This window comes from Emys orbicularis, chromosome 2 (assembly GCF_028017835.1).
Source record: "Emys orbicularis isolate rEmyOrb1 chromosome 2, rEmyOrb1.hap1, whole genome shotgun sequence".
NCBI classification, from domain to species: Eukaryota; Metazoa; Chordata; order Testudines; family Emydidae; genus Emys; species Emys orbicularis.
The window spans coordinates 48,886,333-49,030,511 of NC_088684.1; the positions used below are offsets into that span (position 1 = coordinate 48,886,333).

Here is a 144,179-nt window from a genome sequence, read left to right on the forward strand (position 1 = left end):
TGTCGTTCCATTTGGGTTCTCTAGATCCATAACCAAAACTGAACATGAACATAAAAGCAGCAAAAATTCACATTACCGTTCATGTATTCTTAAATCTCAAATTACATTAGTTTACCTTGTGAAATTTTAAAATACACAGATGTAAAAAAAAAAAAAAAAAAAAACTGTAAGACACCAGACCAAGAGAGAATGTGTTAGTTTCTCTTTTATTCTTTAAAGATTACCCAACATCCTCTTGGTAATAATCCAAGTTATTATGTAAACAAATTTCAATGCTGCTCATGAATTAAAATATTCTGTTCAGTTCCTACAATAAGTCAGAATAGTGGCACCAATCGCTTTTAACATTAATCACATTCATCTTACTGTACATGACTCTTGTGCAAGTAATCAAGGTGTTATTCGTGACCTTGGCTACATCAATGTAGTAGTGAGGATATTGTAAGTATTTAAAAAAAAAAAAAAACCTGAACTGACAGAATTTGGCATTCTGTCATCTCAAAAAGCCAGCAGCATTTTTCTACATACTTAGGATACATTTGGCCTAAGCTTTTAACACCTTTTAGAACAGCCATGCAATAAAACAATCTTGGAGATGTTGCATAAGGTGAGAAGACAGAGCAATTTGCACATTTTTCTGTATAATAAAGCCAAGATAAAGCAAATCCCCAGGTCCTTTAGAATGACTGCTATGTTTCATACACTTATAGCTCTATAAAACTAGAGCCCACTACAGGCGGGGTGGGGGAGGGAAAGAGAGTGTCTGTGTATATATATTTTTTATATATATATTTAAATAAAGTCATTTGTCTGCTTTCAGAATTTATGGTTTGTTTGTTTTTTCCTGGTCAGTCTTTTGAAGGGGCAATAAATAAACTAGACACAGCTAAACTGTTTTGCATATCTCTGTGGAAGAACGGAGAACAATTTATACTTTAGAGTTCCAGAAACATAACTGTACAGAACAAACAGCTTATATACAACTAAGTGTGCAATTTTAGATGCCTGGGCATTTTAATAATGCAATATATCCTCTTTGACAAGAAGCCACTTCTACTCTTGACCAAATCCCTCTGTTTCTTCAATTGCGAAGAGCAGCTTCTCTTTCAGCTGTTCATAGCTTTTATATGGAGGCAGATCCAAACGATTAAAACTGAACAAAACAGAAGAGGGGGTGGGGGAAAAGGAGGAAAAAGAAAAGTTTTATAAATTTGTTTAAATCCCATTTAGAATATTTTGTGTAATTACACTTTTGCTTTTAAGAATATTGCAAAACTAAATGGTTACAGACAGAAGTTTTACATACTCTGATCTATGGGTCAGAACACAGGAATTGGGAATCAGGAGTTTGGCTCTCACTGACTGTGTAATATTGGGCAAGTCACTTACACACTCTGCTTTACTAGGGATTATTCATTTTAAGTGCTTTTGGATACTTGATGGAAATCCCGTACAGATGCAATGATAATATTTCCCCCAAAATTATCTTGACCTTTATAAAGTGTATGTGGTTCAAGTGCATACAACTCCAGTTTGGTTAATGGAAGTTTCTTTGAGTATATTCAGAGCACAGTATACACTCATGTGAACCATTCTTCCTGAAAGGGGTGATTTATTTAGTCACACAGGAGGGTTCTTTGAAAGCTAAACTATACACATACTTTTAGTTTTACAATAAAGCTATCTGGAAGCTACTTTTATTCAATCTTTTTGCCATGTCTGAAGTTAAACTGTTAACTAATCTTCATGTCACCCTAATGTTCTTTCAATGGAGAAACTACAATCTGATCAAATACTTCCTATTTCATATAGCGTAACATATAGAAAAACTCATAAGAAAATATGTATAATTACAGCCATATGCCCATTTCTATTGTACAGTAGAAATGTACATAACTCTTGTGCAGACTATGTGAAGGATTCTCACATTTTTTGGTTAGAGAAGGTTCACTAAAAAATGGATAAGAGAATGATTTTAAGATAATCAAGTCTGAAAAGTAAAATGGATGAGTCTAAGGGCAGGTCTACACTACCTGCCTGAATCGGTGAGTAGAAATCAATCTCTCGGGGATCGAATTATCGCGTCTCGTCGGGACGCGACAATTGATCCCCGAATCGACGCTTCTACTCCACCAGCGGAGGTAGGAGTAAGCACCGTCGACCGGGGAGCCGCGGAGGTCGATTTGCCGCCGTCCTCACAGCGGGGTAAGTCGGCTCCGATACGATAAGTAACCCAAATTAGCTTACTATTCGCGTAGCTGAATTTGCGTATCTTAAATCGACCCCCCCCCCCCGTAGTGAGGACGTAGCCCGAGGCCTAGTCTACACTGAAAATCCCAAGTGCCATAGCTATGCCAACCTAGCCCCTGGTGTAGATGCAGCTAAATCAACAGGAGAATGCTTCTGTTGGCCTAGCTACCATTGCTCAGGGAGGTGATGTTCCTATTGTAACTGATAAAACCCTTCTTTTGCTGTAGGCTGCGTCTACACTATGGGGTTATGATGGCATAGCTACAGCACTGTGATAATACCCCTATTGTCTTCATAGTGTAGACATGGCCTTACTCTTCCAGCCTTCCTTGAACCTTTAGAGAAGAAAAAGGGACGACTATAGAGGAACTCTAATAGATCAATTTAAAACATCTGTTATGAAAAGCTGATGTCTTCTTCATTTGATATATCTGTTAATAATTCTGGCATGAGTGGGAAAACCGCGTATTTTCCTCATCTATTCCATATAGTTGCACCTGGAAACATTTCTTCTCCTGAAATTCTCACCTCTGACCATTAGAGACTGTTGCTAGCAATGCTAAGACTGCTTCTTCTGCTATACTACAGGGACCCTGTTGGCTACCACAGGCAGGGAGGAAACATCTTCAACTTCCACAAAGACCCATTCAAAGAAATAACACCACGCAGGGAAAAATAATAGGATGGGGGAGCCTCGCAACAAGTGACAGAAAAAGCTGTATATGCTCCCACCAAGATGCCAGAAGAAGAAACAGTCCTACTGGCTGCCCACAATCACTCTCTCCACCACAGAAGTATAACAGGTACAGGGAGCCTGGGTTCACATGGGGTAGGGCAGTGGGGACTGAAGAGAGCCATTTGGATAGGAATTCAGATTCTAGGATGCTATTTGAAGTTCTGAATGTTTGTGGGGGTTCCAATCACTTTATAAGGGTCTTGGTGGCATTTTGCACACATATTTTCAGAAAGTTACACTGTCATGAAATATCACGACAACTGACTCCAATGCTAACTTAGCTGTGTAGCAGAAACAATGACTTCCTTTTGAAGCAAAAATAGTGTGTGCGTGTGTGTGCGCGCATGCGTGCGTGTGAGAGAGTGAGTAAAATAAGGGGCTTTATCTTACAACTCTAAAGTATCTGAAACTATCCAAAATAAAAACAATATAAAAATACAGATAGAATACAAAACTGAAATTAAAAACAAGGGAAAATAGAGACATTTTCAGTAGTGGGAAAGTCACTAGCCCAGCCATTCTAAATCAAGCAACAGATGGGAGTCAGGGACAAAAATTGTAGGTTGAGGCAAGTAACCCAAATTAGCTTACAATTGAATCAACTGTTACTGTATAAAACAGGTGCAAGACAGATGGTCTTAAACTACATTAATGAAGAAGAACAACAAATACAAAGTTAGCTTACATTTATTCACTGTTTCAATATTAAAACTTACCAAGTATGACTTCTCGGTAACCAGGTTTCCTTGCCAACTTTTTCAATGCAGAATTTCTGAGGACCGTTACTTCCTGAATCAAAACACATGAGATTAAATTAAATGTTGTTTTTAAACCAGTAATAGTGTAGTATATTTATTAATGTATGCTAATGCTAGATGAAATGTAGGATTAAGAAATGAGCAAAAGATTTCCACTTGTTCAGAATAAACATAATATGTATAGATTGCAATAGTATACTTCAGGGGCATTATACTTACCCATGAGCTCAGCAAAACCTCCCAGTGGTAACCGACAAGTACCAGTGACAAATTGCAGCAGTCGCATGCGAACCTCATTGTCTGTGTCTTTTACAAACTAGGCAACAGAAATTCAGAATTACTTTAAAACAAAATTGAATATTACTATGCTAATACGGCTAGAGAAAAATAATACAAAACATGTAGGAACAAGATACTTGGAAAGCTGTGATTCCATACAGGGCCGGCTCTAGGCACCAGCAAAACAAGCTGGTGCTTGGGGTGGCACATTTTTAGGGGCGGCATGGCCGGCGCCAGAATGCCGCCCCGGCCGCCCTAGCTCACCTCTGCTGCTGCCACGGCGCGCGAAACAGCTGATTCGCGCACCGCTGCTCCCCCTCCCTCCCAGGCTCTCAAACCTGGGAGGGAGGGGGAGACTCCGAGCGGCTGCGGCGCACGCGCCGCTTCTCCCCCTCCCTCCTAGGCTTGAGAGCCTGGGGGGAGGAGGCAGGGCTGGGGATTTGGGGAAGGGGCGGAGTTGAGGCGGGGGTGGGGTAAGAAAAAACGGGGGGGAAGGGGGGCAAAATTGTTTTTGCTTGGGGCGGCAAAAATCCTAGAGCCGGCCCTGATTCCATAACAAACCTGAAGAAAATAATATAGTGAATTATATATGATCTTGCACAGTGATATGGTGGCAAACATAAAGGCACTGATTTTGGATTGCAGGCACAAAGGTATCACATCACTACTATGCACTGAAGGCTGGCAACACCTGGGAGTAGACAGGCTAATACATTAGATCAATTTATACCACGTTTTAAAAAAATCTCAAAGGATTTGAGTACAGTAACTGGACTCTTAGAGATGTTTGTCCCTGTGGGTGCTCCACTTCAGGTGCATATACGCCCTGTGCGCTTTTGATCGGGGGCTTTTGGTAGCAGTGCCTGTTTGATCCGCTTATATGCCCTAGCTATCCTGATGCCCTGCATATAGTACAGTGTTGGGCAAACCACCCTCAACAGTTCCTTCTCTATCACCAAATCAAGACTCCAAAATGGAAGGGAAGAAAGGTGGGCACTGGAACACAACAGGGACAAACATCTTGAAGAATTGCAGTTACTGTACAAGATAAGTAACCTCTCCTACTTCAAAGTCTGATCTAAAACTGTTTGCAGAACTGCAGTCCCACCAAGGCAGTGTCTGCCCTAGAGCTGTGTACACTAAGGCACAGTGTTTTGAGAAGGTGTGGACTGAAGCCCATGTGGCAGCTTTGCATATTTCCATAATAGGTAAATTCTTCAGCAGGGTGATGGAAACAGACTGAGATCTGACAGATTGGGTTATCATCAGGGCCGGCTCCAGCATTTCTGCCGCCCCAAGCAAAAAAAAAAAAAAAAGCCGCGATCGCGATCGGCAGCGGCAATTGGAAAAAAAAAAAAAAGCCGCAATCCGTGGCAGCAGTTCAGCAGCAGGTCCTTTGCTCCTAGAGGGAGTGAGGGACCTGCCGCCCCCGAATTGCCGCAGGTGCCGCCCCTCTCCCTTGGCCACCCCAAGCACCTGCTTGTTAAGCTGGTGCCTGGAGCCAGCCCTGGTTATCATCCTAGCAGGGGGTTGAATATTAGCAGCCTTATATCGGGAATGGATACAACTGGAAACCCATTTGGAGAGTCTTTGGGTAGAAATTCTGTCTGTGAAAAAGAACAAAAAGCCTGATGGGCCCTAAAGGGTTTACCCCTTTCCAAACAAAAAGCCAATGCCCTCTTAAAGTCTAAGATGTGAAGGGCAACTTCCTCCCTAGTCAGATGAAGTTAAGGGTGAAAAACTGGCCCAAGTTACATGAAAATCCAAGTTCACCTTGGGTAAAAACATGGGTGACACAGCCAGAGAGATCTTCTCTTTAAAGAAAACAGGAAGGGGGGATTGGTCATTGAAGTACCTAGCTCACCATTTCACCTAGCAGAGGTGATAGCCACTAAAATGCAGTCTTCATAGACAAGTAGAAGGGAACACTTTGCTAGTGGCTCAAAGGGAGGCTTCATCAGAAAGCTGAAGACCAAATTAAAGTCCCACACAGGAGTGGGTTCTCTGACATGGAAAAAGTTAGCTAATCCTTTGATGAATCTGGAAGTGGTGGGGTGAGCCACCCTTCAGCAGGGGAATGGAAATCTGTGATAGCTGCTAAATGAACATCTATGGAACTCAGAGAGAGAGAGAGACCTGAATTCTTTAAACCCAACAGAGAATCTAAAACATCCAAAACGGAAAAATTGACAGGACAGTGCTGTTGGATATACCAATGTTGGAATCGCTTCCATTTCTATGGGTAGGTTTCTGTAGTTGATGCTTTTCTGCTATTCAACAAAACCTCTTGTGAGCCTCTCACACAGGAGATCTCTACCGCAGAGAGACATCTAGAAAACAAGGCTTGGGCTGCAGTGTGAAGCTCAGATGAAGAATGTATCCTGAATTTTGAGTTAGCAGATCAGGAATAGTTGGCAGCTGCAGTGCTGGACAAGATGGCAGGAAAATCAGATAGGGGAACCAAATTTGCATTGGCCCAGGTCAGTGCAATTACGATGACCATGGCTCTATTCTGCTGGATTTTGTTTAGGACTCTGAGGCGCAGCAATGTCAGAAGATAGGAGTAGAGGACATGAGTAAGGCTACGTTTTAGTCACGAGTATTTTTAGTAAAAGTCATGTACAGTAAACAAAAATTCATGGCCTGTGACCTGTCCATAACTTGTACTGTATACCTCTGACTAAATCTTATGGGGAAGGGGGCAGCCCGGGGGTGTCGGGGGTGCTCGGGGGGGCAGTAAGGGGAGGGCAGGGCTGGCAGGCTTCCTACTTGGCGACATCCCCATCCCTTAGCTCCTAGGCAGAGGCGTGGCCAGGCAGCTCTGCACAGTGCCTCTGTCCTGAGCACTAGCTCCGCAGCTCCCATTGGACATGCGGGTACAGCCTGTCGACACCTTTAAGGAAACAGCTAATCACAGGTTTAGCAAAGACCAAGCGGCCCTCTGCGCCTGGGTGGAAGGCAGAGATGATGGCCAAGTGAACCCTTATTGACGACATGGACAGCCCCTGCTGCTTGAGATGGAAAAGCTAGTCCAGTATAAGTGGTACACATGCGAGCATCGGGGACGAACGGTGCTGCGTCGACCAGATTGAAAATCTCTTCCACTTGGCAAGGTAGGTGGCCCTCAGGGAAGGTTTCCTGCTTCCAAGGAGGACTTGTCTACCCGAGTCCGAGCAGGAGAGCTACATCAGTTTCAGCCATGGAGCTTCCACACCGTGAGGTGTAGCAACCTGAGGTTCAGGTTTTAGAGACAGCTGTGATCCTGCATTAATAAGTCTAGGAAGAGCAGCAAGATGACTGGAGCTTCCATGGACATTTCCAGGAGTAACGTGTACCAGTGCTGGTGGGGCCAGGCTGGAGCTATCAATAGACCGAGGCTTCCTCCCTCCGTACCTTAAGGAGCATCTTGTGAACAAGAGGGATAGGTGGATACACGTAAAGGAGATGGCCTTCCCCTGGGAGGAGGAACACATTCGCAATGGAGCCAGGGCTGTGATTCAGGAAAGAGCAAAACTGCTGGCATTTCCTGTTTCATCGCGTGGCGAACAGGTCTATCTGGGGAAAGCCCCACTGATGGAAGATTGAGTTTGCAACATCCAGGCAAAGGGACCACTCGTGGACGTGGAACAACCTGCTGAGATAGTACCCCAGGGAGGTACGACACTTGCAGATGTATCGAGTGCTCCACATAGAAGTCCCATAGCATGAGAGCTTCCTGGCACAGGGGAGAGGAGTGTGCACTCCAGTTTGTTGATATAAAACATCGCAGTGGTGTTGTCTGTCATAACCGATACACATCTCCCTGTCAAGTGTGCCCGAAAAGTCTGTCATGCTAGACATACCGCTCTCAGCTCTCTGACATTCACATGGAGAGCGAGTTCTGCCTGAGACCAGAGGCCTTGTGGCCTGAGGTCTCCCAAATGTGCTCTCCAGCCCAAAGCTGACAGGTCTGTCACTAGCGAAAGAGAAAGCTGAGGGCTGGTGAAGGGGACACCTTCACATACTACTGTGGGTCGAGCCACCATAGGAGGGAGTCGAGTACTGAGCAAGTCAGGGTTACAATCCTATCCAAGCTGTCTCGGACTGGCCGATACACTAATGCTAGCCACGACTGAAGAGGACGAAGCCTGAGTCTGGCATGTTGTACTACATAGGTACAATCAGCCATGTGTCCTAGAAGTTTCAGGCAATTCCTTGCTGTAGTGGTGGGGAACTGCCTCAGACCTTGTATGATGTCGCGAAGAGACTGAAACCTTGCTCCCGGGAGGTATGCCCTGGCTTGTGTGGAGTCCAGAACTGCCCCTATAAACTCTATCCTCTGAACATCGTTGATTTTCCCTCGTTCAGAAGGTGACCCAGTTTGTCAAACGTCGCTCTTGTCGCTTATGAAGTAGACTTGTGCCTCCACTTGAGACCTGGAGCGGCCCTTGAGGAGCCAGTCTTTGAAGTATGAGAACACCTGTATCTGCCGTCTTTGCAGGAATGCAGCCATGACTGCCACGCACTTGGTGAACACTCAAGGTGCTGCCGACAGGCCAAATGGGAGGACTGTGAACTGGTACTGGGTGTTCACCACAAACCTGAGGTATTTTCTGTGGGACAGAATTATTGTTATGTGAAAGTATGCATCCTTCAAGTCGAGGGCGGCATACCAGTCTCCTGGATCCAATGAAGGGATGATGGAGGCCAAAGAGACCATGCGGTACTTGAGTTTCTTCACGAACCTGTTGAGTTCTTGCAGATCTAGGATGAGCCTAAGCCCGCCCTTGGCTTTCCGTATTAGGAAATACCAGGAATAGAAGCCCTTGCCCTTCTGCTCCTTAGGAACCTCTTCCACTGCCCCTAGCAATAGGAGCGAGAGCACCTCCTGTATAAGGAGTTGCTCGTGAGAAGGGTCCCTGAAGACAGACGGACGGGGGGGAGGAGGGGGAGGTGGAAGGGCGGGAGGGCACAGAATTGGATGGAGTATCTCCTCTCTACTGTGCACAGCACCCAGCGCTCTGAAGTGATACGGAACCATGCACGATGGAAAGGGGATAGTCGGGACGAAAAGGGGGTGTAGATCCAGTTCTTGTCCTGGTGCGCCGTCCTCGACCACACCTTCAAAAGGCTGGTTTGGGGCTGGAAGGTGGTTTGGGCTGGCCAGAGCCCTGTCCCGAGGATGGGCAGGGCCTTTTTCTGCTGCTCCTATTCCTCCTCCGAGGAGCATCCTGTTGGTTCTGCAGTTGGTAGAACTGCGAGGGAGGCTGCGGCCAGAAGTGCCTGCGCTGAGTCGTGGGAGTATGGAGGCCCAAGGACTTGAGGGTGGCCCTCGAGTCCTTTAAACTGTGGAGTCTTATCTGTTTTCTCTGAAAAGAGGGCCGAACCTTCAAAGGGGAGGTCCTGAATGGTCTGTTGGACCTCATAGGGGAGACCCAAGACCTGCAACCAGGAACTCCTCCTCATTGCCACCCCTGTGGCTATTGCGCAGGAGGCAGCATCTGCCCCGTCCAACGCCGCCTGTAGGGAAGCTCGTGCAATTAGTTTCCCTTCCTCCATCAGTGCAGAGAATTCCACATGGGAGTCCTGCGGCAGCAACTTGGCAAACTTGGCAGATGCACTGCAGACGTTATACGAGTATCTGCTCATGATGGCCTGCTGGTTTGATATGCGGAGCTGCAACCATCCTCCAGTGGAGTAGACCTTCCTCCCAAATAGGTCTAGTTGTTTAGCATCCCTATTTTTAGGGGAGGGCCCCTGGTAGCTCTGGCACTCACACTGATTAGCTGCATCAACCACCAGGGAATCGGGGGGGAGGGGGTATATAAGGCTTCATATCCTTTTGAGGGAACAAAGTACCGCCTTTCATTTCTCTTGGCTGTAAGGGGCAAAGAGGCCGGGGTCTGCCACAAGGTCTTTGTGGTCTCAGCGATGGTCTTAATTAATGGCAGAGCAATGTGGGCGGGCCCGGAGGGGGCGAGGATATCTACCATGGGGTCGGAGTCCTCTACCACCTCCTCTGCCGGGATCCCCAGATTCTGGACCACCCGCTGCAGCAGCTGCTGTAGGACCCTGTTGTTTTCCCAAGGCCAGGGCCGTCAATGTCCCTGCCACAATCTCATCTGGGGAGGACGAGGAGGAAAGTCCTGGCAACAGGCCCTGCTCACTCCCAATGGTGCTCAGGGGGTCATGTGGCACCGGGTATTGCTGCTCTGCCACGTCAGCAGCATGCGGTGTTGGGGCCGCCGGAATCGAGATCATTGGTGCCGAGGTCGCCGACGTTGGTGCCGGCACTGCAGGAGAACAGTGGGGCATCAGTGCCCCCAATACTGGTGGTACCAATGATGCCTGTGAAGGTATGAAGGAAGCTGATATTACCGATGTGGATTTGGACCTTGACCCCTGGTTCTGTCCCTGGCTCTGATGATATGCCGAGGGTGTCCAGAAGGGCCACTAAGGTGGGGGCTGCCACTGGGGTGGCCACGGCACCGGATGGGGTGGCGGTCACGCCAGGACCTAGACTTTCTGTTCTTGGTCCTATTTCAAGTGGTAGGATTCCGCTTCCAACTCCGAGGTCTCAGAAAAGGACGACCACTGAGGAGAGGTGCTCCGTGGTGCCGGCAAGTGGTGTGGGAACTGGTGCGGCTCCCCTACGTGGGTGGACCGTGCCGGGGAAAGGTGTGCTGGTGATAGAGATCGGTGCACCATCATCGCTGGCTTGCCCCTTGATGGGATCGGGGGCCAGGCAGTCACCGGTGACTTGTTCCTCCTCTGTGGGAAGGACGGCGCCGTGAGATGCATAAGGTCCTGAGCCGCCTCGAACGCCTCCAGCATAGAGGGGAGCTAGAGCTCTCCGCCATATCAGTCCGGAGACCGGTGAGGGTTCAGACTCAACTGGACCGCCAATGGGGCAGGAGTCGACGAGACCCTGGGAGGCGGAGGGGCTGAGGTCACGTGGCCCGGTTCAGGGCTCCCTGCCGCAGGCTCCTTGGGCTTGGAAGGGGGAGAGCGACCCCTCTCTGGCCTTTTCTTTTTCTGGGGCACTGGGGATTGAGACCGGTGTCTCACAGAAGATTGTCTATGGGCAATTGTCCTTTCTCAGCACCGGCTCATACATTGTTGGTGACGGCGCACCGATGAGGAGGTGCTGGGCGTGGGTTCTGCCGACACCGGGTTGGATTGTGGTTGGAGTGTAGCCTCTGTGAGAAGTATCTTGAGCCTTTGCTCCCAGTCTTAAGGTCCTAGGGCAAAACCTTATGCAAATTCTGCACCTCTCCTTCTGGTGGCTCTCCCCGAGACACCGCAGACAGGAAGAGTGTGGGTCGCTCTTAGGCATAAATTTTCCACAGTCCTCGCAGAGTTTGAACCCTGTGGACCAGGGCATATCCCAGTGCTGGGGGAGCACTGGTTGTGTGTGTATGTGGGGGGGGGGGGGGGTAAGACCCCTTAAAGGAAACTTATGACCTAACTACTAGTACTAAACTAACACTAGTAAACTACTGAGAATTAAATATAAATACTGCCCAAATGCACTTGCAAAGCGAGAGCAACAGGTTGTTCCAGCTAGCCATCACCGGCGGTAAGAAGTAACTGAGGGGGTGGCAGGTCAGCAGGGCTCGATATTTAGCGCCATGAAGGCGCAACTCCAGGGGGTGCCCAGACCGACCCAACAGATGCTGCTACGGGAAAAGTTTTCTGGCTGCCGTGCGCGCACACATCTGATTGACATGAACAAGCACTCGAAGAAGAAGCTCCTTTATATGCAGGTGTGTAGATATTGAGGGAGATGATAGTAACCCTCAAATCCTTGAGAGAATGCAAGGATTACAGGTAGTTTCGAAGACCTTGAGGCACCCAAGGAAGTTCCTCAATGGTACTTTGGACCTTCCCTGGGATTTGCAAGGATTGCAGCAAAGAGATGAGATGCATGACAGTTGCTGTAGAAACAGAACAAGCTGATATGTTGGCCATGTCTAGGCCTTGTTTAGAGAAGCCTATAACAAAGTACCGGCTAATAAATATCTTTTCCACAATGATCGTCTGAAATTGCTCTCTATGTTTTTGAGGCAGATGGTCAATAAAAGAGTTAAACTTGCTGTAGTTTTTGTGATTGTAGTTTGCAATCAGGGCTTGACAGATAGTGATTGTAAATTGCAATGATGCAAAAGAATAGCTCTTACGACCAAAAAGATTTAGGCATTTTTGGTCTTTATCACGCAGGGCTGCTTTAGAATAGCATTGTCTACTATGCTCATTCACAGCATCAACAACTAAAACATGAACAGAAATTCAGAACCCTTATTTACTCTTTTATATGCTAGAGTTATGGTGGCCATAGGGTTTGCCACATTGCTTCAGCACGTTCAAGGAAAGCTTCATTTAGGGGTAAGGCTACCCATCACAAGATGTCAGTATGGAGAATGTCCAAAAGTTTATATGAGTGCCATGAACCTCCTCTAAGGGGATTTGGAAGGAGTCAGCAATCCTCTTCATAAGCTCCTGGAACTCCAGAAAATCATCCACATGGACTGGGGGAGAGGGAAAACAACAGCACTTCATCAGGTGAGGAGGATAAGATGTTAGTTTTGTGGTGTAGCTTTCTCATCCACCCTTTTCTCATGTTCCTCAAAAGATTTCTCCTGCAGTGAAAACTGATGCAGCAGGATAGGAACAGAAGGTGAGTTCTGCCTCTAGCGCTCCCCACAGGTGTAGCTAGTACTCTGGCTATAAAAATTGTTACAGATAAATGGCCCATGGGTCCCAATATGGCCAATGGGGAGGGGGGCATAAGGAAAAGGAGGGGGCATCCAGAGTTGATCACACCAAGAGGAATGAGGAATGACAGGAGTCTACCTGTGCCTTGGAGCTTCCCTCTCAGAAAGAGTCAGGAGAGGTAATTCTGGGCAGGTAACTGAGCAAGCTTCTAACAAAAATCTGAGAGTCTGAGGAATTATTTTCCTCATAGTACAAGGGAGGAGCAGACAAGGGTGGTGTTGAGGGAGGCTGCCTATCTCTATTAGTGGGTACTGGGGAGCCAGGCAGTAATGGAGAATTGTGCAGTACCAGTGACAGATGAGGCTCCAGTACCCAGAGTCTTTCCGTAACCTGTTAGTAGAAGGGACTCTGGTTCATCTGGAGAATCTAGACTCCCACAGTATTGAATGAATCTGTACAGAAACCTGTCAAGGCACTGCAGTGAGAGGAGGTGATACTGAAGATGGCCTTGGCTTTGATAGCACTGATTCATCAGATTGTGACGTCAACTTGGGAGATGCAGGACCTGCAGTCAGTACTGACCTCTGATGCAGAATCCTTACGATTCTTAGCACCAATAGCGTGACTGGGTGGTACCAAGGCTGGTTTCAGGACCGAGTGATGCTAGTACCACAGGACTCAAATTCCTGAAGCCTTAGCTGAGGGGTCCTCGGTACTGGCAGAGCTTAGAGTCTCTTTCTGGGACAGGAGCTCTCCAAAACAGCACGTCACTGTGGTGACCTAGGTTTCTTGGCACTGACTTCTTAAAAGGATCTGGAGCTCCTCTTTCTGCAAGTCTTGGTGCCACCCTCCAGGATTATCTCATACGACTATCTGGGGGGGGGGGGGGAGGGCTGGCTGCAGAGGTCAATGGGGCACTGTGCTCATTGGAAGACTGCTGTGCAGACGAGGGGTGTATCAGGGCCTGAGTGTGACGCAGGTTGACCCTGAAGATCCTAAGATTAATCTCCCTGTTTTTTCTGGACCTATTCTTAAACCCTGAACAAATTTTACACTTTGATGGCACATGGGTATCCCCTAAGTAGTGGATACAGTGAGAATGACCATTGCTAACTGGGACAGAATCCCAGCCAGTGAGGCAATGTTTAGATCCAGGGGATCTAGGCATAACTTGAGGATAAAATCTTTCAAAAAAGGAAAGGCCCCTGGGAGATCATGGGGAGGGAAACAATGAGTCGCTCAAAGAAGTCCCCTCAAAAACATTACTATAACTAGTAAAAATTAAAAAGGGGACTAATACCTAAACAACAACGTAAAACCTTGAAGCTATTCCCTAAAGAAAAAAAAAAAAACTAACTATGAAGTAGCCAGCGCAAGACATTTTAAGGATCCAGGGACTAGAGCGTGGGTCTGCTGAGCCTGGGACAGCTGATGTTCCCACAGTGCCACCGCAGCACGTACAGAGCCACAGCCAGGGAGCACACTGTGGATAGTAGCCACCCAGAGTGAAAGCACCTTGTGGTCCTCTGATTGGCTAAGCGCTGTATTTAACCTTGGAGGGTGCCCCAGGAAGTTGTCTGGACAACAGGACAGACTTTGGACCTTCTCCAACTCCAGACCTCACTTCATCTCCTGATCTCTGGCCTCTGATCCCTGCCCAACTCTGCTCCTGCCTCCCGATTCCATCCTAGTACGGTACTACCTCTGATCTAGTCTCTGACCACATCCTGACTTTGACCCTGACTCGCGCTCATTGAACCTGGCTCCAGCAATTCCTCTGATCCCTGCTCACTGACTACCATTCTGATGTGTAGACCCCAGCCCAGCTATGACTGCTAGGCCAGGCTGCTGATGCTCCAGCTTCCTTACAGATGCTCCATCTCAAACCCAAGGTGGTTGAGAAGGAAATGAAGATGATTTGTTCAACACTGCTCTATATACCTTTGGTTCAGTGTACAAGGATAGCGAGGATGCATGTGTGCATCAAACGGGCAATGCTACAAAAAGTATCTGATCAAAGGTGCATTTGAAGTGGAGCACGCATAGGACATTACATGCCTAGGGCATGTCCCTCAGAATATTTTTTCTATTTTGATTAAGTGTGGTAATAATCTTTTAAATTCCAATCAAGGCAGAATAGTTATAGTTTTTAAAGGCTGCACCTTTATCCTAATGACTCAGCACCCTGTCACTCAAATCCCCACCAACATAGGTTAAGTAGGACCTAACAAAGACCAATTAACTGAGTAGAGCTACAGCTGAGGGGCTAATCTGAGGAGGAACCAACACTAGCAGCTCGGAGCATTTTTTGCCTCAAGTTATGCAGGCAGATTCAAATTTGTCCCACCAGAACTATTCTGGCTTTGTCAGACATTTCAAATTCTTCATTTTTTCACCATATTTAGGTAAGTTTAAAAACTAACTAAAATGCAACAACATGCCATCTGAATGAGTCTTCTAGAGTTAGCTGCCGGAAGTATGATACAATGAGACTATATACAACTAAATAACATTTTGTTCCTTACTTGAAAAGAGTTCTATGAAGGAGACACCCATATCTGAGATGAATGGGCTGCTCCACTTTGATTCATGTAGCATCACCATCAACCAATAACTTAGACTCTAGTTGTTCAGCTTTCTCCTCAGCAGGCCCTACCTCTTCTCATAAGTCATTTTTTCTTATAATTCTACAATATTTTAATGTAATCAGAAACAGAATAACCAAAAACCTGAAAACAGGATGGGTCTACAGATTAGGGTAGCCCTTCATAAAACTATTTTATTTTCTGCAGAGGACTCCCCCAATCTGAAGTGAGTGGAATACAGAATGAAAGAACAAGGTCAAATTGTTTTGGACAACTACACTTAGGAAGTAGTCTTCCAAGTAACACTGAAATCTACATGATAATGTCTAGTAAAGGTGTGAAGTAACTGCCAAGTAACTGGTGTTACCTGTTCTGTAACTCCCTTTGAACCAAGGAACTCTGCATACCCTTGTGGAAAAGAACTTAATTTCCAAGGGACAGGGAAGAAACTCAAGTGACTCATGTGCACATCCACTTAGCTAAGACTGAAAAGCCTAATGACCTTTTTTAGAATCCTGAAGCAAAATGAACAAAGGACCTGAATTCTTCTAACCTATGTCAGAACCTCCCAGAACTTCTGACCACATCTACAGAAAGGCAGACCTTTTCCTTTTCTAACAAATTGGGACAGAAAGAGGAAAAGTGAATGGTCTGATTCTTGTGGATGACATTTATCTTCGGTAAAAAGATGGCAGCCAATACTGAGGGTAATTCTCATTATAGAAGGTAAAAGATAAATTAGATGAAAAGGCACCAAATTCCTCCACTCTGAGTCAAAGTAATGGAGGAAAACTTAATACAAAGCCAATAAAGAGTAAGTGAATGAATGGGCTCACAAGGGGACATACAGAGTTTATGAAGAACTATGTTGTAGTTACAAACAGGATCTCTTATTAAAACCCTTCCTAAGGCCCAGTTTGGACTCCTACCACCATAGCAATATGACTTGTGTTTAGAGGTTACTTGGGATCCCAATAGCAAAAGTGGAATCACAGAAGTGTGAAGGGCTTTGTGACCTAGGGTACAAGTTGGATGAAAGAGGCCTTTACTTTCAGAAGCTGAACGAACTGTTTTGTTTGGCTTGTGGAAGTTGGGTTAGCTTATGTGGATATGTTAGAGTATTTCGGAGATCTGTTCTCATGGGCACACACCATCTGAAGGTTTTTGAGCAGATCTTCCAAATGGACTGTTCATAAATTTGCCCATATCAGAGTTCAATACAGATCCCAGATGACAGAGCAGCTCTACACAGCCCCTACTGCCACTGTAGCTTTCTGCTATTAAAAACCCTTTACCAGTCAATCTTCCAAGTATAACAGGATGGAAATCATTCAGCAAGAGTAGAATCACTTTCACCAAAATAAGGGGAATTAAATGCCATGGGGGCCCCTTTCAGAGATCAGTGTGAATAACAGAAACACCCAATCAGCTGGTGCAGCAGAGATAATGAAATCTGCATTCGTCAAGTCAACAAAGATGTAATAGATGTTCTCCATCTGCAATAGCTGTTCATGACAAAGTTCAAAATGTGCAATTTGATGAGATATTTAGCATGAGATATATGCTCCTTGTTCTTTTCCATACAGCAGAAAGTATATCCCTAAAAGACTCTCCTTGTCTGGGACTAATCTCATTGTTTTGATGTGTAGGTGTCAGGATTGCCTGTTTCAGGACATCTTGCATTTGAAGTTTGGAGGGAAACGGAGATGATTCAAAATCTCTTGTCTGAAAAGTAGTAAATTTCTGGTAGCACCCTGAAGATATGCCAGAGTGAGTCATTTGTAACACTAATTCACAGAAGATGAAAATTAGGTAGTCTATTATCTGGGGAGGTTCAGACTTGCACTTCTAGTGTCACAACCTCTCTTTTCCTGACAGCTTTGGCTTGTTACTTAGAGGCCTGGTCCTTCAAGATGTTCAAATTTGTTAACAGAAGCATGTTTTGTTAAAAAATATATAGGAGAATCAGTCAGTCAACAAGCTGGACTACAAGGGAATATAGGGAACAGGTGATGAAAACAAAGACATCCTAAATAAACTAAATGATTTCTCTGCATCAGTCTTCACTCCACTTTTTTGGGGGGAGGGGGATAATAAAAATAAGGTACTATCAGAGACTGAGGTGTCAAAAAGAGGAAGATGGATACATTAAATAGCGAACACACCAGGACTGAATGGCATTCCTTCAAAAATTCAAAAGGAACTTAATTAAATAGCTGAACTAATACAAATACATAGCCTCATTAAAATTGGCTTCTTATTCTAGAAGATTGGAATGTAGCATATCTTTTTTTTTTAAATATGCAAATGGCGATCTTGAGAAATATACAGCAGATAACCTTATTTCAGTTCCTAACAAGACAAAAAACACCTAGATATACATGACATAACAAGTATAAGCCAATGCAGCTTCTGTAAAGGAAAGTCATCTACTAAAATTTTTTGACAATAGCAGATTAAAGGAGAACATATATAACATTTATTTGGACTTTCAAAGAGCCTTTGAAATGATCTTCACAAGGGGCTATTAAAGAAACTAAGTAAACATGGAATTAGTGGGAAACTACTATCATGGACCAGAAACTGACCAAGAGACAGAAAGTGAAAGTGGGAATAAAATGGTTAATTATCAACATAGTAGTAGATTAACACTGGGGATGCCCAGGATCCAGACTGGGACTAATGTTTTATACATTTATTAATGATCTAATGAACAGTGAAGTGGCAATATTTGCAGATTAAATAAAATTATATAGGTCACTGAAGACTAATCATAGAGGAGAAGAATTCTAGAGAGACAAAGCTAGGTGGACTTTGCAACATGACAGCATATGAAACTCTATCATGATAAATGCAAAATAATGCATATTGGAACTACTTGTATACATTGCTGAGTTCTAAATTAACTAACTAGTCAGAAAAAAGTCACGGGCATTACTGACAGCTCAGTGAAAATCTCTGCTAAGTGCACAGTGATGATCAATAGAGCCCTGCGCAGATACAAAATTTATATCCGCGGAAATAAATTGGTATATGCAGAGCTGCAGGCTCTACCGGGAACCGCAGTGGTGAAAGCAACCCCAAGGAGCCAGCACCCCATGCCAGTAGTTCCTCCAGCCCCGCCCACTGGGGCAAGCACCAGGCTCACTGGCAGCTGTCCCTGGTCACGCTAATGCAGTGGGCAATGCTGTAGGCAGTACATCTAACACTTTATTTCCCCTGACTACCTTTTTTAAGAGAATCATTTATTAATTTAGTTAATTAGTAACAACAATTTATTTTCTTAAATAATTTCTATAGCTTTCTTCTGCTTGGATCCAAAAGGATACTACTGTCCCACTGCTGCTAGGCAAAGGTATAGCGGGGCAATATGAAGCAAGACTCCAAGATTCATGGTGTTCCTTTATAAGTTTATATTTATAGTCTTGTGCATGACTTAAGGAAGGGTGATTTTGGTGTCTGTCTGATCCCAATATTTCTGTCAGCAAATTTCATTCATGTCCCTGATGGACAGGAAAGAATGCCTTGTTCTTCCTTGGCTTTGAAGAGCCATGTCTTTGGAGACTTTTTCTTTTTGTTGTCAGAAGAGTCTGGTACTGAAGGGTGCTAGAGTGCTTAATAGAAAACTGCCTAACTTGAAGCAGAAAGAGGGACCCTCTTTCAGCAAGGCATTCTCCCACCTTAGCATTGCTGAGAAGCCTCACTCTCCCTTCAAGGTCCCGCTCTTTTTCAGAGTTCAAAAGTTCCACTACTTCTTAAAAGAGCTTGGAATGAGGGCTCTTCTAGATCAGCTGCCTAGTGGGATGACTTTTGGTGGTTTGATGAGCTACCCAAGAGCTGTGTTGAGATCATAAAGAGAATGCATATGTTGGAGACCACCAGCAGTGAAAAATAATCATAGAAGTGTAGGACTGGAAGGGATCTCAGTAGTCCAGTCCCCTGCACTCAACGCAGGACTAAGTAATAACTAGACCTTGCCTGAGAGGTGTTTGTCTAACCCATTTTTTAAAAAAAACCCAAAGACGGAGATTCCACAACCTCCCTAGACAATTTGTTCCAGTGCTTAACTACCCAAACAATTAGAAAATGTTTCTTAATGTCTGACCTAAACTTCCCTTGCTTCAATTTAAGCCCATTGCTTCTTGTCCTATCCTTAGAGGTTAAGGAGAACATTTTTTCACCCTCCTCCCTGTAATAACCTTTTACATACTTGAAAGCTTATGTCCTCCCTCAGTCTTCTCTTCTCCAGACCGAACAAATGTTTTCTAGATCTTTAATCATTTTTGTTCCTCTCCTCTGGACTTTCTCCAATTTTTCTACACCTTTCCTGAAATTTGGTGCCCAAAACTGGACACAGTACTCCAGGTGAGGTCTTATCGAAGTCCAGGAGAGTGGAAGAATTATTTCTTGTGTCTTGCTTACAACACACTTGGTGATACATCCTAGAATGATATTCACTTTTTTTGCAATAGTGTTACACTGTTGACTCATTTAAGCTTGTGATCCACTATAACCCTTTCCGCAATACTCTGTCCTACACAGTGATTTCCCATTTTGTATGTGTGTAAATGATTGTTCCTTCCTAAGTGGAGTATTTTGCATTTGTCCTTATTGAATTTCATCCTATTTACTTCAAACCATTTCTCCAGTTTGTCCAGATCATTTTGAATTTTAACCCAACTCAAAAAGCACTTGATATTGTCTGCAAACTTTATAAGTGTACTCTCTATGCCATTATCTAAATCATTTACAAAGATATTGAACAGAACCAGAACTGATCCCTGCAGGACCCCAATCGATATGCCTTCCAGCTTAACTGTGAACCACTAATAACTACTCTCTGGGAACCATTTTCCAACCAGTAAGGCACCCACCTAGCTCATTCTAGGCTTTATTTCCCTAGTTTGTTTATGAGAAGGTCATGCGAGATAGTACCAAAGCCTTATTAAAAAGTCAAGATATACCACATCTACTGCTTCCCCCCTATCCACAAGGCTTGTTACCCTGTCAAAGAAAGCTATTAGGTTGGTTTGACAGTATTTGTTCCTGACAAATTGATGTTAATGGTAATTATTACTTTATTATCTTCTAGATGTTTGCAAATTGATTGCTTGATTATTTGCTCCATTTGCTTTCGAGGTACTGCAGTTAAGCTGACTGGTTTGTAATTCCTTGAGTTGTCCTTACTCCCCTTTTTTATAGATTGGCACTATATTTTCCCTCTTCCGTGAATCTCTCTCCTCTTCCATGAGTTTTCGAAAATAATCATTCGAAGACAGGAAGAGTGTGTGTAATGCTAATGGCAGTTGTGGGACAGCGTGGCCAGAAGCCAGTGGTATTCATCTTCACATGCTCAGGTCAGCAGCCTTGCCCACAAGAGTCCAGCTAGAGTACAAAGAAGGGTCCCCCTGCATCCTTTACGTGCATGTGACTTTGGAGGTTGGACTCCACCCTCAGCACTGCTTCCTACATCAGCTGATCATCCTCCTTGGTGACACAGTGAGGACTGCAAATTTGATGGTTGCCTGCTCTCCCAACTGTGAAGATGATCCTGCTGCAGAAGGCATTATGCCTACTTTGCAGCTAAGACACAGTCTTCATCTCCTGGGTTCCTTTGCATGAATTACCATCCTGAGCAAAGCCTGGGAGCTTCTGAGTCTAGCAAATGATCCCAGAGCCTCTTCTCTGATGGGTGAGAAGGTAAAACGCAGAGGCTGAGAATTTGAATTGTTAATGGGTGTACCTCCTGAGTCACAGGACCATGATCACAGGGCCATTAATTCCAAATTAGGAAAGCCATGAACAGAATGTGTTTTACATAATACTTTTATCATACTCTTTTATCTACAAATGTTCAATAAAATAATGAGCTTACTATTTGGTTTTGTTTTTCCTTCATTCCCTATTCTTCTATTTCACTTTTCTTCCTTTCCTTCTGTATTTTAATCTAACCTTCCTTGTCTTTAGTGTTATACCTCAATTTTTACCTCATCTTCACCCTCTTTTCCAGACATTTTTACTTTTCTAATCTTGCTTTTTATTTCCGCCCCCATCAACTTTCCCTTCAGAATTGCCTCTCCTTTTACCCTAACTTATTTTTTCACTGACCATTTTTTCCTCTTGTTAAACAGCTTTACCCCCATTACTGAAATATAGCCCCCGTACTCCCCTTCTCTAACATTAGCCTGTAGAGTCCAGGCCAACAGTTCTCTCCCCTCAGGGTCAAAAGACAGAAGATTCCTTACCTGTCTTGCCAAGGGGGAACTCAATACATCTTCCCCCATTCTTATTGGCTCTATGAAGGTTTCTACTATGAAAACACTGAACATCTGTAGTGCTGAAGGCCACATATTAACTAAACGTAGTTTATAGACCATCCCAGATTGGGCTACTTGTCAAAGTCCAAATCATAATGGTGAAAATTCTCCACTCTGCCTGCATGAAGCTCAACTGCAGTCAAGAGGTGGGTTGCAATGATGCAGTTGCACCTACATAATCTTTAGCCACCAATCTCTGACACAAGTTAGATCTCCACAGGAGAAGCTTTCTCTGACACTACTGGCATACGGTCCCTTAGGATTGTCACAACAGTGAAGGATCAGGTGTAGTGGAGCTTCACTCCACCATGCCCCTTCCCCCTCTCCCATGTCCACAGAATGCCCCAACATGCTTCCTATCACCTATTATGACCAGAGAAGGAAAGATGGGGTACAGCTGGTGTAGAAGATGGTGGAAGCGCTTCCACCACCTTTTCTCCCAATGGAAAGTTCCCCGGCAGAAGGAGAATTCTCTGCTGGCCATCTCTGGTCACTTTAAGGCTTACATGATACAAAGTGGCCTTAGTAGACTGGAGACTCCAAGCCAAGAAGCCTTTATGACTTAGGAGGGGGATAAAGTAAAAGTATCTTTTTTCTTGTGCGAGTCAGATGGCACAGGTATTACTTTAATTTTGACTTTCTTAGAGACATGTGCAACTGAAAGATATCAGTGCTCTGTAAATGTTGAAACACTATTCAGCTATTTCACCATTTTCTAGGAATCTTTCAATAATTAGTTTCTTGTAAATTGACAAATTTGTAGCAGATGAATCACTGGCCCTTGGATCACTCTAAATATTTCAAATCAGTCTTAAAGGATTGGGGATGTCTGACTTTTCCTGCTGGCTTAATATAACATTCTCCAGCAGATCACTAAGCCAACATGATATATAACACAATAGAAAATGTACTGGCTGTGACTGCTGTTTTTAATCTTCTGGGTGAATTCTGGGTAAATTTTTGGAGAGTATAGGATATTTCTCTTTTCTTCACATTCTAAGACAGGCACAAACCTGAACATAACTTTACAGCATTAACAAATGTTAATATTTTTCAACAGTTACCACAATCTAAAAAGAAACCACAGTTTATCCTATTCTTAACATAGGAAGTAACTGTCAGATACACTGGTCTGTTAAATGCAGACATTTAATGAAGACTACTGTTAACTAATCCTAAAAATACAAGCTCTTCAGTTTTTACTACAGTGTAACAATAAAACCTAAAAAGTAAAATATAATACACAAAATAAGAACAAACTATTAAACCCAAAAAGCTATGTGGATAACTCCCCAAACAATTTATAAAAGTAACTAGTAGTCCCTCTTTCGATACTGGGAGATGGTGGGGAGGGGGAGGAAATGAAAACTGGAAGCCTGGACACAGCTTATGTTCCTTCATCCCAGCCATATAACTACTATCTAAAGTAGAGAATCAGACAGAAATTACTAGAGGTTTAAAAAAAAAAAAACCTCTCATGCACATACCAGAAGTAAAATACACCTCTACCCCAATATAACGCGGTCCTCGGGAGCCAAAAAATCTCACCGCCTTATAGGTGAGACCGCGTTATATCCGGTTCGGTCCGGTCCGGCATGCCGGCAAGAGCCGGTACGCCGTGCCAGACTGGACCGGCTTCCCCGGCGGTGATTTAAAGGGCCCGGTGATCCAGCTGCTGTGGGGAGCCCCGGGCCCTTTAAATCACCGCTGGAGCTCCGGCAGCGGGGCTCGGGCGGTGATTTAAAGGGCCCGGGGCTCCACACGAATTCGGATATAATGCGGTAAAGCAGCGGGGCTCGGGTGGCACTTTAAAAGACCTGGGGCTCCCCGCTGCTTTACCGCGTTATATCCGAATTTGTGTTATATCGGGTCGCGTTCTATAGGGATAGAGGTGTAGTCTAAAATGGAGATTATTACAGTAGAATAGCATACCAAGAAAGTCTCTGAAAATATTTATTCCTTTTCTAACAATAATAAAAAAGGTCAGAGTTTTGAACAGGTTTGAACAAGAATATAGGTGTTTCCATGGCTTTTGGCTAAAAGAGAACAGGAAAATAAAATTTTATGAGCATCATACCTGCCAGAACCATACGATCTGCTTGCTAGTTCTTGTATAATGACGATAAACGGTGTTCCTTTGCCAATCTGCTAAATCAACCTCTTGCATGCCACAGAGCATAACCTGGAAAATAAACAACCATCATATCATTATAGATGCACTGTACTGACTTTTAATGATTATGTACTCTAGATGAAAGACATCTGCACAATGAAGAAGAGACAAAAGGCTTGGTCTGAACACAAAACCAAGACCTCCTGCATTCTTATCCAACTCTTCTCTACCCTTTACTTACCTCATCGGGTACCATAAGGCTTTATTAGTTCTTGTTTGTTAAATGCTCTGAAGAGTACACTCACTGGGGGCCCAATCCTGTAAGGTGTTCAGCACATAATACTATCACTAAATTCAACGGAAGTGTATGGTGCTCAGGTATGTTAGCAACAAGGTGGTCAGGGAAAGTGTGGGACTCTTACTGAATGGGGGAGGCAACCTAGTGACAGATGATGTGGAAAAAGCTGAAGTACTCAATGCTTTTTTTGCCTCAGTCTTGACAGACAAGGTCAGCTCCCAGACTGCTGCACTGGGCAGCACAGTATGGGGAGGAGGTGAGCAGCACTCAGTGGTGAAATGACAGGTTAAGGACTATTTAGAAAAGCTGGACACGCACAAGTCCATGGGGACAGATCTAATGCATCTGAGGGTGCTGAGGGAGTTGGCTGATGTGATTGCAGAGCCATTGGCCATTATCTTTGAAAACTTATGATGATCGGGGGAGGTCCCGGACGATGGGAAAAAGGCAAATATAGTGCCCATCTTTAAAAATGGGAAGAAGGAGAATCCGGGGAACTACAGATCAGTCAGCCTCACCTCAGTCCCTGGAAAAATCATGGAGCAGGTCCTCAAGGAATCTATATTGAAGCACTTGGAGGAGAGGAAGGTGATCAGGAACAGTCAACATGGATTCACCAACAGCAAGTCATGCCTGACCAACCTGATTACCTTCTAATAAGATAACTGGCTCTGTGGGTATGGGGAAAGCGGTGGACGTGATATATCTTGACTTTAGCAAAGCTGTCGATACAGTCTCCCACAGTGTTCTTGCCAGCAAGTTAAAAAAGTATGGATTGGCTGAATGGACTATAAAGTGGATAGAAAGCTGGCTAGATCATCAGGCTCAATGGGTAGTGAACAATGGCTCCATGTCTAGATGGCAGCCAGCATCAAGCGGAGTGCCCCAGGGGTCTGTTCTGGGGCCGGTTTTGTTCAACATCTTCATTAAGGATCTGAATGATGGGATGGATTTTACCCTCAGCAAGTTCTCAGATGACGCTAAGCTGGGGGGAGAGGTAGATACGCTGGAGGATAGGGATAGGATCCAGAGGGACCTAGACAAATCGGAGGATTGGGCCAAAAGAAATCTGATGAGGTTCAACAAGGATAAGTGCAGAGTCCTGAATTTAGGACGGAAGAATCCCATGCACTGCTACAGGCTGGGGACCGACCGGCTAAGCGGCAGCTCTGCAGAAGAGGACCTGGGGATTACAGTGGATGAGAAGCTGGATATGAATCAACAGTGTGCCCTTGTTGCCAAGAAGGCAAACAGCATATTTGGCTGCATTAGTAGAAGCACTGCCAGCAGATGGAGGGAAGTGATTATTCCCCACTATTCGGCACTGGTGAGGCCACATCTGGAATACTGCGTCCACTACAGAAAGGATGTGGACAAATTGCATCCCCATGAGCCAGGTCAAAACAACTCCACTCACACAGAGGAACTGGCTCTTTGACGGGAGAATGGAGACAAAGAAGCCTTTTTAAGAATCTTGTTAACATATCACTGGAAAAAAAATGATCTTCCATGAATGGACGGATGAAATGCTGAAAATCGCCACTAGGAGCACACTCACTGAGCTAAATGCAAGGCTCGATGACCGAATATGCAGCAAGTACTCCAAGATGTCCTGGATAGAGGTCAGCATCAGCTTAACTCTGCAGGCCAATTCATTTTGCAGAATAGGTGATTCTGGTAAAGGGCTTTCTACTTTTTAATAGTACCTGTTGAATGGCCACTGATAACACACTTCCTCCTCATTCAACCACAAAGCAGCCACCCAGTGAGATGCAGGGAACTGAATGCAAGATGCAACCATGATTCTACATGATGTCTGGATGGCGAGGAAGGGATATGGGAGGCTGAACTGACAGCGTGGGAAGGTCAGAGAACCAACACTGCCTCAGCCATGCCTGGTGAATGAGGATAAGCTTTGTCCCAATCCACTTTTAGCTTGAGGATGACTTTTGGAATCAGTATTGGAGGAAAAGGGTACAGAAGAACCGACTGCCAGCTGAGATGGAAGGTGTTGGTCAGGGAGTCTGGACTGAGAAGGACAGCATTTCCTATTGTCCCTTGTAGCAAACAGGTCGATCCTCAGAATGCCCCAACCTGCAAAGATGACCCGCAAGACACTCATCTTTGGGGACCACTCGTGATTCAGGGAAAAATTCCTGCGAGATGATTTTGGGCCCCGGGCAAGTGATCAGCCATCAGGGTGATACTCTCCTCAAGGCAGAACTACCACAACCTGATCGCCTCTTGGCAGAGCATCCTGAAGTGAGTTACCCCTGGCCTGTTCACATAATATATCAGAGTGATATTGTTGGTAAGTATGTGAACCACTGAGTCTCTGGTGTGGTTCAGAAAGGCCCAGCAAGCCTCATAGATGGCCTGAAGCTCCAGTACGTTAATATGCAGTGAGGCCTCCTGCTCCAACCATAGACCCTGAACTTTCAGCAACCCCAGATGTGCTCCCCAGCCCATCAGGGAGAGGTCAGTGACCAAAAGGCAGCACCATGTACTGAAAATGGCACTCCACCACAATGAATTGGAGGAATGTTTTGTGGCTCAACAAAATCGCCACATGAAAACAGGCATTCTGAAGGTCCAAGGCAGCAAAACAGTCAGTCATTCTGAGACAATGTGGGGAGGACAGTTGATAGGGTGACCATTCAGAACCTCACGTACCTGATATGTTTGTTGAGACTGTGAAGGTCAAGAATGGGTCTTAGCCCTCCTTTGGATTTGGGAAGCAGAAAGTACTGGGAATAGAAGTCCTGATGCCAGTGTTCTGGAGGAACTTCCTCCACCAAAGCCAGCAGAGAGTGGACCCGCTCAAGAAGTATCTCATGGGAGGGGTCCCTGAAGAGGGATGGAGAGGGAGGGTGGGAATGAGGAGTGGAGAGGAACTGGATAGCATAGCATGATCTAATAATGCTTAAGACACAGCTGTTGGTTGTGATTGAGCCCCATAAAAGCGAGCCAACCTGTCCCTGAACAGAAGTGGGGTAAAGGGAGTGACGACTGGACCACTGCTCTGAAAAAAGGAGTCAAAATGGGCACTTAGGAGATACTGTGGGAAGGCGTGTTGACTGGCCGAACCCCGACCCAAATGCCTCCTACTCTGGGACCTATGCACCTTTCTGGGTTCCCGCTGACTTGTGGGAGGAAAAGGCTGTCCAAGGATGCATTGCGGACAGTATTGCTGCTGCTATTGGCCACCATGTGGTGCCTTTGCACTGCCAGTATATACTCTCCCAAGGGACGCAAGGCAGCCTAGAATCCTTGAAGGAATGCAGAGTCTCGGCTGCATTGTCCAAAAATAGCATCCAGCTATTCAAACGGTAAATCCTCAATAGCATGGTGCACATCAGGAGCAATGCCTGAATTCTGCCATCAGGGCACCTTCTTCATGGTCACCATAGAGGCCATAACTCTGACCGAAGCGTCCACGATGTCTTGTGCAGATTGCAACAGTGTCTTGGCCACCAAGCTGCCCTCTGTGATGGATGTCCGAAATTCCTCTCTGCTGGTGTCAGGTAGTTGGTCGGCAAACTTAAAACACCATCGTCCAATTTACAAGATTGTATTTGGACAATGCCTGCTGATTTGTAATCTGCATTTTCAGGGAGGAGAAGGTGTAGATCTTCCTAACCACTAAATCCATCATTTTAGAGTCCTTGCCCTTAGGTGTGGACTTAAATTTGCCCTACTGGGCTCTATCATTCACCATGATTACAATCACAGAATTTGGGACCAGATGGAAAAGCCTTCAAATCCCTGCACCAGGACAAAACAGAGTTTCTGCCACTTGCTTCGCAGTATGCAGTACTGAAGCCAAAATGATACAAGGAACCTTTGAAGGCTCTAGGAGCGCATCACAGGAAGGGACACTCTCCAAGGAGCTGATAGCTACAGGATATCCAACAATTTATGGGTATTCTCCTTCAGAAACTCTGTCTGAATGCCCACAGACATGCTGCAACAGGTCCTGGTAGGCCTTGAAATCCTCAGGCACTGAAAGAGAGGAAGAACCAGGCACTGCTGAATCGTCCGGGGACGATGAAGAGGTGGTTAATTGGGCCAAAGCCAAATCCTGCTCCTCAACAGTTGGAAGTGGAAAGGACAACTCCATCGGCCCCACAGGGAGAAAACTCACTGGTACCTTAGCCTGCGGTGGATCATCAGTCCCCACCACAGACCTGCCTGGTGATCTCACCTTAGAACAAGATGAAGAGTGCAATCTCTGTGACAGATTCCATGGAGGCCCCTGGGCATAAGGACAGCATTGGTGACCAGTAGGCACCAGGCCAGGGCCCCCCGTCCTGACTGCAAGCTGAGTGCCAATCTTGATATCCAGGGTGCTCCATAAATGTGAGCTAGGTGATGGAAAGTGGGAGGAGGAAGATCCCGATCTCAATACTGAGCAGCCTCGGGTTTCCAGGGATAAAGGTGGACCTAGTCCTGAGGGGACGAGTAATGAATCTGATTTATCCATTGCCCAAAACGAAGGAGGGACTGGCGCCAATGGCGGAAATGGTAGCGCCGGCATTCACTATGCCCCCCACTGTTCCCAGAGCCAGGTACCAAAGTAGCTAACAGCGAGCTGCCACGGTAACATCGGCGGGGCTGAATGCAATGGTGCCACGGAGTTTCCCAGTCCCAAGGAAATCCCTTATGCCAAGGCCGACACCCACTCCACTTCTGCAAACTGCAGAAGGAGAATAGTGGGGTGTGGTGCAGACAGACACAAGGGTTCAGCAGCCCACCCAGCCAACAGCACTATAAACGATGTAGCCCTCGCAAAATCCTGGACCAACAGGTGTTGGGATGGAAAAACAGCGGAGGTCCATTGCCGCCAGCGTGGAAATAAAGCTTTCTACCAAACAAGTCCAGCCTCCTCGAGTCCTTATTCTTACAAGTGGGAGCGGGCTGGCCTTGGCGCTCCTTGTGGTTGACTGCCTCAACCACCAGGGAGTTGGGGGCGGGGTGAGTTCAGAGATATTTGTGCCCCTTGGCAGGCACAAAATATTTCCGCTCTGCCCTCTTAGAGATGGGGGGTAAGGAAGACGGGGTCTGCCACAGGGAAGTGGAGATTTTCACCACCCCTTCATGGAGAGGGAGGGCCACCCTAGCTGGCGCCGTGGCTCAGAGGACATCAAAGAGGGAGTCCGATGGCTCCTCCACCTCTTCAGCCTGTAAATTGAGGCTTGAGGCCACCCTTTTCAGGAGCTCCTGGTGGGCTTTTGTGTCCTCCTGGGGAACAGGAGGAGGCGGCGCCATGATGGCCTCATCTGGGGAGGATGAGGATGAAGGTGCGGTGCTTTGCATTCCCACCGGTGACGCAGTCCCCAGCACCTGGTCCGCTTCTGAATGCGGGGCCGGGGAGAAGTGCTCCGTTGACCTCCTCCTGGGGGATTGAGAGAGGGAAGCTGACAGTCTGTCTGAGGCCCCGGCTACAAAGCGAGCCACCTGTGGGGTTTGTGTCGGGGCCCATGGGGTCCACTGGTACCAGGGCGCTGGCCAGGGAGCCTGGTGCCATTGCATTTGCTGCAGCACCATCGGAGCGGGCTGTCCCATCGGACTCATCTGGTCCACTGACTGCTGGCTCCAAGGGGAGGCTGGGCTGGTGCACAAACGACCACTATCCAGGGATAGGGATGAGGAGTGGTGCCGTGAGCGGTGCTGGGCCCAAGACCATGAGTCCGGTGTAGAGAAGCATGAGTACCGTCATGAGGATCTGCGGCGGCCGGTTGCCGGCAATCTATGCCTGGGGCTGCGGGAGCGGTGCTGTGCTGTGCTTGGGACCTCGACCGAGATGAAGAGAGTGAGCGGCGTCAACATCAGTACTGCGAGGGGCTACGGCGGCTTCTCGGAGTTGGTGACCTCCGGTGCCGTCGGTCCCAGTCCCGGTGGGGCGTGCTCTAGCTTTGAGGCCTGCGCTCCCTAGATGCGGAGCAGTGCCTCGAGTCCCTGTTGCTCGACACCCAGCTAGACAATCAGATGGGGGTCGGCAGAAACCGGTGCTGGCTACAAGCGGGGTGGTCACTCGGCGAAGAGCGGCGTCAGGATCCTTCCTGTGACGTGAGCGGTACCGCCCAGGTGGCGACTGCGGTGGTCCAAGCGCCGGTTTGCCTCTGGACCGGGGAGCCGCTGGGATCGGTGCAGCCGGTACCGGAAGAGACATTACGTCTCGAGCCGCCTGCAGGGCCTCCGGCGTGGAGGCCACCTGTATGTGGCCACTGGCATCCGGGGAGGTCGGCTCAAAGTGGGCTGGGTTACTCCGTTCTACCTGAGTCGGAGGCCGCGAGGCAGAGGGGGATCGAGAGCTGCCCAGCGCAGGTCTAAGCTCGCCCCCAGCCTTGTCCCGGTGTCTTGACGTAGATGATCGCTTCTTCATCTTCTTAGAGCGTCCCATGGATGGGGAGCGGTGCCGGCTGGTGGAAGGCACCGCTGGGTCGCCGCGCACTGATGCTACGGTGCTCGGTGCTGACTCAGAGCGGCACAGCAATGTCGGGGTCAGGGCCAACTCCATCAATATGGCTTAGAGCTGTATATCCCGCTCCTTCTTAGTATGGGGCTTAAACTATCTTTTTTTGCAGCAGTCGCTGACATGGGTTTCTCCATGACCGCGTAAGCAACTGGTGTGCGGGTCACTTATGGGCATAGGCTGTTTACAAGTGCCACACAACTTAAAGCCCAGGGCACGAGGCATGCCCTGACCAGGACGCAGTTATTAGAGGCTCTTCTACTTTACTATTATTATAGGTTTATATATTTTTTTACTTTTAGAACTACAGGTACTAACTATCTACAGAACTAAACAACAGTCCAAATGGGGAAGGCTACAGCGAAGAGCTGGAGTACAGCAGTTCCGAAGCACAGTCACTGGCGGCAAGAAGGAACTGGGGGTGGGGGGAGCGCACAGGACCCCTTATACCGCGCCATGGTGGCGCCACTCCAGGGGTCGCTAGGAGCGCTCTCCTACGGGTACTGCTAAGGGAAAAACTTCCAGCACCGGTGCATGTGGCGAGCATGCACACCTACTGTGGAATGCACATGAGCGACCACTCGAAGAAGAACTAAGGAGGGTTGAGGCGGCGCTCCTTCACGTAGCCCATGGTGGGGCTATGATCACAAGATGCAAGCACCACCTCCTAGGGGTACGGCTCGGCAAAATTCTTCAGCTCCGGTGCACTGGGTGTACACACACATAAATGGAATACACGGCTGCATCTACTCAAAGAAGAACATGTCACTCCTTCCTCCCTGTCTAAAACCATTAGCCTATTGACTAGTAATGTCATGTCCATTTGTTATTTGTACTGCAATAGCTTTTGGGAACACTATTCAAGAATCAGGGGCCCACTATACTAGGTGCTGTACAGATACACAATGAAGAAACAGTCCCTCTCCTGAACAGCTCTCAAGGTAGGTTCTTGTTATCCATTCCCAATCTTTTTATACCACAACCCCAATTCCTTTGTGTCTGCAGAGGACTGTTTGACTGGAATCAAGGCAAGTAATCATGGCTGGTTTGAGAGATGCTGGATGGCAGTAGTTTCTGGTGGTGGGTGGGTGCTCTGTGATAGATGGGAGGTGCTGGGTACTAGAGATGATGGAGGTGCTGGGTTGAAGTGGCACCTGGTAAAGGAGTCAGGGGGTGAGGAGGCAGCAGCTGAGGACTGCTGGCCAAGTGGAATTAAGGGTGGTGTTTTATCTCCTACTCTCTACCCTGACATCACAGTCTGCTCCATGAAAATGCCACTTAAATATGGTGAAGAACTAGCTGAATTCTGTGACTGGCAGGGTCCAGGTAATCAGCTCCTTCTCATCTTCAAATATTGCTTCTTTGGAGAAGAGCTTAGTGTGTGCAGACTGGGGAGAAGGTTAAAAAAAAGAATAGCTGAACATGGGACTTAGCAGTAAGGAGCAGAGCTTTTCATTACATCCTCTTAATTCACTGCCTCTGGATCTAGCAACCACCAAGTTTTGGCAATTTGCTATGATACCTCCCTCATCAGACCACTATCTAGTGGCAGTGGCTGGGGGTCCTGACCCAGTTTGATAGAAAATATATTTATATTTTAACAGTACATTATAGGTATCTGATTCATGATGACCTTTTCATTAATAAATCCATATACCATATAGTCAATTCTTCCTTAGAATATCAAAATGTTAACAATAAAGACATAAAACAATATAAATCCTCACCTCCAACTCCTTTTCATCAAAATACTGTAGCCACTGAAGGGGAACAACTTCATTAAAACCATCAAGGAAAGCTTTGGTTTGTTCTCTTACTCCCCGAGAAAAACGCCATTCTGCCATTAGGCTGGGGGGAAAAAAAGAAATTTTAGAGAAAAGAATTAATGTGTTGGGAGGGTTACCCCTTTTATACATATTAGGGTCTGATTCTACTCTCTCTGACACTGAGGTAACTCCACAAACTACAATGGAGTTACTACTGATTTAAACCAGTATAATAGAGCAAAATCAGGTCCACAATGTTATAAACACTAACTTCAGAGCAGTATCTTGATCCTGAGTTCCTTTCCCTATCCAAAGTTATACTCTATATTACTGCTAGTCTGCAATCTGAACTATCAATGTTTCAAGTGCTGTGCTGCCACCCTTCAGGATGAAAACTCTTAATAGAAAAGGACACTATCCATCTGTTTAGAAACAACATTTGAGCTACTTCAAAATTACTATAATCTTGGTGTGCAGATGGTCTCCATTAATTATGAAAAAATACTTTTTTCCCAAAAAAAGTATTATAGGCAGATCTGATAATTCCCCAGAAGTTCAGTCTGCCCAACACTTCCCATTACAAGACCCTGTTTTCAGTTGCTTTTAACTTAGTCAAACTGCAGATATCTTCCATTCAGGATGTCTGCCTCATGCTGTTTTATTTTTGTGGAGGGGAGGAGAAGCTGAAATAGTCTATCTTTTCCAAATGCAATGATTAGGGGGAAATCCATTGTTTAGCCAATGTTAATTAAAAAACATACAACCATTTAATTGAGAAACTTCAAGCTTTGGAGCAGGGATTTTATATCTAGCAGGAGCGGGGGGAGGAGAATCACTCTGGTTTCGGAGGTGGCTTTTGTTATCCCCATGAAAATTTGCTAAATTAAGCCAAGTTAAGAACCTCTAAAAATCTCATTTCACACATGCTCAGAGACTTGTTAGTTTGACAGAAAAAAAATCTCTGAAGAGTGTCTGCCTGAGTGTGCTCCAGAACTTTTAAGCTCCAATGTGCTGGTTGGACTACGCATGTGTCATCCCCACAAAGCAACTTAGCGTGCTCCAGCCCAGGACTGCAGAACTGAGCAGGGTTTTCCCTGCAACTGCTCCTCCCAGCTGCTGGGGGTTGCTGTTGAGTTGAACACAGTAACTGAGCAGGTGACACTGTGCTGTGCTCTTAGTACTCCCTGTGCTGGCATCCAGGTAATGAGAGGGAGAATGAAGCAACAGCTACACTGGAACGCACAATTTGGGGAGTAGGGGGTTGTATAGATGGATGGACAAGGAGAGAAGGAGCTGCAGGACATGGGTGGCACAGCATCAGAGGAAGGAGAACTTGAGACTGTGGGGGGAACAGATGGGGCAAATAGGTGTAGAGGAGGAGAGGGATGTTAGTTAAAGTAGGGGAGGTTTAATAGAAGCAGGGGGAAGAGGGCTTCATAGAATCATAGAATACCAGGGTTGGAAGGGATCTCGGGAAGGTCATCTAGTCCAACCCCATGCTCAAAGCAGGACCAATCCCCAGACAGATTTTTGTCCCAGATCCCTAAATGGCCCCCTCAAGGATTGAACTCACAACCCTGGGTTTAGCAGGCCAATGCTCAAACCACAGAGCTATCCTTCCCCCCACCCACTTGGATAGGATCAGAGGGAGAGAAGGGCAGAAGTTTGGGTGGGCAGCTAAGAACAGAGAGACAGAGACAGGAAAGGGTTACAGGGGCAGAAGGGCCTATAACTAGGGCTCTGTGTTTGTCACAGAGATCGTGGAAGTCACGGATTCTGTGACTTTCTGTGACCTCCGTGACTTCTGCAGAAGCCAGTGTGGCTGACCCCAGGACCACCCAAGCAGCTGGCTCCCAGGCCAGCTGCTCAGGTGGTCCCAGGGACAGTCACACTGGCCATTGCTGGAGTGGCTCTACAGCAAGTCATTGGAGCAGCCCCAGGGCCAGCCACACCAGCCGCTGCTCAGTCGGCCCCAGGCAGCGGTCGCTGGGCGGCCGGAGCAGCTGCTGCTCCTGGAAACTGGTCCCGCTGGCCCCCCCGGGTTGCCCCGCCCCCCCAGCAACAGGCTCCCCCAGATTGGCTGCCCCCCAAGATTTAGTCAGGGGTATTTATAGTACAAGTCATGGACAGGTCACGGGGCTGTGATTTTTTGTTTATTGCCCGTGACCCGTCCATGATTTATACTAAAAATACCGACGACTAAACCATAGCCTTACCTATACCACTGGAGCACATTGCTCTATTAAACCTGGATTTGAATCCAGGAGTGCTCAAGTCTTTACATTTCTTTACTGTCAGAGAACAGCTGTGAACTCACTGTCAAAATGCGTCTCTCCCCCACACACACACACTTGAATTTGAAACCCTAAAGTGTTTTTAAACTATTTTAATGTAACTTGTATACAGTTCATATTATATACCCAGGCACTCTATAGTCTACTCAGGTCATGAGTCACTAGGAAATTAAAAAACAAAACAAAAAAAAATATGCTATTTGGTAAGATATACAAAGTTATCATGTGTGAACTCTCCATTCAGTAAAGCTCTCCAAGACTGTATACAGAAGAAAGGGGAAAAAGCAAACAGGCTGGCTTCTGCTTCTTAAATACGTAGTGAAAAACAGTCATACATTTGCTAAATAAACACTGACTAAAGCAACAAAAGAAAATTAAAAAAATATTTGGCATTCTTTTAAACTCCTATACAGTAACTCCTCGCTTAACGTTGTAGTTATGTTCCTGAAAAATGCGACTTTAAGCAAAACTATGTTAAACAAATTCAATTTCCCCATAAGAATTAATGTAAATGGAGGGGTTAGGTTCCAGGGAAAAGTTTTTCCACCAGACAAAAGACTATATTATAAATTTTAAACAAACAATTTAATACTGTACACAGCAATGATGATTGTGAAGCTTGGTTGAGGTGGTAAAGTCAGAGGATGGGATATTTCCCAGGGAATGCCTTACTGCTAAATGATGACCTAGCACTCGGTTGAGCCCTCAAGGGTTAACACATTGTTGTTAATGTAGCCTCATACTCTACAAGGCAGCACAAATGGAGGGAGGGGAGACAGCATGGGAGACAGAGACACACACTCTGTGTGTGTGGGCGAGAGAGAGATGTGCATTGCCCCTTTAAGTACGGTGACCCCACTCTAAGTACATTGCCTTTTTAAGTAGATCAGCAAGTTGAGACAGCAGCTGCTACCAGCAAGCTTCCTCCGTCCTAAGCCCTATCATGTGTCCCCCTTGCTCTATGGAGATGGGGTAAATGGGGGGCAGGAGCAGGGGGGAGGGGGACACCCGGACATTAGCCCCCCTCTTCCCACCCCAGCACAGAAAGCAGGAGGCTCCCGGGAGCAGCTCCAAGGCAGGAGCAGCACATGGCAGTGGGGGAAGGGACAGCTGAACTGCTGGCAATTGATAGCCTGCTGGGAGGCTGCCGCACAGGGAACTTAGGGAAGTGGGGAGCTGATAGGGGGGCTGCCAGTCCACCCTGGTTCCAAGTCGCCACCAGCTAGCTGCAACGGGCTGCTTTTTCTGCAAGTAGTGGACAAAGCAGGCGGCTGCCAAACAATGTTATAAGGGAGCATTGCACAACTTTAAACAAGCATGTTCCCTAATTGATCAGCAATGTAACAACGAAACAACATTAACCAGGACAACTTTAAGTGAGGAGTTACTGTAATTGCCTACCCAATGTATTCTTCTTTGTTGTCCTCAGTTACCAAGATATTTGAGCCTCCTGATTTCAGTTCATGAGAAGTAACTTTTCCCAAAAGTTCCATGTCAACACAAAAGTACATTTCTAAATTACACTCTTCAATGTTGTTGTCCCTGTGGAAAGAAACAAGCAGAAGAAAAATCAAACAAATATAAACATTTAACTATTTTTTTGAACTATAACATCTGAAAAAAAAAAAATCTACAAACCTTATCCAAATTAGGGAATTATAAAATTCAGTATCAATAGATTCCAAATCTTTAATAGTAAGTTTCTTACTTAGCATGCGCTTGTAGAATGGCAGAGAAAAACCCGTGTCAATAAATTTGCCATGAAACAATGCCTGTAGAGGGGAGGAAGAAAAAAGTTTAAATGACAATTGCTTCAACTCATTTTTGCATGGCTCAAGGAATCTTTCAGAAAAGAAGTTACGTAAATAGATGAAAAAAAATTGCCCACCAAGAGTAGCAATTAGATGTCTCAAAAAAGACTCATAAAATGGCAAGTATAAAGAAATGAATATAAATTTTTTGATAGATATTTGGTTTGGCAATGATTCTTTATAATTACATAAGTTGTAAATTCTTAGGTATATTATTTTCCTATGTAACAGTAAGCCTGACAGAAAACATCTGTCATTTCTTCATAAGCTGTATTGGCATGTGTGCTTAAAACCAATTGTCACTTGATGCTCCTAAGGTACTACTGCTCTATCTAGAAAAAAATATATATATTAATATCACAGCACGTAAACAAGATTTTTAAAACTGAATCACTGAAATGCTCCTGGAAGAGATTCCTCATAGGTCAATTAAACAGACTTTGGTAATGTGACTCTCTGATTGAAATCTTTTTACTGTCATCCCTATTTTCTGAGTGTGTGTGCGCACATATGCGTCTGCACGCACACAGCATCTGCTCTGGTTATTAATTCTATTTGTTCTTTACATAGCAATAACGATGTGCTAAGCACTTTACAAACATAAAAGAACACAATCTCTCTTCTGTGAAACCCTCAGTTTTGCTCAGTTCTGATCCACTACATTTTACTCACTAAGATGATTCATTTTAAATTGAGTTGCTTATATTTACTTGGCACTGAGAGAACGCTCTTAAAAAAAAAAAAAAAAAAAAAAAAAGCAGTTGGGATTTCATTACTGATGCTCTCTGGACCTGCCAGAAGGCTAAAAACTACATTTCAACTTATGCAGACTTTTAAAAAGTATTCATCCTATTATTACATGCCTGAGAAATTAAGTTTTGATGAATATTTCACTACTCACTTCAAATAGATTTTAATTACAAATTACTTGCCTTTAAATATCTGTCAGCTCTTACCTTTGACCTTGTTTCTTTTTATTTTCCGCTCCTACAATCTGCCAATGATCCCCACCTTATTATCCCTAATATCTCTTCTCACAAATGTCTGCATTTCTTTCAGAGTGACTCTTACGTTTGGAGTGGCCTTCAAAAATGGTATGCTCTACCGTTACCTCATTCAAATCACTTCTAACAAAGTACTTTTGCACCACAACCTACCAAGCCAGAAATGTTTAATTTCAGGGGGAAAAACCTAACAATTAAGTAGACTGCCATCTTGGATTAGTATCTATATATTACAGGTGGGACTGGTAGCGCTACCTATTATTAAGGTTGCCTCACATTTCCCACTATTAGACACTGTTTTCAGTTGCGTTAACTTTGCCAAGCAAGCACCTCTCAGGTTGCTTACTTGGCCTTGTGTAGGTATGCATTGTTCAGATTTCTCAAGTAGCAGTGGTGACCAAGAGTGTCCACTTTGTGGTCATCAGTGATTCCAAGCCTTTATCTTTGGTTTGAACTTAGTTTGATTCTTGCACACAAAATAATACACTCTGAATCCGAGGTATGAGGAATTACAAGGATTGCTTTCATTACCCTAATCAGAACATTGTATGCTATAGTTGGTCACATCTGGTGCACTTCAGAACAGATAGTGGCATGTAGAGGAGGGAGACAGACTGACAGGGAGCCCAATCCTGAAGAGTGGAGACTGAGATGGTGTGGGAAATGAAAATGGGACTGGGACCAGGAGACAACGGTATGGAAAAGACAGGACTGGGACAGGGACTTGAAGGAGATGGGACAGAAGGGTTCCAGCACAGGGGGCCTGTACACATAGGTCTGTGACTACTAGGACATACTCCCCTTCACAGCCTAGAACGGAAGCCAAGTTTTTTGAGTCTCACCATTCCTCTGCTGTTAGCAAATACTTGTGAATTCCACTGGCACACATCTCTCTCTCTAGTGCTTTTCCACTTAGAGAATGATAACCTACTATTGCTATCAGTTATACCATTAGCTCAAGTACCAGAGGTCTTTATGGGGTATGATGCCAGATGGAATTTGCTTTCTTTGAAAACCTATGAAATTACACAACCAACCCACCTCTGCCCGCAAAAAAAAATAAAAAAAAAATCTTATATTGAAAGAACATTAAGATCGCAAAGTCAAGCCCTCAAAATTTAGGAAATGACAGAGTTAAGACTACCTGTGCAAACTTAATTCAGCCATATGTATTATGACAGAGTTTTAAAAAACACATTCTTTTCCACAGCATCCCTGCCTCATTTACGGAATGGGTAGTTATTCAATCATTCTTTTTACCCTTCACATGTGCTGCAAGGCCCTAAGCCTTATTTATCTAACACCATTCAAACCATGTATGGAATACAAAATTGTTTATTTCCTCCAATATATTTTTATGGTGCTCTCACCCAAAGTTTCAGAGTGCTTCAGGGCACTAATGAACTTATCTACACAAAACTCTTGTGAAATCAAATGATAATTTCCCCATTTTATGCCTAGAGAATTGAGGGACAGATAGATTAAAGCCCAAACTGTCAAACATGTCCACTAATTTTGGGTGCTTAACTTCAGACACCTAGAGCCTGATTTTTTTTAAAGAGTACGTTTTAAATATTCAAAGCAGAGCTCTACTTGACTTTAGTTGCTGTTGTGAGCGCTCAACATTTCTCCAAATCTGGACCCAGATGTCTTGCACTGGACACTCAAAGCATGAAGAATACACTATTAGTGACCACCTGTGAAAATTCTGGTTTTAAGCAACATGCCATCCATTACAAAAGAACTTTAATGACATAGTCAGAAGTAGAATCTGTTTTTCCAGGATGGCATTTAAGTGCCTTCACCAGGAGACCACTGTGACATAGAGGTCATTGGTACCAACTGGCAAAGGATTCATTGTTATTTACAAGCCTGTCTCAGACATGACAAACTCACTACACCTAATACACTGCTTTCATGTATTTTTTCATAAAGGGTACCATGTGAAAGCTTGTAACTTACTCAATCATTGGGAGGTGTGGGTACAGGTAATATTTAAGGAATAATGTAACTATACTGAAAATTATGCCCATATGATCTTGGAGTGAAAGTGAGTCACCAGGGAATAATGCATCTTGTGATGGCCCATTTACGTAGAAGGGAGTTGTCACGCCTCTCTGCCTAACATATTGTCTCGATTGTCTACCTTTGGACCAACTCAAAAAGGCAATGGAAAACCATCAAAGACAAAATATAACATTGAAAGCACGTAAAAAGGAAAAGGAAAAATACAACAGTAAGGGAATCGCTCTGTCTATGAATAAAGACAAAAGACTGATTTAGTATACTACATGGTGGAGAGAAAGACACTCTGGATCCAGGTCGCGTTTCATGATTTTGTTTTATATGTAATCATCTGTTTACATCACTCGCACTTGTTTCCATTTGAAGCTATTCTTTCCTAAATCAATTTTATTTTGTTTGCTATCACTGAACTCAAGTGCTGTGTGTAATACAGGAGCAGTGGGCTAAGGCAAAACTGGTAAATTGGGGTACACTTCTTTCTTTGGGAACAAACGATCTGGGATTTTTTTGGGTATCCAGTAATCAGCGGCTGGATACCACAGGGTGACACTGTGAAGGGACTCTGGGCTTAAGCAAGGCAGGGCTGGTATAGCCCAGAGAAGAGTGCTTGAGTAGCTGACAGGCTAGTTGCGTTAGGGAGCTAACACCCAGCTGGTACAAGCAGGACTCCCTCACGCTGGAGGTAGGTGCCAACAAGGTAATTCACAGCCCTAAAAGCCCCAAGAAGCATCACAAGCAGCTTTTCTTTTCCTGAACTCCCCTGTCTCATTCACTATATGTCTTCAAGCTTCTACAGCAAATGAATCAGGGTCCTACAGACAATAGCCTCATTTACTATACAACCCTGATTCAGCCCCACAGCACTGTCCCACCCTCTGCCCTGAATGAGGCAAGGATCATGTAGAAAAAAAGTAGCAGGGGATCATGTAATTATAATACATACACACAAGGGTACTGAATTAGCCATTTTTAAATCAGCAGGTCTGGATAATTTGCGTCAAAGAGTTTTAAAGGAGACGGCTGAAGAGCTTGCTGGACCATAAATGCTGGCTTCCAATAAGTCTTCGAACACAGGGTACGTTCCAGAAGACTGGAAGAAAGCTAAAGTTGTGCAAGTATTTAAAAAGAGTAAATGGGATTACCTGGATAATTATATGCCTCTCAGTCTGACAACGAACCTGAGTAAGATAATGAAGCAGCTGATACCTGACTTGATTAATAAAGAATTCAAGGAGGGCAAATATAATTAATGCCATCAAACTAGGGTTATGGAAAAGATTGTGTCAAACTAACTTGATTTTTTTAAATAAGATTACAAGTTTCGCTGATAAAGATAATAGAGTTGATGCAATATACTTAGATTCCTGTAAAGCATCTAACTTGGTACCACACAACCATTTGATTAAAAAACTAGAATGATAGAAAATTAATATGGCACACATTTAATGGATTAAAAGCTGGCTAAGTGATCCCAAAATGTAATTGTAGATGAGCAATCATTGAACCGGTGTGTTTCTAGTAGGATCCAACTGTTCTTGGTCTTATGCTATTTAACGTATTTATCAATGACCTGGAAGAAAACAAAATTACTACTGATAAAATTTGCAGATGACACAAAAATTGGGAGAGTGGAAAAGAATGAGGACAGTCCACTAATACAGAGTGCTCTGGATCACTTGGTAAGCTGGAAGCAAGCAAATAATATGCATTTTAATACTGCTAAATGTAAATGTATACATCTAGGAACAAAGAATATAGACAATACTTACAGGATGAGGGACTCTATTCTGGGAAACTGAAAAAGATTTGTGGGCTGTGGTGGATAATCAGCTGAACACGAGCTCCTGTGGCTAAAAGGGTTAATGTGATCCTTGGATGAATAAACAGTGGAATCAGGAGTAGAGAGATTATTTTAGCTTTATATTGGCACTGCTGGAATACTGTGTCCAGTTCTGATGTCCACAATTCAAGAAGGTTGTTGATAAATTGAAGAGGGTTCAGAGAAGATCCATGAGAGTGATTAAAGGATTAGAAAGCCTCCACTATAGTGATAAATACAAGGAGCTCAATTATTTAGCTCAACAACGAGAAGATTAAGTGTTGACTTGATTACAGCCTGTGAGTACCTACATGGGGAATAAATATTTAATTATGGGCTCATCAATCTAGCAGAGGAAGATATAACACAATTCAATTGCTGGAAGTTGAAGCTAGACAAATTCAGACTGGAAATGTGGCATACATTTTTTAATAGTGAGGGTAATTAACCACTGGCACAATTTATCACAAGTCGTGATGGATTCTCAACCCTGGCAATTTTTAAATCAAGATTTGATTTTTTTTAAAAGATATGCTTTAAATATTATTTTGGGGAAGTTCTATGGCTGTGCTACACAGAAGGTCAGACCACATGATCACAATGGTCCCATCTCACCTTGGAATCTATGAAACCATGAAAACTAAGGTTGCACAGCCAATCTTAATTTTGACATTTTCTAATTTTTTTTGAGTGCTTGACTCTGCAACCATAACATTTTACTAGTGTTTTTGGATGGAAATTGAAAAAAAAACCTAAAACTAAAAAAAACACAACAGAAATTCTATCATGTGGAATCATTTAACCCCATGTCAGTTCATCAGTTGGGTTCAGACCTGTAGATCAACAGCAGACCTCTACTGCTTGAGCTAAAGGAATAAACAGCTGCTTACTACTACATGGACCGACACACAGGAGTTTGCCAGAGGGTTTCCCGGGTATTTGCTAATAGCAGAGAAATTTATGATTCAGGACTCTTGGTTCAGTTCAAGGATCTGTAAGGCATTGCATCTAGTATTATAGAGCCTTCCTCCTATGTGATCCACCCTGTCCTTCCCAGCAGAAAGCATGATGGTGATGTGGAAAGGAGGGCATGTCAATAGAGGAAGGGAAGGAGCATGGCAGAGAGAGCCTCCATTACAGCCAAATTTTCAGACATTAGGTGCATAAGTAGTTTTTGACTAGTCTTTTGTAAAAATTAAATTAATGTATACTTTTGCTGTAGCCTACATAGGTTGGAGAGTCTTCCTATGAAGATTTTGGACAGATTTCCAAAAAGATACTTATTTAGACAGCCAAATGAGGTATATGAAAAAAAAATCAAATCAACATTCTGTATCAAGTATCTGCATCAAACTTAGACTAACATTTTGACACTTCTTTTCTGCTCACAAACTTTATGATCATCCTCAGGAATCTTATGAATGTAAGAGAGTTATAGTTAATGAATGATCCTGGATCAACAGCCGTACATACTTAAGTCTCCTATTTAGCTAGAGCTGAAATAATCTTAGGGAAGAAATGTAAGAAGATACATATATTTTATTGTTTCTGTAACAAATTTAAAATTAACCAAAACAAAAAAATAACAACACTTTTAGAATTCAACTTACCATAGCAATAAAGCGCCCAATGAAACAGAAATATGAAAGATGATCTGGATTAATTGTTGATGCTGGATTTATCTGCAGACAGTAGTTGCTCTTGCCAGCATACTCAAATAGACAGTACATAGGGTTTAGAACTTCATGGGAAAGTAAGAAAAACCATTCTCTAAACAAAATAAAACAAAACAACAGAGATAATCCATAACAAATACAGATTTTTATCACAGCTTCCTACAAATGGATAAGCAAAATGGTTTAAACATGGGTAAACCAACAAAAATATTGTTCACAGAGCTGTATTGGAAAGAACATGATGCTTGGCATTGTATATGTACTACAAACAAAAAAGGCAATAAAAAAAATTAACATTAGAAAGTCAAGTTCTCAAAAGTTAGGAAATGTCAGAATTAAAGTTCCTGTGCAGCCTTAATTCAGCTCATTTCTGAGTCTGCATTATGATACAATCTTTAATTATATGACTACATATTATATTTTTTCCCCACCGGACCGGTGCCTCAATCAGTGTACAGGATAGACGGTGTTCATCAAATGAGCAAGTATTCAATATTTCATTTTTCCTCATAATTCAATGTGTGGCCCCATGCCTTATTTACTGCACACCATTCACACCCTATGCTGAATACATGGATCAGCCACTGAAGAGGAATGAGACACACACTTTGCCTGTGAGTTTCATAGCTATTGAGACTCAAAAAACTTCAGTTGTATTCCATGCTTTAGAAGGGCATTTTGGGGTACAGACCTTTTTGCCCTATCCCTACCCAGCCTGCCCTTCCCAACCCCTAGCATTTCGCTACCGCCACCATCCTGCCCCCTTCTGTTCCTTTCTGCCCTGCTCCTATCAACTCCCAGCCTGTCTCCCTAATTTCTCTGCTCCTAACCTCTATGCATTTAAGTAGCGCTGCTTCTTCCTCTTCCTCCTTCTCCTCCATACTGCCTGAATACCAGCAAGTGGAGTACTGAGAGCACAAGAAAAACACTTTCTGTTCTCATTTAAGGGTCCTGGCATCATAGTAGCTCACAGCTGTCAGGACAAGGAATTGCAAGGAAAGGAGAGGTTATTCACCTTGTGAAGTAACTGGAGTTCTTTAAAATGTGTGTCCCTTTGGATGTTCCACTTTAGGGACATGTGCCCCGGGCCTCTGATTGGAGATTTTTAGTAGCAGTGCCCGTTCTGCCCACACATGCACCCTACATATCCTTGTGCCCTGTACCAAACCTATATAGGGCTACACGGGTGAACTGCCCTCAGTTCCTTCTCTATTGCAAAACCCACAGAGGCAGCTCTGAAGCAGGGGAGGAGGGTGGGTTGCAGAGCACCCACAGGGATATGCATCTCAAAGAACTCCAGTTACTGCACAAGTTGAGTCACCGCTCCGTCTTCGAGTAGCGTCCCTGTGGATATTCCACTTTAGGTGACTCCTTAGCGGTAACCCTTTAAGGAGGTGGGAGTTTTGGAAGACAGTCTATCACTGAAGAAAGAACTGCATTGCCTACTGCTGCATCTGATCTTGCAGCATGAATTAGGGCATAGTGGTCAGAAAATGTGTGCACCAAGGACCATGTTGCTGCCCTGCAAATTTCAGTAACTGGAACGTCTTTGAATATAGATACAGACATAGCAGTAGAGTATCCAGTCACTCTTATTAGATATGTAACCTCATTGAAACCATAGTAGGCAATAATATATTCAGAGATCCACTTAAAAAGTCTGAGGGGAGATAGGTTTAAAGGAGCGCTTATCTGCAGTAGAAACAAAGTCTAGGGGTTTTCCTAAATGGTCTTGTCCTGTCCACATAAAAGGTTAAGGCCCGCTTAACATCCAGTATATGAAAAGCAGACTTTTGTGAAAACTGATGTGGTTTAGGAAAAATATACAAAAGGTGAATAGTTTGGCTGATGTAAAATTCAGAGGACGCTCTAGGTAAGAACTTAGGATGAAGTTGTAAAGACACTTTCTCCTTGGAGAATAAAGTAAAGGGAGGATCTGCCATTAGAGCCCTTTAAGCAGAAGTGATGGCCACCAAGGCGGCCATTTTCATAGACAGAAGTAGCAGTGAACACATAGCTAATGGCTTAGACAGTTCTATGAGATGGTTAAGAACCAGGTTAAGATCCCAAAGCCGCATAGGGGGTCTAATCTGCAGTAAAATCCGTGCCTGATGTCAGTACTGCGGGGGTGTGACGTTCCCCTGGTGTTATCTGGACCGGTGATCTGCTAGGTCACTCCAATCCTCGACTTTGGGAGTCAGCCTTACCCTGCTCTGCTGTGAGAACCCCCACTCCTGGGCTGTTCATGCACAGCCTCTGGCATGTAAGCTGCTTGGATTGTGCAACCAAATGATATTAGCCAATATCTCCAGTCCTAGACACAACCCTAGGAACCTCCGTCTTGCAGCGTCCAGTAATGCCTGCTGGACGCTGCAAGCTTATGAGTATCTGACACTCTTCAAACCAAACACACTGCTTCAGGTAGAATAAACACACAAATTTATAAACTATAAAAGATAGATTTTAAGTGATTATAAGTCAAAGCACAACAAGTCAGATTTGGTCAAATGAAATAAAAGCAAAATGCATTCTAAGCTGATCTTAACACTTTCAATGCCCTTACAAACTTAGATGCTTCTCACCTTCAGCCAGGCTCTCCCCTTTGATCAGCACTTCAGTCACTTAGTGATGGTGGTGTCTGTGAATCCTTAAGGCTATGAAGCCTCTTATCAGTTTTAATAGAAAACAGCAAGGGGCCTTCAAACAGGAGGTCTTGAAGAGAGGGTTACTCACCCTGTGCAGTAACTGAGGCTCTTCGAGATGGGTGTCCCTCTGGGTGCTCCACTTCAGGTGATGTTGTCTCTGTGCCTTTGATCAGAGAATTTCTGCAGCAGTGCTCATCTAGGTTGTGCATGCCCTCTCCCTGTCTCGCACTGTTGTTGGCGCCTAACTAACACCGCATGACCAGACCCTTGCTCTTCAGTTCCTTCTCTACAACAGAGTCTGGACATTGAACTCCGAAGTAGGGGGGAGAAGGGTGGGTAGTGGAGCACCCACAGTGACATTCATCTCAAAGAATCTCACCTCAGTTACTGCACAGGGTGAGTAACCTTCTTCTTCGAGGACCGTTTCTGTGGGTGCCCCACTTCAGGTGACTGTCGAGTGGTGCCCCTCGGTAGTTGCATGAGTAAGTGATGATAACATAGTAAGTCTTAACAATGCAGCCAATCTTGAGCTCTGGTTGATTGCATAATGTTTTGTGAATGTGTGTGCGGACACCCAGGTGGCTGCTCTACATATGTCCGTGATCAGTATGTTCTTTAGAAAGGCTACTAAAGTTGATAGCGATCTGGTGGAGTGGGTTTGGATCCCCACTGCAGGTTGCAGATCCTTCCATTGGTAGCAAAGGTGAATGTACCTGGAAATCCATTTAGATAGCCTCTGTTTGGAAATAGTGGAACTTTTAGATAGATCCAAAGTCGAAATAAAAAGCCTCGGTGACTTTTTGAAGGGCTTAGTTCTTTCAAGGTAGAATGCTAAGGCACATCTGACATCTAGAGTATGTAGTACTGAGTCCTGTTTATTACCATGAGGTTTAGGGAACAATGAGGGAAGATGGACTGGTTGGTTTAAGTGGAAAGAAGAAAGTACTTCAGGTAAAAATTTTGGGTAAGGTCTTAGGGTGACTTGAAAAAGATGGTATATGGTGGGTGTGCCATGAGGGCCTCTAGCTCTCCCATTCGGCAAGCTGATATCTACTAACACCACCACCTTCATCGACAGATGTGTCAGAGATTATTTTTCGAAGAGTTCAAATGGTGGCCCAGTGAGGCAGCGTAGTACCAAGTTCAAGTCCCAAAGTGGGGTAGATACACATATTTTAGGGTATTCATTTCTGATACCCTTAAGGAAATATTTGGTGATCAGGTGGGCAAATAGACATCCCGTCCACCTTGCGGTGGAAAGCGGTAAGTGCCACGAGATGTACTCTGATTGAACTAAGGGATAATCCAGATTTCTTTAGCTCCAATATGTATTCTAATATCATGGGTAAGGGAGCGGTAACAGCCCTGGCTTGTTTATTTTGACACCATATGTTTGGATCTCTTCCATTTATGCAGATATGTATGTATATCGCGGATGACACTAACCTGGGGGGAGAGGTAGATATGCTGGAGGGTAGGGATAGGGTCCAGAGTGACCTAGACAAATTGGAGGATTGGGCCAAAAGAAATCTGATGAGGTTCAACAAGGACAAGTGCAGAGTCCTGAACTTAGGACGGAAGAATCCCATGCACTGCTACAGGTTGGAGACCGACTGGCTAAGCAGCAGTTCTGCAGAAAAGGACCTGGGGATTACAGTGGACGAGAAGCTGGATATGAGTCAACAGTGTGCCCTTGTTGCCAAGAAGGCTAATGGCATATTGGGCTGCATTAGTAGGAGCATTGCCAGCAGATGGAGGGAAGTGATTATTCCCCTCTATTCAGCACTGGTGAGGCCACATCTGGAATATTGCGTCCAGTTTTGGGCCCTCACAGGATGTGAACAAATTGGAGAGAGTCCAGTAGAGGGCAACAAAAATGATTAGGGGGCTGGGGCACAAGACTTATGAGGAGAGGCTGAGGGAACTGGGCTTATTTAGTCTGCAGAAGAGAAGAGTGAGTGGGGGATTTGATAGCAGCCTTCAACTACCTACCTGAAAGGGGGTTCCAAACAGGATGGAGCTCGGCTGTTCTCAGTAGTGGCAGATGACCGAACAAGGAGCAATGGTCTCAAGTTGCAGTGGGGGGAGGTCTAGGTTAGATATTAGGAAAAAATTATTTCACTCGGAGGGTGGTGAAGCACTGGAATGGGTTACCGAGGGAGGTGGCGGAATCTACATTCTTAGAGGTTTTAAGGCCTTGCTTGACAAAGCCCTGGCTGGGATGATTTAGTGGGATTGGTCCTGCTTTGAGCAGGGGGTTGGACTAGATGACCTCCTGAGGTCTCTTCCAACCCTAATCTTCTATGATTCTATGTGTGGTTGTCCTTCTGCTCTTTAGTAATATGTCCTTCACCTTCACTATGTCCTTCAGGTCAGTTCGTCATGATGGAACCATGTAGCAGCCATCCTCTCAGGTGAAATCTCTCCAGGTTCAGGTGGTAGACCTGTCCAGCATCCTGTGAGAAAAGGTTTGGCACAAGTGGAAGAGTGGGTAGTGTACGTACTGTCATCCGCAACAGGTACGAGTACCAAGTTTGTCTGGGCCACGTGGGGGTTATCAAGATGACTTTGGCCTTGGGGGTTATTTTGTATTTAACCCTCAACAGTAGGGGGATCAGGGGAAACGCTTATAGCAGAGATGCATCCCATTTGAGGAAGAAGGCATTGCCCAGTGATTGGAAACCCACTCTCCTCTCAAGCAGAATTATGGGCATTTGTAATTCTGGGATTTCCTGAAGAGGCCTATGGATGGGTGACCCCAGTGTTTGAATATGTTCTGTAGGCCTTTATTGTTTAGGTCCCACTTGTGGTCCTGAGAGAATTCTCTGCTCAGCATATCCGCTGTAGTGTTCGGACATCCTGGGAGATATGAGGCTGATATGTGGACATTGTGCCAGATATACCAGTTCCTTAGTTTCATGGCTTCGGCACATAGGGAGTGTGATTTTGCCCCTCCCTGCCAGTTTATATAAAACATGCAGGTAATGTTGTCCGTCATTACCCTTATGGTCTTGTTCCTGATCAAGGGCAGGATGTGCAAGCACACATCGTGAACTGCAGGCAGTTCCAGAAGATTTATGTGTAACCGTGTCTCGTTAGGAGACCATCAGGCCTGAACTGTGTGGTGCTGTAGGTAAGCCCCTTTCTCCCCCCCAACCTATCAAGGATGTGTCTGTTGTGAGAATCATTGAAGGCTGAGTCTGTGTGAAAGGGACTCCCACACACACGTTGTGGGGTTGGGTCCACCAGTGTAGAATGTCTAACTTTGAGCAGCATGGTGAGGCGCTTGTTCAGGCTGTGTCTGTGTGGAATGTAGATGGCTCTTAGCCAACCCTGGATGCAGCGCATGTGAAGTCATGAATGTCGTACCACGAATGTGGTTGCTGCCATATGGCCTAATAGTTGGAGGCAGGCCCGTGCCAATGTGTGCACTGTTCAGTACTGTGGAGATCAGATTGACTATAGTGACAACTCTGTTCGGCGGTAGTGATGCTTTGGCCTCCAGAGCATCGAGATGGGCCCCAATGAAGTCCAGTTTCTGCACCGGTATCACTGCTGATTTTTGTATGTTTAGTTGTAATCCCAGTTGCAAAAAGAGGGTGATTTTCCTGTGAGTAATGTCTAGGGCATCTGCCCGGGTGGATGCTTTTAGTAGGAAATTGTCCAAGAAGGTAATTATCAATCCCTGCTTGTGGAGGTGTGCCGCCAGTACATCGAGAATTTTAGAAACACCCATGGTGCTGTCAAAGTTCAAAAGGTAGAACTTTGTATTGATATGTTCTGTCCCCGGAGTAAATCTGAGGAACCTCCTGTGAGTGGGATGTACGGTGAAAATAGGCGTCTTAGAGAGCCAAGAATCAGTTCCCCTGTTCCTGTGCTGGTATTATTGTTGCTAATGTGACCATCCTGAACTGTTGGACCTTTACAAATTTGTTGAGTTTTCTGAGGTCTAGAAGAGGTCTCCATCCTCCATTCTTTTTCTGGGTTAAGAAGTAGTGGGAATAAAAACCCTTCCATCTGTGTTAGGATGGTACCAGTTCCTTAACACCCAGACGTAGAAGGTGGGCTACTTCTTGCTGTAGAAGTTGTTCATAAGAGGAGTCCCTGAAATGTGATGGAGAGGGAGGGTGGATGGAGGTGAATGGTATCAAATAGCCTGTGTGGATTATTTCTAGAACCCATTTGTCTGTGGTGATGGATTTCCATGCTGAATAGAAAGGGATCAAACGGTGTCCAAAAAGGGGATGGTCAATGATGGTGTCAGCACTGAGGAATGGGGGAGGTCTCTTGGGCCCTCGATCGAACCCTCAAAATTCTTGTTTTGCAGGTGGCTGTTGAGACGCTGATGATTGAGCCGGAGGAGGTAAACACCTTGGAAGTCTCCGTCTGCTTGTGTGTGTCATACTGCCTCTGTTGTTGGACATATGGGGCAGACCTTGTATGCTGAGTGGGACAGTATTTACCCTGTTTTTTTTTCTTGATGCAGGAGTGTATATCCCAAGGGAGCGAAGGGTCACCGAGAGTCCTTCAGTGTGTTGAAGGGACTCATCAGTCTTTGCTGCAAACAGCTTCTGGCCATCAAAGGGGAGGTCCTCCCATAGCGGATTGCGCCTCCCTAGGGAAGCCGGACAGGTGAAGCCACGAAGCACTGCGCATAACTATGGCTGTGGCTGTGGAGCATGCTGCTGTGTCTGCTGTATCTAAAGACACCTGTAAGGCAGTTCTAGCTTGGAGATGGCCCTCTGAGATGATGGCTTAAAATTGGTTCCTTATGTCCTCTGGTATGTGGTCAATAAAGTCTGTCAATTTGGAGTAATTAGTGTGGTCATATTTCACCAACAGTGAGGCGTACATGGCGATCCAAAATTGCAGAGTGGCTGATGAATAGGCCTTGCGGCCAAAAATATCTAACCTTTTCCACTCTGTCATATGGGGTGTATCTGGGTTGGTGTTCTCTGCCTCGTTGATTGACTGCATCTCTTCTTCACTATCTTGGCAGTGGGAGGCAGAGAAGAGGAGGTCTCCCATAAAATCTTGACAGGATCCAGCATAGCCTCATTAATAGGGAGAGCTACCCTAGAGGGTCCTGCAGAGACTAAAATGCCCACAAGCCTACGTGTCCTTTCCTGTATCTCTTCTGACTGGATATCTAGAGCTACAGCCACCCTCCTCAACAAGTCTTCATGAGCTCTAAAATCATTATGAAGGGGAGAAGTAGATTCAGTCACTACTGCCTCATCAGATGACAAAGAAGAAGAGGCCAAAGATTGTTGAGAAGTTCGCTCCTCCAATGCCTCTACAGGGGAATCCTAAGCATGCAACTCTGCCTGCACAGTACCGAGCCTGGTACCAGAGGAAGGAAGATGGTGACCTTCCTGTACATGCTCCAGAGGTTTGGGAACGTGGAGGAAAACCCTACAGGGTAGAGGAGGATCACTGGTATGGAGGTTGGACCCAGTTCTGTGTAGGCCCCTGGCTCTTAGGACGCTGAGACTGTGAATGGTACCACTGCTGGCAGGTACCCCACTGGGGCAGGTGGGCAGGGGTCAGCAACGTGTCCATACAAGGACACAAGTGTCTGTGGTAAAAATTTTTGAGGTCCATGGTAATTTTTCCAAAAAATCGAATGACTGAATGACAACCCCCCACCCCTTCCCTCATGTCCGTCACTAAGTATGGAAATTTTGTCAAGTATCCGTTGCACAACATGGTGGTGCCAATCCCTGTTGGTGGGCATGCTCAGGTCAGGACACAAAGGATCTGACTTCCGAGTCCAGTGAGGAGTCTGTTTCCTCCAAACGGGAGCTGAATCTGTCAGTACCAGGGACAGAGGTTCCAGCCCTGGTGAAGAGGGCATCTGTAAAATCATTGCTGGCTTACCTCTGGGTGCAATCCTACAAAAAGATGCTGCAAGAGTATAAGTGGCTGGTACCAAGTGGTGCTCTGGGGCTGGAGCCAGGCCCAGAGGAGCACCTGGTTCCAATACTGCTATCGTACAAGGCTCTTAAATCACAGGAGAAGCTGGTACCAACAAGTTAAGCAACTCTCTGGCTGCCTTGAAAGCCACAGGTGTCAATGACACCGGAAAGGGCTCCTTGAGCCTGCAGTAGTGAAAGGTGTGCCAATTCTTCAGGGATTAGTCCCAACAGACCCTTCCTGGGTTCCAGAATCAGCAGTCCCTCCCAGCTCACAGATTGCTCCAAAGGATTTGACTTTTTTGAGTGCCCCTCCAAGTCCTTGTGAGCACTCAGTGCCTTCCTTTTAGAGGGTCCTGGTACCAAGTCTTTAGGAGACTTATGCAGTCTCTTTGGCACCAGCAACGCAGTTCAGCCTGAGGATGTTGTCAGAACAGGAAGAGCACTCCTAACAGACTCGGAAGTGCTTGGTACCCATTCAGAGCAGGAGGGTTCCAATGGCAGAAGAACCACAGACACCTTGAGCAAGTACTTGAGTCTGGCAGCCCTGTCATTTTTCAAGCAGGGTTGAACCCTCTACAAATGTGACATCTGTCACTAACATGCACCTCTCCCAGACACTTAAGAAGCTGTGATGTGGGTCACTCACTGGCATAGACTTGTTACATGAATAACAGGCCTTGAAGCCAGGAGAACAGGGTATCAGTCTGGTAACGAGCCCGGTACCCATCCGGGACACCAGTAACCCTACACTAAAAGTGTACTATACTATACTTAACTTAATCCTATAACTAACTCTTCAGATATACTATAAGAGACTAAAAACTAATGCTACAGGTACAAGTTACACTAAGGAATGGAAGATATGAAGAAACAAAGATCGCAGCTCCAACAACAACCATCACTGGAACTAGGAAAGAACTGAGTGGGGTCAGGGGCAGAGCGGCCCCCTTTATGCCTGCATGAAGTGGCACGAGGCAGAAGAGAATGCTCACGCTGCCCTGAAAAGTACTGCCAAGGAAAAAATCTCCAACAACTGTGCACGAGATCCACACACCCACCTACAGTAGAAAGGACATGTGCAATCACTCAAAGAAGAACTCTGTTTTGCTCTTCTTATCCTCTTCCTTATCCCTGGAATGGGAAGCTCTCGTTATTGGCAGTGCGGTTGTTGGTATGTCAGTCAAGGGGAGAGTTTTGGGAATTGGAGTTTTGGTACGGTCTTCCCCTTGGAAGCTATCAGTGACTGTGATCTCAAGGACGACAGGGCACTGACAGACGTGAAGGGTCCCCATACGGGGGAGTGTCGCTATACCCAGGTCCGAAGCCAGTTTTAAAGCTTGCTCCATCATTAATAGCCTATACTCAATATCCTTGTTTTTACGCGCTCATCCCTTAAAAGAAGAATGGATTTTACACTTGCTGGGAACGTGAGAGTCTTCCATGCAACAAGTTCAGTGGGAGTGCTAGTCACTAAAAAGGACTGCTTCTCGACAAGAGAAGTACCTGTTAAATCCTGGTAAGCCCATCATCCCTGGCAAGAAAAAGTTTTTCAAGCCCTTATTAGTGGAAAAAGAAAACCACAAGTGTGTGTGTGCATGTATGTATATATGTTTTGGGTTTTTTTGTTGCTGTTAGAAAAGGAAAGGGGAACAAATGTTTAAATTATAAGGTACTAAACCTACTACTACTTGGAACTAACTACAAAGCTAAAACACTAATACAAGGGGGGAAACAGGTACACAGTAAACAGGCAGGCAGTAGACTCCATCTCTGGCCAAAGGCGGTTGAGAAGGAATTGAGGGCGATTTGCTCACGTAGCCCTATAAAGCTTCGATACAGGGCATGAGGATGTGTAGGGCACATGTGCAGGCACTGCTACCAAAAATCTGCGATCAAAGGTGCACATGTGCTCCTAAAACAGAGCACCCATAGGGACACTAATCAAAGAAGTAGTCCTGCTTGGCCCCTCAGAACGTTTGAAGAATTTTCCTACCAGCCTCTAACAAACCTCTACAGAACATGTGCAAACTGCAATTTTTAGAGGCTTATAACTCAGCTTTATTTGGGTGGATTTTCAGAGAGAGAGTAAAAAGCACCCCTTGGGTCCCAGGTTGACTTACTGAAAGTGGCTAAAAAGGTTACCTAGGTCACAACAATAGAATATGCAAAGTGAGTGGGCCTCTTTCCACAATTTACAACCCTATTTTGATAAGAGTGCAATCTTCTAATTTAAAAATAAAATCTACAAGTATTTGAAACAAGATTTATAAGGAATTTTCTTTACCTTGCCAAACCACCATAATCCAATCCTTCTTCACCTCTGAATATAACATATAATCGCCTCCTTAAATCATAAGGTTTTAAAGCCATGATCTATGAAACAATTTTAAACACAAAGTTAAAAAAATACAAAGGCTCATTAAATTAATTTACTTTCAACCCATTAAACAAACTGATTGTTTCAAATTCAGACTATTATTAATTATATGTATTATGGTAGCACCTAAAGACCCAGTTGGGGAGCAGGACATTTTACCTTAAACAGAGGTACGAATATTCATTTAATAGCTTTGTTAAATTATTTTAGTTTACAAATTCTGTATTGAATAACAGGGAAAGTATTGAACAAATTATTTCAATACATTAGGCAACTCCTCTTTAATGGGTAAGTATAATTTTGACCCAAACTATTTGATATTTTTCCCTTTAATAATATTCTTCCTGATGCCTCTGAAAGTATTCCATGGTATTTTTGGTGGGATGAGAGGGAGCAGTTTTAGACTGGGAATGTTCTATTTTTTATAACAGAAGGCAGCATATTCATCTGTGAAGTATAGAATGCTATAGGTTAAGAATTGTAAATCCTAGTTACACAGGTTTAATCTTTGAAGTAGTAGTTATGATAGAACAACAGATTTTAAAAATCAAGGTTTTCCCTATTAATGATTGCACAGTCACAAACTAGAGCAGCATATTGTAACACTGTCTTACTTCAATGAACATATTTAATACACCAGACATCATAGCCTTACTTGTTGGAAGGAATCCTCAAACAGTGTCTGTCTGGATACATTAATCTTTACATGGCTCGGCAATGCATTTGACTGTAAGCATAAAACAACACCACATAAGTGGCAGCATACGCTAAATGAACGCTGTGACGGAGTATACAAACCCCATATCAGTAACGGCAGAGTTAAGCAGCTGCGCTGATCCCAGGTGGCCCCAACCCTTGCCACACTCACAAAGCATGCATGGCTTGGAGGAGGCACTCAAAAGGAGGCAAGGCCAGCTCATTAGGCATGCAAGCAATAGAAGTGATCTGACCTATACTCAGAGCTCCTGGAAAGGAGCACTGTAGGAGCTCCTGCTGCCTGAGGCCAAGCTGTAGTCACTTTGCCAAACCCACAGAGAAGAGACTCAAGACACTCAGACGGTCTGACATATTACCTTTGATTTCAATTATTTAATGTCTTTATTTTATCCTTTGGGAAAGAGGGGACATGTAGGAAATGATCCAGGGAGGTAACAAACAGTACTTTAGTGTGCAGGACGTAGCTGCCTATTACTGGGCCCTGGATCAGAACCTGGTGGAAAGAGTGGTCCTCTGTTTCCCCCACCAGCTGCTAGTGGGTACAGAAGGCAGAAAGCCTACTCCTGAGATGGGAAATCTAGCCGAGAGAGTGCCCTGAAGACAGAAGGATCAAGACTCCGAGATCTCTATTCAGGAGAGGCCTAGACCCCCTCATCTAACCACCAGAGCCACCCGTTGCTGGACTCTTTATATACCCCAAAAGAGGTGGACATAAATGCATGACCTGGCCAGAGGGCCAAGTTATGTGAGGGTTGAAGCAACTGTCAACAAAGGGTGCTAGGAAAAAGGAGCATGCTATGTCCACACCCAGCCACAAGGGGGCGCCTAAGTCAGTGAAACCCCAGCACAAACACAAATTCAAATTCTCAAAGATAGATTTAATTACTACTACAGTACCTGACACAAGTAACGGAAATGAGCAAGTTTCCACCTAAAGCTACGTTCATAAGCAATTTGTGGGCCTTTATTTCTGTAAAACAATATATTTGAAGTGTTTTAAACCAATACAACATATAGTGAACAGTATAATCAGCTCTCAGTAGTTTCACCACTAGACCAACAGTTTGTGCATTTCAATAAAACACCAATTCAAGTTCACAAGAAATGGCCACCATAAAAAGACTAACATATGCTCCAGTTTTATTTTCTGGTGTTGGTTCAAAAATCACACAGCCAAATTTTAAATGTAACCTAACTTTTGTAACCTGTTAACTCCTTAAATTAACTAAAAAGACCACCTACAATGTCATCAGAAGTCAGTCTTAACTCTATATGTAAGATGCTGTTCAGAGCACTATCAACATGTGGGCGTCTATATTCACTGAACTATAAAAAAAAGTATTCATTGATCAGTACATTGTTTTGAAACACTGGGTATCAAGAGTTACTTTGTTAGCTACCAATATATTTGATATAGCAATATTTCAGCTAAAAGAGTACTTTATTACCAGTATTTGAATATTCTTTATTTTCTTCAAATATTGTATTAATAATTATGATCTAGCTAATATTCAAATTTTACTGCTCTTCCTCAATCTATTTCTACTGCATTTATAAACATGGTATATGAGCACTTGACAATAATTACATCAAATGAACAAAGTAGGGCTGTCAAACAATTAAAAAAAATTATCGCAATTAATTGTGAGATTAAAAAAATAGGCGTGATTAATTGCAGTGTTAATCACACTGTTAAACAATAGATACCATTTATTTAAATCTTTTTGGATGTTTGTCTACATTTTCAAATCAAATATGTTGATTTCAGTTACAACACAGAATACAAAGTATACAGTGCTCACTTTATATTATTTTTATTACAAATATTTGCACTGTAAAAAAGATAAACAAAATATAGAGTATTTTTCAATTCACCTCATACAAGTACTGTAGTGCAATCACTTTATCATGAAAGCGCAATTCACAAATGTAGACTTCAGACAGCATGGTCCACATCTCATCTCTCTCAGATTTTGAAAGAGACTTCAGAGTCTTAAACCTTGGTTTGAGTGCTGTAGCGATCTTTAGAAATCTCCTATTGGTACCTTCTTTGCATTTTGTCAAATATTAAGTGAAAGTGTTCTTAAATCGAACAACATATGATGGGCAGGGCCGGCTCTGGCTTTTTTGCCGCCCCAGGCAAAAAAGCATCCGGCCGCCCCCCCCCCCGCCCCCCAGCGGGGGGGGGGGGGGAGGGCGGCCGGAGCCCCGGGGGGAGGACGGCGAGCCCCGGCCGGGGCTCCGCTCTCCCCCCGGCGGCTGGGGGGAGGGAGCCGGGGGGAGGGCGGCCGGAGCCCTGGGAGGAGGGCGGCGAGCCCCGGCCGGGGCTCCGCTCTCCCCCCGGCGGCCGGGGGGAGGGCGCCGGGGCGGAGGGCGGCCAGAATGCCGGGGGGAGTGCGGCGAGCCCGGCCGTGGCCCCGCTCTCCCCGGCGGCCGGAGCGCCGCGCCGCCCCCCTCCAGGTGCCGCCCCAAGCACAAGCTTGGTGGGCTGGTGCCTGGAGCCGGCCCTGATGATGGGTCACCATCCAAGACTGCTATAACATGAAATGTATGGCAGAATGGGGGTAAAAAAGAGCAGGAGACTTACAATTCTCTCCCCAAGGAGTTCAGTCACAAATTTAATTAATGCATTATTTTTGTAATGAGCGTCATCAGCATGCAAGCATGTCCTCTGGAATGGTGGTCGAAGCATGAAAGGGCTTACGAATGTTTAGCATACCTGTCACGTAAATACCTTGCAATGTCAGCTACAACCATGCCATGCAAACACCCATTCTCACTTTCAAGTGACAGTGTAAATAAGAAGTGAGCAGCATTATCTCTCGTAAATGTAAACAAACTTGTTTGTCTTAGCAATTCGCTGAACAAGAATACGACTAAGTGGACTTGTAGGTTCTAAAGTTTTACATTGTTTCATTTTTGAGTGCAGTTACCTTAAAAAAAAAATTCTACATTTGTAAGTTGCACCTGCACGATAGAGATTGCACTACAGTACTTGTATGAGGTGAATTGAAAAATAAGATTTCTTTGTTTATATATTTACAGTGCAAATATTTGTAATAAAAATAATATAAAATGAGCACTGTACACTTTGTATTCTGTGTTGTAATTGAAATCAATATATTTGAAAATGTAGACAAAAATCCAAAAAAATTTATAAATTTAAATTGATATTTTATTAAACAGTGTGATTAAAACAATTAATTATGACTAATTTTTTATCTAGTTTGTTTTGTGTTAATTGCTTGAGTTAACTGTGATTAATTGACAGCCCTAGAACAAAGTTATATCACAGAATATTTCAATGAGAAAGGTAATGTTGGTAGTTAAATCTCCAAAATAGAAAATAATTACAAGGCAGCAACTTGTACTGCACTTAATGCTGAGAGCCCATATAAAATATTAACTGTTCATTAATATGCGGAATACTATTCACTATTAAACAGTGAATAATCTTAAAAAAAAAACCCTCTATTAGCGGCTCACTTACACAGAGGATTTTCCAGTTCGAGGATCATTGAAGGTTGTTGTCCTTGTGTTATGATCAACAAAATATCTGACACCTTCTCTAGTGTATCTGATTTCCCAGCCCTCAGGAAGTGGGTCCTCATTTTGTAAACTGTAAAAGGAATTGAAAACAGTACACATGAAGAAACTTACAACAATGTTTAAGTATGATCATTTGATCTGCACACATCAATATAGACATTATATATACCAACCCTTGAGTTCGGGGGTCTTCCCACTGTGTTGTCTTGGTGTTGTGATTCACAAAGTACACCCTATCATTTGAATCCACTCTCCTTTCTGAAAAAAATAAAAATTATTAAATAACAAATTTCGGTTACAGTCACATTACTAAATTAATAGCTTATCATCTTACCCCAGCCTGGTGGTAAAGGCCCAAGTGGATCATTTTCTGCTGACAACATTGAAGCCTAGTTATAAAGAACAAACCAGACACAAATTTATATTAAAGAATAAATATAGATAAATAAGTCTATCTAATTAAGATACTTTTTAAAATACACAAGTTATGTGTTCTGTCAATTCTTATAAACAAGATCATGTCTTTTTCTATAAAGATAGTCTCCACCAAAGAATCTACATATGAATTGCTTAGACGGTCCTCTCCAGCATCCCTTGAACAATAGTTCTGCTAACAACAGTATTGGAAAACATGTAAGGTAAAGTAACATCTGAAGGATCTACATGAAAATACATTATCCTGATGCCCAAGGAAAGTTAAAATTCAAAACTAAGTATACAGTATTAGTTTTGTATGTTACCCCTTATAAGTAATACCAAATAACTAAATGAAGAATAAAGTATGTTATCAAGTATTACTTTTGATATTTTTCTCTTCATTGCCATTTGGATTTCAAAGCCATTTATCTTACTTGAAAGGACCTTTAGCACATGAATAAACTCTAAAACACTAGTATGTCTAAAAAGTTAGTCAATCCTAAAATTTCTAAATAACTAGTGTCAACCTTACATTTAAAAACATTAAATCAGGCAACATTTATGGCAAATGAATTTTTGATTGAGTTACTGATTCTTTATTTTGAGAATATGGTTCTTTGGCAACATACTATTTCAACACAAAATTTACATAACACTAAAGTATATAATTATTAAGCTATGTTAAAGTAATATTGTAGTTTAGGCAAAAACTAAAAAAAGTAAGGAGAATTTAAAGTTTTCTTTGTGTCCTTAGCTCTTTGTACTAAATTTACAGTTAGTCATTCAACATCTATAGTTTTCAACATCATTCACACCCTTTTAGATTCAAGGCATTTTGTCAGTTATCTTGCTTTGATTTATATCAAAGTAAAATGAAGTTCCATGCATCTTAACAACTTCAAAGTATTGCAATTTGCAACTGGTCAGAGAGGAAATGAAAGAGCAATTAAAACCATCTTTAATATAGTCAACTGCTTCCTTTAAGGCTTTGTACTAGGGATGCTAGGTGCTTCAAAATATTATTATTAATAAGGTCAATGGAGGCCCTAATCAGCATGCAAATACCAGTCATACTTAAAAGGGCTTTAAGGTTACTGTGTACTAACTAACATCTTGTCTTATGGAACCATTACAAGAAAATAGAAGAAATACTGAATTAGTTGTTTGTACAGTAGTGTTAAACCTCATAAGGCTCATAATGGAAATGTTCTCACAATCCTTTCTTAACAGAATATGTCTAATCTTTACAGAAGTATCTTGATGAGCTTACTGCTAAACAGAAACACAAAATTAAGTTGTGGGAAAATGAATCCTTTGAAGAATATAGTAAAGTAACTTCTTATCTTTAAATTTGGTTACTAGGTCTTAAATATATCAATCTGAATTGATGGAATTACCCACTTTATGGTCTGTTAATGGGAAAGGAGGATTTGTGCCACCTTGGGTCATCTTTACGTATCCTTCCAACTGCTTGCCCATGTGACTCAGCTATAAATAAAAATGAGTGACACACCTTATGGGCACCTGTTTCTGAACTAAATACCAAGCCCCAACCCGTGCTATCTACAGCCTTTTTAAAATAGTCATTAAGCACAGTTCTCTTTCTTGTGGTTTGATCCATGTGCAAGCCAGTGTGAAGCACAAATGAGCTGAAGCATCCAAAATACATGTGGTTGAGTTTGGATGCGATTGGGTGTGTGGAGCACATTTTGACATGGGAGCCTCAAGATAGGATTTTTTATTATTATTATTATTTCTGCTGCACAAGCAATGTGGTTTGCCTAGGTTTGGGGCCATTAGCGGAACCATTTTGTGAACACGTTTCTTCCCTGAAGAACTGGACAAACACCCAAGTTTCATTAAAATGGTTGCACTTAACCTATGCTAGCTACCTACGCAGAGCTACCTACCAAGGTTGTAACAAAATTTGTAACAACAACACTGGCTGTTGTTACTAGGCATATTAGTAATTGCACTGGCTACTGTTACTAACTGTTTTAGATCTGTACTAGGTGGTAAACTTTAATGAATGGGTTTAAAAAAAAAGATTAAACTCCAGTATAGACAGGACCTAAAAGTGAAGAGAGGGCAATAGTCTCCAGACTGGTGGATCTGAGACTGAATCCTAATTTACAAGTGAAAAAAATTACTATTTCAGATCTTAAAATCCACCAATCCAGTCTGTATTCTGTATTCCAATCTGTTTGTATACACAATGAGATTTTTGAGGGATGGGAACCAATGTAGGAGTATCTACTACTTTCTCTCTCCAAAGGATCATATTACTGATACTTTGCACTTGTATGGAACTTTTGATACTAAAATCTCAAATCCACTTATTTTACAGATGTGGAAACCAAGACACAGAAAAGTTAAAAATATTTTCCCACATTCACACAGTGAGCCAGTAGCAGAACAAAGACCAAAACATGTGAACCCTGACTCCTCCTCTCTAACTGCTTACATATTTGGCTCCCAAACAACAAAACACTGCTTTTTCTGAGATGGACATGCATAAAATGGTAGTTGTGTAGCTAAAGCGTTTAGCTTTCCTACAATAACTTGAGGAGTTTAAAGCGTCTCCCACCTCGACCATTAAAAATACAGCTCCTTCCTTATGACGACAGCCTTCCCTTTATCTGTTTAGGTGTGAGAACAAATGTAAATTTATGCCCTGACAAGAACTGCTTCACTATTTAACAATTCTCTGAAACAACAAGAGACTTTGCTTAATTACTTTATGATTTAGAAAACGTGAGTGGCACTTCATTTTTAGTTCCAAAATAAGGTTTTTCAGAAACCATTAATCTAACAGAAACTGAATAAATTTAACTCTGGAGAGAACTGATCACTAGAATTAGAATTCTCGATCCAATATATCCTAAATGTAAAAGTGTTGAAAAGGATAAACAATGTCCTAAGAACTAGATGTATAAGCTGAGAAAAGCCCTCAATTTCTTGGCTAAGACCACCTTAAGTTTCTGAATTTTGAGAAACATTGCTAATGTATTTATTATCTGGTGAAAACTGTATTTGCCACCAAGGCGTCACAAAAGATCTTATAAATGTAACTTCCGTGACCAAGAAAGGACAATCTTTAGTTCAAAATCAAGTTGAGAATTTTTTAAAAACACCACCACCGTGGCCACCAGCTGCTGGTCTTGAACAGAGGTAACTATAGAGTCTTTCACTCTATGCATCTGAAGAAGTTAGGTTTTTACCCACAAAAGCTTAATCAGTTAGTCTTTAAGGTGCCACCAGACTCCTTGTTGTTTTTGTAGATACAGACTAACACGGCTACCCCCTGATACTATACAAAGTAAGCCAGTCAACTCCATAGCAAATGAAATGTACCTTTTCCACTCTTAGAAACTATATAATCACAATCATCCTGTCAGACAACAATTCCAGTATGATGGTGAGAGTAAAGGACAACAGTTGGTAACTGACATAAAACATGCCAAAAAGTAGACATCAAAAGGTGATTGAGAGGTTCACAGAGTCTTCTGAATCAACGGATACCTAGGAGAATCTAGAATTTATGGTGGATATACTTTATCTACAGAGTCAGGTGATTCTATGGATGAAAACGTTGAGCCAATTAAGGTATAAACAACTTTGATCCGATTTAGCAACCAGCCTAAATCCTTTCAAATATTTAGATAAGACTTTCTGAATTGTTCCTACAGATACCAAGGGTTGAACTGTCTAAATCATGGGTAACATGAAATATTCTTTGCAGGGACACTGTGACTCTTCCCCCTAGACAAGTGCTGCTATTTTAATCCAGGGTTGTTGTTTTTTTTACAATGAGTCATGTTAGAAACATGTTAGGTGACATGTTTTAACAAACACATTGTTAAACACCACTTGGCACCCAGTACAGAGTAAGTATAGTGTTTAAAAATCCATTAGTTGGCCATTGTCAACTTAACACATTTTTAAATACAACAGTCTACTCTACATTGGGTGCAAAGTAGTGTAACTTGCATTTTTAACATGGTTCATTTTCCCAGTGTAGACAAAGAGCAAGATGCACAGATACAGATTGAGATAGTTTTTCTATTTTCTGACTGCATCTTTGAGTACACAATGTCGAAGGGAGCAAACTACAGCTAATGAAGAACTGGATTGTCCAAGAACATTCAACAGAAAGGAACAATCTATGGCAGTTGAACTGTAAAACAGTAATTAAATGGATTAAGAAGTATTTTGAAGACCAGTAAGACAAATATATATATATATATATTTATATTTATATTTATATTTAAGTATGTCAGAAGCAGGAAGCTTCAAAAAAAAAAAAAAATCAGTGGTTCCTTTAGGCTACAAAGTTATGAAGGGAACAGTTAAGGAGAAGAAAGAACACTGAAGAGAAGTGAAGCCCCTGATCCCGCAGAAGTGTGTTTAACTTTATAACAAGAATGAAGTTAATGCAATTACTCACATGCATAAAAAATTAAGGAAGCGCATATGACCTTGCAGGATGAGGGCCTACATGATTACTTACCCTAGATCTCCTCTTTTTAGGTAATAAAGATTAAGATGTTTGTAAAAAGACCTGCTGGAACAAACTGATGATACAAAACCACTACAGATCTCCAGACTGGATGGCATGTATGCAGCCAAGATTTTTGAAGGAACATAAGAATGAAGCGTCTGAGCGGATAACAAAAACATACCATCTCTCCTTAAAATCAGCTACAAAACTGGAGGAGCAAATATTGTAACTTACTTTAAAAAGGCACTAGAGATGATCCTGGAAGTTACAAATTAGAGAGTTTTATTTCAGTTCAAGGCAAAATAGGTGAAATGATAAACAGAGCCTTAAAACATCTATGACACAGACAAATCAACATAGCTTGTGTAAAAGAAAACTGTGCATCTCCCGCCCATGCTTCTAATTAACATATATAATTATGTATATATTAATGTTTATCATAGTTCTCCATTATCTACTATTTTGTTGAGTCTCAAACAATTAACAGACTGGGAAGGCACAATTTTCTTTCACAGAAGCTGCATTGGGTTGCCTTTTTTTATTATTTTTATATATATATTTTGTTAGAGATGTTGTGATAATTCCAAAACCAACCATTACAAACCCAGCAAATTCAGTTAAGGTTACATTTAAAAGGAATCCAAACCTGCTAAGCTAAGAAATGCAGAGTTAAGGCACCTAAACCACCTTAACGCTGGTGTATACTAATGTTATGCAATAACCATATGATTATGATTAAGACATGTTTGTTTGTGGTCCTAGTATAATTTTTTTTTTTTTCTTCTGAAGATAAAATATGAAAAAATAAATGTTTGTTCTCATGGCATCTCTATAGGGAGGAGTTAAGATTGTTTGGGTACCCTGACTGCATTTCTTATCTTAAGATGATCTCATTTTGGCCACTCAGGTCAACAGACAAGTTCTTTTACCATTAAGGGAGAGCTAATCCAATCTCCTGGGTAACAAAAATCCACCATCAAACATCTCACTTTAGCTTTTCTATAATTTATCTGCAGTTTCCTCTTCCTTTCAGGGGCAAACTCAGAGCACTAAATTGTTCTAATCTGTATGCTACTCTGTAATAGAAAAATATATAGAATCATAGAATATCAGGGTTGGAAGGGACCTCAGGAGGTCATCTAGTCCAACCCCCTGCTCAAAGCAGGACCAGTTCCCAACTAATTCATCCCAGCCAGGGCTTTGTCAAGCCTGACCTTAAAAACCTCTAAGGAAGGAGATTCCACCACCTCTCTAGGTAACCCATTCCAGTGCTTCACCACCCTCCTAGTGAAAAAGTTTTTCCTAATATCCAACCTAAACCTTTCCCACTGCAACTTGAGACCATTTTTGTTTTACTATTAATGGGAACTGTAGCTAATGCAATTGAACTATCCACCAAACATGACAAATATATGGAAAACAGTTATAAAGAAAAGCAAGTAAGCCATCAAACACCCAATTTCTCTTTCCTTTTTGAATATTGGTGTCTGATTGACAGATCATAAAATAGATCACCAAATTAGGACTGGTGAATATAAGATCAGAGAGGACACATTGTAACAGTTGCCTAAAGCATTCTGAAGAGAAGAAAGTAAACATGTTTCAAGTTGGCCTGAAAATCAGTGATAATGGTAAAAGATATCATTAAAGCAAAGGCAGACCATATTTTAGATGAAGAAGGTATCATTCCCGAACAGAGAACACAAATATTGTACTTTGATTAGTAAACAGAAACGTGCAATTACATATCATTATACTGTTTTCCTATTTCTGTTTTATTAAAGAAATAATTGCACCTGTTATAAAAATTTGAAATACATTGTACTTACAAAAAGGCAATCCTGCCAACATAACATTTTCTACATTTCTCTTCTCTCTCTTTTTTTGAGCACTAAGATTAATGGCTTCCAAACAGTATCTTTGTTTCCTAAGAGTGCATCAGTAGTTCTGATTATATACTACTTGAAATCATAATTATGCTTATCACATTTGGGTGTTATAAACAATGATTTTTGCCTCAGATGAACCCCTAGAACTTATTAACTCTTAAGGATTCTGCATATAAGCAGACATCTTTAGCAGAGAATACTGAGAAAAAGTGATAAATGAAGATATTTGTTTGAAAATATCTTCATTTGTTTTTTTCAAAGTGTCTCAAAGCATCAGCTGCTATTTAAGGATCACGAGAGGGAAAAATTACTTGCCGTATATTTCTACTTCTCCAATATCTTGCAGGATTCTCATTCCTGAGACTCCACAGCTCTTCATAGCACAAAACAAGCAGAACACCCCAAGTTCTTAAGATATTTTGGTACCTAAGTACAACCTTAGCATAGGAAAGCACCAAATCACTCCCTTATAGATGCACACCATCGCTGCACTTCAAGAAAGACTGGGAAAAGAATGGGGTCTTTTTCCTTAAAAGAGGGATGAACAAAAGAGGACATGATAAAAAGTATACAAAATAAGGAAAGGTTACTTACAGGAACTGGAATTCTTCTAGATGTATATCCCTCTGGGTGCTCCATTTCAAGGAAGCACGTGTCCCATGTGCCTTCAATTTGATTTTTTGGCAACAGTGTCCATATGGCTCACACAGGAGCCCTATACATCCTTATGCCCCACACTGAGACTATATAGGGCTATATGGGCGAACCACCCTCAGCTCCTTCTCCAACGCAAAACCCCCGAGAGGAAATTCTGAAGAGGGGAAAGAGAGTGGGTAATGGAGTAGCCATAGGAACACACATCTCAAAGAACTCCAGTTACTGCACAAGGTGAGTAACCTCTCATTCTTCAAGTAGCGTTCCAATAGGCACTCACTTCAGGTAATTACAGAGCATTACCCCCAGCTGGAAAAAGAGGATCTTCAGAGCCGAGTCCAAGACTAAAGACAAGACTGTGTTTCTAAGGGCAGCATCCAATCTAGAAAATCGGACCACCACAAGTTTGGACCAAGTTGGGAGTGGGGTGAGAAAACAAAAATTCTGTCCCTTTGGCTGGCACATAGTAACACTTCTCCGTCCTCTTGTGGGTGGAATGCAAGTGGACAGTTTGGCACACCCCTGCCTAGCTGTCTCCAGGATGGCTTCATTAATAGGGAGAACTATTCTGTTGGAGCCGGACAAGTGGACAATGTCTAAGACTTTGTGCTGGGAGTCCTGAACCTCTTCAAGATGCATCTGTAGTTCTCCAGAAACTCTGTGAAGGTGGTCCTGGAACTGTCTGAAATCATCCAGGGGGGAAGACGGCATAGGGTTCTCCATTTTGTTTGGAGATGAAGATGGCAGTCTTATTGGTTACGGCAGAACTGCCAGATCCAGTGTGTAATGTACCTCCTCCTCTGTAGGATCCAGGGGCAGATATGAGTATCCCCTTACAGGGGAGGCAAGGGATGACTCCCTAGCAGATCAGACCAACTCTGCAGGGAGGTGCTGGTCTCCAGGATCCCAATATAGCCAGCAAGAGGGATCAACAGGTGGTTGTAGAGGCCTCCAAGGCATGGAGTACCAACGGATCTGAGATGAGACAGAGATTCATCCCAAACTGATGTAGGCCTTTTGGGTGGCGGAGGATACGTAGGATGGGGTTCATCAGCTGGTTCAGAATCTCCTGATAAAGAGAAGGCTGATTCCAGCTCCAGAGGCAGTATTGTTGGTGCCCCTGGAGGACAGTTATATTACACATACAGGTCAGGCAATAAACTCATCTCCCTTGATGGTGTCATCTCTCTGGAAACAGAGGGGCCTGATGGCGGGAATTCCAGATTCAGGAAAGCAAAAATGTCCTGTGGAGCAGCAACAGATTCAGATCTCCCCAGAGTGAGAAGGGTTCTACTTATCTGAGCCGCTGTAATCAGAGGAGATTGTGTAGCTGCCAAGGAAGATGGTGCCATGGATAGGAGAAGTTGACCGTGATCAGTCTTTGTCGCTGCTGGCAGATCCTGGGGCTTAGGAAGTGCTGGTAATGATGGTACCGATGGATAGTGGTCGGGTACTGATGTAGCCCAATGCTTTTGGGCTTTATTGTCATGTCTCTAGGACTTAAGGACATCCTAAGCCCTCACACACCAAGCTGATGGGCTTGCTCAGAGATGAATCTGACTTCTCTGAAGTGAATTTAGAGGAAGAATTGATCTCATGCTTATGAGAGTGCTTCCTGGTTTTCCGACAAGATCCCACTGCGAGGGATCTGTGAGGGTAGATTCTCCTGCACCAGAGGTGGACTTTACAGCAGTAGGTGCACTCGTTGTTGAATGAGGCTAATGTATGAGGGGGAAGGGGTTTCCCTGGCCAGGGTCTAATTGAGGCCTCATGGCCTTCTCCATGAGGTATTTCTGGAGATGAAGTTTCTGCCCTTCTCAGATACAGCTGGGGAACGATTGGCAGATACTGCACCTCACCACGATGTGGGCTTCCCCAAGGCAGTACAGACGCCCCCCGACTTACGGAATCGTTCCATTCCGGAAAGCCTTTCGTAACTTGAATTTTGCATAAGTCAGAAACGTATACCCGTACGTTACGCAAAAATTTTCGCAACTCAAAAATCCTATTTCTGGCTTATGGAACTTTTTCCATAAGTGTGAATTTGCATAAGTCTGGTCTTGCATAACCCAGGGAGCATCTGTACAGGCAGAGCTGTGGTCGTTGCTAACGGAGAAGGATCACGGGCAGGAAACAAAATGTGTGAAGCCCAGAGTCCTGGGCATAGTTCAGTACCCGAACAGGGTATGGGTGTTTCCCCCAAAGAGAGTACACAAACTGTTAAAACTATTTACAAAGCTAAAGCTAAATCTTATTTTGTAGGCTGAAGCTACAGACACTGGAGGTTCCGATCCAAATTGCGTGGCAGTGAAAAGGAACTAGAGAGATGGTCAGTCCACCCTGCCCTTTATCCCTAGATGGAGGCACAAGGTGAGCCAGGGTGTACACACAGGCCAGCAGACACTACTTTCAAATTCTCCGGCTCTGGACATGTGCATAAACCCACAGTGGAATACAATAGGATTCCCCTAATGGCAGATGGGAGTGCCCTATACTGAGATGTGAGAGACTGATGAAAGGTCCTCTTCAACATCAAAAGGGGCATCTCCACCAGAAAACGATGGAGAAACAGGAGGTACCAGGGAGAGGTGTAATTCTGGCGACCGTGTAGATCTCAGTACCGAGAGGTGCTCGGTATCCATCGAGAGGAGACTCCAGCTCATCCAACACAAACAGGTCTCTGGAATATCTAAATTCCTATGGTATCTGATGAACTAATGATTCTGCAGGTAAAGGTCTACTTAGGTAGGTCCCCTGCAGTGGAATTTGATGGAATTAATAATGCTGACTGCTTCAAAGCGATTGTTGGCTGAGGTGTATGGTTGGATTTTTGAGGTACGGAAGGAATCATAATGTTGGGTACCGAAGAAGGTGGTGGGAGGTCCATTGATACCAACTTGCTAGAAGTAAGTTGTTTTTCCCTGCTGCTCCAGTCATGCTTTGATAGTATTGAAGCATGCTTCGGGTCATGGCCTCTAGAGGAGCTCAGAGTCTTAACGCTACCCAGACTGGTACCTGAGGGCTCAAACACTGTTAATCTTTCCAGAGATTGAGAACTTTTAGATGTAGGTTATTTGTGAGAACTAGAACTCTTCTTCTTAAAGAGCATTCCCAGAACCTTCCAACTTCTTACCCAAAGGTCTGGGCAACTGCAGTGCCAAGGCAGACCGAGCATTGTGCTCAATCAGAGACTGATATATGGTAGTGGGTTGGGAGGGGAGAGCTTCCTGACCTGAGTCTGAGGCCAGGCAAAGAGATCATTTCATCATCAGGAGTTTGAGCTTACTCACCTGGTTTTTCCTTGCCCTGCTCTTAACGACTGAGAAAAATTGCAATTCTGAGGGATGTTGTGACGGATTTATGTAGCAGAAAAAGACGGTTACTCACCGTTGTAACTGTTGTTCTTCGAGATGTGTTGCTCATATCCATTCCAGTCAGGTGTGCGCGCGCCGCGTGCACGATCGTCGGAAAACTTTTACCCTAGCAACACCCGGTGGGTCGGCTGTGGAGCCCCCTGGAGTGGCGCCCTCATGGCGCTGGATATATACCCCAGCCGACCCAGCGCCCCCTCAGTTCCTTCTTGCCAGCTACTCCGACAGTGGGGAAGGGGGGCGTGTTTGGAATGGATATGAGCAACACATCTCGAAGAACAACAGTTACAACGGTGAGTAACCGTCTTTTCTTCTTCAAGTGCTTGCTCATATCCATTCCAGTCAGGTGACTCCCAAGCCCCACCTAGGTGGCGGGGTCGGAGTGAGACATCGCTGTGTGCAGAACCGCTGACCCGAAAGCAGCATCGTCTCTGGATTGTTGCACCAACGCATAGTGAGCAGCGAATGTGTGTACCGAAGACCACACTGCAGCTCTACAAATGTCCTGGATCGGGACTTGAGCCAGGAAGGCAGTCGAGGAGGCCTGGGCCCTCGTGGAGTGAGCGGTGAGGCGTGGCGTCGGGACACCGGCCAGGTCGTAGCAAGCACGAATGCAGGACGTGATCCAAGAGGACAGGCACTGTGAAGAGACCGGTGAGCCTTTCATCCGGTCGGCCACCGCAACGAAGAGTTGCGTCGTCTTCCTAAATGGCTTTGTCCGGTCGATGTAGAAAGCCAGGGCCCTGCGAACGTCCAAAGAATGCCAACGCTGGTCTTGACGAGTAGCGTGTGGCTTTGGATGGAAGACCGGGAGAAAGATATCCTGGTTTACGTGGAAGGGTGAAACCACCTTCGGAAGAAAGGCAGGGTGGGGGCGAAGCTGCACCTTGTCCTTGTGGAACACCGTGTAAGGGGGTTCGGACGTGAGCGCTCTGAGTTCAGAAACACGCCGTGCTGAGGTGATGGCTACGAGGAAGGCCGTCTTCCAGGATAAGTACAGGAGCGAACAGGTCGCCAATGGTTCAAACGGAGGTCCTGTGAGCCTGGAGAGAACGAGGTTGAGGTCCCACGTCGGAACCGGCTGGCATATTTGTGGGAACAGCCGGTCTAAGCCCTTGAGGAATCTAACGACCATCGGGTTAGAGAAGACCAAGGACGGGAGTTCTCCTGGGTGGAATGCCGAAATGGCGGCGATGTGAACCCTGATTGAAGATATCGCCAAGCCCTGCTGTCTTAGGGACAGGAGATATTCCAGTATGAGAGGGATAGGTGCCTGCAAGGGGGACGTAGCTCGTTGCTCACACCAACAGGAGAACCGCTTCCACTTGGCTAAGTAAGTGGACCGTGTAGAGGGCTTTCTACTTCCCAGCAGGATCTGCTGGACGGACTGCGAGCATTGCTGCTCTGTCTGATTCAGCCATGGAGCATCCACGCTGTGAGGTGGAGTGATTGTAGGTCGGGGTGACACAGTCGGCCGTGGTCCTGAGAGATGAGATCCGGACTCAAGGGGAGCGTGATCGGCGCTTGAACCGACAGCTCCAACAGTGTGGTGTACCAGTGCTGCCTCGGCCAAGCGGGAGCGACTAGAATTACTCGTGCATGGTCAGTGCGGATCTTGAGCAGTACCCTGTGGACCAGCGGAAATGGGGGAAAAGGCGTAGAACAGGTGGCCCTTCCACGTTAGAAGGAAGGCGTCCGACAGAGAGCCTGGAGCTCGCCCGTAGAGGGAGCAGAATGCCTGGCACTTCCTGTTGGCCCGAGATGCGAACAGGTCGACCTGGGGAAATCCCCACCTCTGGAAGACGGAATAGATGATGTCTGGGCGAATTGACCACTCGTGCGTCTGGAAGGACCTGCTGAGACGGTCCGCCAGCGTATTCTGGACTCCAGGAAGGAATGATGCCGTGAGATGGATCGAGTGAGCGATGCAGAAGTCCCACAGGCGAATGGCTTCTTGGCATAGGAGCGATGAATGGGCTCCGCCTTGCTTGTTGATGTAAAACATCGCCGTCGTGTTGTCGGTGAGGACCAACACGCAATGGCCCTGTAGGAAATTGAGGAATGCCTGGCAGGCTAGGCGCACCGCCATCAGTTCCCGGACGTTGATGTGTAGGGCTAGTTCGGACGCGGACCACAGGCCCTGGGTATGATGCTCCCCGAGGTGAGCGCCCCATCCTAGAGATGAAGCGTCCGTGACTAGGTGGAGGGAGGGTTGTGGGGTGTGAAAAGGCACTCCTGCACAGACCGCCACGCGATCCAACCACCAGGTGAGGGAGGCCAAGACCGAGGACGGAACCGTGACCAGCATGTTCAGGTCGTCCCGGTGAGGACGGTACACCGATGACACCCAAGCCTGTAGTGGGCGAAGCCGTAGTCTGGCATGCCTGGTTATGTAGGTGCACGAGGCCATGTGACCCAACAGGGCAAGGCATGTCCTTATGATGGTAAACGGAGATGCCCGCAGTCCGTGAATGGCGCGTGCGATGGTCTGAAATCGGCCGTCTGGCAGAATGGCTCGTGCACTTCTGGAGTCCAGGATTGCTCCAATGAACTCTATCCTCTGGGTTGGCACTAGAGTGGACTTCTCTCTGTTGAGTAGAATGCCCAGCTCGTGGAAAGTGTGTGTCACTATGTGGACGTGAGCCTGAACTTGGTCCCTGGTGCGGCCGCGCACCAGCCAGTCGTCCAAATACGGGAACAGCTGTACCCCTTGTCGACGAAGGTATGCCGCGACGACTGCCAGACACTTTGTGAACACTCTGGGAGCCGAGGACAAGCCGAAGGGAAGGACTGCGAATTGGTAGTGCACCTTGTTTACTACAAACCGCAGGAAGCGCCTGTGAGGTGGATAAATTGCTATATGGAAATAAGCGTCCTTCATGTCGAGGGCGGCGAACCAGTCTCCAGGATCCAGTGAAGGAATAATGGTCCCCAATGATACCATGCGGAACTTCAACTTTACTATGAATTTGTTGAGTCCGCGCAAGTCTAAGATGGGCCGTAGACCCCCTTTCGACTTGGGGATCAGGAAGTAGCGGGAATAAAACCCCCTGCCCCTTAACTCCGGCGGAACCTCCTCTATGGCCCCCATAGAGAGGAGCCCAAAAACCTCCTGTGTAAGGAGTTGCTCGTGAGAAGGGTCCCTGAAGAGGGACGGGGAGGGGGAGTGGGAGGGGGGGGGGCGAGGAAAACTGGAGGGCGTATCCCCTCTCCACCGTGCGAAGGACTCAACGGTCCGATGTTATAAGGGACCAAGCACGGTGGAAACGGGAGAGGCGATCCCGAAAGGGGGGAGCTGTATCCTGGGTGCTGGTTATGGTGCCGTCCTCGACCGCACCTTCAAAAGGTTTGCCTAGGCCCTGAAGGTGGTCTAGGCTGGCCCTGGTTCTGACCGGGTTGAGGGCCGGTCGACCTTCGCCTACCGCCTCGACCCCGCCTCCTGGCAAAGTCCTGTCTCGGACGAGGCGGGGGAGGGTAGAACCTCTGAGGCTGGGGCCTGAAGGGTCTGCGCTGTGGCCCTGGGACATGCATCCCCAGGGAGCGCATCATTGTCCGAGAGTCCTTGAGGTTTTGGAGCCTCGAGTCCGTCTTTTCAGAAAACAGGCCCTGACCCTCAAAGGGCAAGTCCTGGAGGGTCTGCTGCAGTTCAGGCGGCAAGCCTGACACCTGGAGCCAGGAGGTTCGCCTCATAGCTATACCCGACGCCAGGGTTCTAGCGGCCGAGTCAGCTATATCCAGGGAGGCCTGTAGGGAGGTGCGTGCCACCCGCTTACCCTCCTCTACCAAAGTCCCGAACTCTTCCCTAGATTCCTGGGGAACCAGTTCCTTAAACTTCTCCATTGAGGACCAGATGTTAAAGCTGTACCGGCTTAAGAGCGCCTGTTGGTTGGCCGCCCTAAGCTGAAGCCCCCCCGCCGAATAGACCTTGCGCCCGAACAAATCGAAGCGCTTAGCGTCCTTCGATTTTGGCGCTGCCGCCTGCTGGCCATGGCGCTCCCGTGCATTCACTGATGACACCACCAGTGAGCACGGTTGGGGATGGGTGTACAAATACTCGTGGTCCTTGGAGGGAACAAAGTACTTCCTCTCCACGCCTCTGGCCGTGGGTGGAATAGAGGCCGGGGTTTGCCAGATCGAGGTGGCATTAGCCTGTATGGAGCGAATCAGCGGTAACGCCACTCTGGATGGGGCGTCCGCTGAGAGGATGTTCACTATCGGGTCGTGAACCTCCACGATCTCCTCCATCTGGAGGTCCATATTGCGCGCCACCCGGCGCAACAGGTCCTGATGGGCCCGAAGGTCTATAGGGAGCGGGCCCATGGCGGATGTCCCCGCTACCGCCTCATCGGGGGAGGAGGAGGAGGATGCCCCCGGTGGCAAGGGGTCCAATGGCAAATCCTGCTCTAGGTGCTCCTGGAGCTGGGCCTCGCTCGCCCCAGGGTCCATGGCCTGCGCCAGCGTGGGCACTGGAGCCTCCATGCCCCCTGGGGGGGGGGGGGGGCGGGAGATGGTGGCCTCCGGGGCTCTGGGCTCAGAGCGTGCCGAGCGGGAGGCAGACGGCGGAGCCCCTTGGGCTTGGTGGTAGGCCCATGGGGTCCAAAAGGACCAGTGCGCAGGTCCCTGCGTAGGGTCCTCTGCAGTGTCCTGCGAATGGCCGAAGTCTGCCGAAGCCGCCTGCCCCTGGGGAGGGTAGGCCGATCTAGAGGCCCCCTCAGAGGAATGGGATGCAGATCTCGACGGCCATGGCGGTGCCGAGCGCGATGCATCCGGCCCCGGCTGGTGCGGTGCCCGTCGGTGCCGGTCGTAGGGCGATCTGTCCCAGCGTGCCGGAGATTGGTGCCGGGATCGGGATCGGTGCCGGTAGCCCTGCCGGTGCCGCGATCCGGATCTGGAGCGGGACGACGATCGCGACGATACCCGGTACCGGGAGCGGTCCCTCGAGCGGCGCTCATACCGGTACCGGGAGGTGCGCCTCGAGTCCGATCGGCGCCGGCGGTCGCGACGGTGCCGAGATGTAGAGCGGCATCGCGAAGAGGATCTCGACCGCAAGTACGACCGGTGCCGAGGTGATAGTCGGCGCCGGGACTCCGAGCGGCGTCGGGACCTGCTCCGAGACCTGGAGCGGTGCCGAGAGTCTACGTCTGGAGACGGTGGGCGCACCAGTGCAGGCTTGCCTCTGGACTGCACTATGCGTGGAGCCACCGGTGCCGGGAGTTGCGACGGTGCCGGCTCCGTGAGGGCAATCAGGTCCCTCGCGGTCGTAAATGTCTCCGGAGTTGAGGGGAGACAAGGTTCCACCACCAGCCTAGGTGGTGAAACAGTCCGCACCGGACTCAACGGCCTCGGTGCCGGAGTCGACGGTGTGGCCGCCTGCTTTTGGCGGTCCAAAGGCGGACGCAGCTCTACCCCCGGCACCGGGGGAGCCGGCGTCTTCAGGGCAGCAATGTCCTGTGCCTTGCGGGCCTTCTTATGGCCCGGAGATAGAGATCGGCGCCGAGTCCCCTGAGGCGGGCGCGGTGCCGAAGTCTGCCGGTGCCGAGAGGACTTGTCCGCGGCGCCGGTCGGAGCCGCTGGGGCGCTGCGCACCGAGGCGCTCGGTGCCGGGGCTGGGCGCGCCGAGGGAGGATCCGGGCTGAGCGCCGCCTCCATTAGGAGCTGCCGAAGCCGAAAGTCCCGCTCCTTCCTTGTTCGAGGCTTGAAGGCCTTGCAGATTGGGCACTTATGTTTGATGGGATTCCCCGAGGCACTTCAAGCAGGAGGTGTGCGGGTCGCTCGTTGGCATCGGCTTCGCGCAGGACGCGCACGGCTTAAAGCCAGGAGCCTTGGGCATGAGCCCGGTATGCTCCGGGGGGAAAAGGGGGGAGAACAACCCCCTTAACCCCCGCTAACAATTTACAACAACTACAAAACTAAATAAACAACTATCTAAAGAACTTTAACTACTATACACAACTATCTACAGAAATGAGAGCTATAAGCTAGGGAGTGTGGAGACCAGCTATGCTGTGCTCCACAGTTCCAACGACCGTCAGGGGCGGTAAGAAGGAACTGAGGGGGCGCTGGGTCGGCTGGGGTATATATCCAGCGCCATGAGGGCGCCACTCCAGGGGGCTCCACAGCCGACCCACCGGGTGTTGCTAGGGTAAAAGTTTTCCGACGATCGTGCACGCGGCGCGCGCACACCTGACTGGAATGGATATGAGCAAGCACTCGAAGAAGAACTATAGGTTCCTTAAAGGAAAACTGGACATTTGGTTCTCACAAAGGGGCTTATGCCACAGTGCCCTTGGGACCAACCTTCAAAGTGAAAGCAAGGTTTTTAAGTACAGTGTTCCTTTTCCTACACCACTGGCAGCGCCCAGAGGATGGGACTCAGGTACAAAGAACACAGGATGACTGTCAAATCTTTCACTTTCTCTAAAGAGGCCTCTATCTGTTCCTGAAAAAAGTTATCCTTATGTAGAGTAGGTGCTCAAGTTCTTTTTTAACCTTCTGTCAGAAGCTAGAGGCCTGCAGACAAGCTCTGCTCTCACCACTCTCTCACCCGCATCAAAGGCCACATGCGCCTAATGCTGGGACAGGCCCACACACCCTTCCTCTACTCATTTAAGTTCATGATACTTGTCATGGGGAAGGACTCTGACAAGACCAAAGGCCTATTTTCCCAAAGGTTATACCTGCTCTTTGACCATGAAGCCCTGGAAGGCCATGACATGAATGGCTGCAGCCACTGACTGGTAACCTCTTAGTACAAATGAATTCTAGGATCAGAGTTCAAGCTCTGGGGCACAATACTGTGTGTTTCCTTAGTCTTCCCTCTGGCCACATCCAAAGCTAGCATGACGACCAAGCTCCCATTGGAAAATATTTGATGACCTTGAAAAGAAAAAAACTTTTTCTGAAAAATCTTAGACAGGACAGATAAGGTGTCCTGATATAGCTTCATGAAATGGTCTGAAGTAGGGTGCAATGGAGCAGGAACCTTCTGAGAGCAATTGTGATCTGTGTAGATTGCTGGAGTGGCACTATTTCAAAATCTGCCAATTTAGCCAGCTTTTAAAGAACTTAGGGGGAATAGAAATATATTTGGCATCAGAAGACTCGCCCAGTTCACCCCAGTCCAAGTAACAGCCATCTCCTGGATCATCACCCTGCACTCATTCAGGTGACAATTGATTAGAGTGCCAGAAGCTTCAAGACAGTGTCTCAGAAGGTGTCAATCCTGGTTGCACTAAGATTTTAGGCACAAGATACCAGGAATACCAGCACGAGGGCCAATGCTTTGTACAACAGAGCAAAACACACTCCAACTGTGTTGAGAATTCTGACGAGTGTCAAAGATGGTACTGCATCCCTCAAGACAGCCTTGGAGATAACCTGGGGCAATTTGGCAAGGTCCCTGAATGCACATCGCAGAGAGTCACACTGTCTCTGTCTCCTGAAAGCTAAACAGAGCGATAAAACCAGAGGGTTTGATGAAGAGCAGCCAGGAGTCAACGGCCTCACCAGAGATACATCTTTCTATGCCTATTCCTGATGCTTCTTATGTGGTGCCTCATTAGGCAAACTGGGGCTGAGTACAGTCAACTTTAAGTGCATAGTTGAATCCTCTGTTTCAGACAGGATGTCACAGGATGCTTTGGTGATGAAAGCTAACCCAGTGAGTTCAGAGCAAAGCTGTACTAATGCAGGAAGTGCCAGCCCTGAATCCCAGGGCTCAGAGGCTGAAATTGGCTCAGGCTTACACTTCAATGATTTCTCCTTTGAAGCATCCAGTCCATCCTCATACAGAGACAGTGCATAACTCTTGATGGGGGGCAGAGGGGCACAATTTAAATGTTGGGGGGGAGGCATGTGACTGCCTCACGTGTTGCATCTGAGCTGAGGAGTAGCAGCAGAGCCATGAGCACCAAGGCAGCAGTGATCAAGTGCCTCGGGGAGCATCTCATGACAGCTGGGCCCCACGGGAAGGGGCCTGCTCTAGGGGATATCACCAGCCAGCACCGGGCTCCTTTGGGAACAGGGCACGAGCATGTCAGGGGCGTGGCTCAGACCTGTGTCGCCCACCCTGCCTAGGGAGCGCCCAGCCATGCACCCCCCAGTTTGAAAACCTCTATGGTAAATGCAAGGCAGAAATTTGGGGAGGTACATGACCCTGTGTCCCCACCACCACCACACACACCGCCTCTGGCCTCATACCAATCTTATAAGGGTCTCTGAGAGGGGTCCCTCAGTGAGAGTCTGGACATGATCCCCATAATATTTGACTGCTTAGGTGGTATATGTAGAGAGTTTAACACTCCTGCACACTATTCTTGACTCCCAATCAGAGGATACAGTGAATCTGTTCATTCATTAATGTCTTTCCCTACCTAAGAACAGGCTTTTCTTGAAGCTGCTCAGCTATAGGATTGAGGAAATGAATGAAAACCTGAGAGAAAACACAGAAGCCATGCAAGAAGTTTCACAGTTGAACAAAAGCAGATACTTCAAAACAGGCCCCAAAGTAAGAAAGCTGAACTACCGAAATGTTGATGAAAAGCTGAGAATCACTGAGTGATTAAAAGAAAATCAAGAACACTTAAGTACCAAAAAAAACACCCTAAGACAAGTGTGCCAAAAAAGTCAATACTCAAAGAAGAGTCTGAGCTGCAGAACTGAAGTTTCCCCTAAGGTCAGAAGGTGATGTACACTTGTACCAGTTACTATTGCCCTTAGGGACTATAAACCTTAAGTGCTTGGGAAGTAGACAGGTCTTGAGCTGGAGAGCGGAGACCCAGCAGTGAGAATCCTGCACAGGTAGTAGCTTTAGAAGTACAGGTTCTAAAATAGAATCCATTATTCAAGTTAGTGATGATAACCATCTTTATAGATGAACATCTCACAATATATACAGTTGTGTAATTCTGAAGCCCCTGGGAACGGTAAAGTTAAAAATATTTCTTAACATTTCATAGCTTACTAAAAGTTACCGAATAGAGGTATCGTTGGTTGAATTGTTGCATAGCTCCCTGTAGTTGGTTACGTTGAGACTGCCACTGCTCGAAGTTTCTGACCGATTCCATGGTTGGTCGCTGCCATGTTGTTGTTCTTGTGTTATGATCCACATAGTAAACTCTTCCACGATCATCAACCCTTCTTTCCCAGCTAACAAACAAAAATACTAATGTTAACAGCTATATAATTTTCAGTAAAAAGTACAAAACTAATTTTCTGTGGTACACTAAATTCTTAGCCAACGTTTCAGTTCCAACATAGAGATGAGAGATAGGCAGAAGTTTTAATTTCTGCGTATAACACACTGGTGTTCTGTTTCTGAGACTTTATGTAAATTTCTAGAAACAACTGTTAGCCTTCCAAGGGAAACAGTCTCAACTATTCTTCTGCACAGCTAGACCAAAAAGGTCATAAAATAAGCACTCTTTAAATTTAAACATTAAATAAAAGGATAAATAATTCAACATTATTAGTAGCAAAAGATCAGCACAGGCAATAGATGTGCCACCAACATTCACATAAAAGTAGCTATGATGATCCTGATCATTATCTGGTAAAGATTTATGCTGTTTTATTTTGTTTTGGGGAAGGGGGGTATTGCAATACATGTGTGGTATTGCTTTTATGAACTTCTGATTCAAAAAAATACCAGTTGTATAATTATATTTTTTTTCATGTAATATCAAAATGTATTAAAAATACTTTTTAGTACTAATGTAAGTAAAACATTCAAAGTAGTATATAAACTCATTACCCTGGCGGTAAAGGCTGTGGTCTTTCCCATGTCGTAGTTCGTGTGTTGTGATCAACATAATAGGTTCTACCATGAGGATCCTTTCTCTGTTCCCATCTTAAACAAAAGACATCTCTTTAAACAAAAAACAACACGAAAATGTTGCCTTCTGATTAAATTTTCAGACAAGCAAAAAAAAAATGTCTGCTAGTGAACAAATGGGTTATCCAATCCTAGTCCTTACTCTAAAGGCTAAAGGTCAAATTTGCCCACTCAGAAAAGGCTTGTCTGCCACATTATGTCCTATCTTACATGAATTCTTTTTACCCTCTACTCCTGGGGGGATTTTGCACCAAAAAATTAAAAATGCTGCAAAATGCTGCATATTTTGTGGAAATAATACAATATAATCGCACCAGTTTCAATTGTTTTGATAATTTATTTAACCTACAATACAGAAAAAAGTCACAATAACTATTCTGCATTTCCTAAACACATGAAAGCTCAGTTACAAACACTTGATAACTAAAACTCTGCATTCCAGTTATAATCCTGCATTTTAATTTAAATTACATTACAGAACACCAAAAAGCAAAAAAGTAGAATGTCATTTTAAATTGCTCAGACTTTCACACATGAAAATCATACAGTTTTGCTAATTACACCTCTACCCTGCTATAACGGGACCCGATATAACACGGGTTTGCGTATAACGCGGTAGCAGCAGGGCTCCGGCTGCTACGGGGAGCCCCGGGACCTTTAAATCACTGCTGGAGCCCTGCCGCTGCTACTCCGGGGCTGCGGCAGCGGGGCTCGACGGCGATTTAAAGGGCCTGGGCTCCCCGCAGCGGCCTATATCGGGGTAGAGGCGTATTGTCCTGGATCTGGCTGAGTACTTTGGGAAGTGCTTGCTTCTGATTGTCCTGACATTTTATTGACTGCTTGGTAACTGTTTTATTTGTCCTCAAAGTTTTTTTTTTTTTTTAATGGGTAAGTAAAATAAATTCTGAGCTGTAATCTAAGCCCACTGTGCCACTTTGACACAGGAAAAAAAGTGAGAAAGCACATAGATCTTCCTAGCTGATTACCCTACTGTCATTTATCAGACTTCACATCACTCTGGCAATGTAGGGGCCTTAAAACTTTTACAGGTTTTATGCTCCTGTGGGAATTGATGGAGAATGGGGACAGTTAATAGAATAAGAACAGTTAACTAACAATAGGAACATTAACCATATTATTACGCAGGCAGACTGCTACATTTCTGCCTCGTGGAAAGAGCCTTCCTTCTGCATAATTAAAAAGACCTACGTCTCCACACCCCTAGCAAGCCGTGGTAGCAAGCAAGAAGGACAGAGTCTCTCTCGCTTGTTGGCAGGCATGCACGCCCAGCCCTGCCTCGCCCCATGACAGTAATCAATGTCTCCCCCACATGCACGCACGCTCACCCTCCAGCTTCCATCCAGGACACATCACACGATCCATTGTTTACACACAAGCCCTACGATACAATCGAATTTGCTCCAATCCCTCAGACAGAGACAAACACCTACAAGATCTTTATCAAGCATTCTTAAAACTACAATACCCACCTGGGGAAGTGAGGAAACAGATTGACGGAGTGAGACGGGTACCCAGAAGTCACCTACTACAGGACAGGCCCAACAAGGAAAATAACAGTACACCACTGGCCATCACGTACCGCCCCCAGCTAAAACCTATCCAGCACATCATCAACGATTTACAACTTATCCTGGAAAACGATCCCTCACTCTCTCAGACTGCGGGAGGCAGGCCGGTCCTCGCTTACAGACAGCCCCCAACCTGAAGCAAATACTCACCAGCAACTACACACCACACCACAGAAACTCTAACCCAGGAACCAATCCCTGTAATAAACCCCACTGCCTACTCTGTCCCCATATCTACTCCAGCAACACCACCGGAGGACCCAACCACATGAGCGACACCATCAGGGGCTCATTCACCTGCACATCTACTAACGTGATATATGCCATCATGTGCCAGCAATGCCCCTCTGCCATGTACATTGGCCAAACCGGACAGTCCCTCCGCAAAAGAATAAATGGACATCAGGAATGGTAACATACAAAAACCAGTAGGAGAACAGTTCAATCTCCCTGGACATTCAACAACAGATTTAAAAGTGGCCATCCTTCAACAACAAAAAACTTCAAAAACAGACTTGGAAGAGAAACTGCAGAGCTACAATTCATTTGCAAATTTAACACCATTAATTTGGGCTTGAATAGGGACTGGGAGTGGCTGGCTCACTACAAAAGCAATTTTCCCTCTCTTGGTATTGACACCTCCTCATCAATTATTGGGAGTGGACCACATCCACCCTGATTTAATTGGCCTTGTCCGCACTGGTTCTCCATTTGTAAGGTAACTCCCTTCTCTTCATGTGTCAGTATATTTATGCCTGCATCTGTAATTTTCACTCCAAGCATCTGAAGAGGTGGGGTTTTTTACCCACAAAAGCTTATGCCCAAATAAATCTGTTAGTCTTTTATGATGCCACCAGACTCCTCATTGTTTTTGTGGATACAGACTAACAGGGCTACCCCTCTGATACTTGTAGTTAATATAGAACCCAAGAAATAGTGTTTGAATAGTTCAAATTATTCTTTTCAATGTGCACTACATTGCATTTATTAATAATTTTATTTATGATGGTGCTTATTCAACTAGCTTTTAGGTCCATGTGGAGTTTCTCAGTGTTAACTACTCTTGACTGTCTGCACCGAAGAAGAACAACACACACAAAACCCATTCCACCCATGACCATGCCAATGATCCTACCAAATCTCTAAGGAGAGCCTGCACACATTTGGGTACCTGGTTGGGAAAGACTGTTTCTGAACAGCAGCTGAGGAAGAGAAAGCGAGCACCACTCATACCACATTCATTTTTATATTTATTGATTTGACTTTAGTCTCCACATTCCCTTTCCCACTTGCCGTAACCCAAACTTTATTAAAGCAAAGTAACAATTTTACAACAACTTTGTATTTTCTTGCATTAAACTTTTCCTTCATCAGCAGGCACCTTTAGATGTTCTCAACAGACCTCCTTCTCCAGCAATTACCAGGAGCCAAGGAGAAAAGTGGGCCTGTACGTAATTACATATGCATATTCTGGATTTGTGTATCTTTTCAGCACCAACATCAGGTTATGCAACTCCCCCACCTAGTTTGAAAATGCCGCTGGGACACCTACCACTTGGCCACATCCACAGTGCCCACATGCACACAAAAAGGTTATGTTCCGACACAGGTGCACCAAGGCTGTTGAATGCACTAAAGCCACCTTTTTGAAAATCCTTTATACCTTAAATTCCACTGATGCACTTGCTGTCACTCTAGTTATATGCTTATAATGCTTTGAAATATTCAGGCTAAACAATTTCCCCCCAATACTAGACTATATTTGTTCCCAATTATCATCCTTGTTCATATCCTTTGATCTTATTATCATCAAGTTACCTTAGCTGAAAAATGTAGCAAAACTCATGCTAATTGCAAGATTTCGCAACATTATTTATGCAAAGTGTCTTTGTAGTTCTATTGAACCCCTACAAGATATGAAAAGCTGCACTTGGAAAATCATCACTTAAATTATGGTAAAGTCCAAATAAAATTATTACTGATTGTTTACATATCAGGACCCGAAGCACAGGTTCAATGCCTGTAAGTACTCAATTCTCTAAAGGTCAACTTCTTAGACTGCAAAGCCCAAGTATATAAGCTATGCACTCGGAATCTGAGGAATTGCAAATGGTAAATAAAGATGAGGAGAGGGGAGTCATACAACACAATCTGGAGCACTTGGTAAAGCTGGACCTGTTCAAACAAAATACATTTTAATACAGCCTTTCATACATATTGAAACAAAGAATACTGTTCATACTTACAAAATGTGAGACTGCATCCTAGAAAGCAGTGACTCTGAAAAGGATTAAGGGATCATAGTGGACAAACATCATGATGTTGTGGCAAAAAAGACTAATGTGATCCTTGGATGTATAAACAGGGGCTTAGCACGAGTAAGAGTAGAGAGATGATTTTACTTCTGTATATGGCATTGGTGAGACTGATACTAGAATACTGCATCCAGTTCTGGTAAGCACATTTTAAAAATTATATTGAAAAAATGGAGAGGGTGATGTAAAGAGCCATAAAAGTGATTTGAGGGCTGGCTAAAATGCCTTAGAGTGAGAGACCTAAAGAGTAAAATCTGTTTAGGTTATCAAAAAAGAAACTGAGAGGTGACTTGATTACAGTATATAAGTACATTCACAGGGAGAAAATACTAGGTACCAAAAGGCTCGTTAGCGGAGAAAGATATAACAAGAACCAATGACTGGAAGCTAAAGTCAGATAAATAAGGGACACATTTTAACAGTGAAGGTTGATTAACCACTGCAACTAACTACCAATCCAAGTGTTGGATTCTTCATCTCTTGGAGTCTTCAGATCAATACTAGATACTTTTCTGGAAGGTATGCTTAAGTCAACACACAAATTATTAGACTCAATACAGGGGTAACTGGGTGAAATTTAAGGGCCTGTAGTATAAAGAGATCAGATTAGATAATCTCATGGTCTCTTCTGGCCTTAAAATCTATTTATGGAATTTTCACCTCCAACCAGCAGTAACTAGCATTTAGGCCACTTCAAAACCAATACTAATGACTTTGTAGAGCAGTGGCTGCAGTTATCCTGTCTCTTTCTCCCACCCCACACACAGAGTATTTTGGGGCCAGTGGATATGACCAGTGCATTGATCCACTGGGCACATCCCTACTGTTCCACCAGCTCTCACAACCCTTCTTCCTCCTACTGGTAGTGTGCAAAGCTTCAGTGGAGTTCGATCCCCCTGAACAGGGTCACCCCCAAAACTGTGGCAGTAGTCATACTGCTAGAGAAAGAGCATGAGAATGACTCTATAGCCTCGTGGTTAGGGTTCTCACTTAGGGTGTGGGAAACGCAAGTTCAAGTCCCTGCTCCAATGACTATTTATTTATAAAAAATGGAACAACTCCAACAGGACAGACTGAAAAAGACCAATAACAGAACATCCCATCCCTTAGCACAGTAGCTAGGACACTCTCCTGCAATGTGAGAGACTCAAGTTCAAATCCTCTCTCTAGCATTCCACCAGAGTCCTCTAACCACTGAGCTAAAGGTTATAAAAGGGAGATCCCCCTCATACACCCTGGCATTTTATGAATCTAGCCCATTGATTTTCTGAAAATGGAAACTCAAACTTAGACTAACTCATTTCTCCACGTTGAACAAAGAGTCCAAAGGACCAGCCTGTGGCCATGTTTTTTAGCCACAGCATGAGAAGTTTTATGTTAACATATATTAAGGAGCGTGGCGGAGGTTCAATTCAGGAGTACAGGCAGGATGTCTTTGAGCACCCAAACCCATGGGGTTTGATGTGCCACGTGTTTCATGTAAAAGTGAAAAAGCATCAGCTGGAGATGGGGCTTCCAATGGAGGCACCCCCGTCCTAGTGGAAGCATGGTGCAGAGAGAAGCAAGTAGACCCCCTATAGCTTATTAAAGCACCAAACACAGGAAGCAGGGGATAAGGAAGTAATGAAACTGGCTAAGTGCAAGGGGCAGAGTGCACGTGTAAGTACAAGTCTAAGTTCCACTGAAGCAGTAATCAATAGATCGGGCAACAACAGTAAATAAACATTGCCACTGAAGTAATATTTTCCACTCAAGGAGACAACATATTTCCACAAAAGTTAAAAATTCCAGTCAACCTATGTTTTAGTATGTCCTTAAAATGTGCTTCAGTTTCTGTTAACTTCAGTAAGCACCTCTCAATTCTAGTTTGCGAAGTCATGTGACAGCTAATAGGACAGCTTCAGTGTTAATCCAGTAGTTGCAAGCACCATGACTAACTTGGCATTGCATAATTTCTATCCTTTTTACACACACGTGCACCTCCTTTACAATTTTATTTGTATTCAGAACATTTTTGGAACACAACTTCAGACACCCCTGTTAATGTGGAATAAGTTTAAATATTTCAAATGAAGATTCTTTTTGCCCAGAAATGTCTTGAGGCTCTTCTATATAGGTCATATCACTGTCTCAGCAAACGAGCAGCCTGTTATTAGTTTATGGCACCAAAAGCTTCCACCCCAGTTAGGACTGCAATACCGCAAAACTATTTTAGATCAAATAACTATGTCTCAGCCAACTGGACTGTATTTGGCAATCCAGAGCCGTAATAAAATCTCTATGTCTATATATAAAGGTGTTCAGGCCACATAGGATTAGATCATATTATTAATTAAAACCAAGCCCACATACCCTGGTGGCAAAGGTTCTGTACTGGTACTACCAGGCTGCTGTCTCACAGGTTCCCCAGATGCACTTGAAGATTCCCTTGGTTTTGCTGCTTCTGCAGTGGCGCTGCTTCTGGTATTAGAGGATTCAGAGTCTGTGGTAGTTACAGCTTCAAGTCCAGCAGACATAATGGGGACTGTACAAGATGTGCTGTTTTCAGAGTAACTAATTGCTTCTGTTGTTGATGGAGGTTCTGTAATTGTGTTAGTGCAATCTGTAGACATGGGGGTTTCTACAGAACCCATAAAAGCCTCAGAGGCAGAATTATCAGCTTCCGGTGCAGATGACGATGACTCACCATTAACTGGGAAGTACAAAGTAAGAACATTTTATACAGCAGATAGCTTTCTGATACAATTTATTTTTTAAATGATAAACATGAAGTAAATTTCATCCACTGAAAGAAGAAATGCATTTTAAGGTTATACCTTCTAGATTCTAATGAGCTATGTTCCATGTTGCAGAAGACTTACAAGTAAAATGGCACAGGAAGCAGCTTCTTCAATTAAGGCTGTGCTTCCCCTACCTCTATTACAGACCTTTAGCCAATCCCCAATCCATTGTGAGCATAAGATAATTTACTTAAATTCTAGTTTATATATGTAAATAAACTAAGGCTGGTTACTTGCAACCAGAGTTCAAGATGACTCTGTATATTCACAATATGGGTAAAGCACTGACCAGTGAAGCCTAATGGTAGAACATTCTCCAAGCAGTACCTGTTGGAGTGCATGTGTATCCTCTCCTCCTTCCCTAAGTGTCTTTAAATGTTCTGATGGCAAGGCTATATAAGGAAGCATTGTGCCCCTTACCACCTCAGTTCCTTCCAACTGCTGATCCAGAGAAACCAAAATAGGACCGAGGAAGAAGGGAGGGTGAGCAGGAAGTGTGAATGTTCAGAGTCATCTGAAAGAAATAACGGTTACCTATCTTTTGTAACTGTTGTTCTTCAAGATGTGTTGCTCATGTCCATTCCAAGTAAGATGTGCGTGCACACCTGACTTGGAATGGACATGAGGAAGCACTCAAACAACTCTGGTTACAAGTAACCTTCATTTCTTCTTTGAGTGACTACATATTCCCACTTAGGAACAGTTTGGCAAGGAGTGCTGAAAAACTCAGGAGGAGGGACCAGACTGGAGCAGGGGGTTGGACTAGATGACCTCCTGAGGTCTCTTCCAATCCTAATCTTCTATGATTCTCTGATTATTAAAAACAATTGAAGCACTACTCCACCAAATCTAGTATCCACTCTTGAAGCCAAAGCCAAAGCATAATGTTTAGTAAATATAAAGTGACTTCCAAGAAGCAGCCTTACAGATTTCCCCAATAGGAACATGTTTAAGAGAAGCAAAAGATCCTGCCACAGCTCTCGTTGAATGAGATGTCATAACTTTAGGCATAGTGACTGCTGCTAACTTGTGGCATTCAAGGAAACAGTTTTACCCAACTGGAAATCTGTATCTTAGCAGATAAACTGTAACTCGCATGATTCGTAGTAGAATAAACAAATAACCAGAAGACCTCCTAAAATCTTTAGTTCTATTTAAACAACATGCTAATACCCTTCTAGCATCTGAAGTACATAAAGCAGATTCCCCTTTATTAAAACACGGCTTTGGGAAAAAACAGTGGCAAATTAATTGTATGTTGTGAAACTCTGATAATATTATTGGTAAAAACCTGGATCAGGTCTAAGACCACCGTGCCTTTTGAAAAATAGTAAAAGGAGGGTTTGCCATCAAGGTGTGTAACTTGCTCACTCTTCAACCTAATGTGATAACAAAAATAAACACAGATTTAATAGATAAATAAAGAACACTCACCAAGGAATCAAAGGACAGCATTGTAAGCCTAGCCTCCACAATTCCCTCTCTTTCAATTATGGACTGGTTCACAACCCTTAGTTTAAAAGATGCATATTTCCATATTTTTATCTGGCCAAATCATCAGAAGCACCTCCATATAGTGGCAGCACAAAGATATTTTCAGTACAAGGTCTTGACATTTAGCTTTTCTACAGAACCAAGAGTTTTTACGAAGTGCCATCCTGTGGTAGGGAGACAACTTAGAAGACAGAGTACTTTTGTTTATCCATACTTAGACACTGGCCGCTGAAGCCTCATTCACAAGAAGATCTGCTAGACTGTAGATTTAGGATTGCTTCTGAATATCACATTCAACAAAAAGTGTCCTCTCTTCAGTTCAGGAGCAGGAAAGGACTGTCCCCCCAGTACAGTCCAGCTTTTACCTCAAAGGGACTTGTCATTTCAAAACGTGTTTGGATCACTGTTTTAGTTGATATTACTATAGTTATTAAATTCTCAGACACAACATATTTCCTCAGCACTGATATGAGCATCCTTCTGGCCACTTTATTAGATGCCTTTTCTAGATCTACAAAAGCTCAGAAACTATCCTGTTAATACTCTAGCCCCTTCTCTATCTCTTGCCAAATTACAAACATGGCATCTGTGGTTTCTCGTCCCTTCCTAAAGCCGAACAGTTCTTGTTTGAGGAAGGGTTCCATCATTCTTCTAATCCTAGTGTCCAGGATACAATCCAGTATCTTCATCCCCTGCAACAATAGTTTTATCCTTCAATAGTTTCCACATTCATACAATTTCCCTGCTTCATGGATCCTCAGAAGGAGATGACACAGAAGCAGCACTCATATCCTAATCATGTGACAAACTGGATTCAAATTTAGTATCCATCTGACCGTGTTCAAAAGTTGTAATCGAATGAGGCATTAGATCCTCGTCCTCTTCCTCAGACAAAGTGTCAGGCATCACTCTCTGAACTGCAGACAGATCCGGTGGAACTGGATCCAAAGATTCCTCAACAGCCAGATCCTTGCCAATCAGAATGTCCCTACTCCATCCATAAGGTGGATGACTTAAGAACTCTCACTGCAGAGCCCAATAAAGCCGCAGAGCCCAGGACTACCAGTCCCTCTAGTAGTTGGGATCCAGGAACATACCTATAGGACAGGGGTGGGCAAACTACGGTCCGCAGGCCGCGTCCAGCCCATCAGAGTTTTTAATCCCGCCCTTGAACTCCAAAACTCCCACGTGGGAACAGGGTGGGTGGCTTGCCCTGCTCCGGCACTCCTGCTGGGGAGTGGGGTGGGCAGCTTGCAAACCACTCCCCAGCAGGAGTGCCAGGCAGACGGGGGAAGTGGGGCAAGCCCCCAACCCCGCTACCCGGCTGGAGCGCTGGCGGAGTTGGGCAAGTGATGGGGTGGGCCTGGATAATTGCATGGGCCACGGCCTGCCCAGGCCCACCCGTGGCTATGCCCCTGGCGCAGCGTCTTTTCTGATTTAAAAAAAACAGTTGCTGTGGCACCTCTTTTGAAAATGAGGGCATGCATGAAGTGCATGCAATCTTGTAAAACAGCAGTTTGAAATAAGGGTAGCAGTTAGGATTTTCTTTTCCCTTTCAAAAATGAGCGCTGCAAAAAAAAAAAAAAAAAAGTGGACAGTGAGTGTCGGGTTTTCAACAAAGAATGGAATGCAAAATATTTTTTCACAAACCTGAACTCGAAGGCTGTATGCCTGACTTATCAGGAAAGCATTGCAGTGTTTGAGGAGTAAAATTTGAATCGCCATTTTTCAACGAAACATCCTATTTATGGCAGTAATTTAACAACTGAGGAAAGGGCAAGAAATGCTGAGAAACTCACCACAAACTTAAAAGCTCAACAAAATATTTATATACAACAATCTACAGTTCAGGAAGCCATTACAAAGGCAAGTTATGTTCTGGCGTTTAAAATCGCTAAACAAAATAAGCCTTTTGCTGAAGGGGAGTTTTTGAAAGAACGCATGGTTGATGTTGCTGGCATGCTGTGCCCAGAATACCAAAACAAATTTGAGAACTTTAGTTTGCCATGAAGAACTGTTACTCGCCAAGTAGAAGTGATTGATGAACATTTGACTTCTGCGTTGAACAAGAAAGCACAGGGCTTTACGTTGTTTTCATTAGCTCTCGATGACAGCACTAACATTAAGGACACAGCACAGTTATTAATTTTTGTCAGAGGAATTGATGACAAATTTGAAACCACAGAGGAATTTTTATCAATGGAATCAATGAAATGCACAACTAAGGGATCGGATTTATACAAGACGGTGTCTGGCTGCCTTGAACAGCTGAAGCTCCCCTGGAGTAAACTGGCAAACGTAACCAAAGATTGATCGCCAAATTTAACTGTGAAAAATGTAGGACTTTTAAAAAGAATTCAGGACAAAGTAAAAAGACAACCCTGATAAAGAGTGATTTTTCTGCATTGTATTATACATCAGGAGGCCCTCTGCAAAAATGTCCTGGACATTGATCCTGTTGTTTGCACAGCAGTGAAAGTAGTGAACTACATAAGAGAGAGGAGCTTAATCATTGGCAATTCATTTCTCTTTTTGAAGACACGGATGCTGAACACCAGGACTTACTTTATCATACAAATGTCCGCTGGCTCAGCTTAGGAAAGGTACTGCAATGAGTATGGGAGCTCAGAGATGAAATTTACACTTTTCTGGAGATGCAGGAGAAAGAAAATGATTTCCCTGAATTAAATAGTTCAAACTGGGTGTGCGACCTCGCTTTTAGTGTGGATATGCTGGCACATTTAAATGAACTTAATGTGAAGCTGCAAGGAAAGAATGTGTTTGTACATGAATTGAATTCTAGTGTGACAGCTTTCAAAGTCAAGTTAGTTTTGTTTTCAAAACAAATTAAGGACAAAATGTTCGTTCACTTTCCAACACTGAAATACTTGGAAGTGTCGCCAGAGCAGACAGAAAAGTACAGCAACATTTTGAGCAAGAATTTGCACGGAGAATTTTCTCATCAATTCTCTGACTTTGAGAAGACAGAGAAGACACTAATCAATTACATTGATCTCCAGTGAGATTCCATCTTGAAGAAAAAGTACAATTCAGAAAAACTGAACGAGTTTTATGTCTCCTTGAGTGAAACAAAGTTCCCAAATATCCGCAAGTGGCACAGAAAATCCTTGTTTTGTTCGGCTCCACCTATGTGTGCAAACAAACATTTTTCCTACTGAATTATAACAAATCTCACTACAGATACCAGTTAACTGACCAGCATCTCAGCTCGGAATTGTGGATTTCCACAATGAGAATGACATCAGACTTTGATACCTTTATAAAGAAGGGTGAGCAGCTGTATTGTTCACATTAGTCAAAGAGGGCATGGAAAGGGGGTAAGTTTGGTTTAATTATTGTAATATGTTTTTATGATGGTATATTTATAATAGTAAGTAAGGTTTTATGTTTTTTTTCCCCACTAAAATGTATCTTTATTAAAGTTTATTTGAATAAGTCTTCTTCAGAGTTAAATTGTTTAACCACAACATTGCTTAATTATGGTTTACTTTGAAGCTAAAATAGTTTGAATATATTTTGGTTATTGACACGGTCAAATAGAGAAACACTGATGATTCAACAAAGCTAATTACAGATCGTAAAGAAGTCAGCAATAAACATGAAAACTACCAGACTTTTACGTAGTGCAGTAGTGTTGATTTTGAAACAAACTTATGTTGTCCCTGATTGAACATGAATTGTTAATTTCATGAGCATTCATGGCCCGCCATACAATTTCCATACCCAGATGTTGTCCTCAGGCCAAAAAGTTTGCCCACCCCTGCTATAGGATGAGGAAGCACAAACTGTCCAAAAGACTTCAGTAGCATAAATCTGGACAATTCAGGTCTTTCAACTCCTCCTCTAACCTCGTCTAACTGTGGATACAACCTTGGATCTGCTATGGATCTCACGAGAGGATGCAGAGACAAACGATAAGAAGGATTTGCCTGGAGGTCCTGTTGGAGTCTTAGGAGGAGGGGGCAAAGATGGATCTGGAAAAAGACTCAATATCTTCTATTCTACTCATCTTTCTAAGTGAAGGGGATTTCAAACTCTGAACAGATAAAATCTCTTTCTTCCTCTTCCCCAATGATCTCTCACTCAGGTCTGATGATCAGATCCTGAACGGTGAACATCTGCCATGACAGTAATGGTCTTCAGATTAGACATCAGCACTGGAACAGGAATGGGCAATAGTGGCAGTCTTACAGGCTTAGGCATCATTGGATCCAGAGAGAGGTTCAATTCCATAATTCTTGAACATGAAGCCTAATGCAGAGCTGACTAAGGTCTGCAGAGGCCATATCCAAATGAGACACATGCATTAAATCTGATCCACAGAATCTGGCACTTCTAAACAGTGGCCATCTTCTCCCTCGCCTTTTTCCTTTGGAACCTAGGCAGTCAGAACTGATGGCTTAATCACAGAGTCCTTAGCTGCCAACTGAAGAGATGGTCCCTTCAACATCCTAGCAGGAGGAGCTGATGAAACAGGAACAGGAGCTGAAACCAAAGAATACACAGATCCCCAGGATCCTTTAGGCACCTTAGCCTTACAAGACAAGGCACTCAGAGCTGAAACACACCCCCTTGTGTTTGGATCTGATGATCTTCTGAAGCCAGACGGCTTAGCAGCAAGAACTTTCTTAAGCAGGAGCACCTGCAGTCTATTCTGCATCTCCTTGCGTACTGGGTGTGAAACTCCAACAAACAGAACACCCAGAAGGAGAGATTGACCTTCACCAAGGTACTTAAGATGCCTAATGTGAGGTCGTCTGATGCCAGGAAGATGACTGGCATAAGCACATCCCTTAATGCTGGCTTTTACTTTTTTCTTCAGTTCCACCATCACTCAGAACTGAACTTAAAATTAAACTAACTAAACTTACACTACAAGCTACAACAACAATTATCTAAGGCACTAGCACAGGAGAAAAAAATCCTATACCTGCACCCCCAGAACAGTTCACTTCGATCTGGTGCAGGTTTTGGAAGAACTGAGGCAGTAGGGGATGCAGCGTGCCATTATACAGCCTTTCGCTCAGAATGTTTGAAGACACTGAGGAGAGGAGTAGGATGAGGTATATGTGCGCTCTAACAGGCATTGCTTGAAGAAGGTTCTGTTAGACTGCACTGTTGCTTTATTGCCCACAAGTGGGAATATGCAGAGCCACTTGAAGTAGTAGTAACTTTTCAGTTTCCTGGCAGCTTGTTTAGTGGGATAGTAAGATGTGTTCGGTAAGCTAGCAGAGGGTGGGCACCTTGCTTCAAGTCCCCAAACGAAAATACACACAATTTGCTCTTGAAACTTCCAAGTGGTATTGGTTTTAAAAGAGAATCTTTATCACTATGAGACTGTAAGAGAATTTTAAAGGAAGAATAAAAGAAGACGGAGTATGAAAGATATCAATTGATAACAGCCTTTAATGTCCACTTGGATAACTTTCTGGGCTCATTCCGCTTGCTTTGTGGCCAAAAAATATTTACAATTTTTTTTTAAAACTACCAACTCGGTAATTAAACTAAAATCCACCTCTTGGAAGGATTTAATAATGAAAACAACAACTACATTTGAAGTTAAAGTTAACAAGCCTTTTAAAATTATATTAATTTAAATGTATATTTACCTGACAAACACAGGCTACATAGAACAAGAAATGTATTTTTTACAGTTGCTGTTAGAAGTATACATATTATTGCCTGTGTAGAAACTACATGGAAATGTCCTATCAGGTAAACAAGCAGAAGCTAATATAAGGGTTACAGATATCACTTTTTCTTTTATCAATTAGTTAACCCAGCAGAGCACATTAAACACAAAATATATAAACAAAGACTTACTACTGCAATAAGATCTTCCTGACCTCCACCTTACTGAAACTGCATTTCTGGTAACAGACCCTCCTGTCAATTACTAAAAGAAAGCATTGCCAAAAGGAAAAAGGTAACGTGGTTTGGTGGAAGCAAATAGCACCAATCATTCTTGTAAAGCTTTTAAGTAGAAAAACTATTTCAAAACTGCCCTTGCTGCAAGTGAGAAAACAGGAAAGGAAACTGTGAAGAGAAAACCTAATTATGGCAGGCCTAAAAATTACCTGTGAATACTTCCAGTTCAAATAAGAAGTTCATTAAATATTTGTCTGAGGAAAAAACTACAAAAATAATTGCTGATTTCTTATAGTGGTTTCAAAGTAAAATATTAAGAGCTGCATCTATGCCCAACTTAAATAAAATTAACCTTGCCTGCCTCCACCCAAAATCAACAACCTTAAAATGTTGGGTTTATACAGTTTAGTGTTATAAAATAAAAATAGTAATTTATATCCTTCAGACTAATGTAATTTTTTGGTCTGTTCAGTTACACGTAAATGTGACATTGTATTCTGCTACAATATGTCATATTTGGATAAGTCATTTTTAACCAGAAAATTTAAAATCTTATCAAGTTCATGTACAAGGCAATGCTGCTTTAGCTGAGCCAAAGGATCTCAATAGAAATTATAGGTATTGACTTCATAAATCAATACAAACTTTTTCTTTGGCATATTTTTTATTCATCTTGGTAGCTTTGTTACAGAGACTGAAACTTACTATTCACAAGAATAATCCAGTGATCTAATAATTATGCATCACATACATAATAAAATGCAACATCAAAATATTGTATCATTTCTGGATTATTGCCATGTTAAAGCAATCTATCACATCAACTGGAATTTTAATTTAAGATCTTCAATTTGTAAGCTCTCTAGAGCAGAAAGTATATTTTTATGTATTTGTACAGTGACTAGCGCAAAAGGATAGTCTATGAAGACTCAATTCAGAAAATTCTAAGTTTAATGGACACTATTAGGTTAAAATTCATATATATTTTAAAATATTCCTTCATCTGTGCTACTAAAACCTTAGATTATTAAAAGAAAGAATTTACTTTACTTTTCACCATTTGTGCTGTTTGTTACTTTTCTACACTATATGTAAGCTTAGACAATAAAAACAGACCAGACAATTTTACTTTTGCTTACAGTCACTTTCTAGTTATTTTCACGCTATGGTTCTCTACCATAATTCTGCAACATCTGGATCACAAACACTGCATGGGAATGGTATGCTTTTGAATTCAAATCTATAACCTTACTCACATGCATATGTGCAGGACTGGGTTTTAAGCTGGGGTCTAAAATAAGGTGACAGCACCCCTTTAAGAAACCAACATTCACTTTAATCTGTACATCTGTTCCTAAATTACCAGTCAGAATCTGTCCTCTACTTCTTATATCTAACTTATGCCAGTCCATCTTCCCAAGAAGGCTAGAAATACAGGCCAGCAAAGTGGGAAGTTTTTCATTATGTAACAAAGAACTTATCAGCAGTGCATATGCACAAGGGAACACAGTTAAGATTAATGTGTAGAGGGACTCATTGCTGGCCCATATGTAAAGCATGGGTAGAGAAATGAGGGGCAGAGGTTGCTTTTGGAACACCTTTATGCTAGTTCACTGTGCCACCATTTATAGCATGCAGGGAGTCACAGGCACTGCAGAATAACTACACTCCCCTCTTTGGGCAAGAGTGAGAAGGGGGCTTCAACCCTCTCGATGCACCTGGCAGCATACCTACACTGCAGTGCTGGGGTTTGTATCCTGCAAAGGTACAGACGAGGCACAGCATACTTTCTCCTTAGCGCAATGGGAAAACTGGGAAGGGGACTGTGATTGGGGAAGTCAATCTTCCTTTTAGGCTTCTCCAAAGGCAGCACAATGAGCTGCCCCTAACACAGGGCTTGTAATAATGCCACAATTGAGCCAAAAGGAATCAGGAAAGGAACTGATGTCAGATGAGATATAATTATTTATATACCCTAATATCAAACATTTGTATCTGCAAAGACACAAGCATGTAGCTGCAATGATCACAAATATCCTAATGGTTATGAGCTCACAGCTGCTGTGGTGCATGCTGCACAAGAGAATTAGATCTGCAGAATTCAGATAGCATGTTTATCTTTCAAAACATCAACAGACAATTTCACCAATTTCCTTCACACTTGCCAATTTTTTTAAAAAATTACCTTTTTGTTAAAACTAGCCCAACTAATTAACTAAAGAGGAATTTTGAGCCCCACAAAAATAGTTGAATGGGATGGGAAAAGGGAGTTAGAAGTAGTAAAATAATTGGGGCAGATGCTCAGCTGGTGTCAGTAATCATAGCTCCACAAAAGAACTATGAAAGTTTACATCAGCTGAGAATCTGCCTCAATGGGTTTAAAAATGACAATTTTGACAGCATCTCTATGGAATTATTATCCAACACTGTCTAAGATTGACAAAATGTTACCTTTTATATTGTAATAACACTTGTAATTAATTTTATACCACAAGCAGTAGGGACCTCAGTTTTGTGTCTCACTCAGGAAAGGTCACATCCAGCAAAACTGCATCTTCTATCACTATGCTAGAATATGACTCAGTACAGACTTGAGAGATTTCCACCAACCCACTTCCTGTATCAACTAAGCACTCTTTGGAGGCTCCTTATCTCATTTAGCAATAATAGCACAAGAAAGCAAATGAAATTATATAGTATCTATGACTTTTGGACCTCAGCTTAAAGGTACAGAGTCAACTTGGATTTTCTTTCATTATTTTTTTAAGATCTGTTTTCTAATAGAGTACCCTTTAAGTAGTGTACCCCTTAAATACCAAGTCCTGAAGGATTTTTTTTTTTTAGTAACTTTAAAAAACTGAGGGTTTTTCTGTTCCCCTGTTATGTTTAGAAAGGTCTTTTGAGAATGCCAGAGAATAACACCCCTGCTTTTAGTCTGTTCATCTTCACTTGTTCCTGTTACTCAGACACTCTTTCACAGAACCTGAGGAAGGGCATGCACCATTGGCAAAATGACAACACTGATTATATGTAAAATTCATTCCAATGCACAAAGTAATAAAATGAAAAAAAAAAATCTCTAATATCTTTCTACTATATTACTCTTAGAGGTTACTTGCAACAATAGTCAGTACAAAATTTCCAGATGGAAATCAAATTTAAAATTATCAACGTCCCTTTAGAAATAATTGGTACTTAAGTGATCCTGGGCTGAGAATTCTAAAATATATTTCATCCCAGAGCAGATGCGTTACCTGATTTGCATACCACTGGAAAACAGGTTTATATAAGTGGCAACGGAAATGCTGAACTACAGTGACACAAGCGGGTCCTGCTACTAGAGAAATTTAAAGTCCTCATAAATTTGTTACATTGTTTCTGTCTTTGCCTTTGCAGATTTTTATTGGAAAGTACTTCTTGTTGGGAAACGTACTTCCATTTCTTTGCAGTCAGGAAATCCACTTACTGTCTCTCACCTCCACTAGAAAAACGTTTTTGAAATGAGCCAATAAAGGAAGTCAGACTCTTTCCTCTAGACAATCAGTGCTATGATTCAATGGTCTGGTTCAGGCATAGAGGCCTTCCTTGATGACAAGATGTCTCTTAAGGAAAACAAAATAGGTAAAATATTGTGCTCCAAATTGATGTGTTCTGGAATAACTCAAGGAAATGGAGAAATTCTAAGATTTATATTTATCATGGAGAAGTGAAAATAGGATTACAGGTTTTATCTCAGATATACGTAGCAAAAGGCAGATAAACAATCAAAAGTTGGACTACATGATTTTAACTAAACAGAAAAGCCTTACCGAACAGTGTTTTATAACATGCTCATTTCTTACCAGTGTTGTTGGCAGGTTGGGTTGAAAGTGGTTTTGGTACTGGTGTAATTTTGGGACTGACTGCAACATGAGAAGGAGATGAAGTGCTGTCTCCATTAACAGCATGTATACAGAATGCATTCTGTATTACAGAGTTTAAAGGAGTTTGATTGTCTATTCCATTAGACATGTCACAGGTAGATCTTGGCAAAATAAAGAGGATTTTGATTAATACAAACAGTATGTTAAACATAACTATAGAAAACAAAGGCCTACACTGAAACATGCTGAAAGATCTGATACAAAATACACCAAAGTAAACTGAGTGGCAAGGTTTTAATATTATTCCGTTGGTGGGTGTAGATAATAGTTCATATACGTAAAACTAAACCAATTATGGGGGTAAGGGAGCTTATTTTTGTAATTTAACTCAGATACTTATCAACCGGATTTTTAAATTCCATTTATTTTCCCCCCAATATGGCATTACAACTGAGTTGAGCTGGCTAGTTTGGCTACTACAGTTCCCAAAAATGGCCCAGCTGCTTCTCTGGAGAGAACCCCATCAGATGAGCTTCTTTCCTCCTTTAGGCATGCTGACAGCTGGTTTTGTCAGTCACATCTCTAGAAATTACTTCAGAGTAGTTACTGTCTAACAAATGAGGTAGCAAAGATTTCTCTTAGTGAGAGGGAAATAAATACTTAAGGCCCCCTACAGGAAACACCATATTTTGAGATGCTGTTCCACTCTTCCTGACCCCTAAATATTGTTTTAGCCTTTTCTGGGGACAAATGGCAGTCACAGAGGTCACCTTCATGCATGCTGCATTGAAGCAGAAATCAAGCAGATGAGGGAGCCCTTGAGAACAGAAAAATGCTGGAAGAGGTGGTTGATCATCCTGCCTACTAGAGTTAGGAAGGAAGACCCAATGTGCCTGTGCTGTCACAGACCAAGTCACAGAAAAGTAGGCTTAGTGAAGAATAATTAAAACAAACATTTCTTTGTTATAAAACAGCAACATCAATTCACTTAAGTTACTGATAAATCAAACAACAACAGACTCAGCTTTTGTTTTTGGTTATTTTTTATTCTAACCTAGAAATCTTATTTGATTTTGCTGACATCTACAGAATACATCTAAACCAGAGGTCAAAAGAATTGGTTTGTTTTCAAATCAGTGGAGCTAAGCTGTATTTATTTTTCAGTAAAGAGCTTTGTAATCAGAATATTATTTTTAAAATTAAGTTAGAATTTTTTTTGAAGTGTCCTATTCGTGTTATTAGCAATTTTCAGTTTTAATGTAAGGTAAGTTAACACATCAACAGGGTAGGGCCAAGTACAAAAGCAGCATTAGGGGCAACACGAATTGTCTGAAGACAAGGGAATACTGCTGCTTCAAAGATCAAACATCCAAAGCGATCAGGACGGAGGACTGTGAAGGTATAGCTGATCCATCTTCAAAAAATCTGGGGCAATATCTTGTGGAAAGGAAGGAGGAGGAAGAAAATTATAGTCCCCAAGATGCTAGAGAAAGCTGGGGAATAACACTTTTGAGTCCTCATCCCAGTAATATTTAGTGGCCAAGGGGATCCAGAGACAAACCTCCACATATAAAGAGGACAGTAGTGGGATGGGCAGGGAAGAACAACTTGTGTCCATCCCCCAGATCTGTAGCAGCTGAGAGGGAGCAAAACCACACACATGGAAGGAAAGTAGCAAGGTAAGGAAATCACTGCAAGGTTGCTGGGTGGTCCAGTAACAATAAAGCTAGTTTTAGTAATGAACTCCTTGCTCCCCTTCTACTGCTGTTTGAGGACCAAGTGTGGCCTGTTTCTATTATTCTCCTGGAGCCCTTTGTTCTTAGATGAAGCTTGTGGGTCTCCCTACATCAAACTCAAGTCTCTCTTCCCCATTTCAGGTTTAGGTGGGCAAGTTCTTTGCTTTGAAGGCTTTTTTCAATAACTATTTAAGTCAATGGGAGTCCTTCCATTGACTTCAATGTGCACCAGATCAGGCCTTGAAAGAGAGCTAGTTGGGAGGGGGGAGGGAGAAGACCGGATGGGGGACACAGGCCCTTTTCTTCCCTCCTCTCTTGCAATAGCATTTTAAAGGAGGAAGGTAGTAGAAAGGCACTACACCTGGCTCTTACACAGCAGCAGGAGGTAGCAAGGAGCTCAGCACTCAATACCAGATTCACAGTTCCTGATCCACTAAGCTCCAGTGCAGCACTTCATAGATTTCAAAGCCAGGTGGACTCTATGTTTGGTCAGATGGACTTATATGTTTTGGCAGAAGACTAAACTAAACCATCAAGAGGTTGACCACTTACCTGGAGAACAAGGCACAAGCTACCCTATTACAAGCAGAAGAACAGAGATGTAAGCTGAACAGCTACATTCACCTAATCTAAGTAATCCACATGAACTCAATGGAACACCCACATGAATAAAGTTAGTCATGTGCAAATTTACAGCACTGGGCCCTTGGTGCTGCAATCCTTCCTTACTCAAGCAACACTACAAACGGAGTCCATGGGAGTGTAGGCCTGAAGGTCAAAACCTGGACCCCTGTGCAAAATTCAATTATGTCATTTAAAATGAAACAATGGCCATTATACTTCAAATACTGCAAAAAGTAAAAAATAATAATAAATTCAAACCTGGATGTAGTTCTTGCCAAAATTTCTCTGTTTTCATGTATAGCATCACCATTTTGCTGGACTTCTACTAAACAATAAGAAATACATTAAATAGATTTTTTCTTCTTTTAAAATGTTAACAAAAACATATGGGTTTTATTTTACTAATTTAACTTACTGGCTGCTGGTGAACTGCAGTTTGTAAGAGATTCTTGTTCAACAACCAAACCATCAAGCACAACTGTCAGTTCACCTGTTTGCACCATGCCACTCTTGTTTTCTAAGGAGAGTTTCAATTGTTCTTTCACCCCCTCCACTACAAAGGGAAAAAGAATAAATTCAGCATTAAATAGTTTCCCCCACAAAAACATACTAAAAATATTTTGTACAAAGTTATATTACATATAAAAATTCTACACACTATATATATATATATATATATATATATATATAATACACACACACACACACAGTTTTCTCTGCTACTTGAAGAAAAAGTTATATATAGATTTATTCTAATATATATTACGGATACATCTTCTATTTCTTCTAAGTCTTCAGGTTTTGCTAATTTGTAATTTTACGAACTAGCTTGCTGAATAAAGTAATTAATTAAGATTTGATTTAAATAAGATGCATTTCTATTATTTTGCTGCTTTCTATTCCCTCAGAGCAGGGAACCCTAAAAAAATCACATGGGTTACATCATCATGTTTGATTACGTATACTGTAGAGTCCATAAACAGGAGTCCAGCTTTACATACAACTTTTGCTGATATAAACCACGCTGTAAATTTCTAGGACGGGGATAGGTCAGCAAAAGACATCTGGAATATGGCAAGCATTTATGGAACTCCGCTGTTGAAACCTCAGGACACTTGATGACAGATAAATGGTGAAATCCTGGCCTCACTGAGTCAATGGCAAAACTCCCATTCACTTCAGTAGAGCCAGGATTTCACCCCAAGAATCTCCATGTGTCACTGCAACTTCAGAGTAGATAGTGGACAGCTAAACATAAACATTGGCATGGTTTTACAGAAAATCAGGGATTCCAATTAAGGGTGTGTGAGGTTTTGAACAATTATGTAGTTTGTTGGAGAAGAAACATAGTGCCAGATCCTCAGCTGGTTATCATTCAGCAGAGCACCCACTCAAGTCAATGGAGTTATGTCAATTTACACTGAGGTTATAGACTCCTAATACCTACTGCAAAAGAAATGGTTAGATTAGGTAGTTTCTAGCACATATACTATTGGCTCCATACAGGCTTAGTGCTTCAGATAGATTATTTACTTGGATTTCTCCAAGCTTATTGTTCCCATGGTGCATTTTTGGAATCTTGTGCCGGTTTCACAAACCCAAAATGTTTAAAGAAGCTATAACTAAATTCTGGACTGTGAACCCTGATACATGCTTTACAAGGTACAGGGAGCTAAAACTATTAGATAGTCAAGAATTGAGCACAAGTTTTGTGTATCTCCAAAGACCAGTAGGAAGGAGGGAAAATGTGGATCTAAGTAGGTAGTAAATACAAAATAATAAATAAATTAAAAAAATATAAAGTCACTGATAATTTTCTGTAAAAAGCAACAGAGTCTCCTGTGGCACCTTTAAGACTAACAGATGTATTGGAGCATCAGCTTTCATGGGTGAATGCCCACTTCGTCGGATGCATGTCATCCGATGCTCCAATACATCTGATGTTCCAATACATCTGTTAGTCTTAAAGGTGCCACAGGACTCTCTGTTGCTTTTTACAGATCCAGACTAACACGGCTACCCCTCTGATACTTGATAATTTTCTGTCACTAACATACAGATCCCAACTCTGAAGATTATTAAATAATAAGAGTATTACTAGACCAGTTAAAAACAAACAAAAAAACCCCTGCCCTACATTTTAACCCATTTATCAGAGTCTAAAAAATAATTCCAATTAAACATCTGTATTGAACTCAATAGGACTGTCAGGCTGGGGATCTGCACGAGGGAGATGACTTTCTGTGCCATGATACGGTGCATGTTGCGGAATGGAATGAACATGAGCAAGCACTCAAAGAAAAACCAAGCATTACAAATCCAGAAAATTTGGACTTACACTTAAGTTAGACTTAAAAGAAATGCAAACACATTAAGGATGAAAATAAACAATCTTAACAGTCATCTGTAGCAAGGTCATGCAACACCACCACTTACGTTGTAGGGATTTTAGTATTTGTGGTCTCAGATTAGCTGCATCTTTAAAAATAGTTTTCATTAGTTCCCCCTCCCATCTTACAGGGCAGAGTTAAGGTTGTTTATGTGCCTTAATTACATTTCAGATCTTGCTGTAGTCCTTTTGTCTTAGAATTTCCCTTTTTTTATTACAAAAATGTCATACACAAACACTAAACAAGAAACCCAAAGCGAATGCTACCATAAGATATTTCTAATTGTTTTAAGATACGTATTATCAGCCTTTTTTAAAAATTGTATCTTCTCTATATGGAAAATTTGAAGATTGTGCTATTATGTTACTAAGATTATTTGGGACAAAAAAATCTAACATGTTAAATTACTTCAAGAACCCATTTTTAAATTAATTATAACTCAATTCTGGATATACTTGAATTTTCTGAGCTCAAAGAGGAAGCACTAAGTTTTGGAGAGGATATTCTGTATATTCAACACATAAACAAGGTTGAATCTCTGCTCTAAGTGCAAAACAGAAAACATGTTTAACTATGGAGTCACGTCTGACATCTTCATAATACTAATGAAGACATTCCACTTAGAGGTGGGTTCCGCTTTGGATGTCTTGTAATAAGTGAGAAAGATGTAAAGAAACCTTTTTTACACTCAGTTTTCCCTCATTATAAATTCTGAGGTTTTGTAGGACATCTATAGATTGGGAAAAATGAATTTGAGCTATTGGTTTAGCTGGGATTTCAATGCCATTTTGGGGTGAAATTTAAAAGAAATTTCATGTTCTAATGAAAAAATTAAGAAAGGAGAACAAGACATAAAAATCTTGTAGCTCATTAGCTCTTCTGGCAGGGGCAATAGGTATCAGGGAGGCTGCCTTATGCAAGAGAAAATGTAGGTGATAATCACTAATGTACTCAAAGGAACAAAGATGAATAAAAATTAAACTGATTTACAAAAAATCATCATTTAAATTATTTTAAAACATAAACCTATTTAAAATTAAATTTGAAATAGACAATCTGTGTTAAAGCCTAAAGCTATTATGATCTAATAAAATCATTTAAACTAAATACAAAAATATTGTTTATTTATTTATTTATATTTTTTATGTTTGCCACCAAGTTTTAAAGAAAGTCAAACCTCTGAACTGGTGCAAGTCACTGGCTAAGCATCTGGAACCAGAATTTGTTGACGCGCTAAACCAGCTTTTGACACCAGTAGCCTCTACTGCTGGTGCACAGAGAATAATTTCTTCATTACACTTTATTCAACTAGTTAAGTTTAATGACTAATTCATTCGAAGCTAAGACACCAAGAGGGTGTTGAAAAACCAGGAAAACTTGTTTTCCTCATCCAATGAATAAAAACCAGGTGTGAGAGGATGAGCGCTACAAATTTTAAAATCCTAAAGGACACAGTAACCCAAAATAATCAGTTCAATTGACTAACTACAGATACTTATTTTGTTGAATAAATCAGTTAGTTTTAAATGCAAAAAATGTTTTGATAAGCTTTTGTTAAACTTTCTTATGTATCCATGACTTTTAAACTCATTTTATGTATGAAAAAAATTTAAATGATGGTTTTGTTTTTTTAATTTGATTTGAATTTCCATCCAAATAGAGTTTCACGCAAGTCACAAGTAAAAACAATCTAGTAAATAAGAAATACATCATTCACTGTTTTCTAACATAATGAAATAATGTAAAAATTAAGAATTTGAATAAACATAAGATAAGCTATATAACTGCTTACATAAATGTGTATAAATATAGCGAATCCTCCTAATTAGCAAAGAGAGACACTGAATTTAGTGTGAAGTCTATATTTAGTCACAAATCTACATGTTTTAATGGTTACCAACAAATGAGAAATAACCTTCCTTCAGGAAAATAACTAAGCAGTACAAATGCAAAACATGATTAAAATCAATTATTTAAATCAAGATTTCCAGCATGCGGATTTAAATCATGCTTAAAATCAGTGATTTATAATCAATCCATCCTGAAGGAAGGGTCAATTATTTTGTTCAACATTGGGTTCTAATATCATCTATCATAGTGGAGTGAAATTTGGCCTGTTAAGTTATGAATTCAGGGAAGACTAGAAAGCCTTGTACATGGCTAAACTTTTTTCCATTTTGGGGATTGCATGAAACGTTTGGCCATTTGGGGGGGTTGCAATAGATCCTGCTGAACAATGGAAATTCTGTAACTAATCAGAGAAAATGTATATCCCCATATCTTTATTTAATACACCTCTACCTCGATAGAACGCTGTCCTCTGGAGCCAAAAAATCTTACCGTGTTATAGGTGAAACCGCGTTATATCGAACTTGCTTTGATCCACTGGAGTGCGCAGCCCCGTCCCCCCTGGAGCACTGCTTTACTGCGTTATAGCCGAATTCGTGTTATATCGGGTCGCGTTATATCGGGGTAGAGGTGTAGTTTCCTCTCACTTTTTTCTGTAGTTATTTCATATACTATTATTTGAAAACATTTATCTTGCACTATAAATTTAAATCTCTCTCTATAACCCAAAAAGAGACAGGCCATGAAGGTCTGTTTTAATTATATGATAATTTTTTGTCATTACATCAAAACTACCAAAATTAATGTAACTGAAATAATCAATTAATTTTTTTCCTTAATCAATATGCCCTCCATGAAAACTTACATTTTCTGTTGTGTATTTCCAAAGCTTGTCTCAAGTCTACAGTGGCTCTTCCTAATAAAACATCAGCTTTTAAAGTGTGATGGCTCCACACTCGAAATTCCAACGTAGTCTGTGGAGTCACATTCCTGTATATAAAATATTATTTTTTAAATTAAGCTGTAGGTACTCATCTTTCATTATTATAAATGTATTATCTATTTTAATCAGTTTTTCCATAACTACTGTAATTACTGGTAGTGACTAAGGTTTTTTTTTTAAAAAGCTATATCACAAAAGCACCATGAAACAGAAAAATCAACGTAATATCTCAAGCACAGATCAGGACTAAGGTATGTTATTACAATAGTGTGAAAATACTTGGGAGCATAACTACTTACATTAAACTCAGATTTCAGTTATGCATCAATTTCACAGTTTTTTGTTTTTTAAAAAATTCATTTCCCCCCCATACATAATTTTAAATACGAACTTATTTCCAATATTTGTCAATAGGAAAAAAATGCTAGATTTGATTTTCAGCTTGTATCATTAGAGACAACGCTGAATAGCCACCACTGCTCAGATGCCCTCAAACATATTAATTTATGAATTGAACACACACACAATATACAATATTAAAAACAATTTTAAAAAATGCTCTGAAAATTAAAACAAAAAACCCACCCCAAGTGATGAGACTAAAATACACCATTGGAGGAAAGAGGCAAGGTAACCAAAATGGAACAGTGGTTATATTACAAACACTTTTGGGGGAAAGTTTTGGGTTTTTTTAAGAGTTGGGAGAAATTAGCTAAGATATCAGGGGAAGCAAATGACCTTGCGTAAACACTGTAGACCATTGTGATGACATTGACGTAATTTTCTTTTAGCTGGGTTTTTAGTAGATCTGTGTTACTTACAACTTGTTCTGAATGAAGCAGCATATTTGCTCATTCGTTTTAGTAACCATGATCTATGTTGTCTGCCTATAATATGTTCATCTATTAAAGAATTACTTTACATTACTTATTTACATTACTTTAAAGAAAATCAATAGAGCTAGTTTAAGGTTTCGAACAATGTTGGCCCATGCTGTAATTGAGATCTTGTTTTGAAGGATACCTATTCTTGGGATCCCACATTGTCTTTAATTGGCAGGCAATCAGGTGTGAGAGGATGAGCACTACAAATTTTAAAATCCTAAAGGACACAGTGACCCAAAATAATCAGTTCAATTGACTAACTACAGATACTTATTTTGTTGAATAAATCAGTTAGTTTTAAATGCAAAACATGTTTTGATAAGCTTTTATTAAACTTTCTTATGTATCCATCACTTTTAAACTAATTTTATGTATGAAAAAAATTTAAATAGTTTTGTTTTTTTAATTTGATTTGAATTTCCATCCAAATAGAGCTTCACACAAGTCACAAGTAAAAACTGCTTGATTGCCTGCCAATTAAAGACAATGTGGGATCCCAAGAATAGGTATCCTTCAAAACAAGATCTCTATCCAGCAACATTATTTCTGTTTGTCTATGGGTGAGAACAAGATTACTGATGCATCCAGCTGGCAACATCCTGTAAGCATTCCTACACAGCATGGACTGAGCTGAACACAGTCCATAGTGCAAAAGACATATAGTCGTGCATCAAGTGTATATAAAGATATCCCACTCCTGTTTAGAAATAATCTTGCCAACACACCTCATATACACATTGAGCAACAACAGTTATTTTAGGACAAATATTGCCATTAGATAAATGCAACTTTCAATTAAGTTAAAGGAAGTTGTGTGTATGCAGCCAACAGCAGAGTTTGGTAAATATTTGTCTCTAATGTTTGATTAATAAATTATATTTTACAAAGTTAGAAAAAGCTTTTCTACTTACACAGTCAACTGTTCATCCCATTTTGGATTTGAAGAACTATTTGATTTTGCTGTTTTCTTGATTTCTCCATCTGCAGCTAATTCTGTATAAATGGCTGTTCCAAACCAGTTCTTTTTCCTTTTCAGTTTGGCACTAGAAACTAACAATAAAACAAAAACAGATTGTTTATAATTACTGGAGCACACTTCTTGCTGAAAAAACAACAAAATTACTATCTAAAGGATCGATTCAGTAGAAATTGCATGAAAGAACAACCTGACTCCTCATCTTTTCAACCTCTGCTTAGTGCTGAACAAATCTGGCTCCCCAAATGAACCCTTTAAAGTCTACCCACAGGACACTTTCACAGAAGTACAAAAATGACTTGAAGTCATTGTACCCCACCCCTCTACCAAAGCAATAATCATATTTCAAAGAGCAAACTCATTTTGCTAGGTAACAGCAGTATCATTTCCAAAGATATCGTAGATGTAGCTAAGATAGATGAGGCATGTTCCCTTAACCACAGGTAGGTAATTTCAAGATAGGCATTCTGCAACATGATTAGCAAACCTGTGCAGCTACTATGAGAGAGAAAAAAAATCAGTCTTCTCGGTTTCTCTTTGTTCATTCCCCCACCCTTTCTACTTTCCTTCTTTCTCTTCCAACTCTTCTTTTAAGTGCAAACTATTAAGTATGACATGCCTCAGTAATTGACCTGGGCAAGTTCGATACAGGTTTTAAATTAGGTGTGATCATAGGGATCACAAATTTTTAAGACCACTTATGCACATTTCAGAATCCTACTCTATCACAGGGCCAGCTGCGTCTACATGGAGCAAGTCTTGGTCAATACCTGGCCTACTGGAAATCTTCTATTCTATATAGGTTTTTATACCGCACTACTCATCATAATATCTGAACGCCTTCCAATAATGCACTAAACAACGTGACTACACATCTGTCACAAGTTGTTTGCTTTCTCATCCTCTCCCTACTGGGGAGAAGCTCCTAAATCAGCCTGCAGAAATCAAAAGTTCTCTCTTAAATTTTCACCAGCTCTGCAGCTGCTCTAAAAAGTCTGTATGTAGAGAGGAAATATCCAGTATCCCTAGCAGAGGCCTGGATACTCTCCATGCCCAGTTCATTAGTGTAAGTTCATCTCCAGAAGGCTGCTCTGTCACTTCCTCACTCAGACAAAATAGTGTGCCTTCCTCTAATCAGGGGCAGCTCCAGGCACCAGCGCAGCAAGCACGTGCCTGGGGCGGCAAGCCGCGGGGGGCGGCCCACCGGTCCCTGTGAGGGCGGCAGTCAGGCTGCCTTCGGCGGCATGTCTGCAGGAGGTCCGCCGGTCCCGCGGATTCGGCGGCAGGTACGCCGAAGCCACGGGACCGGCGGACCTCCCGCAGGCATGTCGCCGAATCGGCGTGACCAGCGGATCGCCCGCAGGCGTGCCGCCGAAAGCCGCCTGACTGCCGTGCCTGGGGTGGCAAAACACATAGAGCCGCCCCTGCCTCTAATTTTCTTATAACCATCAACAAAAGCTGCCAACGTTTTAAGTTATTTTCCACACACAATATTTTAAAAATAAGCTGATGGCCTGGGGTCCACTAGGCTTATAGGTTCCAGACAGTTACATGTACCTGCAGACAAATTTTAGGTATTTTACAGATCTCTTCCTCCTCCACCACCTGTATCTCAGCTGGTCCTCCAAACCACCCCTACCCTCAGCTAAAAGGGTTGAGGACTTTTAGCTGTTGGACTGTATAACACTCCTCTGCTCCCTCTCACTATGGTGTGTCCTTCTCTTAGAATAGGTGAGAGGCAGTTGGACTGGAGCTGATGGAAAGGGAAATAAGAGAAGGCCAGTCATGAGATACTCCTGGATCACAGAACCGTGAAGCGCGCCAGATTTCTATGAAGCATGTTTCAGTTACCACCTGAATATTCAGGATGGGATTTTCCAAAGAGTCTGAAGGGAGCTAAAGCACCCAGCTTCAACTGAATTTCAATGAGAGCTGTACACTTGATCCCTTTAGTTTCCTTTGATAATTCTACCCTTATTCCTATGTTTGCTTATATCATAAGGGGAAATGTAGCCTGACCCTACAAACTGTGAGACTTGAATCACTAGAAAAATACACCTAGGGAAGATACTTTCTTCTGAAAATTCTGTAAAAATTATATTTTTACCTGTACAGAGAGCCTTGGTAGCCCTTTCACATTTGCAGGTATTTTTTGCCATTTTAAAGTGGGAACTGCAACACTGGCATATTATGACTATATCGGAATTTTAACAAGCTTTCCTTTAATGTAGGCTCCTTTCATAGATTCCAATCCCAGACGGGACCATTGTGATCATCTAATTTGACCTCCTGTACTACACAGAACACAGAATTCTTTACATCAATCTTCATTGTAGATGACTGGTGGGAGATTCCCACATATGAGACGTTCTTTGTAGGTGACAACTCTGAGTAACAGTCCCAGATTGATGTAGCAATAGACGAGGTTTTGGAACAGATTGATATATTTGACAGTAATAAGTCACCAGGACCAGATGTCACCAAATTAAATTAATAGGCAACAGGTTTAAAACAAGTCGCTGATTCCCTAGAGATCCCTCTAGAGCAGGGGGTCCCAAACTTGCTTCGCGGCTTGTTCAGGGTAAGCCCCTGGCGGGCCGCGACACACTTTGCAGGGCTTTGGATCTGTGCTCTGGCTCCGCTCCAGCTCCAGGTAAAAACCTGCAGCTCCACTGCTCCAGAGCTGCTCTGCGCTCCAGCTCCGGGCTCTGCTCCAAAGCCCTGAGTTGCTTTGTTTATCTGAGCGTCCGCAGGTATGGCCGCTCGCAGCTCCCAGTGGCCGTGGGGCCAAAATAGCTTGAGTGTCAGTAACATACTCTTGAAAATGCCCTGAAAAAAGAAGGGAAGTCCAGCAAGGGTTCCTTGCTAGCAACCATAGAAAAAGAGCTGGATGTAGAGGAGCTGCAAAAGTGGCTTGTGCCTGACCCATGTCTAAACTTGGGATCTCTGTCTTAATGCAGCTTTATTGATGGAATTGTGATTTCTGTGGCATTAAGGGTTTGGGGTTGGGATTTAAATCGCAGAAAAATCAATCAATCAATCAATCTTATTTTCATGTGACTGCAGTTGGTCATTAAACACAGACTTTTTCATATGCTGCTGTCCATAATCCTGTTTGCATAGTCTGTAGTCTAGAGCAGAGCAATCTGAAAGGTTTATATGAAGAACATACACATAGATAAGAATTCTAATTCCTGCATTAACAGAAGTAAGTTTGAGTTGTTTTTCAAACTCATATGTTTAAGTCAAGAGAACTCTTCGTTCTGTGGAAGTTTTTTCACAGAAGGTTCAGCTGATCAATAGCAGCCTCTGCCTGAGTACTAGCAAACTCATTTTTATAATTTGTTTGTCTTTAAATTGGTGGAGACCAATTTGGATATTTATAAAAAAAATTCTTAGAAGACATTTAATTTCAAGTCTGTTGGGATAAAATCTGATCTCTCATGTATAAAAGCATGTCCACTAGCATGATTTTTGTGCTCTGTAATATAACTTCTAAAACCTCAGCTATCTGAAGCAGGGTTGGTTTTGGCACCTAATATCCATCCTTGGGTTATATCCAAGTATACCTAATAAGGTTTTGGCAGCAATTTTGTGCACTTGTAGAACTCCCACAATGAGAATTATTTTTTATCCACAGCCAGGAATAAACTTTTTCTTTAGAATAATTACCAAAATATTTTGCCTTTTTCCCCCCTAGATCTGTCCGTCTATCAGATATTCAAACTTCCTACTCGAAATCTGTTTTCTAGGAATCTAAGGTTGCATTTTGGCAACCGTATGTGTAAACACCCCAAATACAGGAATTTAGAGTCTGCATGCTCACAAGTACTATAGTTACTTATTTAGGAAACTTCTTATATGTCACCAGAACTCTGTTGCCATCAGTAGCATAAATACTATTTTCTAAACTTCTTCTAGCATAGTGAATAATCTTTAAATTTTACCAGGTCCTTCTATTATAGTAGAGGATTCCTGTGATGAAGGTCTGAAAATGCCCCACCATACCAACCTTTATGTAAAGACCTTTCCTTTCTAATCTGAGAGAGGGAAGGGAGCATATTCTCTCCCACTATTTGAATTCGGTTTCCCCTAACTCTTATTGTTGTTCTGTTCTCTTTTCCGTAGTTTATCGGCATTGTCTTGGAGATGCTTCAGTGAGAAACTTTTTCAGAGGCATCTTGAATCCAGTCTGATTGCTAAAAGCCTTCCATGTCATGAAAGCACAATATATACACCATAATATCACAAGTTGAGGTATATTTGGGTTTGCTAGGCCTAATATTTGCATAATTAGAGAACCATGTACAATGAGCCTACTTATTAAGACATTTTGGGGCTGAATAATTTTGATATTTTTCCTTTTAACCAGAAGACTAATAGTGGTAAGTAGAACTGAGAAAATAATTTTTTGCTTGAAGGACTGAACCACAAAATCCAGGGGGGGGGGGGAGGGAGGGAACCAAGTTCAATTCGAATTGAAACAAATTTTTTCAAAATTTTTCATCAAATTGAAAAATTTGGGGCAGGGGTGGAATAAATTTACCCAGATGTTTCAGGTCAGTCCAAAACAAAATTTGTCAGCATTTTGGTTCATTCAGGCCGTTTTCAAGTGTTTTCCATCTTGGGGGGGGGGGAGAGGGGTTAAAAATTGGCCAAATTTGAATTTGAAATGCTGTTTCTAAATGTTTTGACATAGTATAAATAAAAGGGGATGGCTGACATGGGAGCACTCTGCGCTATGAGAGCTGAAGGTGGCACCATAGCTTGTGAAGAGTGGAGCGGTGCCGCATCTTTAGGCAGCTCCATCGGTGCCATGACAGAGGAGGTAGGCTTCTGTTTGCCTCTCCACTCCGAATCTGCCTGCTTGGGGCCACTGGCTTTCACGGTACATGCGGTACCAGAGGATCCCGGTGCCTCATATGTACTCAGCTGTGGTGTGGTCAGTACCGAGGATATAAAATGAGCCGGAGATTGTTTCTTTTTCGGTGGCTCTTTAAGAGGGGAGGTTGATGCTCTTTTTCTCGCTGCCTTTTTGGGGGAGTGAGCCTTCCTCTGTGAGGAGGGTGAAAACTGCCTTTCAGAAGGAGTCTTAGGAGACCATTGTCCAGAGAGGGTCTGCTGTCCGGGATCGGATGCCAGGCACAGGGACCTCTCCATCAGGATAAGTTTAAGACGTAGGGCTCTGTCCTTCCTGGCGCGACCCTTTAAGTTGCTGCAATGATAGCACTTTTGTGAGATGTGTGTCTCAACTAGGCACCAGATGCACTAAGAGTGTCCGTCAGAGACCAGGATCGCCTCCCGGCAGGAAAGACAACACTTAAAGCCTGGTGAACTGGGTATGGCCCAAACTGTAGCGGTTCAGCCCTAAGGAGTATTCAAACTTGAAGGAAAGGAAAGGGAAAAGGGGAGAAAGGGCTAACTAAAGCTAACAAGCGTACTGAAGACCATTCTAATCCTAAAGATAACTATCAATTTTAATACTGTGGGGAGCTCGGTCTCAGGCTGAGGATGGTTGAGAAGGAACTGAGGGGAGTCTGGTCACATGGCCCTAGATAGGCGCCAACAACAGCACGAGACGGGGAGAGTATATGCACAACCCAGACGACCACTGCGGCTGAAATTCTCAAATCAAAGGCACAGGGACACACATTCACCTCAAGTGAAGCACCCACAGAGACACTTCTCAAAGAAGAACTGGGTGCCTTCTTCTGGTTCCAGGTGCTTATCCCTTAGTGACTTCCACCAGTTCAGTGATTTGAATTTCTTTAAAATTTTGTCAGCAAAAATGTACCGTTTGAATATTATTTTTATTTAATTCAAATGATTTTAAGAGATTACAAATTTAGGCCTTAAGAGAGGTTGTCAATTCAAATTTAATTTTAAAAGAGGTTTATTTTTTGAAAAGAAAAAAAGCATTTAATTTAAATTTTAAAAAATCAATTTTTTTAAAAGATTGATTTTTATTCACCATGGGAAGTATGAGGGCACTTGGGACACAGAGACAGTTCCAACAGACACTGCTGGCCAAAATATTCTGATCGTAAGTTCATGCACCAAGAATGGAATCTATACGGAAAAAAAATCACTCAAAGAAGAAAGTTTAGATCTCCAACTCATCTGATGCTCTATGTATTAAATTAATTGGAGAACATAACATAAGAACATAAGAACGGCCGTAGTGCATCAGACCAAAGGTCCATCTAGCCCAGTATCCTGTCTACCAACAGTGGCCAATGCCAGGTGCCCCAGAGGGAGTGAACCTAACAAGTAATGATCAAGTGATCAATCTCCTGTCATTCATCTCCATCCTCTGACAAACAGAGGCTAGGGACACCATTCCTTACCCATCGTGGCTAATAGCCATTAATGGACTTAACCTCCATGAATTTATCCAGTTCTCTCTTAAACGGTGTTATAGTCCTAGCCTTCAACCTCCTCAGGTAAGGAGTTCCACAAGTTGACTGTGCGCTGTGTGAAGAACTTCTTCCTTTTATTTGTTTTAAACCTGCTGCCTATTAATTTCATTTGGTGACCCCTAGTTCTTGTATTATGGGAATAAGTAAATAACTTTTCCTTATCTACTTTCTCCACATCACTCATAATTTTATATACCTCTATCATATCCCCCCTTAGTCTCCTCTTTTCCAAGCTGAAAAGTCCTAGCCTCTTTAATCTCTCTCCTCATATGGGACCCTCTCCAAACCCCTAATCATTTTAGTTGCCCTTCTCTGAACCTTTTCTAGTGCCAGTATACCTTTTTTGAGATGAGGAGACCACATCTGTACACAGTATTCAAGATGTGGGCGTACCATCGATTTATACAAGGGCAATAATATATTCTCCGTTTTATTCTCTATCCCCTTTTTAATGATTCCTAACATCCTGATTGCTTTTTTGACCGCCTCTGCACACTGCGTGGACATCTTCAGAGAACTATCCACGATGACTCAAAGATCTTTTTCCTGATTCGTTGTAGCTAAATTAGCCCCCATCGTATTGTATGGAAAAAATAACCCCAACTATACAATGTGCATTACTTTACATTTATCCACATTAAATTTCATTTGCCATTTTGTTACCCAATCACTTAGTTTTGTGAGATGATGTTCTATAGCAATGTCACAAATTCAGAAGCTAGCAACTTTTCAAATTAGACTAAATTACGGTCCTGAGTAGATCACACCTCAGTCCAGTAAAATAAGCTTTTTTTATTTGCTATGTTATGCCTCAATATCCTGCAAATAAATATCACAATGCTATAATCACCATCTCATCCTCCTCACTGCAGTTTCTCCCACCATAATTCTGCATACAACCCAGCTTCCTCCACACTTCTCCTCACAGTTGCTCTCCCCACTCCGAACCCAATACAAATAATCCAACTCCATGCCCCCCATAGCCTCTTCCCCAACGCCTACTCAACACAAAAATATTCATTCTAAAATGTGCATAAAGCATTCCCTTCTAAAGCAAACCTGAACCATTAAAACTAGTTAAGAGTGGATCAGAAATATGGCACATTGTTTCTTTGAGTGGCCACAAACCTGGAATGAGCGTAAAATTATGCTTCACATGAACAAAAAAATAAAGGAAGACAAGCCAAACAATAGCTATTCACCCACCTCAGAAAAAACAGCTAATCCATATAAAAAGCACTCTCTCAGGAAACAACAAAATTGCAAGTCTCTATATCATAAACTGTTCAGGAAGGACAGGCAAGGCAGAAAAGGTGGGGGAGTTGCATGGGATGTAAGAGAGGAGTATGACTGCTCAGAGCTCCGGTATGAAACTGCAGAAAAACCTGAGTCTCTCTGGATTAAGTTTAGAAGTGTAAGCAACAAGGGTGATGTCGTGGTGGGAGTCTGCTATAGACCACCAGACCAGGGGGATGAGGTGGATGAGGCTTTCTTCTGGCAACTAGCAGAAGTTACTAGATCGCAGGCACTGGTTCTCATGGGAGACTTTAATCACCCTGATATCTGCTGGGAGAGCAATACACCGGTGCACAGACAATCCAGGAAGTTTTTGGAAAGTGTAGGGGACAGTTTCCTGGTGCAAGTGCTGAAGGAACCAACTAGGGGCAGAGCTCTTCTAGACCTGCTGCTCACAAACCGGGAAGAATTAGTAGGGGAAGCAAAAGTGGACAGGAACCTGGGAGGCAGTGACCATGAGATGGTTGAGTTCAGGATCCTGACACAAGGAAGAAAGGACAGCAACAGAATATGGACCCTGGACTTCAGAAAAGCCGACTTTGACTCCCTCAGGGAACTGATGGGCAGGATCCCCTGGGAGAATAACATGAGGGGAAAGGAGTCCAGGAGAGCTGGCCGTATTTTAAAGAATCCTTATTGAGGTTGCAGGAAAAAACCATCCTGATGTGTAGAAAGAATAGTAAATATGGCAGGTGACCAGCTTGGCTTAACAGTGAAATCCTTGCTGATCTTAAACGCAAAAAAGAAGCTTACAAGAAGTGGAAGATTGGACAAATGACTAGGGAGGAGTATAAAAATATTGCTCAGGCATGCAGGAGTGAAATCAGGAAGGCCAAATCACACTTGGAGTTGCAGCTAGCAAGATATGTTAAGAGTAACAAGAAGGGTTTCTTCAAGTATGTTAGCAACAAGAAGAAAGTCAAGGAAAGTGTGGGCCCCTTACTGAATGAGGGAGGCAACCTAGTGACAGAGGATGTGAAAAAAGCTAATGTACTCACTGCTTTTTTTGCCTTTGTCTTCACAAACAAGGTCAGCTCCCAGATTGCTGCACTGGGCAACACAGTATAGGGAGGAGGTGACCAGCCCTCTGTGGAGAAAGAAGTGGTTTGGGACTATTTAGAAAAACTGGACGAGCACAAGTCCGTGGGGCCGGATGCGCTGCAGCCGAGGGTGCTAAAGGAGTTGGCGGATGTGACTGCAGAGCCATTGGCCATTATCTTTGAAAACTCATGGCGATCGGGAGAGGTCCTGGATGACTTGAAAAAGGCTAATGTAGTCCCCATCTTTAAAAAAGGGAAGGAGGAGGATCCGGGGAACTACAGGCCAGTCAGCCTCACCTCAGTCCCTGGAAAAATCATGGAGCAGGTCCTCAAGGAATCAATTCTGAAGCACTTAGAGGAGAGGAAAGTGATCAGGAACAGTCAGCATGGATTCACCAAGGGCAAGTCATGCCTGACTAACTTAATTGCCTTCTATGAGGAGATAACTGGGTTTGTGGATGAGGGGAAAGCAGTGGATGCGTTATTCCTTGACTTTAGCAAAGCTTTTGATACGGTCTCCCACAGTATTCTTGCCAGCAAGTTAAAGAAGTATGGGCTGGATGAATGGACTATAAGATGGATAGAAAGCTGGCTAGATTGTCGGGCTCAACGGGTAGTGATCAATGGCTCCATGTCTAGTTGGCAGCCGTTAGCAAATGGAGTGCCCCAAGGGTCGGTCCTGGGGCCAGTTTTGTTCAATATCTTCATTAATGATCTGGAGGATGGCATGGACTGCACTCTCAGCAAGTTTGCAGATGACACTAAACTGGGAGGAATGGACACGCTGGAGGGTAGGTATAGGATACAGAGGGACCTAGACAAATTAGAGGATTGGGCCAAAAGAAACCGGATGAGGTTCAACAAGGACAAGTGCAGAGTCCTGCACTTAGGACGGAAGAATCCCATTCACTGTTGCAGACTGGGGACCGAATGGCTAGGAAGCAGTTCTGCAGAAAAGGACCTAGGGGTTACAGTGGACGAGAAGCTGGATATGAGTCAACAGTGTGCCCTTGTTGCCAAGAAGGCTAACGGCATTTTGGGCTGTATAAGTAGGGGCATTGCCAGCAGATCAAGGGACGTGATCATTCCCCTCTATTCGACATTGGTGAGGCCTCACCTGGAGTACTGTGTTGTTTTGGGCCCCACGCTACACGAAGGATGTGGAAAAATTGGAAAGAGTCCAGCGGAGGGCAACAAAAATGATTAGGGGGCTGGAGCACATGACTTATGAGGAGAGGCTGAGGGAACTGGGATTGTTTAGTCTGCAGAAGAGAAGAATGAGGGGGGATTTGATAGCTGCTTTCAACTACCTGAAAGGGGGTTCCAAAGCGGATGGATCTAGACTGTTCTCAGTGGTACCAGATGACAGAACAAGGAGTAATGGTGTCAAGTTGCAGTGGGGGAGGTTTAGGTTGGATATTAGGAAAAACTTTTTCACTAGGAGGGTGGTGAAGCACTGGAATGGGTTACCTAGGGAGGTGGTGGAATCTCCTTCCTTAGAGGTTTTTAAGGTCAGGCTTGACAAAGCCCTGGCTGGGATGATTTAGCTGGGAACTGGTCCTGCTTTGAGCAGGGGGTTGGACTAGATGACCTCCTGAGGTCCCTTCCAATCCTGATATTCTATGATCATTTCATTTTTGCTGACCGCACAAAAAGACAGCACATTTTCAACATTACAAGTGTGTAAACAAACCCTGCTAAAAATAATCAAAATATCCTGATTTATACTACAATACTTTATGCTTTTCTTTTTATCCTCGATTTTCTTTTTAAATGTCTTGTGAAACTAATTTGTATTATTTCCAAGGTATTTATACATTAGTAATAAGTAAATAAGTTTGAGTGACATGGGATAATATTTTCTGATACTACCCTCAAACTCAGTCTATATCAATAAAGGTTACACAGTTTTTATGCTACAAAGGATTGTTTACCATGAAAAAGAATACTTTCTGGACTAATGGCCACATATTAATATATGTAATACACAGATTATTACTTACTAGTTACTTGCATCTGTAATCTTCCATTATGGTTGTTACTGGTATCAGATCTTGGTGAGGCTGTGGCCATGTCAGAAGCTAAAGCTTTAGCCTATAAAAAAAGAAAAAGATTAATATGTCTATACACATACCCATTTAGTTTACTTAAAAATATCCAACTTCACATGTTGTCCACAAGTATAAACTAAAATAAACTGAGAAACTAAAACAGTGAGTTTTCTTTCTGTCACTGAGATATAGCAGAACAGGATATATTATTTTATAACCAAATTAAAGTAATGGTTTTACATTTCTATTGTGCCTTCTAGTTAAGGACCTCAAAGCACTTTACAAATGTTAAATGAAGTAGCTTCAGAATACCCATCTGAATTAGGGAAGTATTACCTCCATTTTATAGATGGAGAAAGTGAAGTAGAACACTCACAGAATAATAGAAAAACATAGGGCTGGAAGGGACTGCAAAGAGGTCATCTAATCCTGCCCAAGATAAGGCAGGATTAACTACACCTAAAACATCCCTGCCACGTGTTTATCCAACGTGTTATTAAAAACCTCCAATTACAGGGATTTCACAGCCTCCAAGGGTATGTCTACACTACCCGCCGGATCGGCGGGCAGCCATCGATCCAGCAGGGAATCGATTTATTGTGTCTAGTCTAGACGTGATAAATCAACCCCCAAGCATTCTCCCATTGACTCCTGTACAGCGCCGCAAGAGGCGCAGGCAGAGTTGATGGGGGAGCGGCAGCAGTCAACTAACCGTGGTAAGTCGATCTAAGTACGTCGACGCTACCTTATTCACGTAGCTGAAGTTGCGAAACTTAGATCGATCCCCACCGCCCAGTGTAGACCTGGGCTAAGTAACTTGTTGCAATGCTTATCTATCCTTAAAGTTCGATATTAGGAAATACTTTCTATCCTAAAGTTTCCCTGTGGCAAACCAAGCCGATTACTTCTTCTCTAACCCTCAGTGGACATGGAGAACAACTAATCACTGTCCTCTTTATACCAACCTTTTACGTATTTGAAGACTTACCATACCCCCACTCAACCTTCTTTTCTGTAGATGAAACATGCCCAATTCTTTCAACCTTTCCTCAGAGGTTAAGTTTTCTAAACCTCTTACCATTTTTGTTACTCTCCTCTGGACTCTGACTAATTTGTCCACATCTTTAAGTGTGGTATCCAAAACTGGACACATTACTCCAGCTGAGGCTTCACCAGTGCTGAGTAGAATGGAACAATTACATCCCATGTCTTACATACAACTATCCTGTTAATACATCCCAGAATGACACTTGCTATTTTCACAACAGCACCCCGCTGTGCTGTTTCAATTTGTGATCCATTATAGTAATTTCCAAGATCCTTTTCTGCAGTACTACTGCCCAGTCATTTCCCATAGTGTTTGTGATTTTTCCATCTTTTTCTACTTTGCAGGTGTCTTTACTGAATGTCACCATATTGATTTCATACCAATTATTCAGTTTATCAGGATCATTGTAAATTCTAATTCTGTCCTCAAAGTGCTTGCAACCCCTCAACCTGATATCTGCAAATGTTATAAGCATACTCTCCACTCCATCATCCAAGTAATTAATGAAAATATGTAGTCCCTGCTGGACTCCACTTGACATATGTGCCCAGTTTGACAGCTAACTCTTAATAATTATTCTGAGTATGTTCGTTCACCAGTTATGCACCCACCTTACAGTAATTTGAACTAGACTAAGATTCCCTCGTTTGAGAATGTCATGTAGGACCATGTCAAAAGCCTTTCTGAAGTCAAGATACATGTCTACTTCTTCCCCCAATCCACTAGGCCAGTTGACCTTTTAAAGAATGAAGTTAGGTTGAAACAAATTAGGTTGTTTCTTTCTATTTAGATGGTAAGTACTTTGGTGCAGGGACTGTCTCTTCCTGTTTGTTCAGTTCCTACAACAATGAGGTCCTACTCTCTGATGAGATGTTACAGTAGTGTCTGGAAACAAGATAAATAACTTGTCTGCAGAAGAGCCAGAAAAAGACCACAGCTCTGACTCCATGTCCTAGGGTTTAGTCACAAAAATATATAATTTAAAATGTAACTGTCAAAACTCGGATATGTGCATATGTAATTAATTTATGTTTGTAACCTGAACAGGTATGACAACAACAACAACATGTAAGACATTTACATAGGAGCAAAGAGATAAGATATATACAGGGTCCTGTGAAGTCTGCAGGACAGAGAGATCCAATTCTGTGGCAAGCAACTCTATATTCTATGGTAAGAACTCCTAAATTCTCCAGCACTGTTAATTTATTGTAGTTCCATGAAATACTATTCATTCTAGCCATCCCAACCCCAAACACACAATACTATGGATCAGTTTAAAATATTAATTTACGTACAATTTGTCAATAAAGGCTTTCAGCAACTATTTCTGATTAAGTATTTTGTCCTCTGCATTCTCCAGATGACCCAACTCAGCGTGGATCAGAAGTTATGACTTTAACTTGGCACTTCAGTTTAGTATCTCCATCTCCCACTTCGTACATGCCAGGGAAGCAAGCCTCAAGCCTCAGCTGCTGCTCTATTCCCTAGGCAGCCTACCTGCCCAGCACTTCTGGTTCCTACTCCTCCCTGACTGCAAACAGTACTCTAGCACTTACTCCCTCTGCACATACCTTTGCCTTATTCTACAGAACAGTGAAGAGAGAATTCACTGCAATTCAATTAATTTCCCCTTGTGGAGAAAGGTCCAGAGTATGCAGCAGCTCCAGGCACCTAAATAAAACAAAGTGCTGGGCACACTGCTGCAATGAAATAATGAAGTGTGCAAGAAAAACGCTGAATTCTGTGTTATCTTGGGAAAAATACCAAATATACCATTGCTGCAGAATCATGGAGTCCATAAAGCATGTGAGGTGACCTAGGCAATTCACCCTTCTCAGAACTATTGTTTCAGGCTGTTTACAGACTCAAATGGGTATCATAGAATCATAGATTATTTGGGTTGGAAGGGACCTCAGGAGGTCATCTAGTCCAACCCCCTGCTCAGAGAAGGACCAATCCCCAACTAAATCCCCAAATGGCTCCCTCAAGGATTGAACTCACAACCCTGGGTTTAGCAGGCCAATGCTCGAACCACTGAACTATCCCTCCCACCCTCAGTTACACAGAGTTCACATTTTCAAGGTTATCTTTGCAACCATAAGGATTAGACTTTTTAAAAAAATGAATGCCAAGATTCTGGACACAATTCTGTAGCAAAGAATACATTGGACTTTGGAAATACAGATACTGCATACATTGGGAGGCTGGGGGAGTGGGAGAGAGAACGAGTGAAATTACTGCTTCAAACACCTAGCCACTATTTTTGTCCCTCAAATCTCAAGCAATTTTGTATACACAATTAAGTCTGACATACCAAATTAAATGCCTGCAGACTGCTTGTGGGGCAGATATGATCTACACATACTGAAAAGCTTATATCAAAAATGTAAAAAGCATGAAGTTATTTTAAAAGTTTAAAAATAGGCAAGTGCTTTTTAGTCCATGGACACTAAATTTTCCACTATAAGACTGAAAACAATGTAGCTAGTACAATATATTGTGACATTTATAAAGCTTGAATTGATCTCAAATTAAATGTCCCCACACCTCTTGTCTATATAATTAAAAAAGCTGCACCTTTTAACTCATTCAAATTTGATGGAAGGAGTTATTGATGCCTTTTTTTAAATTTAAATTATTTGCATATATTATAGTTAGTTTAGGCCTCAGCGTATCTTGTTATAGTAAATAATTTTCCAATGTAAAATTAAACAGGTTTACTTTTAAAACGAAAAATGAATTTACATAAAAAACATTTTAAACCCACTGTGCACCTGCCTCATATACCGCAATTGTTCTATGATGTGTTGTGAAAGGCTCTGCTTCCTCCAAATGTATGCTCACCTGCTGTATGTAAAGAAGCCATATCCACCTTCATCTATACCATGCAAAGAGCCAGAACTCCTTCTGAAACCTACTCTTCATCATTATGTATCTGTGCACATCATCTCAGTTTATATTTGAATGCATGTGCATTACTTATAAAACACAGATAATTTTATCAGATATAAGTCAGTGTACATGCCATGAAGTTGTAAAAAACGTATTTCATTAAATTAAATCAAGTAAGGTTCTAAGTTGCTGCCACTTTTCTGTCTCCACCTAAGGTGCTAAGTCTTCACTCTCACACCCACACCCACTCGCGCGCACACACCCACGCACACACCAGAAAAACTGCACTTTTTTTCACTCCTTCCATGCTAGAAAATAATGGATCAACTATTTGATGACATTTTATGAAAAAAAAAAAAAATACTTTGACTCCAAAGTAATCATACCAATTTTCAACTGCAAGGATAAAACTGGGAAATTTATAAGCAATCAAAAATGTCCCTTCTTAACAGAAACACATGGGGAACCTTAGCTATGAGAATTACCAATAATAAAAATGGTAATTATATTTAAAATAATCTTGAATACAGGTGTCCAGGAATCAACACCACACAAAAAAAAGTCTGGAGGATTTAGAAGTAAGTTTTCAGATCTAAAGGGGTAAGTTAACTACTAGCAGGAGAGCCAGAAAAATCAGTCGTGAAATTCATGGCTTGAAGAATCAACTTGTAAGTGGGAATTCAGCTGGTGAAGTGGGCCTAAATATCAATTTGTGCAAACTTTTAAATTTAAAGTATCTAGCCTTTATAGATGCAGACAATATACAACAACATAGCGTTTTCCTGAGTCTGCAGACATTACCGTCCAAATGGCCCTGCTGCTTATTGCTTTGACTGATAACAGAGGAGGCTCGGGACTGAGTAAAGTTGTTTTTACTACTCCTTTTTCCTCCTCCTACCCCACATCCTAACAGAAGCCAGGACACTGAGACACAGGTCCCTTTCCCCAATGCCCTCTTCATAGTAGCTAAGCCTCTAAATAAGGTCCAGGAACAGCATCCTGATTCAAATCTCAACATACTCTCCCTTCTCAGCAGCTAGGGGTAACCAGGGGTCTCACTTCAGTATTTCTCCTGGACTGAATAGGAATCTTGGGCCTATGGCCACAGCTGTATTCATAGTACATCTCTACATGAGACAACCTCGGATTGAAACCCAGTGGAAGCAATACATGGACTTTCACATCACACATGGGTCATTTTCACCCTGTGGTCTCGGACATAACAATCCAGGGGACAATGCACAGGATAGTGATGAACTTTCAAATTTCTTCCATCCAACTTCTAATGACACTGGACATGTCCAATATTTTATGAGAGAACAATTCCCTCTCATCTCCAAATGCCCCCTCATGGCTGGGCACCCTAATGCCCAGGCACCCTAATGCCCAGTGTGATGCTGTCCTACTTCCCCCCCCCCCCCCCCCCGAGCTCCTAACGACTCCACAAAAAAGCTTTATTCCCTCAACAACACTCCTCCTTGGGGCTGGTTTATTACTAAAAATGTAGAGCAAACATTAAGTAACAAAAGTCCCCCAAAACAGTCCATTTATAACTTCCATGGATATAGTCCTTAAAAATCCATGACATCTAATCCATTGATGTACCATACCACACTCCAGCATCTTTCACTACACCTGGTCTTTTCTTTGATCCTCTCCCATCCTTCTCCCAGAACAGGTACCCCAGCTCTTCCTGCTGGAGTGCAACCCCACTCTTCCCAGCCATAACCCCATCCCGCCTCTCTGCTGGAAATTCATTCTCATCACAGGAATATTCATTACTCTCCCTGTTCCACTAACTTCTCATCTCAGACTGGCCAGCAGGTAGGCCCTACTACTGTTCCCTGGCCCTCAGCCTTATGTTCCTCTGGTTCCAGCTCGGAGAGATCAGTGAGTAAGCTCCTTTGCTGCTCCTGCCTTCAGCCCACTCTGGCCCTCAGCTCTATCTGGAAAATCAGCAGGCAATTAACTCTGCTATTTTCCTGCTTTCACCCCCTCCAGCCTGAGACCTCCTACAGATTTCTTCAGGGACCTCTCCCGTCTCTAATTCTCCCTCATCCTTTATAGCCCCAAGTGTTGCCCCACCCATTTAATTGGCCAAACTTGGAGCCCCTGTTCTGGCACAGGGATGCTAGACCTGCTTTACTTAAAGGGGCCAGTCATCCTGTAACAATGAAGGATTCAAATTTGATTTCTCCAGAATCGGCTGTACATAATCCAGTGCACATGCGAAGGAAGTTTCCTATATCCTTGTAACTAGCCCAATTCAGATTACCATTCCCTGGCAGTGCTATGCGTATCAAAAACTTTCAGGGCCCTAACATCCCGAAGAGTGACTGTGGTTCAGACAGACATCAGGCTACCATGTTTTCTTTAAACAAGCAGGATGGCTCCAGATACTGCCTTTTCTGTCTGGAATCATCTGTCCTACATGACATTTCTACTTACCATGTACCTGGACAGAAAGACTTAGGCACTCATGAAAATATATCATAAGTTGGCCATCTTTAGATCAGTGAGGCACAGATCACATCTTTCTCCAGTAGTGACCATTAGCCTAGTTCACCAGCAACATACAAAGGGGTCTGTTGGTCTTTTGTTTATGGCTCTGAGAACAGATCATATGAGCAAGGGATGCCTTCTCTAGCTACTGGTGAAGGAGGATTCTTTATGCCTTTCCTCTAAGTCTTCTGGTAACAAGAGTGCTGGTACAGCTCGGAAGAAAAAGGTTTTATCCTAAAAATCTCCACATTGACCTAGAACAATATGGTTCTCAATTTTGTTGCAAATGGTCAAAGCTGATCCTATTAGGAGGAGCATCTGGTCTCAGATGACCACTTAGACCCAGGTACTTTGTTTCAACTTGGGAGACCTCTCTCTAACAGCTTGGCTTCTGACAAGAAAGAGCTCTTTAGCTATTGTGTCTCCAGGCAGGTTGTTCATATTTTCTTGGAACAGACACTGGAAATAAAATAGAAATGGAGGTGGGGGGAGGAGAGTCTGTGGAGAATGTTGACTGATTCAGGAATATTTCTGTCACTGCATAAACTTACAGTGGACTATTTTTGGATTCAGACTCAAGGAAAGACTCCCGCTTTAATTTTTGTCATGCAAAATCTGCTTCTGACTCTCTTGCCTGCTCCAGGGAGAAAGCATCACGCTTCTAATGGCAACAAGCAGCAGGGTTCAGAATCTAATTTGGAGCAAGAATCCAAGAAGTTACCCACCTAGATTTTTTATACCCCATACATCTTAAGGAGGCTTTTTTTCAATTTCCCATACATTCATTTTCATCAACATTTCCTATACGCTGCAGTTAAAAACAACCATTCACTTCATAAGACATAAGATAGAAGAATGGTCATACTGGGTCAGACCAAAGGTCCATCTAGCCCAGTATCCTGTCTTCTGACAGTGGCCAATGCCAGGTGCCCCACAGGGAATGAACAGAACAGGTAATTATCAAGTGATCCATTCCCTGTCGTGCATTCCCAGCTTCTGGCAAACACAGGCCAGGAACACCATCCCTGCCCATCCGGGCTAATAGCCATTGATGGACCTATCCTCCATTAATTTATCTAGTTCTTTCTTGAACCCCGTTATAGTCTTGGCCTTCACAACATCCTCTGGCAAGGAGTTCCACAGGTTGACTGTGCGTTGTGTGAAGAAATACTTCCTTTTGTTTGTTTTAAACCTGCTGACTATTAATTTCATTTGGTGACCCCTAGTTCTTCTGTTATGAGAAGGAATAAACAACACTTTCTTATTTACTTTTTCCAGACCATTCATGATTTTATAGACCTCAATCAGATCCCCCTTAGTCATTTCTTTTCCAAGCTGAAAAGTCCCAGTTTTATTAATCTCTCCCCTATTAAGCCGTTCCATACCCTAAGCCCTTTTCTGAACCTTTTCCAATATATCTTTTTTGAGATGGGGTGACCACATCTGCACACAGTATATAAAATATGGGTGTACCATGGATTTATATAGAGGAAATATGATATTTTCTGTCTTGTCTGATCTATCCCCTTCCTAATGATTCCCAACATTCTGTTCACTTTTTTGACTGCCACTGCACATAGAGTTGATGTTTTCAGAGAACTATCCACAATAGCTCCAAGATCTCTTTCTTCAGAGGTAACAGCTAATTTAGACCCCATCATTTTATATGTATAGTTGGAATTATGTTTTCCAATGTGCATTACTTTGTATTTATCAACATTGAATTTCATCTCCCATTTTGCTGCCCAGTCACCTAGTTTTGAGAGATTCTTTTGTAGATCTTCGCAGTCTACCTCTCTCCATTCTGAAAACTGACCATATATTCCTACTCTTTGTTTCCTATCTTTTAATCAGTTACCAATCCATGAAAGGACCTTCCCTCTTATCCCATGACAGCTTACTTTGCTTAGGAGTCTTTGGTGAGGGACCTTGTCAAAGGCTTTCTGAAAATCTAAGTACACTATATCCACTGGATCCCCCCTGTCCACATGCTTGTTGACCCCCTCAAAGAATTCTAGTAGATTGGTGAGGCATGATTTCCCTTTACAAAAACCATGTTGACTCTTCCCCAACAAATTATGTTCATCTGTGTGTCTGACAAACTTGTTCTTTACTATAGTTTCAACCAGCTTGCCCAGTACTGAAGTCAGGCTTACCAGCCTTTAATTGCCGGGATCACCGCTGGAGCCTTTTAAAAAATTGGCGTCACATTAGCTATCCTCCAGTCATTTGGTACAGAAGCTGATTTAAATGATAGGTTACAGACTACAGTTAGTAGTTCTGCAATTTCACATTTGAATTTCTTCAGAACTCTAGGGTGAATACCAACTTGTCCTGGTGCCTTATTACTGTTTAGTTTATCACTTTGTTCCAAAACCTCCTCTAATGACACCTCAATCTGGGACAATTCCTCAGATTTGTCACCTAAAAATGATGGCTCAGGTTTGGGAATCTCCCTCACAACCTCAGCCATGAAGACCAATGCAAAGAATTCATTTAGTTTCTCCGCAATAGCCTTATTGTCCTTAAGTGCTCCTTTAGCATCTCAATTGTCCTGTCTTCATCAAGCAATTCTTCATCACCATACCAATGACTTCAATTGTATGGAAACAGTCCCCATAGCAATCAGTGCTCCATCTCTGCCTCTTCATAACTTCCACAACAGGATTTACAACAACCAGACTCAGGATGAGGACCACCTATTTAACAATTCCTGTGGAGGTGTGGTCCATTCAGTGGTTGAGAGTACCCATTACCTCTTCAAAGGCATACCTTTGATGGCAGATTTACTCATCTGCCTGACTGATTTCAGTCTTTTGGGAGAGGGAGCTCAGATGGGACCTCATATGGCTTAGGGCAAATGGTTTCTCACAAAATCATAGCTTCGTATCAAGTTTGGGGGCTATGGAGAATGTAATAAATAGCTGGCCTCCTCTCCCTCCTGGGGTCACAGCCATTCATGCTAAGACAACTGAAGAGAGGGTCCCAATGTAGGTGTGGTAGCGTCCATGCGCCTGGGATCAGAGATCTTCAGTAGCAGTGCCCATTGGGGTAGTGAAGTATCAGGGGGTAGCCGTGTTAGTCTGTATCTACAAAAACAACAAGGAGTCTGGTGGCACCTTAAAGACTAACAGATTTATTTGGGCATGAGCTTTCGTGGGTAAAAACCTCACTGGTTTTTACCCACGAAAGCTCATGCCCAAATAAATCTGTTAGTCTTTAAGGTGCCACCAGACTCCTTGTTGTTTTCATTGGGGTAGTGGAGCACCCATAGGGACACACATCTCAAAGTACCTCAGTTACTGCACAGGGTGAGCAACCCTCTCTTCAAGTAGTGTCCCCATGAGTGCTTCACTGTAGGTGACTGTAGAGCAGTACCCCTAGATGGAAGGCTGGGGCTTTGGAATGCCATCTGCTAAGGAGGATAGGACAGTGCATTCCAGTAGGGCATCTGATGCTGCGTCGTGTGTGATCGTATAATGTTGACTAAAGGTGTCTGTGGACCTCCAGGTGGCCACCTTACAAATATCAGTAATCGACACATTATTTAGAAAAGCTATTGAAGTAGACAGCAAGCAAGTGGAATGCATACGAGTTCCAGGCAGGGGCCAAAGTTTGTGTTATTGGTAGCAAAAATGGATGCAGTCCAAGATCCATTTTGACAAACATTGTTTGGATACGGCTGATCCCTCTGATCTTTCAGCAATAGAAAGGAATAAGTGTAGCAACCCTCTGAATGATTTAGTTCTGTCAATGTAAAAGGCTAGTGGTCGTCTTACATCTAAGGTGTGTAGCATGGCCTCATACTGATTGCCATGTGATTTAGAAAAGGAGGGAAGGTGGATAGGTTGGTTTAGATGGAGAGGAGGATGGTACCTTGGGTAAAAACTTTGAGTGTGTTCGTAACTTGACTTTATCTTTGTAAAAGATTTTGTACAGAGGGTACACCATGAGGGCACCTATTTCTCCTACCTGTTGGGCAGATGTGATGACTATGAGAAAAGTTGTTTTCATGGATAGATGTATGTAAGAGCAAGTCGCCATAGATTCAAACAGTGGGCAGAGCGTAAAATTAGGCTGAGATCCCAAGATGGGGTGGGATCTCGTACCTCAGGGTAAAGAGTCTGAAGGCCCTTAAGGAAACTTTTTGTCATTGGGTGGGTGAATACCGAATGACCATCTATCTTAGAGTGGAATGCAGTAATGGCGGCCAAACATACACAAATGGAGTTTGCGGAGTCCTGATCTTTTTAGCTCCAGGGTGTAATCCAGGATGAGTGGCAAAGGAGCTCTCATTGCTAAGACATGTTTTGTGTCACACCAAGTCCAGAATCTTTTCCATTTATGTAGGTAAGTATAGCACGTTGTTGAACACCAGATATTTAAAAGAATCTCCTTTACCTCTTCGTAACAAGTCATCTCCGTATCCGGGAACCATGAAGGAGTCATGCCTTCAGGCGGAGTTTTAGATCTGAGTGGACAATTTGGCCTGCATCCTGTGAGAGGAGGTAGGGCACCAACTGTAGGGTGACTAGTGGACAGACCACCAGGTGTAGGAGATAAGGATACCATATTTGTCGTGACCATGTTGGGGCTATGAGAATGACTCTGGCTTGTTCAACTAGTATCCTGTGAAGCTCTTTGAATAGTAGGGGAAATGGTGGAAAGGCATAGAGGAGAGATGCATCCCATGAAATGAAGAAGGCGTCCCCCAGCGATTGGTGATCTAGACCCACGCTTGAGCAGAATTGTGGGCATCTGGCGTTCTTTGGTGTGGCAAACAGATCTATGTTGGGGAATCCCCAGTGATTAAACATGTGCGGTAGGGCTCTTGTGTCTATCTCCCACTCATGTTCTTTGAGAACTTCCTGCTCAGTGAGTCGCTGTGGTGTCAAGGTAGGTATACACCGAGATGTTGATACCATGTTGGATGCACCAGTTCCACAATTTTAGTGCTTCTGTACACAGAAATTGAGACCTCGCTCCCCCCGTCTGTTGATATAAAACATGCAAGCGATGTTGTCCATCATTACCCTTATGGTATTTTGTCTGATTATTGGTAGAAAGCATAGGAATGTGTTGCAGACTGCACATAATTCTAGGAGGTTGACGTGCAATGTGAATTCCAAAGGGGACCACTTGCCCTGTACCATGTAGGTCTGTAGATGTGCTCCCCAACCTAATAGGGAAGCATCAGTCATAAATATCAAGGATCGTGATGGTTGGAGGAAGGGAACCCTCATGAAGATATTCTGGGGTTGTGTCTACCAGTCTAATAAGCCCCTGAACTTGATTGGTATCGAGAGCCGTTTATTCAGGCTGTGTCTGTGGGGTTCGTACACTGTTCGTAGCCATTCTTGGAGGCAGCACATATGTAATCTGGCAAATTTTACCAAAAATGTGGTCACCGTCATATGACCTAGCAACAACCGTAGGCAAATTCTGGTCCTCACAGTGGAAATGAGATTGACTATTACGGAAAATCTGTGAGCTGTGAGGAAGGTTCTGGCCTTTATAGCATCTAGTTGGGATCCAATAAACTCAAGTTGTTGTACCGGTGTCAGTGTTGATGTTTATATGTTTATCTGGAGGACAAGTTTCAAGAAAAGGTCTGTCATTTTTATTATGGCTTGGAGCGCATCAACTCTGGATGGAGCCCTGATGAAGCAGTCATCTAGATACGGGAATATTATAAGCCCTTGTTTGCAGCACCACTGCCAGGACTTTGGAAAAATACTTTTGTTGCCATAGAGGCCAAAGAGTAGTACCTTGCATTGATAATGGCTGAACTACAGAACAAATCTGAGGAACCTCTTGTGGGAAGGGTGTATGGTAATATGAAAGTACACATCTTGAAGCTTGAGAGCTGAGAACCTGTCCCCCTGTTCCAGTACTGGGATTATTGTTGATAGTGTGACCACCCTGAACTGTTCTAGTTTGACAAACTTGTTGAGGTTCCTCATGTGTAAGGTAAATGTGGCGGGTGGAGACCTCTTTTGGATTAGAAAATAGTGGGAATAAAAGCATTTCCTTCTTTGTTGGAATGGAACCTGCTCTACGGCTCCCAGTCGCACAATATGGTTTATTAGAGCTGTCGATTAATCAGTTAACTCATGAGATTAACTCAAAAAACTTAATCATGATTTAAATCGCACTGTTAAGCAATAGAATGCCAATTGAAATCGAATCCCCATTGCTGATGATTTCCAGTACCACTTGTCAGAGGTGATCTGCCACCACGTCGGGTAGAATGAAGTCAAAGAGTCCCCAAACTGATGGATTAATTCAAGTGGCTACAGCATCTGGACCGGGGGAGGCATCTCGGGGACTCAACCAAATTTTCAAAATTGTTGTTTGGAGGCAGATGGGTGGGGCAGAACCACCTTTGTTGATGTCTGTCTGCATTTGGGGTCACTCTCGCCTACGTTGTGTATCATAATGCTGTTAAGGAATGAAATGTGGAGGGCAAGATCTCGGGATAGATTGATATCTACTCTGTCTTCTCTTTGGTGCTGGTGTATAGATGGCAAGTGAATAGAGAGTCACTCTGGAATCCTTTAATGAATGAAGGGATTCATCAATGTGCTCAGCAAAAAGTTTAGACCTTTCAAATGGGAGATCTTCCACAGTTGTCTGCACCTCCTGGGCAACCTTGAGAGGTGAAGCCATGAGACTCGTCTCATTACCGTAGAAGTCACAATGGACTGGGCCACCGTATCCCCAGCATCCAGAGAGGCTTGCAGCACCATGAGTACCAGGAGTTGTCCTCCTGTCACTAGTACTTGGGACTTCTCTTTTTTATCTGGGAGAGACTGAGTGAATTCATTGAATTTGGAATAGTTCATATGATCATACTTGGATAAAAGTACCTTGTAGTTATCTATTCGAAAATGGTGCATGGCTGAAGAATATGCCTTGAGACCAAAGAGGTCTTGTCTCTTCCAGTCCTTGTCATATGGGGTTGTCCTAGGGTGGTGTTGTCATCATCTCTTGTCGACTACATTGACCACGATGGAGAAGAGACTAAGAACTCCATGTCCTTGGCAGGCACATAACACTTCTTGTCTGCTCGCTTCCTGGTAGATGGTATCGATGCAGAGGTCTGCCAGATCACCTTAGCTGGTCCAACAAGGCCTCATTGATTGAAGTGCCATCTTTGCAGATGTGGAGACCTGCAATGTGTCAAGAAACTTGTGTTGTTGCTCTCTAACTTCCTCCAGTGGAATCAGGGGAGTCCGCAATCCTACAGAAAAGTTTTTCAAACGGCTTAAAATTGTCAGCTAATGTTGGAGGTGGTGGTATGACGGCTTCATCAGGGGAGGATGAGGAGACGTTGGCTGGTGGTGTAATTTCTTCCTCCTGCTCTTCTAACAATTCTGGCTCTGGGTCAGGAGGCCTAGATAGCAATGAGGATGGAGAGCGTATGCGTATCTGTCTCTGATCGTTGGGCGGTTTGGGTAAGTGTGGCCTATATGCAGCCCAAGGGTCCCAGTAGGGCACATGTGGGGGAATAGGAACATGGGGCTGCATACACAGGTACCCGTGCCAAGGACCTGGTTTGCTCTTGCCCTCGATATCCAAAGATCAGGAGTACGATTCTCTGTGTGGCGCCCCTGGATATGATGGGGGAGTACGAGGTACAACCAAGTACTTCTCTTTCTCTCACTGGAAAAGGGTGGTGTGGTCATGGATGGTGAAGGAGAGTTGCATCTCTGGGGAAGAGGCGTGAACCATTGGGAGCAGCGATTCTGGGTGTCAGAAAAGACAGTTACCTTTTTTCGTTACTGGTGTTCTTTGAGAAGTGTTGCTCATGTCTATTCCATTGTGGTGTGTATGCTCACCACATACACCAGTGCTGGAATTTTTTCCCTCAGTGGTATCCGAAGGGGACTGGCTCTGGAGTGGCGCATGTATGCCGCAGTATAAGGGGCGCTGCTGGCTCCCCCCACCCTCAGGTCCTTCTTGCCGGAAGCTCCAACAGTGGGGAAGAAGGGTGGGTCAACACCAGTTGCGAGAAAAGGTAACACAGCTCTGCCAAATCCACCATCATCTCTTGCCTGCGGGGTGATGGAATAGTGCATCATGAATGCGTGTATCGAAGACCACGTTGTGGCCCTGCAGATATCTAGGTTAGGGACATGCGCCAAGAAGGCCGCTGAGGACGCTTGAGCTCTAATCGAGTGGGCCTTCACTATAGGTGGTGGCTCAACCTGAGCCAGCTCATAACAGGTCCGGATGCAGGTGGTGATCCAACTCAAGATTGTCTGTGAGGACACTGGGAGGCCCTTCATCCTATCCACTGTCAAGATAAAGAGCAGGGTTGACCCGTGGAAGGCTTTGGTGTGCTCCAGATAGAACGCTAGGGCACGCCGGACATCCAAAGTGTGTAGCTGCCTCTCCTCATTGGTGGAGTGTGGCTTCAGACAGAACACCAGGAGGAAGATATTCTGGTTGACATGAAAAGGGTCATGCACTTTGGCAGGAAAGTCGGATGGGGTCGCAGCTGGACCATGTTCTTGTAGAATACAATATACGGAGGCTCTGAAGTGAGGGCCTTAATTTTGGATACGCGGCTCACCAAAGTAATGGCTACAAAGAAAGCAACTTTCCACGACAGATGGGAGATGGAATATGAAGCCATAGAGCAAAAGGGCAGGCCTGTGAGCCTAGAGGACCAGGTTGAGGGCCCATTGGGGTACTGTGTTCCAGACCCTTGGGGAGACCCGTTCAATGCCCTTTAGGAACCCCATCGACATCTCATGAGAGAACCCGATTGGCCCAGGATGCGTGTATGGAAGGCCAATATGGCTACCAAGTGCACCGTGATGGATGAAAGTGCGAGGCCGTGGTGCTTTAGGTGGAGCAAGTAACACAGTGTAGACTGCAGAGACGACTGAGTGGGGGGAGGGATAGCTCAGTGGTTTGAGCATTGGCCTGCTAAACCCAGGGTTGTGAGTTCAATCCTTGAGGGGGCCACTTGGGGATCTGGGGCAAAATCAGTACTTGGTCCTGCTAGTGAAGGCAGGGGGCTGGACTCGATGACCTTTCAAGGTCCCTTCCAGTTCTAGGAGATGGGATATCTCCATTAATTATTAATTATTTTGAGTGGGGGAGATGCTACGCTCCAACGCCCAGCAGGAAAACTGCTTTTACTCTGCCAGGGTAAGTCACTCTGGTGGGCTACTTTCCAAGAGAACCTGCTGCACCTGGCTAGAGCAGGTCCATTCCCTCTGGGTTCAGCCACACAGCAGCTAAGCTGTGAGGTGAAGAGAGGGAAGGTTCGGGTGCAGGAGCCGACTGTGGTCCTGCGAGAGCAGGTCCGGGTATCTGGGCAGTGGTCAAGGTGCAGCCATGGCCAAATCCATGAGTGGGCAGAACCAGTGCTGGCAGCGGAATCAGCAGAAATGCGTACATCAAATCCCCTGCTCATGACAGGAGAAAGGCATCAGAGAGGGTGACCCTGCCGAGGCCTTGGAGAGAGCAGAACTGATGACACTTCCCGAGTCGACCTGTTCACTACCAGACAGAACAGGGAGTCCCTCACTTCTGGAAGAGTGGACGGACATCCTCCAAGTGGAGCGACCGCTCATGGTGACAGAAAAAGTACCTGCTGAGGCGATTCGCCAGCACGTTCCGGACGCCAGGGAGATGTAAAGCTTCCAGGTAGATTGCGTGCTGGATGTAAAGTCCCACAGGCAAAGTGCTCCCTGACAGAGGGCCAAGAGTGAGCTCCCCCCGCCTGTTGACACAGAACATTGAGGTTGTGTTGTCCATCAACACATGCACTACTAGACCGGACATCTGTGGCAGGAAGACACTGCAGGCTAGACGGATGGCTCTGAGCTCCCTGACGTTTATATGTAATGCCAGCTCCTGTAACATATATAATGCCAGAGGTCAGAGGCATCCGATATCAAGGAGACCATAGACCATGGATTCTGCAATGGCACTCCATCCAGCACCACCCTTGGGTCGGTCCACCACTTCAGAGAGGTAAATTCCGCGGGATTGTGACGACCTTGTCCAGATGATCCCTGGACGGGAAACAGACTGTGGCTAGCCACAGCTAAAGGGGCCGCAGCCTGAGCCTTGCATGGCGGACGACATATGTGCACGCTGCCATGTGACCCAATAATCTGAGGCAGACCCGGGCCATGGTGAGCAGTGTGTTGAGATGCTGGCAATGAGATTTGACATTGTCTTCAACCTATCAGGTAGTAGAAATGCCCTGGCTCGGGTAGAGTCGAGTACCACTCTGATAATCCCAGTCCAACTGATAGACTTTAACGTTGATTTTTGCTTGTTTATCAACAGGCCCAGGGCACGGCATATGGTTTGCAGCACAGTGACACTGCGCTGGACTTGGGTCCTTTGATGAGCCAATTGTCGAGGTATAGGTAAATCTTGATACCATGACGTCTGAAGTAAGCTGCCATTACCGACATGCACTTGGTAAACACCCTTGTGACGGTTGCTAGGCCAAAAGGGAGCATCGCAAACTGGTAGTGGGTGGTCTCCACCATAAAGCACATGAAATGTTTGTGTTCATGGAATATAGATACATGGAAGTAAGCATCCTTTAAACCGACGGTGCCAGATCAGTCTCCTGGATCCAGGGAAGGGATGAGGGAGGCCAGGGAGACCATGCAAAACTTCAACTTCCTGAGATATTTGTTGAGGTCTCGCAGGTCCAGGATGGGTCTTAGACCCCCCTTGGCCTTTGGGATTAAAAAAAAATAACAGGCGTAAAACCCCTTGCCCCTGAAATTTAGGAGGACTTCATCCACAGCTCCCACCTGCCGAAGGCCCTGCACCTCCTGAGTGAGCAGGCTCTCGTGAGAGGGGTCCCTGAAAAGGGACCGGGAGGGGGAAACAGAAATAAACTGAAGGGTATAACCATGAGCCTCAGTACCCGGATGGTCAAAGGAGTTAAGTCCCCCTCGAAAAGATGTTGAGGCTACCAACCTCTCAGGGGATACCCTTTTTTTGAGGTGGCTACTTGGTGGGTGAGCTCGGTGCCCATTTCTTGTCATCTTGACAAGAGTGTAGATTTTCTCTTCATGGTGCACGACCAGTTGGGGTCGGCAGATGACAATGCTGATGGTGACCACTGCAGAGGAGAGGTATCGGGGTCAGGATCTGAGGCTGGTCACAATGAGTTCTCCATTAGTAAAAGTTTTATTCTCAATTCACGAACCTTTCTAACCCATGCCTTCAATTTGAGGCAGTGAGTGCACTTCTGTGATATGAGCCCCTCACCCAAACAGCATATGCACCGTCAGTGGCTGTCGCTCATGAGGATGGCCTCACAACAGGAGAGGAAACCCGGAGGATTTGAGCATAACCCTGAGTAGGGAAGGGCTTAGATAAAGTAAACCTACGCTAAATTAAAAAGTAACGGAGGAAAGAGTAAAGGAAAAAAACATTTTTAAAGGGGTAAAGGGAAGAAAAAAATAAAGGAAACAGACACTAACTAAGAACTTGCCACAGAAGTACTAATATTACTAAAAGCACTACAGGCGTATGAAGGGCTCTGCAAGGGATTCCAACCCAGACCAAGAGCAGTTAAGAAGGAACTGAGGGTGGTTGGACCACACAACACTATATAGCCACCGCCCACAGCATGAGACAGGGAGGAGCACATGTGCAACACAACAGGCACTGGGATCTCCAGCCCCAGGTGCAGGGGAGCTACCGCACCCAGTGGAGCACCCGTAGGGACACCACTCGAAAGAATCACCTGTGGTTTATCTCATATCAAGGTGGGGTGGGGAGGGAGCAAAAGCCTGAATGGAGGACAGAAATATTCTTTTGTATGTCTGTCCCTCAGAGCCACATGCATCCACCGCGAGACAAACGGTCAGGCCAACTCACTCAAACACTGCCAGCTCAATGTGGGAGAACGGGGGCTAAACCAGCAAGTCTTCAGATTGCACCCGAGATGATTCGTTCCATAAGAAACTTAGTAACTGTTTGTAACTTAGTCCAACAGCAAACCAAATTTTATTCCTGTCCTCAGCACCCACAGGCCTGGAAAACATGGACCTCCACAGGCTGGATCTTTAGGAATATGCCTTTCACCTCTTTCTCTTCAAGTCCATGGAGGCCTCAAAGACCATCCCAGAATTGAATTTAAGTAATCCTAATCACCATTTTCTGACCCAGATTTCAGGATATACTGCGTTGATTTGAATGTCAGGTTGCCCAGGTTGGATACCACCAATTTCCCATGACATTCATCAGGGCTCCTCAAAACACAGCCAAAAGACAGAATTCTGAGGGTTCACCAAATGGTGATACTACCTACAACATGATCATTCTTGAGCTGGTGGAATTCCTTCTTAAGTACAAAAATATCTTTCTTCAGCTGAGTTTATATGATCATTGGAGGATATGGTATTCATGATATAAGAGGAGGAAGGTAAATTAATTATATTCCACACAGGTATGTCTTGGTCGACTTCTCTAAACTACTGTGTACTTTAAGGGCTTTTCTACACTAGGAACACTTCAGTGGCACATCCCCAAGAGGCAGTAGCTAGATCGATGGAAGAATTCTTCCGTCAAACTAGCATTGTTTACCCAGGGACTTGGGTCAGTTTAAGTACATTGCTCAGGGGTATGGATTTTTCATACAGCTGAGCAATGTAGCTGGGTTGATTTAATTTTCCCATGTAGACCAGCCCTAAGCTAAGGTCCAGCCTTTTAAGTAGGAAGAACTCCTATGTCCTATACAAATGTTTCTAACAACTCCTTTCCCAAAAATAACCCACAAAAACCATCAGGTGAGACATAAAAGAAGCCAGCAAAAAGTCTTCTACTCAGCAACCTCATGAAAAACCAATCAGTATATTGAACTTTCCAGATCCATTCTCTGTACCTATATATATCCTCTACCCCGTACCTAGTCAAACCAAGATACCTCCTAAAACTTCATGTTTTCTTAGTATTATTTTTAAAAATTTCAAAATATTACTCTGGAAAACAAACCTAACAGCAGCCATTTCACTTGTGGTATTTGTGACAAGGTTTACTCTTAACTAAAAGATTTTTTAAAAAAATATTTAAATTACACAGACTGTATTTACAACATTTTAAATATTTAAACGAGTTAATCTTTTAAATTCATAAGTCTAGAAAGTTTCAAGTAAAATGTTACTCTATTTTGAAAAGTTAGTCTGTAAACGTGGTTCCATATCAAATCTCATCAATTTATAATCTTTTGCCTTGCAGACTAAACAAGGGTTTCTTTTTCTCCATATAACACCAGCAACAAAGATACTGCAGGCCAGATACGCTTCTCAATTAAAGCTGTGCTGACCTGAAATGCCATTTTAGTCACCCTTCCGAGCAGAACTACTCTTCAAAGGCCCGATTGGCCATAATAATTTACACCTGTGCAAAGTGAATGTAAAAATGCTAACATTTCAGAAGGGTGGTATTTTACACTCACTTTGCACATGGATAAAGCACTACACAATGTGCAAGTCAGTGGCCGATCAGATTTTCTAAGGGCTTGTCTACACTGGTGCTTTACAGCACTGCAACTTTCTCGCTCAGGCGTGTGAAAAAACACCCGAGTGCAGCAAGTTTCAGCGCTGTAAAGCGCCAGTGTAAACAGTGCACCAGCACTGGGAGCCGCGCTTCCAGTGCTCATAGCTACACCCCTCGTAGAGATGGGGTTTTTTTAGAGCGCTCTCTCCCAGAGCTCTGCTGCAGCCACACAAGCCTGTTAAAGCGCTGCTGTGTGCCAGTGTAGACTAGCCGTAAGTCTTTCTTAGGAGTGAATGGCAGTGAACTAAAATAGGAATTTGTTTTCCATAGTTCGTATCAGACAAATAAACCCACTACAGCCCACAATGGGATTAATATGAATTTTGAAACTAAAAAAATAAAAATAAAAACATTCATGTCATTATTTCACTTCCTTAATTTTATGAATTAAAATATTTAAACAAGTATTTATGGAGGAAAACAGATTGGAACTCACCGCTGCCTTGATATCAGATGGAAAAATACCTATGGAACTAGCACTGAATGCTACAGTCTGTGTAGGAGATCATCATATCTAATCTCAGAGCTGTACTAGAGTTTGTTTTTTATAGTGGAAATTTAGCATTTAAAAAATAAATTTTTACAAACATCTGCATAGTTGTATTTATTTACAAGTGTTTCAGAAATATGGTGCATCTGCTATACACAAAACGTAGCTTTTGAAGAAATGAAAGTATTTATGCAATGATATTGACTTTCATTGGTAACTGTTTTCATTTTACATATTTCAGTTCTGTTGAACTTTGTACCAGTATTGCATATTTACCACACTTTGCCAGTTGACCATATCTCCTTGGGAACGACCTAGATTTCAACAGCAGAAGAGTTGCAACTCAGAATGAAGGAACTCTCACTTGTTCTCATTGCTACTCTATCCAATGCTAAAATACTCAGTCTCAAAAATGTACAAAAAAAGTTAAGAAAACATTCTTGAATTGAATAGTTTTAGGATTCCTGGTAAGTTTCTGCCCTAGATGGTGAAGTTGTTAGCTAAACTTCTATTGGTATGTGTATGTGTGTTCATTCAGATTAACAGTTTTGTGACTGAATCTACTTTAGTTTTTGTAACTAGCCTGCTATTACTGTAATTAGACAATCTTCCTATCAGACAGGATTATAACAACTTCAGGGCTGTCACTTCTAATATCTGTCACCACAAAATGTAGTCAGGGACTTTAATACAGTCCTACAGATTATCTAACATCTCGTGGATTAATACTCCAATGATATTTTCCCCTATTTCAAGTTCATAAACTCTAATTTTTTTAGATAATCCAGTTTATGTCCTTGCTAAAGACAAGTACCTTTTTTCTTCTGTTTTACTATGACCCAAGCAGCGCCGGCTCCAGGCACCAGCTGAGCAAGCTGGTGCTTGGGGCGGCAGACTGTTCGAGGCGGCATTCTGCCCAATCCTAGGGCAGCACGGCCGCTTTGTGTGTGTGTGTGTGTGTGTGTGTGTGTGTGTGTGTTCTTGTTCCGCTCCAGCCGCCCTGTAGGGGGCAGCGGTGCAGAGAACCAGAGCGCCCTGCAGGGCAGTCCTCTTCCTTCCCCCCCCAGCCGACCGGAGCGGAGCCCTTGCGGCAGGTGGCGGCGCGGCAGGAGAGGCCGCGTGGCGGCGCCCCTGCTGTAGCCCTGGCCGCCCCCTTCTCTCTCTCTCTCTCCCCCAGCCGGTCCCCCTGCACCCGCGCTCCGGCCGCGCCGCAGGTTTTTTTTTTTTGCTTTGCCGATCTGGCCGCCCCGTTTTTTTTTTTTTTTTTTTTTTTTGCGCTTGGGGCAGCCAAAAAGCCAGAGCCGGCCATGGACCCAAGTGATGGAATTTGCACCACATCACTAGGGAGATGGGACCAGAAAAACAGATTTTGCGGTCATAAAATTCTTTTCAGTAGTCAGTACAATTTTTTCCACCGTTATTCCTAGTTTTTCCCTCATTATACACCTGTTTTATGGTGTTTGTTTATCTAATTGGTTGTCTCTAAATCTCCCTTGCTTGAGTTATTTAAACATGCATAGTGAAAACTGTTTAAGAAAACAATAACTACTAAACAGTGATGTACCACAATCATTATCCATGTCCTTTCTATTTACTACGCCTGTGTGCCATCTGTTGACTTTATCAGCAATGTTAAAATGAGCAAAGTTATCCAGACTAACTAACTAAAAAATATTTAACTGTCATTAATGCTGTTAAACATCACCTCTATTTACTGTTCGAATAAAAAGTATTTCATTATTACTGTAAGAAATGAATACAACATCCACCTTCTTTCCAAATATAGAATAGAAATTAAATGGCAAAATACTTAGTTAACACAGTAAAGGTCGCCTGGTGATAGCTCATGTTAGTGAATGGGACTACTCACAGTAGTAATGTTAAGCACATGCATGTTTGCAAGATGAAGTCTGTGATAAGTAACAAATTGTGCAAATCATGAATTACATTTTTGAAATTTCAAGGTAACTCTCAGTTATGAGAAATTTAATATCTAAAATTCTCCATTATTGAGAGATGAACTCTTTCAGCAGGATGCTCTCGGTCTACTTCAGTCTTTGTGTTATTGGAAGGCACTTGTTTCAACATTTACGGCTACATTTTCAAAGTGATTATGGATGTCTCAATAGTGTGAGCAACTTGTCAGAGTAAGGAGGCCTGATTTTGCAGAGGGTGGGGTGCTAAGCACTTTCTGAAAAAGTAAAAGTTGTTTAAGGTATCTCAAATTTGACAACCCAAAATTGAAGCACCCCCAAAACAGTAGTCACTTTTGAAAATTTCAGTTGTAAAATTACAGTATAGCTACAGTATATCTGCAATATACTTGCATATAATTGTCATCCCAAACTTCAAAAACACTCTTCCAGGTTTATTGCATACATACTTTCTAACTGCAGAATACTAACCAAAAAAAAAATCTTGTTTCATTTGTATATAAGTATTAGTTAAATCTTCTACAGTACTTCTGCTATGGCATATATTGATTTCGAAAGCATGCTGTAATTGCATTAATTTTTCTTCCACAACTGCAACTTGCATATACCATCATTACTGAAGGCCCTGTGTGCTTTGCAGTAAGTTGGACCTAAAATCTGTGTCATTTTTGTATGGCAACATACAAATTGTGTCAGGTTCAACTAAGTTCAAAGGGAGGCTTCCATTGAATTAAATATGGCTACTACCATCAGAGTAATATTTTGATATTACAATCAATTTATTCTATGCTGCTCCAAGTTTTCAAATATTAAATGATAACATTTGCACTGACTATATATAATTGCACTTATAAGTTTTAATGGGGAAGCTGGAACACTTGGCAGATTAATGTAGGGTGGACAGTTAAGGCTTAAGGCATGCAGGAAACCGCAAGAGTGCTCTGAACCAGACAAAATCATCATTTTAGTCCGTTCAATTTGTACATTGAATGAAACAAGGAGCTAATAGGTAGAGCCCTTCACAGATACAAATTTATAACAGGAGATGCGGATATTCGCCGATATAAATCGGTATCCGCAGAGGTGCAGGGCTCTACCAGGAACCACAGAGACGAAAGGAGCAGCACATCAGGCCACCACTCCCAGAAGCCAGCGCCCTGCACCAGAGTGTGGCTGTACCACCCACAGCCCTGCCCACTGGGGCAGGCACCAGGCTTACCAGCGGCTGTCCCTGGTCATGCTTGTGTGTTCAAGCGGGTCATGCTTCTGTGTTCAAGCGGCTCACACGCCCCCAGACAGGAGAGACAGACTGCTGTGTGGAAGGGACTCCTGTCTGGGAACGTGCAAGCCGCTTGAACTCCCACAGTCCCACACAGCATTTTTCAGTGTCTGCCATCTCTCTAGAAGCATGGCATCTGCAGCACTTAACAGAGTTCTCCTCTGCATTGCTAATACAGGACATACAATTCTCCAGTATTTGCACAGCTTAAGGGAGTACTGCTACAACAGGGACTACCATGTGAAGATGTTTGAGCACAATAACTGAATGCTGATAGTGAAAAAACAATCCAAGATCATAGCTGGTGTTCATGGAGCAGTATCACATAGTGGAGAGCAATTACTAGGCCTGACAAATAAGCATTGACTGGTAGGATTGCACTGTAATGCAGATTTGGGATGATAAGCAGTGGTTGCAGAATTTGCGGATGCAAAAGGCCACATTCCTGGGGTTGTGTGCTGAGCTCACCCCAGTCCTCCAGCACAGGTGTACCAAAATGGGAGATGCAGTGACAGTGGAGAAGTGAGTGGCAATCAAGCTCTGGAAACTTGGAACACTGAATTGCTAATGGTCAGCAGGCAATAATTTGGGAGTTGAAAAATCCACAGTGCAGGCCAAGTATGTAAGGCCATTAACTCAGTAAAGTATAGGAAATACTGGACGGACGTGCAGCAATGAGGTTATCTGTGGTGGGGAGATAGATGGTATACATACCCCTATTTTGGCACTGGCTCACCTTGCCACAGAGTACATCAACAGAAAGGGCTGCATTTCTTTAGTAATGTAAGCACTAGTGAATCATGTGGGGAGCTTCACTAATATCAATGTGGGCTGGTCAGGGAAGGTACAGGACACTTGCATCTTTAAGAACACAGGACTTTTCAAAAAGCTGTAAGCAGGGACAGTCTTTCCCAATTGGCGGATTACCATTGGTGATGTCAGAAGTGATTCTGGGGGACCCAGCATATGCCTTGCTCGTGCATCTGTACACTGGCCACCTCAAAAGAGCCAAGGAAAGGTTTCACTACCAGCTCTGCTAGTGCAGAATGACTGTTGAGTGTGCCTTTGGTAAACTGAAGAGACACTGGTGTTGTTTACTCACTTAATTCAATCTCAATGAGAAAATCATCCCAATGGTTATAGCTGCATGTTGTGTACTGCATAACATCTATGAGGCAAGGGTGGAAAAATTACTGCCAGGGTGGAGGAGTTTAGGTTGACCATCTGTCTGCTAAATCTGAACAGCCAGATGACACAAGGGCTACTAGAAGAGGCAACCATGGTACTGTGCAGCTGAGGGAGGCTTTAAAAGAGCATTTTACCGGTCAGCCACAGTAGAGTTCTCTGCTGCTTTTATGAAATAGTGTCTGTTCTCTGTACTTCACATTATATATTGGTACGGTCTCTGCCTGCTGTTATGAATTCTGTAATGCTTGGTGTATATTTATGAATTTGATTGGCACTCTGCCTTCCACTACATACTCTGCAATGCTTGATGTGAACTAATAAAGATAGTCTGGCTTTACAAAAATAGAACTTTATTGTGCGCAAAACAGCAGTTAACAAAATTAAACTGCAAATACACACATAACATGTTAAGAAATACTTTTGCCAACAATCCCAAATGAAAATAGAAGTAAACAGTAAATATGTATATCCATGTATGTAAATGGTTCAGTGCAGTGCATTGTGGCTACATACACATTGATCTGTGGTTTCAACAGGTTAGTGTAATGTGTAGAAAAATAGTTCTTCTTGTTGTCCCCCGGCATAGAGTGATGGGGTAAGAATGTGCAGCACAGTGCCACATGGAATATTGGGAGTTGGAGGAAGCAGCAGCTATGACATTCTCCAAAGACTGCAAAGATCTTTGGGACTGTAGATCAATCATACTCTGCAACATTTGTGTTTGTTTCCTGAGCAATCCCATTATGTCCTGGTGCATTTGCTGATGCGCCTCTCGGTCCTTTTGCCTGTCCTGTAGTCACGGCTTTCTCCATTCACTTTCTCCTCGTTCACCTTGTGAAGGGCACCCCAACACCTTTGATCACTGTGCAAGGCAACTGTAGTTTGGAGGATCTCGTGGAACATATCCTCCCTAGTGTTCTTCCTTTTCCTCAGGATCAGACATTCAGGGATGCGGAGGGGTGACCCCTTTAGGCCAGCACACAAAAAGTTACTGATAAAAACAGCTAGATATCCCATTAGATTTAGTCACCGCAGAAAGGGAAAGGTAAGTCTCAAAACTTCCTTTACATTATTCCAACAAATACCTTTAATAAATGCTTATTGACACTTTAGCTTTAGAGTGCCTCGCTACAGCACCGCTCTCCAGCTCAAACCACAGTGAGTATGGCATCACCAGGAGGAGGAGGAGGAGGAGTGTACCTCTGCACATTATTATTAAGTTAGGCACCCTCCCTAGGTATGATATAGGGAAATGGAAGTGAACATATTGGCACTATTTTCACAAGCAATGATTTTGCCTGATCTCTCACTCCTGAGGGTGACAAAGGCACAAAGAGCCCAGCTTCTACTGGCATCCCGAAGCCGCCCAGGCCCAAATGCGGATAGGCTGTTTACCACAATGGTGCCTGCCAAACTCATCACAGAGTGGCACGGAAAAGTGTCTTATTGTGATGAAAGAAACAAGGCTGAAAATCTCATGGAAATAGTCTGTTAACCTCTTCTGAAAAGTTTCATCGAGATCTCTCGAGAGGATAAGAGAGACATTCCTACTCTGGTCAACAGTATTCTGCACGCCCCCCTGCCTAGCCCAACAGGCCAAAAAACTGAAAAACAGATCCTGATTCTACCCCATTTATTCTACCACTACCTGAGTACAGGGCACAGATCTGAAATGGACTGTTTAACCAGACTGCCATACAACCCTTTTTATTTTCTAACATTATACCAGTAAAGCAATGAAAAGTCAATACCTCTTGAACTGCCTGACCCATTCCTATGTTGCCATTTTTAAATAGCAAACAAAGGCATGGGGAGGGGAGGTGAAGGCTTCAGCTACAATCCTGGGGCCCTGGCAGGGCTCAGGGCTTCCGCCCCATGTGGTGGAGCTTTGACTTTCTGCCCTAGGCCTCAGAGAGTCTAATGCTGGCCCTGCTTGATGGCCCCCCTAAAACCTGCTTGTGGCTCCCCAGACGGCTCCAGGCCCCTGGTTGAGAACCAATGTCCTAGAGTACCGCTTTTCTCAAGATGATGTGGTGGAGTGTCCACTACCTTTGCCAGTGTTACCTTGAAAATACCACCTCTTTTTATAGCAGGCTTACAAGTCATAACAATTTATAAAAAAAACCAACAATTATGCATCACTTAAGAAAAAAGTTTTGAGGTGGGGGTGGAGGGGTGGCTTTCCAAATGTGACCTGAGTGTAACGAATGCAGTGTTGCCTTTGAGAGTCTGCAGACAGCCCAAAATAATGACTGAGATGTGAATTCCCCTGCTGCCATTTGTTACACGCAGCAGTTAATGCCAATGCACAATAATCATGGCACTTTGAAAGTCAGCATTAACTATTCCACTGCTGATCAGCTGAGCTGATAGGAAGAGAAA

General features: G+C 43.3%; 1 protein-coding gene across 2 annotated transcripts; it reads right to left on the reverse strand.

The window, feature by feature from the left end:
• Window positions 1-1,053: 1,053 nt before the first annotated feature.
• On the reverse strand, window positions 1,054-116,943 carry WWP1 (WW domain containing E3 ubiquitin protein ligase 1). Of its 2 annotated transcripts, none has more exons than XM_065399876.1 (23): window positions 116,860-116,943; window positions 106,037-106,175; window positions 104,164-104,288; window positions 99,476-99,613; window positions 99,319-99,385; window positions 96,680-96,861; window positions 85,027-85,366; window positions 78,690-78,785; window positions 77,911-78,085; window positions 58,441-58,495; window positions 58,280-58,364; window positions 58,048-58,176; window positions 55,455-55,527; window positions 54,496-54,567; window positions 53,748-53,836; window positions 42,835-42,994; window positions 36,204-36,337; window positions 35,967-36,107; window positions 32,233-32,353; window positions 23,697-23,801; window positions 3,964-4,060; window positions 3,703-3,775; window positions 1,054-1,153 (listed from the first exon to the last, which is right to left on the reverse strand). In XM_065399876.1, exons 1-23 carry the CDS (start codon window positions 116,927-116,929, stop codon window positions 1,054-1,056), a joined length of 2,766 nt encoding a protein of 921 aa, XP_065255948.1. In that variant the 5' UTR covers window positions 116,930-116,943. The 2 variants fall into 2 exon arrangements, with proteins under 2 accessions (XP_065255948.1, XP_065255949.1); XM_065399877.1 differs by having other exon boundaries at window positions 78,690-78,803.
• Between the last annotated feature and the right edge of the window lie 27,236 nt (window positions 116,944-144,179).

What these genes read in the sequence shown, in the direction of transcription:
- WWP1 (XM_065399877.1), bottom strand. Translation starts at nt 116,929, where the DNA reads ATGGCCACAGCCTCACCAAGATCTGATACCAGTAACAACCATAATGGA. An exon ending in TTGGCAAGAACTACATCCAG is followed by an intron (nt 96,862 to 99,318) that starts GTTTGAATTTAT and finishes TATTTTGCCAAG; the next exon opens with ATCTACCTGTGACATGTCTA. An exon ending in GCCTTTACCACCAGGCTGGG is followed by an intron (nt 58,365 to 58,440) that starts GTAAGATGATAA and finishes TATTTTTTTCAG; the next exon opens with AAAGGAGAGTGGATTCAAAT.